Source organism: Eleutherodactylus coqui, chromosome 1 (assembly GCF_035609145.1).
Source record: "Eleutherodactylus coqui strain aEleCoq1 chromosome 1, aEleCoq1.hap1, whole genome shotgun sequence".
Lineage (NCBI taxonomy): Eukaryota > Metazoa > Chordata > Amphibia > Anura > Eleutherodactylidae > Eleutherodactylus > Eleutherodactylus coqui.
This window is the reverse complement of record NC_089837.1, coordinates 507,188,296-507,332,474: the sequence shown is the minus strand read 5'-3', so window position 1 is coordinate 507,332,474 and position 144,179 is coordinate 507,188,296. Positions and strand designations below refer to the sequence as shown.

At 46.3% G+C, this 144,179-nt stretch overlaps 1 protein-coding gene across 1 annotated transcript; it reads right to left on the bottom strand.

The window, feature by feature from the left end:
* Positions 1 to 33,682: 33,682 nt before the first annotated feature.
* LOC136614303 (leucine-rich colipase-like protein 1) lies at positions 33,683 to 111,097 on the bottom strand. The gene is made up of 5 exons (XM_066594106.1): positions 111,000 to 111,097; positions 106,836 to 106,958; positions 88,919 to 89,041; positions 40,072 to 40,203; positions 33,683 to 34,526 (listed from the first exon to the last, which is right to left on the bottom strand). Exons 1-5 carry the CDS (start codon positions 111,078 to 111,080, stop codon positions 34,386 to 34,388), a joined length of 600 nt encoding a protein of 199 aa, XP_066450203.1. The 5' UTR covers positions 111,081 to 111,097; the 3' UTR covers positions 33,683 to 34,385.
* Between the last annotated feature and the right edge of the window lie 33,082 nt (positions 111,098 to 144,179).

Genomic DNA, 144,179 nt, shown 5'->3' with positions numbered 1-144,179 from the left:
TTGGTCATATTTGGAAGTTGTTTGAATCACAAATAGGGAACACAAATAGGGAAGGGAAGTTTCACACATCTAACATCATGCAGGAAATACACTAGGCTAGGCTGAAGAAGATCCCTCTTGTTCTACTTAGCGCAGACGCTAAAAAGTTTTTTTTAGAGTTTCTTGGAACTACATGAGAGGCGCCTTATATAAATTTGGAGTCCCAATGCAAGTAATCTCAGCTATCTTCTCCCTATACTCGAAGCCAACAGTCATAGAGTGGGTCAATGACACTTTGTCAAACCTCTTTGCATTCTAAAACAGCACCAGACAAGGTTGCCCACTTTCCCCCACACTATTTGTTCTGATAAAGGAAACAGTACTTCAAAAAATAAGATAAGAAATTGGATTAAAAGTCTGAGAAGTCAGACACACCACTGCAGCCTTTGCTGACGATCTCCTAATACTGACAACAAATACCAAAAAAGCACTTCCAGCAATCTTAGCGTTTTTGATTTCTATGGGAATTTTTTTTTTTTTTATATAATCAAGGTTTATTGAAAATTTTGAGTACAATACAAACAATTACCACTTAGGACGTTAGATAAAGGTACAGAAGGTTTCATTATTCAGTACAGCAAATGCTCGTGTCTCTATACCTAATAGGCTGATAGGCAGCGTCCCAGTGATTGACAAACTCAACACTTTATGTACTAAGGTCAGCCCTGCCCGAGGCGAGGCCTCAGACTAGGCTGAAACAGAACACTGTAAACAGTAATTAAAGGTGACATAACAGACTGGGGAGGGAGGAGGGGGAGGAGCGGGGGGGGGGGGGGGGGCGGTAGGATCCCGTACCATGTTGACCGAGATGGGAGAGGGGCTCGGCCCACCTCCTGCGCTGGGCTAAGGAATAAAAGAGGTGTTCTTCTACGAGACCAACCTCCGGTTTCAGGTCCTGACGCTGGGCCGGGGTTGGTAGTCTCATCTATGACCTAAAGAAGAAGACAGCCAGAAAGAAGGCAACCATGTCTCGCTCTTGTTTACTGATATGAGGAGTGGTGGAGAGGTCCCATGAATTGAATAATTTTGTCTCTGATTGACCTGCATGGAGACCATGTTTTTAGGAAGCAGTCATGGGTACCCCTCGCCCAGCTAGAAAGCTCCTCGAGACTCATAAGTAGGTCCGCCTTATCCCTCCACATAGTCGGCGAGGGCGGGTCTTGTTGACGCCACATAAGTGGAATAAGAGATTTCGCTACATCAAGGAGGAAGGCTATCAATTTGTGTTTCAGAGGGTGAAAAGTGGCAGAAGGCTTCCAGAGAAGAACTATCTCAGGGGAGAGGGTTAAATTAGGGGGTAACTTTTTGAGCACGCATCCGACATCGCTCCAATAAGAAGCTAGGCGCGGGCATTCCCACCATATATGGAGAAATGATCCTGAGTGGGATTCGCATCTCCAGCAAGTGTCCTGCGAGGCCAGTTTATGATCGAATAACCACTGAGGGGTTCTATACCATCTCACCAACAGTTTATAGTGAGATTCCTGAGAGGTCACGCAAGGTGAGAGGCCGAAAGACATTCTAAGGATGAGCTTTGTTTCACCAGGGGAGAGGGACGTCCCGAGCTACTTCTCCCAAGAAGTGATGAAGGTTGGTTTGGCATTAGTTGGGAGCGAAATAAAATGTTTGCCTATGAATGCCACCTTCCTTTTGTTTGGGTTGCTTTCACCCAGAACTGTCTCGAATGGAGTCAGAGGTCTAGGGGTTTGTATACCCTCAGGAAGTCTTTAATCACTTTAGTCACATGTGCCAAAGCTAGAAAAGTGAGATTGTGGCAAGGGAGAAGCTCGGCTATTATAGCTGAGGGGGGTTCGTGTGCCAGAGATTGGATTTCCGAGATATATCTATCCTTACACAACAGCCATGTGCTTATCGAGCATGCGTCAAGACGGAGATCTAGTATTTTGTATATTGCACATACTGGGGTTAGAGGAGAACGGCATGGAGTCAGAGAACCTCTCAACTTATTCCAAGTCTCTAATGTTCCTCTAAGGAGAGGATTGCGACCTCCGCCCTTTCGTGCTTTCACATTAGGAAACCAAAGATCTTGGATGAAGGTTGGACCGTATGAGCTTTTTACTAGTGTTTGAATCAACTGGTCTCTGGTTGGGTGGACTATTTCAAGCCAGTGGCCTAACTGAGTGGCGAGGTAGAGCTCTTTGAGGCATGGTAAGTCCACTCCTCCCTCACATCTCCTTTTTACTAGCAGACAGTGCGGTAATCTCGGTCTCCTCCCTTTCCATATGTATTTTGAGAACGCTATGCGGAGTTTTTAAAAAAATATGTTTGGTATAAAAATAGGCAAAAGACGAATTTTGTAGAGTATGATCGGGAGGACATACGACTTTATGATATTATTTCTTACTAACCAGGATATAAAGGGGAAATCGTATGATCGAAGTAGCTTTTTGACCTTGGTTAAAAGGGGTATAAAGTTCGCGGAGTACAGCTCTTCCGCTTTTTTAGTGAATTTTATGCCTAGGAAGTCTATGTCGTAGTTTGTCCATGAGAAGGGAGAGTTACTCTTCAGCTCATTGAAACGAGTCGAAGGCATGGAAACATTTAGAACCATAGATTTGGAATAATTTATTTTGAAATTGGAGATGACTCCAAATTCTTCCATGAGAGTGGTGAGGCGAGGAAGTCCACTCCCCGGATTTGTGATCAAGAAGACAATGTCATCCGCATATGCTGCGGTCGAGAGGACCGCCTCGCCCACCTGCAGACCTTGAATAATAGAGTCAGTCCTGATCTTTTGTAGAAGAGGTTCGATGGAGAGGATAAAGAGAGCTGGTGAGAGGAGGCAACCCTGTCGGGTTCCATTACTTATATCAAAAGGGGGTGAGAGGATGTTGTTTATTTTGAGCCTGGCGTAGGGAGAGGCGTATAACGAAAAAATTGCGGTTATAAATGCGGGAGGAAAATTAAGATGCGAGAGGACAAGTTTCATATAGGACCAGTTGACTCAGTCGAAGGCTTTTTCAGCGTCTGAGCTTACTAAAGCTAAGGGGATGTTTTGGGTTTGAGCATATCTAGCCGCGTGCAACAATCTGATGCAATTATCTTTACCCTCCCTTCCCTTAACGAAGCCAGTCTGTTCGGGGTTTATTAAGGAGGGAATGAATTTTTCTAACCGCTTGGCTAGGAGTTTAGCCCATAGCTTCATATCGAAATTGATTAACGAGATGGGCCTATAACTACCACAGTCCTCTGGGTCCTTCTTGTCCTTATGTATCAGGGTTATATGGGCTTCTTGAGCCTGCTTGAGAAGGGGTGTCCCTAATAATAGGGAATTGAACAAATCAGCCAGCTGTGGGGCAAGAGAGGATTTGAAGGTTTTATAATATATTATTGGGAGACCATCCGAGCCTGGGCTCTTTCCCGGCGGGAACGAGGCTAATAGGTCCTCGATCTCCTGTGTAGTGATTGGTGCCGTTAAAGCTGATGTTTCTTTCTCATCTAGCTTTGGTAGGTCTAATTCCTTTAGGTAGGCCTCAATTCGTGATCGGGCGCCTGTCTCTTTGTTTGGAGAGAGGGGTTCCATGATGTTATAGAGGCGAGAGTAAAACGCCTGAAACTCCTTAGCTATCTCTTTTGAGGAGGTGACCGAGATATCGGTGCTTGTTGTGATGGAGTTAATATTGTTTCTAGAACGAGCTTTTTTAATAAGAGAGGAAGTGAACTTACTGCCCTTGTTTCCCTGGGCATAGACCGTATGTTTGAGGTATAGATGCTTTTTATTGTATCTATTCTCCAGGCATAGTTTTAGTTCTTTCCTTAGAGATATTAGTTTATCGAGTGAGGATTCACTCTGGGAGTGTTTTGTCACTTGTTCCAATTTAGCAATTTGCTTTAGCTTCTCGTCGATCTCTTTTTGTTGGATTTTTTAAACTCCGGAACCCAGAGCGATCAGTAGACCTCTCGAAAACGCCTTATGAGCTTCCCAGATCACAGGCATGGGTATATCGTTCATTTTATTGAGTTGAAAATACTCATCAATGGCTGTTTTTAATTGTTGCCTATCCTTTTCTGTGTCTAGAAGGGATGGGTTCAATTTCCAGCGCCATTCTCGTGGAGGGGTGTTGGAAAGGTTAATATTAATATGGAGTGGAGCGTGGTCGGAAATCACCGTAGGGTCAATGGTGGTACTCACTAACGACTCCAAGAGAGAGGAGAAGATGAGTATATAGTCCAGGCGCTGGAAGGAGGAGTGGACTGTGGAATAGTATGTGTAGTCTTTTACGGAAGGATTCAAAGAGCGCCACACGTCTACCATGCCCATGCCAGCCAACTCATGGCTTAGTCTCCTCAGCCTGGTCTGTGAGATATGGGATTTTCCAGTCGAGGAATCCAGAAGAGGGCACATAGTTAAGTTTAGGTCTCCTCCCAAAAGGATTGGGCCGGAAGCGAATTGTTTTAGAACCTCAAGCTGCTTAATCAGCCAAGGCACCTGTCCGGTATTGGGAGAATATAAATTAGCAAGGGTTATTTTATAACCTTGTAATGTCCCTCTCAGGAATAAAACCCTACCCTCCTCATCTGAATACTGAGCCTCGCAGGAGAAAATGATGGACCTGTGTATTAGTATGGCAACTCCCTTAGAAGTACTGTAGATGTCGGATGCGAGCTGTAGAACCCTTGTGGGAATTGTTTACCCGGGAGGGATAAGCACCTGTTTCCCCTGAAATGGGTCTCCTGCAAAAAAGCTATTTTAGTGCCATACCTTTTCAGGAGCAGCGAGACGTGGTGCCTCTTCTCTGGGGAGCTGAGGCCTCTTACATTAAATGAAGTGATCCGTAGCGATTCATCCATGATGGTGAGGCTTAAGAGGTGAGCAGTTCTCTAAAGATATTTAGAAAAGAATTAAGTCGTTAGGTTTGGGAAGAAGGTTTGGTAATGATCAATGAGTCTGTTGGTCACCACAGGCAGGGCACTGGGAAGTAGGGGGGGGGGGAAGGGGGAAGCAAGGGAAGACGAGAAGGTATATACACGAAGGGGTGGGGAGGAGACGAACAGTTGAACTAAACTCCGGTTGGGAGTTTGGGAGGACCCGTCAATTCGGGTCTACTTGTAGAAATGGGGGGGGGGGGGAGGCGGGTTGGCTGGACTATTATTCGAATAGACCAGTCAACTTCGTACAGCCTGTGCTGTCAGACGCGCTCTCTATGACCCATAGGCATAAGGGACAATGAAGAAGTTCAAAGAAGGTCGTTACCAGGGGGCCCCTCTTGGGCGAAGGGCCCTACAATGGGAGGTAAAACAGTATTGAGCTGTAGGCAAGCAGAGACATCAGAGAGGGAACAGTAAGCCAAAGATGTTAGCCTGAACAGTAAACAACAGAGAATCAGAAAGACAAAGATTAACCGATTACTCAGGATGAGTAGCCCCAAGAAACATTCGAGTGGAACAAATGGTCATCTTCCTCCTGTGGGAGGAGGTTTCTTTGAGGACACGAGAATGGTGCCACAATCAACTGAGAGTCCTGCATATCAGGTATCCGTGTTATTGTTGGTCTCCTTCATCTTCTTCTTTTTCCCTCTTGGGGATTTCGGATTGACCGGCTGTTGCCATGCTTCAGGCTGAGATAATTTTGGGAGTTTGGGGAACTTCGGCAAGGGGAGCCAACAGGGTAAGTCAATTGGGTCCATATCTAGAAGGGACCAGGCGTTATTCAAGTCCTCCGGAGCACGGATAATGAGCCTGCGGCCCTTCACCGCATTACCCAGGCCAAAGGGGAATAGCCATGAGTACTTTATGTCCCTGGCCCGCAGAGCCTCTAGAAGGGGGCGAAGGAGGCACCGTTTGTATAGTGTAGAAGGAGCCAAATCCTGAAAAATCTGTATGGGGTGGTCTCTGTATCTCAGGTCTCTTTGTGTTCTGGCAGCTTTGAGAATTGCAAAAGCATCATGGAAGGACAGAAGCTTACAGATAATGTCCCTTGGGGGGGTCGGCTGCAGAGGGGGGGGGGGGGTCTGAGCGCTCTGTGTATACGCTCTATGTTGATAGGAGTAGTAGCTTCATCACCTAACACGATTCCGAAAATCTCTGCACCCACTTTAAAGAGGGATTCCGCTGCAAAAGATTCCGGGGGCCGCTTTATCCTGACGTTGCAACGCCTATTGCGGTTTTCTAAATCCTCTTTGGATATGAGGGCCCGGTTAAGTTGATCGTGTTGGTCCTTTAACACATGAGCTAAGGCTAGAGCGTGGGAGGTAATGGTGGCTGAGGTCCCCTCCAACTCCTCCACTCTGCGTCCCATATGTTTAATATCTTCTTTTATTTCTCCTAGTCCCGTCATGATGGGGCGCAGGGCGCTCGTTATGCGCTGTTTCATGAACCCTTTTGAAATGGATTCACTGTCCTCCTCATCTGAGGAAAGCTTTCCCTCCCCCTCCTTACTGTATGCTGCTTCTGCATCGTGGGCCGGCGCCATCTTGGCCGATGGGTGCGGAGAACGGGAGCCGCGGTCCTTCAGGAATCTCTGCATTCCTACTTGACTTTTATTAGCGCAGGGTGTGCTCAGCTGCTCGCTGTTTCTCTCCCTCGCTTTCTTCTGCATGTCCGCCGCTGATAGCTGCAGTTAAGGTCTCGTAAAGGCGTCCCACAGACGGCGCTCAGGCTCAAGCAGCCATTCAGCACGGAGGTCAGGCTCCGCCCCCTCTTTGGGAATTTTTCCAACATTAAAACAAGCTGTGATAAATCCAAGGCTTTAAATATATCAGCTCCTAATTACTTGATTCCAGTTATAAAAAGACAAACCTCTTTGCATGGCCCACCCAAGGTATTAAATATCTGGGTATTACACGAACACTAGATCTATCCATGCTATATGAACTCAATTATGCACCACGTTTGATCAAAATGCAAAATCAACTTCAAAACCTAAATATACCTTTTCTCAATGAATGGTATAGAAAAACTTGATATCCACATACGTTCTACCATCTATTCCATACATAATGAATATAGTGCCAATAGCGATCCCTAAGCACCTCTTCAACAAACTTAAAACCCTTTTTAACCAATATTTCTGGAACCACCACAAGCCAAGAATACCCCATTCCTACTGAAAATAAGTCACAAGGAGGATTTAGGACACATGCTATGCTATCTGAATAACACACATAAGACTAGAAGCTATAGAAGTGGTATAATCATGGAACTGGAAACATAATATACACAGGATGTAAGAGTATGACATCAGGTAGAAGTTCTGACATACCAACGATGCCGCTGTGAGCCTGGATAATGAAGGTTTCCAGAGGGTCTCTAGAGCAGTCCAGACATGGAGGGAATGTGCCAGAAAATGGCTACTGTGGGCTGAGCTGATGATGTCATGGAGGTCATGGGTAAAAGATACAGAATCCCTCAGAGGACAAAATAGACTGAGGCTCAGTATATAAATGCCCACTAGATGGAGCCATAACAGAAAGTCTATCTAGTAATGGCAGAAATAAAGCAATACCATATACCTCATACACTACAGACAATCTTACTGAACAGAGACTGCCAAAGGCATGACACTCCTCGTCTGGTAACCCAAGGTTACCACAGTAAGACCTCTTCGTTGTGAGTAATAAAATTAGTTCAGTAACAGTTCTGAAGAAGAGTTTAGGCTCATCTTGTTTGCACAATTTGACTTCCACCTTTCTGACTTTCCTGTCTTCACTAGGAAAAACCTTGGTTATGAGTCCCATAGGCCATTTGTTTCTTTTTGACTGAGAGTCCTTGACAAGAACAACATTGCCAACTTCCATGTTGGGTTCACTGGAATGCCATTTATTCCTAGGCTGTAAAGTTGAGATGTATTGTTTCCTCCACTTTTCCCAAAACACATTTGCCAAGCTTTGTACCCGTCTCCATTGACACTTGTACAAGACTTTAGAATCAAACTCACCAACAGGAGCTGTAATTGCATCAAACTTTTGCGTGAGTAGAGAAGAAGGGGTAAGCAAAGGAGAGTCATCTGGATCTCTGGATATTGGCATTAATGGTCTTGCATTTATGATAGCTACTACTTCAGCCATAAGAGTTGTGAGGGTCTCATGGGTGAGTCTTGAAGTGCCCTCGTGGAGGAATATTTAATCAAGGATCCTACGTGCTATGCCGATCATACGCTCCAATGAGCCGCCCATGTGAGAAGAATGTGGAGGGTTAAATGACCATGTGCAACCTTGGTCCGCAAAATATCTTCCTACATGGTCGCTGTCAATGTTTGAGGGAATATTCAACTCTTTACACGCTCCAATGAAATTGGTACCTCTATCAGAATGGATTTGCTTGACTGGACCTCTAATAGAAATGAAGCGTCTTAATGCATTTATGAAGCTGGATGTGTCCAAAGACTCAATAACTTCTATATGCACTGCCCTGATACTCATACAAGTAAATAGGACATCCCAGCGTTTGCTGTTTGCTTCGCCTCCTCTAGTGCGCCGCGTGGTGACAGGCCCTGGGCCAAACATGTCGAGCCCAACATTTGTGAAAGGTGGTTCAGTGCTGAGTCGCTCAGAAGGGAGATTAGCCATTTTCTGCGACTGAAACGTACCACAGAGTTTCCGACATGTAACACATTTGAAAATGACATTACTCACAAGCCTTTTGGCTCCAACTATTCAAAATCCTGCTGTACATAGAGCTCCCTCAGTGAACAAACATTACTGGTGTTTAGTCTGTTCATGGTAATGCTGCACAAGTAAAGATGCAACATGATCATTAGGGAGTATTATAGGATGGCACTCATTACTATCAAGCTGTGCATTTGAGATACATCCTCCAACTCTGAACAGTTCATTAGCATCTATATATGGGTCGTTTCCTGAGGGAACTATCTTTAGGCACATTCTTTTGATTTTGGAGTATTTCTAGTTCTCTTGCGTAAACCTCTTGATGCACATAATGGATGATAACATCCTTGGCCTGTGTAAGTTTATCCACTGTATAGCCCTTTGGACAGCGTTGCCAACCTCTGCAATGACTTGATCTTGCTGGCATGGCTCTGAAGGATCTGGCTGTATGAATTAAGCAACTTACAGCGCGGTTTAGTGACTTCCAAGTCGAGAACCTGTTAAAACGTTTAGATCCCAGCTGTTTGCTAGAAAGTGTAGTAATGAGCGTGGAAACTTGAGGGCGAACCTCTGCATCGGAATCTGGGTCTAGCAGTTCATAGGTGCCTTTCTTGTGAGTGTTCAGTACTGGTTTATAAAAGAAAGTTGGCCCTGTGAGCCATTTGGTGTCTCTAAGGAGTGGTGCTGGTACAGCTCTTGTAGCATGATCTGCTGGGTTGTGATCAGTCGGCACATAGTGCCACTGAGTAGGTTTTGATGACTTTCTAATCCTGTGGACTCTGTTATGCACATACACATAGAATCTCCTAGACTCATTGTAAATGCAGCCCAGCACTACATTGCTGTCTGTATAAAATTCTGTGTCATCAAGTGTCATATCTATTTCTGTCACAATGAGTTCAGCTAGTTCTACTGCCAGAACGGCAGCACAAAGCTCCAGCCTTGGTATGGTAGGCTCAGGAGATGGTGCCAGTTTTGCCTTTCCCATCACAAACCCAATATGTGTCTGGCCCTTAATGTCAATCGTTTTGACAATGTCTCCTTCTCTGGGGAAAGTGGGGAGTCCCAATCACATGTATCTGCAGTTAAGTCTCTGAGCAGCATCTTACCTTGAATGGTTACGGGAGCTGCAAACCCAAGCGGTTAGATGCTGCTGATCGTAGATAGGACACCGCGTTGTGTGAATAGTTTTGGCTTTTGATCCACCTGAAAGATAAAGGTATCATTGTTGAGGTCCCAGTTGAGTCCTAGGCTGCGCTGCAAGGGTATTGTGGCCATTGCCAAGTATAGATCCTTCATGTCATTGGCGTGATCTTGAGTGGGAAAGGCTTTCATGACAACCTTGCTGTTTGAAGCTATCTTATGAAGTTTGAGATTCAAACAAGCAAGCATACTTTGGGTTCTTTTGAGTAGGTTGATTGCTGGATCTGGTGATGGAAGTGATTTCAGGCCATCATCCACATAAAAGTCTCTTTCTACAAACTGCCTGACATCTTGTCCATATTCTTCTTCACCTTCTTGGGCAGACCTTTTGAGTCCATAGATGGCGACTGCAGGAGATGGGCTGTTGCCAAAAACATGTACTTTCATTCGGTATTCCATTATGTCTTTGGTTTGATCGTTGTCTTTAAACCAGAAGAATCTCAAGAAGTTCCTTTGTTCTTCTTTCAATAGAAAACAATGAAACATCTGCTGCATGTTGGCAACAATGGAAATTAATCCTTAACGGAACCTAATGAGCACTCCTAATAGTGTGTTATTGAGTTCTGGTCCGGTCATGAGAACATCATAGAGGGAGACTCCTTCACACTGTGAACTGGAGTCAAATACTACCCGGATCTGTCCTGGCTTCTTAGGGTGGTAGACACCAAAGATTGGCAGGTACCAGTGTTCCTCCTTTTCTCTTAGAGGTGGAGCAACTTCCCTATGACCGTTTCCAAATATCTTCCCCATGAATGTGAAGAAATGTTCACTCATATCTGGTCTTCTTAGCAGGTTGCGTCTGAGTGAGAAAAAGCGCTTTAGTGCTTGAACTCTGTTGTCGGGGAGATGGCGTCTCTGAGTTTTGAAAGGAAGTGGTGCCACCCAATTGTTTGTTTCATCTTTGAAAAAGCCTTGTTCCATTATGTTCAGGAAGGCTTCGTCTTCAATAGAGGGGGCGATTTTGTGGTCGTTTTTTGTCCTCTGGAACACTGTGCATCCTAAGTGGTCTCTGTCTTTGTCACAGAAATGGGTCCTGATTTCTGTAGAGTCAGAGTATGAAATACTGTTAGGTTTGTCTCTTATCAGGAACCAGTTAGGACAAGGCTGGAAAAAGGATGGGCGTCCATTTTCCAGTGTATTAGTGCAATAGGAATTTACCGTGGATGGTTTGTGGACATTTCCTAGGCAGACGTCACCTACAATGATCCATCCTAGGTCTAGTTTCTGTGCAAATGGAGAATTGTGAGGGCCATTTACCTGTTTTCTGACCTGGTGGACTCTTATGATGTCCCTTACAAACAGAAGCACTATTTGAGCCTTAGGATCTAAAGCAGGGATGAGATGGGCCATGGTCTTCAAGTGCTTATGTGGTAATGCTGCTTCAGGCGTTGGAATCTCCTCTCTGTTGTTTGGAATTTGATTACATTCTATCAGTTTAGGTAGAGGCAGGGATGTTTCACCATCCATGGATTCTATTTGAAAACCAGTAGCTCTTCTTCCGTCTTCTTCAGTCACGCCTGTGCAAGTCTTAAGTGAATATGGAGAGCTATGTCCTTCGATGTTGAGGATGTCGAAGAAAGTCGAGCAGGCAAGGGACCTGTTGCTTTGATCGTCAAGAATGGTATACAACCTTACAGCCATTTCTTTGTGTCCAATTGGATAAACTTTAACAAGACAAATCTTAGAGCAGGATTTACCTCTGAAGCCCTCCCCACAGACTTGGGTACCCTGGGGTGACATTTCAGGAAGTACTGTGACTTTATCCTCACTGCCATGCTCTGTAGCCTGGTTTGAAGGCATGAGAGTCCACAGGGCGGGCTTGGGATGTAAGGACGTCGTATGCTCCTTGCTATGACATTCTGAACACTTGATGTTTGCTGTACAGTCTTTCGCCCGATGAGCTGTTGAGGCACAACACTTGTAGCAAATTTGGTTTTCCTTGAGAAAGACTTTCCGGTCCTTAAGAGGTTTTTCCCTGAATCCTCTACATTTCTGCAATGGGTGGGGCTTCTTATGTAGAGGGCACTCTTTGCAAGGGTCTCTTGTTGAGGGATGCACAGCAGATATGCTGATTTTGTGTACTGCAACAGGTGTAGCTTTCGGGTTACGAAGTGAAGCAGGTTTGTTAGTTCTGGTGTAAGCTGTTTCAAATGTTGAGAAGTCAAAACTCGGGTCGTTCCTAGTCTTTGATTGTTGGCGTATGAAATCCACAAAAAAGGAGAATGGAGGGAATGAGACGTTGTGCTGTTGTTTGTACTTGGAGCCTTGAATAATCCACTTTTCTTGTCGACTGTAAGGTAATTTCTGTACAATGGAGTTGACACCACGTGCTGTGTCTAAAAATGTGAGACCTTGCAAGTCTCCCTCACCTTTAGCAACTTTGAGTTCCATCAGCAGATCACTTAATTCTCTCAGCTTCTGAAATCCTTTATTGGGAATCTTAGGAAAATCCTCAATCCTTTTGAAGAGTGCGTTTTCTACCACTTCTGATGAGCCATCACACTTATCCAGTCTTTCCCATATCATTTTTAGTCCTCTGCTTGGATAGTTAATGTTTATGTCTCTAATTCGCTTTGCATGTACTGCTGACTCGTTGCCTAACCATTTGACTAGCAGGTTAATTTCTTCACTTACAGACAGGTCGAGATCTTTCGTCATATTTCTGAATGACGAACGCCATGCTCTATAGCCTTCAGGTCTGTCATTAAACTTTGTGAGTCCTTTACTTATTAGCTCATGTCGTGCAAAGAATTTGACGAGGTCTGTCATACCTTGATCTCTGCGTGGTAGATCTGAAGGTAAGTTGCTTTATGGAGGTCCTAGTGAGTTACCGTGATTCTTTGACACGCTGCTATGATAATAGTCACAGTCTACAGGTTCCTTCTTATTGGTGGCGACCGCAGTACTCCAAACATTTGTTGGTTCAAGCTCAGGTTGTACTGAGGGCCGACTGAATATCAAACTGCTATCTAATTTGATGTTGGGCATTTGGTCTGCTGAGGTCACTTGCTGTGTTACCGGTTGCTAGCGGAGCTCTTTTTGGAGGTTTGACTCTTCTCCTGGATCTAAGCATGAGTCGTCACCCGACTTAGCATGTAGCTGCACATAGTCTGAAGTTCGCTGAAAATTGTCTCGGTGAACTGCGCCTAGACATGTTGAATCTTTCACTTGCGTAGATCGCTGCTTCTTCCAAAGCCTCTGCTTCAGCCACAGCCGCTGCAGCTTCTTTCTCTACTGATAGTTTTTCCAGTACTGCTTCCATGCGTGCTTTCTCTACTTTTAATTGCCTTTCTTGCTCAGCATAATGCACTCGCATTTTGGCAGCTTCCGCTTTTGCACGAGCAATGGCGACTGTAGAGCTACTCACTGATGCTTTTGAGGTTCTGGAGCTAGCTGAGATGTGAGACCTTGTCTCATACAGTCCAGTCTCTAAGGTTGACATGGTGACGCTCCGGACGAGCTTACGCGCTTACCGCTGTACTGGGCGTCCTGTAGCAGTATCTCTGCGTATTGCGCAAAGCGTGGTTTGGTATCCTGCTGTCTAGACTGCTGGTGCCCTGTGTCCAGCCTGTGAGAAGTCCCTGTTTCACTGGTATCCAGTCTGTGAGGGGCCGTCGTTTTACTTGGTATCCAGTCTGTGAAGGGCCGTCGTTTTACTGGTATCTAGTCTGTGAGGGACCGTCGTTTTACTGTTCTGTCCTCCCTATTAGTGGAGCATAAGTAGACAGGCAGATAACCTTCCCTGCAACACACTGACGATGGAGCAATGTCCGCTTTCAACTTTATTGCAAGGTAGAGGTAAAACTGTAGAACAAAGAAAATAATGCACTTAGCAATGTACACTAACATAGCAGGACATAGAATACATTACATACATGTGAAAAGACAGGAAGCATGTAATACAGCCATAAGGGATGATAAGTGTGCTTGCGGATACACTAGGACACATGCTATGCTATCTGAATAACACACATAAGACTAGAAACTATAGTAGTGGTATAATCATGGAACTGGAAACATGATATACACAGGATGTAAGAGTATGACTTCAGGTAGAAGTTCTGACATCCCGAGGATGCCGCTGTGAGCCTGGATAATGAAGGTTTCCAGAGGGTCTCTAGAGCAGTCCAGACATGGAGGGAATGTGCCAGAAAATGGCTACTGTGGGCTGAGCTGATGATGTCATGGAGGTCATGGGTAAAAGATACAGAATCCCTCAGAGGACAAAATAGGCTGAGGCTCAGTATATAAATGCCCACTAGATGGAGCCCTAACAGAAAGTCTATCTAGTAATGCCAGAAATAACGCAATACCATATACCTTATACAGTACAGACAATCTTTCTGAACAGAGACTGCCAAATGCATGACACTGGTTTTAAATATATATTTCCCTTTCACCCCTCCCAAATAAGCTTATATCAAGGCTTTATAAAGGCCTTTTACTAAACTCTGCTCCTAATAAACCATGGCACCTTATGAAATGGGAAAGGACTTAAAGGGGTTCTGTCATTAAACACAAAAAATTATATACTTACCTATTGCTCCCCAGGCAACCTTACCTCTCCTCTTCTCCTCACAAATCTTCTCCTGGATCGTCTAGCAGCTTGTGTCACGTGACCTGCAGCTGCCTGATTTAGCTGGATCCGGTGATGTAACGTACATTGCGCTACATTCTGCTTCCTGCAGGTCAATGTACGCATACGTCACTAGTGACGTAGCGTTCATTGCCCAGGCAGGAAGTGCGGTATGCACAGCTGGTGTCCCTTTCGCCATGGTAAGTAGTGGGTGTACACCACTGTTGGGCTGCTTGACAGCCAGGTGACGCCCCCACTTCCTCATTGGCTGGGCGCATTGATAGGGGGGTACCGGAAGGCACAGGGGAGAAGGCACAGCACCGGCAGCGCAGAGGAGCATCAAGGGACAAGGCAGAACAGCGGGCCAGCAGCAAAGGCTCCTGCGACACAGGAGCTTCAGAGTGGGGGTCCTTCAGCGGAGGCTCACAGAGGGGGAACGGCACAGCCGGAGCAGTGGACCAATAGCGGAGGCTATAGCGCCGCAGGGGAGTGTGACAACAGGGGACGGAGAGCAGAGCATCAGCAGGGCAGATCCTTGTCTGCAGGGGGGGGAGGATGGAAGAGCCAGGAGCAGGAACTGGACTCCCGTCCCCTCTCCGCCCCTTGCCACTATTTGCAATAGGAGGGGGCAAGACGGGGGCGGAGCTAAGTCTTGGCGCTTAGCTCCGCCCCTCCCATTGCAAATAGTGGCGAGGGGGCGGGAGCTCAGTTCCTGCTCCTGGCTCTCTTCCATTCTCCCCCCTGCAGACAAGGACAGCATATATGTATGTATGTGTACATATATATATATATATATATATATATATTTATATATATACACATATAAACATACATATGTTTTATAAATATCTAGTGCGTGTGTGTATCTCTATCTGCATCTCTGCGGCTACCCATCTCTCTGCTTGTGTATATACAAGCATATACATACATATATCTATGTGTGTGTATATGTATGTATGTGTGTTTGTATATATGTGTATGTATATATATATATATATATATATATATATATATATATATATATACACACACACACATCACAATGCATTGTTCTCACAAAGTGCATAGCACTTGCATATTTGCCTTGCGCAATGTTGGGCTGAGTTACTTGGGCTGAAATAGTGCTCACTTATGTAAAATCAGCCAAAGGGAATGCATGTAACATCACCAAAGACATAAAGCAATATTTTGCCCTCTGTTGTCAGCATGCTATTATCGTGTCCCTCAAGTGTCAATGCATAATGCATCCCATGTGGCAGCGTGCCCGCCTGTATCACATCTTGTGTCCAAGCAAGAGGCGGTACAACAGGGTACTAGAGCCTCCATGCCCGCCATATCACATTTTGTATCCAAGCTAGGGTTGGTACAACAGGGTACTAGAGCCTCCATGCCCACCCGTATCACATCTTGTATTCAAGATAGAGGTGGTACATGAGGGTACTAGAGCCTCCATCCACCCTCTCCCATTATCACATCTTGTTTCCAAGCTTGAGGTAGTACAACAGGGTACTAGAGCCTCCATGCCCCCCGAATCACATGTTGTACCCAAGCTAGAGGTGGTACATCAGGGTACAAGAGCCTCCATCTACCCCCCTCCCCGTATCACATCTTGTATCCAAGCTAGAGGCATACAACAGGGTACTAGAGCCTCCATGCCCCCTGTATCACATCTTGTATCCAAGCTAGAGGTGGTACAACAGGGTACTAGAGCCTCCATGCCCGCTTGTATCATATCTTGTATCCATACTACAGATAATACAACAGGGTACTAGAGCCTTCATGCCCCCCTGTATCACATCTTGTATCCAAGCTAGAGGTGGTACAACAGGGTACTAGAGCCTCCATGCCCGCTTGTATCATATCTTGTATCCAAGCTAGAGGTGGTACAACAGGGTACTAGAGCCTCCATGCCCGCTTGTATCATATCTTGTATCCAAGCTAGAGGTGGTACAACAGGACATATATACATATACAATAAGACCAGCTTTACATAGATGTAAGTGCAATTACGCACACTGCTGTGCACGTTTTTATCTCTCTGAGGGTAGCCGTCCACAGGTGTAATCGCATGTATGCTCTCTATTGCGGAACGTACATGTCCTATGCAGTGTGTGTATGTATGTATATATATATATATATATACATACATACATACACACACACACACACACACATATTGATACATATACGCATAGATAAATTTATATATACATATACTCATACAATACATTGCATGGGGAATATTCAAAGGGGAAAAAAGACACAGGTATGTGTTTCCTGTTTTAACATGTGGAGTGACTGCTGTGAGTGATTATTGTGAGTGACTACTGTGAGATTGCAAGGAAGATCTGGAGGCCCTTGGGAAGCTTTGGGTGTTCAGAGACAGAGGCAGGGAGAAACACTAGCAGATTTTGGTAGACTGCAGGCAGGACTGCAAGCTCTATTCACTGTACTGGGCGGAAGTAGCTTTGTGGGGCGGAAGTGGTCAGCACAGCAAGCGGTGCTTGGAGATTGCCTTCTAGCAGGAGGGGCTGAAGATGTAAACAGAGCATGGAGGTGAAAAATGCAGCCTAGGTAAGTACTACTTCTGAAAAAAACATTTTGTATGTGTTATTTACAACAGCCTGTGCCGGCAGGGCAGATTTATGGGAGCAAAAAAATACAGATTTTAATGACAGAACCCCTTTAAAGATCACCTTCTCCAGAGAAGATATCATCAAAATACTAATTCTCATGGATTCAGTAGATGTGTTCATATCCAAGAAAACTCTTTAAAGCTCTTTATGAGATGTTATAAGACACCTACTAGTCTAGCTACGTCAAAGCTCAATGTCTCAGATAGCTGCTGGCACTATGACATGGATGGGGGCTCTTTGCTCTGCATCTGGTGGGAATGCCCTAAGATTACACCCTGTTGGTCACAAATAATAGAACACATCAATAGAATATGCTCATCTCATACAAGTTATCCCCAGTAAATGTCCCTGGGATGAAACCCTCTACCTGTCTGCACACCTCTAGCAAAAACCTTCCAACTTTCCTGTTCTCTGGTGCAAAACTCCTAATCCCCTGGCTTGACGAAGATCTGTGTAGATCGAAACATCGCTGTGTCATTTCTGCTGTACTGCTGCACCTGTATATCGCTGCTTGTGGGACCAACATGGAATAAAGTTCCTTTTATCTGAAATGGACTGCCATGGATGCTGCCTCTGATTATATGTTTGTTTTGCTATTCTTGGAGCGGGTATTTGATCCAACCCGAACGGAGGCGTGACATCATACTATCGGACCCATATAGGAGTTGGATAAGTGACTGCTGCTGTGTTTTTCTATATGGCTGTATTTATAGTGATAGAGCCTATTAGACATGACTGCCTCACAGAATATTTTATGTGGGATTTGTTCTTGTTAATAATTTTTGTTCATCTTATACTCAAAGCATTCTTAATGCAGGAAAGTTATGACCCCTTGTATGCTTAGATAATACAAAAATACTCATAATTTCATGTCTACAAGTAGTTAAAGTATCAACCTTGTTTATGGTCGGTGTGTTCTCTTTTAATTTCACTTTCTTAATTAAATAAATTTCTTAATATAAATATATGTAACCTGTATTTTTATTTTCTGGGTCTCAATAAAACAAGAGTATTAAAAAAAAAAATAAACAAATTGCTAGGTCCCAATGGCATACACCCCCAGCTTCTATGGGAATTAATTAATCAGATATACAAACCATTGTTTGTTATATTTAAGGCCTCTATAGTGACAGGGTCTGTGCCACTGCATTGGCCCATCGCAAAAGTGGTGCCAATATTAAAAAAGGGAAGTCAGAAAGCAAACTTGGAAACTATAGGCTGCTAAGTCTAACTTCTATTGTGGGTAGAAATGCTACCCTGGAGTACCTCTAGGAAAATAACTGTATAACTCCATATCAGCGTTTATGAGGGATCATTCCTGTCACACCAAACTGATCAGCGTGTATGAGGAGGTAAGTTCTAGACGAGATTAGAAAGAGTCATTAAATCTTGTATACTGTGCCACATAAAATCCTTGGTTTGGGTCACCATTAATAGTGGGTTACCACAGGGGACGGCTTGGCGTCCTATTCTTTTTAACCTCTTAAGGACATGGCCTATTTTGAGCTTAAGGATTTTTGGCGAATTTTCTTCTCCATTTTTCAAAAGTCATAACTTTTTTATTTTTTCGTCAACGCGGTCGTATAAGGGCTTGTTTTTTGCGTGGCGAAATGTAGTTTTTATTGGTGCCCTATTTGGGTACATAAACTATATTATAAAACTTTCATTTTTTTTATGAAAGCAGGGAGAGAAAACGCATCAATTCTGCCATAGATTTTTTTTACAGCGTTAATCATGCAGCATAAATGACACAATCCATTTTTTTCTGCGGGTCAATACGGTTACAATGATACCAAAATTCTTACATTTTGGTTAGGTTTTTCCAGTTTTCTGCAATAAAAAACCCTTTTTTTAGAAATCTTTTTTTTTCTAAATCGCTGCATTCAAAGCCCTGTAACTTTTTTATTTTTCTATGTCTGGAGCTCTATGAGGGCATATTTTTTGCAAGACAAGCTGTAGTTTTTATTGCTGCTATTTTGGGGTACATTTGGCTTTTTTTGATCACTTTTATTGCGTTTTTAGGGAGGCAAAATGCAAAAATTAGCATTTTGCCTCAGTTTTTTAGCATTTGTTTAACGATTTATTCTGTGCACAGTTAAAAGCATGTGCAACTTATTGTTCGCATTGTTGCAGACGCGGCAGTACCAAATATGTGGGATTTTAGGTTTTTTTTTACCTTTTTTATGCTAATATGAGAAAAAGCATAAAAAAGGTGTTTTTTTTAACTTTTTTTTTACATTTTTCTTTTTTATTCATTTTTATTTTATATATTTTTTTTTTACGCAATTTGTGTTCCTTTGGGGCATTTACAGTATAGCACTGCTGATCACTGTGATAAGGCATGGCAGGGCTATGTCTTGGCAATACAGGACGCCAGTGTCTGGGGTCCTGTTGCCATGGCAACCAGCGGGGCTCTCTGCGATTATATCGTGAGAGGCCGGTGACGTCACAGAGGGAGCATGGTCCCTCTGTGAAGCCCTCCCATGCTACGATCTACATAGATCACGGCAGGGAAGGGGTTAACAGCGGGGGGGGGGGGGAGTGCATCTCCGATGCACCCCCGCTGTTGCAGTCGGAGGCCGGCTATGACTGACAGTCGGCTCCCGCTGCAAGATAGCGCGAGATCATAAGTCATCTTGCGCTTTCCCCAGAAGGTAAGTTGACGCCCTGTTGCACGAAGTACCCTGCTGCCAGGACGTAAACTTACGCCGTGGAGCGGGAAGATGTTAATATATTTATTAATGACTTGATAGAAAAATTGAACAGTAAAATATTAATATTTGCAGATGATACAAAACTCCGTAAAGTAATTAACACCAGAGAGGACACTGGTCACTGGTCAGACCGCACATGGAATAGTGTAGAATTCTAGACACCAAATTAAAGGTTATATCAGAACTTGAGGAGTTCAAAGGTGGGTAGCTGAATTTAATAAATGAAATGGGCGGACTACAATACCCAGAGATGTTATAAAAATTGGAGTTATTTAGTTTAAAAAAAGAGATGGCTTAAGGGCAACTTAATAACTATGTATAAATATATCAGGGGACAATACAGAGATCTCTCCCATAATTTGCTTACAGCCAGGACTGTGACTGTAAAAAGTGGACATCCACTGTATCTAGAGGAAAGGAAGTTTCTACACCGATATAAAAGGGGGTTCTTTACTGTAAGAGCAGTGAGACTATGAAACGCTCTTCCTGAGGACATGGTGATAGAAAACTCAATAGAAGAGTTCAAACGGTGCCTAGCCACCTTTCTTGGATGTACTATTACATGTTATAATTACTAATAACTTCAGAAAGATCGGTAATTTGGGAGTTGTTCTGATTGCCTGTCTTGGAGTTTGAGAAAAATGGAGAAAACTGGTCTTTTTGCTTTTCTCTGAATCAACACTGGGGGTTAATAGGCTGAAGTGGATGGACACAAGTCATTTTTCATCCTAAAATACTGTTATTATATGTTAAGATTTATTCTGTTTTTTATTTAGACACACAATGTGATCTTTGGTGCTCAATACGGCAAAGAATTATTCCACATGCATCTAAAACTGCAAAGCCATCTATTAGGCGATGCTGAAGGATCAGTCTAATAATCACACAATGGTAGGCTTTCCCAAGTCTCTGACTGCCATGGTTACCCATTGGCATCCTGTAATTGCATTTGGGGGAGGGTTACAATGGCAGCTCTCTCTGCCATCTAATCACCTAGATACCATGGTCGTTGTAGACCGTGGCATGTAAGGAGTTAAATAATAGGGATCAAAACACAGAAACCTCACTGCTGACACGCCAGCTCTGCTCTGCGCATGAGTGGCTGCGCGCCTGCCGACACATCACAGAGCGGAGAGAGGAGACGCTGACAGGTAAGCGGGAGGTCAATGCCAGGGCACGGCTTGCGTTCCCGTGAGTGAATCTCGAAGTCAGAATCTGATCCAGCCGTGGACTTCCTTTCACATCTTCCTGCGTGGGCCCTGGTGCTACTTCCAATCAAGCCCTGCTTCTCAACTGTCCCCACCATCAGATAGGCAATCATATTGTTCAACTCTCCAGACAAACTGGCCAATTAGAGCTCAGACTGCCAGCAGCCAATGAGAAATAGCTGCTTGCCAGGCACATTACATTTAGCTCTGTTTCAGGGGAGATTAACCAGTACTTAAGCCTTGCATGCACTGCGTGAATTTCAAATCTACATTAATTTTGTGATAGCACTTTTGTAGGACCCTTCTGGAACCCGCTAGCCACACCTACTCACTTGGCTAGAGAATGATTACTATATTAACCCCTGTACCCACGCCCTTCTCAAGCCCCACCCATCGGGGAAAACCCACTAGCCCCACCCCCTATTTCTCCAAATATAGGGAGATATGTCACAGATCCACCTGTAGCTCCACCCCCTCTCTCTTCTCTCCTGGGAGGAATTACTAGTCTGCTTTGCGATCTTCTATTGATTTCAGTGGGGCCAGCACTGCTGCTGCCGGCCCCATTAAAAACAATGGGCGATATCCCATTGATGTCCCAGGTTTTATATTTTATAGGAAATACAAAATAGTTAATTAAAGAGACAGAAGGCTATTAGGCCTCGTTTACATAGTATAATTATAGTTGCACAATTGGGCACAGATTCCGCACCCAAATCTGCAGCTAAATCAGCATTACTGTAGGATTGTATTGAATGCTCTGCCAATCTGAGCTGCAGGTCATCCAGTGGGAATTCTCAGTCATGCAGTTTCACATTGGAAGCATTACACGGATCTGTCAGTTCAAAGCCTGTCTGAACCAGAAATTAGGGCTCATTCACACGACCGTATTTGAATCGCGTATTACGCAGCATAATATGCGGTGCATCGTAGCAACTCAAATACGTCGTATGTCCCACTCACACTGGTGTTTTTCATTGAGTATAAAAGACGCAACATTCTATATTTTAGGATGGATTCAGATGATCGCGGTTTTGTCCCCTTTTACTGCCGTGATAATCACAGCCATATAACGGGACAAAACAAAACCACTGATCTCTATGGGATTTCAGTGGTTTCATTTTCACCAGCTCTTTTCCCGGCCGTAATTTGTACTTTTGCGAAAACATGGCCCTGCCCTATCTTACCCGCATATAGTGAATACCATATACACAGCGATACCCCGGCTCACACATTTTATACATACGCCCATTAAAATGATCCCTAAGGGCGAGCACCCACTGGCGTTTTTTTACCTGCGTTTTGCGTTTTTCCTGCACAGGCATAGAGATAACATGTGTTCCTGTCCACTGGCGTTTTTTTTGCGTTGCGTTTGCGGTTTTAACATAGGAACTGTCAGTTGCATATGTGTCCTTATTTTTCTCCTAATGCACCCATGAATGTCAATGGAAATTAACGGAAAAGCCGCGAAAACGCCGCGAAAAACGCGCGGAAAAATCGCGGGAAACGGGCCGAAAACGCTGCGGTTTTTTCCCGCGGAAAACGCAATCGCCAGTGGGTGCTCGCCCTTATACTGAGTGCATGGGAGAGAAACCAGTACAAGAGCGGCTTACAGGTACTCACCGGGCCGTAGCATCTCACACCTGGCGAGGATTTTAGGACACATTTCCCAGAGCCCTTAGGGGAATCCCTGTGACAACACCGGCTCTCACAATCATCACTGTATACACATGGATCTCTTTCCTGCTAGATGTAAAAAAAATAAAATAAATGTTTAGTGAATTTGTTTATAAGGTTTCACATTTATGTCACAGCAGGAAGTAAAGCCAATTCATACTTGTCACCCGAAATGTCCTTAAGGTTCCCAGAAGGAGGGGCGACCTCCCGGATTCCATGAAGAATCTACGGCATCTCACTGAAGTCTCTGCGAAGAGAGCTTTTATAAAAGATTTCCCTGGATGTATGCAGCACCCTGGACTTCCTACTGATCTTGTTGCTACATGTCTGCCCTCCCTAGGAGATCAGCAGTGCCCCCTGCAGGGGGCCCCAATGAAAAATACGTTGTTCAGCACGATGACTGAGGCAGAGCGGGACAGCGGAGTAGCTGGTGCTCATCCCAAAGGTGCAGTAGAAGTGTGCCTTTTTCATGCCATGCTTTGACATATATAAGTCAATAATTGAAGGCAGTAGATGACTTATCAGAAGGCTGTGTGCCCGCACTCCCTAGCGAGCAGCCCTAGCTGCAGTAAAAAATTAAAAAAAATACATCACCTAAGAGTCGCTGTCCGGCTCTGCAGCACAACTCCTCTGAAGCTCGGGCAGACTTGCTTATAGTTTTCCCCAGTGCTTCCTAGTCAGGGGTTCAAAATTACAGCATTGAAAGGCTTTGATTGGTTCATCGAGCACTAACACTGATTTGCTGAGCCACGGCACTCGAGAACCAATCAGAGCCAGCACTTCCTGAAAGCAGGGATTTTGAACCCCTGACCAGGAAGTGCTGGGGGAAAACCATAAGCAAGTGTGCTGGAACTTCAGAGGAGACGTGTGGCAAAGCCGAGTAGCGCCTCTTAGGTGATGTGTTGTGTTTTTTTTACTGCAGCTGGGGCTTATGTTAGGGGACACAGTAGGATTTCCTGCTGTAAAAGTTGCATCACACCGCATGATAACCATGTTTCCGTACGATGCAACACATAGGAAGGCTCCTTAGGGAAACATGGGCTACAAAATATCGCAAATTGCGGGAATATTCAGCAACCCATAATTTTTTTTTTCTTGCAATGTAGCAGCCTACAAAACATCGCTAATGTGAAGGAACCCATAGAACCCATGGGCTTCACATGCGGTACGATAGCGCTGCAAATCGCATGTAAGAAAAGCACGCAATTTTGTCGCCCATGTGAAACCAGCCTTATAGTCATTTATCGGTTCACTTAGTACCAAGAATTTTCTACACACTTTTCAAAACTATCTTGTGTGGTGTAAAAAGTTTCTAGATAACATAAAAAATGTGGCGCATGACAGACACATCCGTTGGGGGCACTTTTCAGTGCATGCATCTAATTTTTCCCTAATTGTCCCATTGTCTCCAGTAGTTCCTGACTTATATCTGTGCCTCACCTCTCCTCAGGACCGCTGCTGCGCTTACACTCCCCTCAATGTACCATTCCCCTCTACAGTAAGGCCCCCTGCACACGGGCGGAAATTCTGCTGCGGGATTTCCCGCAGAATTTCCACCCCTGCCCGCCTGCATAGCATTGCATTACAATACGCAATTCTATGCAGATGGCCGCGATTTGTCCCCGTGAAAATGCACAAGGCAAACAAATCGCTGCATGCTCTATTTCTGTGCGGCTCCTGCAGAGGCCTGCACAGAAACGTCACTCCTGGGTCGCCAGCTCCATTCTGTGCATGCACCGGCTGGCCGGCAGCTGGCACATCACAGAGCCGGAGCTGTGGGTGAGGTGAGCGCCGCACTGGTCCCTGCAGGGGCTAGGGTCGGGTCCCAGCCGTCTGCAGGTGGCATAAAGCTATGTCCACATGGGATGGATTTGCTGGGGAACATCTGCAACGGACATTCCACAGCAGAAAATCCATACCAAAAACGGCACCATTTGGTAAGAAATTTGATGTGGATTTTAACGTAGATTTTGGTGTGGAATTCATTATTAGAGGTGGATTCCGGAATATATCCAGTGCTTTAATTGTCATTCCGTGGATTTAAATTCTGCACTGCATGGCAATGTCCGCACGGGTTTTGTGCAATTTTTTTTCACAACATGCAGACGAGATTTTGAAAATCTCACCTACTTTGCTGCTACTGTAGATGTTGCTTATTTCCGGTGTGGAGCACTTACATGGCAAATCTGTGACAAATCCACCCCATGTGGATTGCTTCCTGTGAGTTTTGGGGAAGCGCCCATTAGACAGGATACCACCAGCATAATTGGCCACATGGCCACGGAGTCCAAGAGACTATAAAAAGATATATAATGAATGCAATATACTGAGCCTCCTGTATTATTTGCCCTCTGTGCTTCCATCTACCACTCATCCATCAAAACATGTTTCCTAGTGGCACCATATTACTAAATGAAATGCAACAGAGCTACAAATATAGGAATCTGCCCCATTTAGGGGGCCTCACACTGATGATGAAATCATGCAAGATTTGTGTGTTGCGAGACATAAAAATCTTGCACAAACATGAACCCCATTCTTTTGAATGTGTTCATTTATGTCTGTAATGTTTACCTGCGTTGCGGTGCTATGCAAAAAGCAAATTGCAGCATGTTTTTTCTCTAGCGATATCGCACATTGCTTTCAATAGGGTCAGCAGCTAAAGCGCCGACCCCATTAAAATCAATAGGAGAAGATCGTAAAACAGCCTTGTATTCCTGCGGGGCTGAATGAATCCCCCATAGAGAGAACAGAGAGGGGGCGGAGCTACAGGTTATCCCCTAGAGATCTCCCCATATTTGGAGAGATAGGGGGTGGGGCTAGAGGGCTCTCATAGGGCTTTCCCGAGAGCAGGGGTGAGATGGGGCTGGGCTAGATGGGGTTCTTTATAGTGATTCCTCTCTAGCCAAGAGAAGGTGTGGGGCTAAAGGGATTTATCACCACCCCTCTCACCCCACTATCGGGGAAGCCCTCTAGCCCTAACCCCCTTTCTCTCCAAATATGAAATCTCTAGGAGATCCCCTGCAACTCCGCCTCACTCTCTTTCCTTGGTATGCGGGATTCCTTCAGGCCCACAGGGATGCAAGGCTGTTTCCATGTGAAAACACCTTGCATCCACGGGTTTTGGAAGGTTTGTGAGAGTGATATCGAGGCGTGAATTACAGCCCAATATCGCTCTCGCCAGTGTGCGAGAGCCCTTAGAAATCCTTCTCCAGCCTCTGTCAGGGTGTATATATAATATTTTTGCTCGGCTTTTTCTAATAAATGTCCCCTATTGTTAACACGGAGAGAATCTAAATATAGAAGCCTGAACTATCTATATAACTGCAAATATACAATGTGTAAAATACAAAATCTGATATAAAGAATTTACTTTACCTTCAATTTAGACTGTGCGACCCCAAAGCAGAACGATAGGCACACAAACAGCAAGATGGTCATAATCCGATGTTGTGCCATTTCTGCAGCGATGAAAGCTATGGCCACGACTCGAACGTTTACAGCAAGCTTGCAGGCAGAGAATGGGAGACTGGAGGATCCTGGGTGTAGATGGCAGGTATATAGTTCCCTCAGTCACATTTCAGAAAGACTTATAATTAAGGAAGAAGGTAAACCGCCCGGAGCTTACTGTCTCACGCTGCATCCAACCTGCTCTTCCAGTAGATAAAGTTTAAATATTCTTGGCTATCTCTATGATGGGAAAACAGAAATATGTGATGCTTCATGACCACCTGAACTCATATCACATGTAATGACAGTATACCAGAAATGTGTTTATATTAAAAGCTACATTCGTAGCTGATTTCAAGTCAAAATCCTCATTGAAGCCGATTTTGACTCTTTTGGATGCAGAAATGCTGCAAAATTTGTAGATAGATAGGTCGATATTCAGCAGCATTTTTCACCCCATGTAAAGACATCCGGGCAAACGAAGGTTTTAAAAATATTCAGTGACAATGCCTCCAGCACCAAATGACGCAGCAAGTTAACAACCGAGGGAGACGATGCTGACAGGTTGTTAATGACCTACACCACCCCCATGTTATCGCAATGAAACCTCATCTTTCTATCTTGAAAGTGAGCCCCCATAGTGCGATAGCCACTACTATCGGAAATAACTCCAATAGCACCAAATTTCGCACTAGGCCATCCTGCCTCCACTGCTCCAGCCACTCCCCCATGCACCATGTGCCCTGAAAGTACGTTTCAAACTCGGTACTCCCTGCTGCGGCCGTGTAAAGCTCTCAGTCAGCGTTGTCGCTGACCTCCGCCATGATCACTGACCTGTCATTGTACTATTCCAAGAAGGTGGCCCACACTGCCAGGTCATCCTTGTGACTTGCCCCCAGCTGTATAAAATGGTGGGGGTCACGCACCCCAGCTGTCGCTGATGCTAAACACCTACAAAACGCCTGACATATCGGCATTATCCGGCAAGCAAAATTCAGCTTGCCCAATAATAACTGCAAACCCCTCAGTGTGATCTTTTTTGCAGCACGTGCAAAAACCAACTCCTGCAGATTCCGCAATTTTTCCTCTGGCAGACGGCACACCATTGCCTCAGTGTCAATGCTGATGCCCAAAAAAGGCAGGCAGGTTGCGGGCCCCTCAGGCTTTTTGGGAGCCCATGGCACACTGAAATGCCCAGCCACCCATTTTAACATCCCCAGTAAGGCCACACAAACTGGCGACCCCCAAGGTCCCACACACAAGAAATCGCTCACTACCCACTCTAAAAACGAACTGAATGCTTCAAAGTAGGCACATGAGATGGAACATCCCATGGGCAAACAACGATCTGCAAAATAACTTCCTTACCAAAAAAAACACAACAACCTAATTCTCTCGGGTGCTACTGGCAGCAGGTGAAAGGCCAATTCAATATCGGCCTTTGCCAAGAATGCCCCCTTCCCATATTTCCTTACCGAGCAAACCGCGGCATCAAACGATATATACACCACTGAGCAGAGATCAGGTTCTATCCTGTTATTCAACGACGCCCCCTTTGGGTAGGATAGATGGTGAATTAACCAAAACTTGTTCAGTTCCTTCTTTGGTACCACCCTAAGCGGTGATACCACAAAATCCTGCACCGGAGGCTCTTTAAACATCCCAGCCATGTGGCCTAAACTGCCATCCATCCCAAGCTTCTCAGTCACGACACCCGGAAAAACGAGCAGCGAATGCAGATTATTAGTCGAAAAGGGGACCCCATGAACAGGGGGTGGGATGATAAAACCATCCCTAAAACCCTTAAACAACAACTCCGCCTTCTCCCTATCCGGATGCCTATTTAGATACAATACCATCTCTTCCAGTCTTACTGGGGTCATCCCTTTTTGGAAAACCTCCTGCCCCTCTTCCCTTTCACTTTTTAAAGCACTTGGCTGCTCCGTGAGACCCTACGCTGCAATGGGGACAGGCATGCCTAAACTTGCATGTTGCCCCAAATTTGCATTGGCTCTTGTTGAACTGCCAACAAAAGCTGGGCCTATTCCCCCCACCTGTCCCCCTTGGCCCCCTGCTGAAGTGGAGGCTGAGCCAGAACATCCGGCACCTCCCTGAAAGGGATGCCCAAAACGCGCAGTGGCCATTACCCTCAACCACAGCCCACTATCTCTGTGATCCCATCTGATCGATGGGCGCACTGCTTTTCGCTGCCTGAACTGCTCATCATAGCGCAGCCAGGTCTGCCTCCGTATACCCAATAGGCCTCACTGATCGAGTCTAGATAACAGAAAAGCCCGGAACAATTGTCCGGCGCTTCCCCCCAATTAGGCTCGCCAATATGGCAAACGCTTGGAGCCAATTTGTGAATGTTTGGGGTATGAGACACTACCTCCGCTTCTCCTCCTCCTCCTTTTTGAACTCCGTTCTCTTCCCCTTGTCCAAATTAAATTTTTCCAAGGGGAGGAGGGAGAATATTTCCACATATTCATCTCTCCAAATTTTTTCCCTAACTTCCTTCTTCAAGTGGGCCCTCTAAGGGCCCCTTGCAGCAAACATAAACTTCACCTTTGGCCCTATCATCCAGGCGATTCCCCTCCCCATCTTTCTCTGTTTGCACCGCCACCGTCAACGCAACCGAACGGCTGACCTCTAAACCCCCAGTGACGCCTTCACCCTTGGCTCTGTCCCTTGTGGATGGCGCTCTCGCCTGCGAACCTCATGTCGAAACCAGCCCCGGAGAGGGCCAAGCCTCCGTTACCTCTACCACTTGTCCTACCCCAGTCCCTCCAGCCAACGTTATGCTCGGAGCGCTGTCTCTGCTGGATGACGCACTACGTGGCATACTCCACGCTGCGACAGGCGACGAGGCATGTGCTACCCCCTGCCTTAACAATTCCCACATAACACCCAGCAGTGCCCCCATCTCACCACCTACGCCTGGCACGCTTGCTAATGCAGTGCCATCCCGCTCTAACTGTCCTAAACTACTCCCGCAATAATGACCTGGCTAACAACATTTGACACACCTGACATAGAGAGAAACTCACCTGGCTGCACAGGGGCTGTGGACCCACCAGCCACCGGTCCATCATCTAGCCGATCTGCACTGTCTCTGCTCCAGGAAGACCTCACTCCTCCTGGCGGCGACCGCTCCGCCGAGACTGCAGCTGCTGCCGATCTTCTTGGTGCCGATCCACACTGGTCCACCTCTGTCGCAACTGCACTCTTTCTTGAATCCTCTTCCGCCAGACCACGGGCCTCTGTGGGCCGCCCGGATCTGTTGCTGCTGCAGGGCTGCTCCCCGAACGGTACATCGCTGGGTGAGCAGCCCTCTCCAGCCTCTCCAATGCCTGTGCAGCACTTGGCCCCGCCACCCTCTCAGCACAAGGCCTTGTGCTGGACGCCACGCTGCATCGCCTTGCAGGAGTCCTCCCGGCCCTGCTCCCCCTGCCTGGTGGTGTTGCTGGAGGGAACCTACTCAGGGAGGGAGGGGCTTGCAAGAGCTCCTTAGTCGTGGTTGGTGTGTGGGCACATGCTCGGGGCTCAACCTTGCCGGTGCACGCGCCCTCCGTGGTCTCCGCTCCCCACTGGCCCTGCCGCTGCCGAGGCTGGCCCTGCCGCTGCTGATCCTGCCGCCGCTGCTGGCTATGCTCTTGCTCCCGCTGCCTCATATCCCGCTGCACCCAGGGCCTTACTGGACAGCTGCTCCAGTCAGTCCAGACCACTTTCCACTGCCGCTGCCCGGATCCTCGCAAGGAGCGCCTCCGTACTCACACTGGTAAGACTCTGACTTCGGGCTCTTCCTCTTGTGCTTCTCCCCCTGGGCTTTACCTTCTTCTATCCGCACGGGTCCTTTCCCTCCGGTCTTCCTGGACTCTTTGGGTCTTGCTGTCGTCGGGTCTCGCTGCCTTCTCCTGCAGATGGCTGCTATCTTTAGGTCTGGCTGGGAATCTTTGGTTCTCCTGCTTTTCTACTTCTTCCCCTTTGTTCTTCACTCTTCTTAGCTCCGCTGTCCTCATGCTTCTTCTTGTTCCACACTGCTGAAATGACCCCTCCTCCTACTTCTTTGGGCTGTTTTGCTTCACCTCTCTTCTCTCAGCATTGTTCCTCTGTTAACCCCCTCCTCCCTATTAAAGGGATTGTCCCGCGCCGAAACGGGTTTTTTTTTTTTCAATAGCCCCCCGTTCGGCGTGAGACAGACCCGATGCAGGGGTTTAAAGAAAAAAACGGATAGTGCTTACCTGAATCCCCGCGCTCCGGTGACTTCTTACTTACCTGGTGAAGATGGCCGCCAGGATCTTCACCCTCGGTGGACCGCAGGGCTTCTGTGCGGTCCATTGCCGATTCCAGACTCCTGATTGGCTGGAATCGGCACACGTGACGGGGCGGAGCTACGAGGAGCCGTTCTCTGGCACGAGCGGCCCCATTCAGAAGACAGAAGACCGGACTGCGCAAGCGCGTCTAATCGGGCGATTAGACGCTGAAGATTAGACGGCACCATGGAGACGAGGACGCCAGCAACGGAACAGGTAAGTGAATAACTTCTATATGGCTCATAATTAATGCACAATGTACATTACAAAGTGCATTAATATGGCCATACAGAAGTGTATACCCCCACTTGCTTTCGCGGGACAACCCCTTTAACCCTGTCATTCTGCCTCTCTCCTATCAGCCCTGTGGTCTTTCAGCTCTGGCAGTCCTGTGAATAATGTATGCAGATTTAGCTGAGAATTTTCAGCTGCAGGTTATGTCCTGAGCAGATACTAGTGTTAGATTGTAGCAAAAATCTTTGTAATTAGTGTCTCTGGAAAACAATTATTATTATTTTTTTTAATCTGTGTGTGGTCCGCTAAAACTGTGGACAGCATATGGATTCATGTTATTTTATGGTGCAACATGCTACCACATTTTTTAATGCAGACACGGACTGTGCGATTCTGAGTTGGTTTAAATAATTCCTCTTTTAGATAAATGGGGAGAGTAAAAAATACAGAGAGCACGCCATCTGTGTTTTCTTTTTTAAAGATACGGGGGGGGGGGGGGGAATAGTGTTTGTGCTTTGTTTCCAGACATGAAAAACCTGTCAGTTAAACACATCAGGAGTGCAGCTATTAGTTCTCATTCCCATCAGCGTATGTGTCTTTCAGTTCGTGGAGCACAAAATGTCACGGACTTAAAATAACCTAGTGCCTATTTTGGCTGCTCTGGTGGGGTTTTGCGAGTGTAATCGTTATCAAATGACCACTTGTCCGTTGGTAGGTAGGTATGTATGTGTGTGCTTATCATGCTCTGCCCCCCTGGTGACATCATTGCAGGTCCTACAACATACATAAAATACAGTGCCTGACAGAAGAACAACAAAGTTAGGGCTCTTGGAAGAGGAGGACAAAAATAACAAAATGACAATCCAATAATCCGTTATCTCAGACACAACTTAGAGGTCCTGTCAGAAGACACGGACCTACAGCCACCACATATATCTGGTGGGCTGAAGGACCTGCAGTGATGTCACTGCTATGGGAGGAACCATTTTGCAGTTTGGTAAAAAGAGATCTGGTGGGCTGAATGAGCCGCGGTGATATCATTGCTGTTGGAGAAGCCATTCTGCAGTTTGCTAGAAAGTACTGTATACTGGATAAGCTGATTTCAGCCACCAGAATCTGTGATGACAGGGATCACATGACCAGGGGCTGATCACTGTATTCAGGAGCTGTTGAGCTGGTGATGTCTGGAAATCAGCATGCATGTATCAAAGCTGTTTGTGTGTGATGTGTGTAAATCAGGATGCATGTAGCAGAGCTGTGTGTATAATATGCTGCATGTGTCAGTGTGTGTTATGTGTTGTGTGTGTAATGTGTGGGAATCAGAATGTATGTAGTAGATTTGTTTGTGTAATGGTGTAATGTACTGTGTGTGTAATGTGGGGTCAGGGTTGATGTAGTAGAGCTGTGTGCGTAATCAGATATGTTTGTCATGTGTAGGAATCAGGATGGATGTAGTAGAAGTGTGTGTGTAATGTGCTGTGGTTGTAATATATGAGGTCAGGATGGATGTAGTACAGCTGTGTGTGTAATGTGCTGTGTGTTATGTGTGGGAATCAGGAAGGATGTAGTAGAGGTGTATGTGTGTAATGTGCTGTGTGTGTAATGTGTTTGGTCAGGATAGATGTAGTAGAGCTGTATGTGTCATGTGTAGGAATCAGGATAGATGTAGTAGAAGTGTGTGTGTAATGTGCTGTGGTTGTAATGTGTGGGGTCAGGATGGATGTAGCAGAGCTGTGTGTGTAATGTGTGGGAATCATAATGAATGTACAGTGTAATAGAGCTGTGTGTAATGTGCTGTGTGTCTAATGTGTGGGAATCAAGATGGATGTAGTAGAGTAGTATGTGAATAGTGTGAGGATCATAATGCATGTAGCACAGCTGTGTGTGTAATGTGAGGTGTGTGCCATGTGAGGTCAGGATGGATGTAGCAGAGCTGTGTGTGTGTAATGTACTGTGTATGTAATGTGTGGAATAAGCACACATGCTCCATTTCTCTGCATACTGTATCATACCCAATACATTGCATATGGGCAGTGTTTCAGTTCTGTTCAGAGCAGGGAATTAAAAAAAAAAGAAAAATCCCACTGCACATGTGTTTCTCTGCGGGCAGAGCATATGTGCTGTAATGTGTAAAACGGTTTGGGAGACCTGCAGCATTTTGAGCGCACAGCTGTGGGCATGAGCCCTTACTCCTGTTCTAGACTCCTGTCTGATACATTATGACAAACTGCTGCTGTGTGAGCCAGACAAGGTGACGGCTTCTCAGCCTCTTTCACACGAGCGTGTGTGTCTTCATGTTGGCCACACGCAGCTGGAAATCTAATCCTAAGATTAATTTGCGTTTTCTCATCCATCCACACGGGTATATTGCGTAAAAAATACGCTGCCGTGCGGAATTCCGTTGATCCGCAAAATGGCTTCTACTAGCTGAAATAGCTTAGAGCCAGCTGTTTTCGTTTCCAAGCGGCAGATGCAGGTAAACTCCCCCCCTCCCTTTTTCTTCAGCTCCCATAGGAATATATGGGAGCCTGCAGCGTTTTTTGTCAAAAGATAGGTCAAGACTAGAGATGAGCGAGCACACTCGCTAAAGACAACTGCTCGAGTGAGCATTGTCCTTAGTGAGTACCTGCCCACTCGGAAGAAAAGGTTCGGGTGCCGGCAGGGGGTGGGGAGCAGCGGGGGAGAGCAGGGAGAACGGAGGGGAGATCTCTCTCTCCCTCTCTCCCCCCCGCTCACTCCTGCAACTCACCGCTCACCCGCGCCGGCACCCGAACCCTTTCTTCCGAGCGGGCAGGTACTCGCTAAGGACAATGCTCGCTCGAGCAATTGTCCTTAGCGAGTATGCTCGCTCATCTCTACTCAAGACCTATCTTTTAATGCAGCAAGAAAAATTGGCAACCGATTGGCGGTCGTCGATTTGACGATTTTATGGTGCAATATTTTTCATGTGCCTATAATTCACCCATGTGAATGAATACATTGGAATCCAATGCTTCACATGGTAGCGATTTTCGGCTGACGTTTTATCGTGGCTAAATAGTTGCGATAAAATGCTGGTGTGAAAGAAGTTTCTGAATATCAATGTTTTCATTTACTTACAGCAAGCAGAGCTCTTGAAAGCAGAAAGGAAACACAAAACTTAGTAGGAAGTGGTACAAACTTTATTTCCTTAAGGGCTTATTCACATGAGCGTATATCGGCTGCCATTTTCACGGCCGGCCGATATATACTTCCATCTGATGCACAGGCTCGGTGTGTATGCCGTCGGTAGGGGAGACAGCTTGGCTCTGCTAAGCTGTCGACTCCTTCCCTCCCCCTTGCCGGCTCCTCCCCTTTGGCTGTTTGCCATGGGAGTGGGCGAGACAGGGGCGGAGCTAAGCTTCCACTTCCCGCCTCTTGTCTGCAGCCAGCAATGGGAGGTCGTGGAGCTGGGTGGAGCTTAGCTCCACCCCTTTTCTACCCCCTTCCATTGCAAACAGTGACAAGGGGCAGAGAGGAGAGGGGGAGGGAGTTTAGCAGTCAAGCTGCTAAACTCCCTCCCACCTCCCTTCTCCGAGCGCTGTCATTGGCTCCCATAGGAGTTAATGGTAGTGATCGTAGTCCAGCCAGGAAGATAGCTTTTATGCCTCGGGAATACGTCTGTGTGATCCAATGCATCAGATGGTAGCCTATATCAGCTGGCCGATATACGCTCGTGTGAATAAGCCCTAAGACTGACAACCTCTTGTAGATCCGTGTAGATACCGGCAGATACTTTCTCAGCTCTTAGATTCAGTTATTTGCTGTGATTGGCTTCTTGCAGATTCTTCTGTTTGGATCATTTATGATTTGGTTGGTCGTGTTTCTAGATGTATCTTTTTCACATACAAGTCCACTCTCACACGGGCAGTAATAATAGAGCTCACCAATAGGCTGAAAGGAGAGATGATAGGGTTAATGAAGACACTCATGAGTCCTAGCCATCTGTTACTAACATATAAGATCAGCGGTGGGAGATGCAGAGTGAGGCCGGGGGTCCCATTACTGAGAACCTCATGTCTGATGCTACACATCCAGTGTGATGTTATTCTGTGAATACTGATGTCACTGTGGGGCGTTTACATCAGTTTTTGTGTATTTAGCGCACAAGTGTCATCTGATTGCAATACGTTTTTCAAATGGCTGAAAAAAAATGCGAGGTGACCCAACTGGTAGAATTTAAAACTCCTATTGAATTCAATGAGTGTTAAAAAAACAAGCACAGAACTCACTCCCCGCCATGCAAGAGCATTGTAAGAGAATCCCACCAGAGCCGGACGTGACGCAACTATTGTTTCATAAGCACCATTGGTCTGGGACAGAAACTGCACATGTAAGTGAACCCAGTGAGTGCAAGGGTCTGGGAAAAATGCCCCATCATCACTGTGTGTTTGCGCGGGTTCCATATGCTTTTGATGCATGTGTATATTTTTTACATCCATATTTACTGCATTTTGACGCATGTAAAAAACTAAACGAAGAGCAATTGTTTTAGCGCCCCCCCCCCCCCCCCTCCACACTGTCTCCTGGCAACATGTATAAAAAAGCAGTGAATGCACATTCCCATTGACTATAATTGATGATAAAAATAGGACATGCCTCGGGGGGTTTTCACACACATAAAATATACACTTCTGAATCCACCAATGCAAATTAATGGGATTGTATGCCGTCCGTTGGAAATACAGCTGCCATACGGATAGATAATACGCCCCTTTGAATTGCTCTAATGGGTCCAGGTCTTGTCCAAATTCTATCAGTTTTTAAACTGGGACAGAACTTAAATGATAAAATCATCCGGGTGAATAAGCCCTTATAGCAGCTTTTCATTGCAGTTTTTGGGCACTCAGCTTGTAGAGATGGAACACAAGGTTTTAGGGTGCATCTAAAATTGAGGTAATTTGCAGTAAAAGCTCATGTCACATCACTGCTGAGTGTACAAGCACCCCACCGTGTATCTATTCATACACTTCCAGGAGGAATAAAGGAGGAACAGCTCCATGTAGAGTTCCAGTATAAGATACTTCTCGCCTTGCAGCACACAAAACACACGGAGATATTGCTAAATGCTTTCAATGGTTTCAAATCATTGTTATCAGAATCATCGCTGTCGCATCGCAGGGAAAAATATCGCTAGTGGGTAAAAGCCCTTATTTTGTGGGCAGTGCAAGTATTTAGTCAATCAGACATGTGAGGAGAGGTGGCGGCTCCTCTGTAGGGTTGTCATATGTATAAGGCCGTATTCACACCGCTGATACTTCTGTGCAGGTTCTTTCCCCGTCTGAGATGGACACAACATGCACAGAAAATTAACACATTTATTTAAATAGGTTCATTCACATGAGTGAATTATCTCACAGACTGATGATCCAAGCTGGAAAAATCGTTGCGTATCCTACTTTTGTGCAAATCTGGCACAAGAATGAGCCCTGTAACCTGCAGTGCACTGCGAGGGGTGTTGCTCCCAAGAATCTCAAGCATAACTCACTCTCACCCATTTAAATATGGCCTAACGGCGGCTTCACATGGCAATAAGCGGTTTTGCAAATAACTCAGTGCAATACATTTGCGCTATGAATGACTCCTTCTCCGCATATTGGCGCATTGTATTGTACTTTTTGCACATGCAGGGATGTTCATCTCCACACGGCAGGCAAACACCCCCAATTTAAATGGCTATTTATCCCAATGAGTTCCAGAAGTGTTATTTTTTTTTACAGAATTATGCATCTGTGTGCGCGTTGCACATCTTTGATGGACTTCTATGAGGACTTTCGGTGCGTAAATAAGCATGTCCTATATTTTTTGTGCGTATGAGAAATGCGTTTAACCCCTTAGTGACGGCCACATTGGCTTTTTACGTCCTAGATAAGTGGGCTTTAATCCTAGGGGACGTAAAAACATGCATCCTCTTTGGATTAAAGCTCTCTTGGCTATGGACGTAACAGCTCCATGCTGTCGGTGTCCCCAGGTAGCCGACAGCATGGAGCTGTCATCCTGGGCTGCGGGCAGTACCCCCCGGCAATGCGATATAGTGCCGATTGCAATAAAGTTAAAAAAAAGTTTTAGAAAGTTAAAGATTCAGCTGCCCTGATGGATCGGATCCATCAGGGCAGCTGAAATTACTCACACACCTTGTCTGTTTTGTCCTACGGTGAAGTGGTCCTCCAGGACCTGGCGCCGCTGTTCTGTGCATGCGCGCCAGACGAATGACGCCATGCGCATGCACCGAAGGCGTGGAGCCCCGGTAAATTTAAAATCTCCTGGCTCTCAGCTCATGAAGATAGCTGGGAACGAGGAGAGGTCACCGGGGACAGCGGTGAGTGGTCACCAGGTCCGTGATCACGCAATCCAATGGATAGCAGCGATTGTGAAAAAGTCTAAAAAAAAAGTCTAAACAAAGTTAGTTTCACCTACCCACATGGATCGGATCCATGAGGGGTAGTGAAAATACTCACCCTGGATCTTCAGTGATGTTCTGGTTCCCTGGAAACTAAAGTCCCCTGCTGCACATGCGCGCCCGACGTCAATCATTGGGCGCGCACACAGAGGGGCTCAGACCCCAGGAAATTCAAAATCCCTCTGCTCCTGGCTACCATGTGTAGCCAGTAGCAGAGAGATGTCACCGGGGATGTGAACACTGTTATCCAATGGATAACAGTGATCATTTAAAGTAAAAAAAAGTGTAAAAAAGAAAAAAAAAATTTTTTGAAAAAGTAAAAACAAAAGGTTAAAAAGCTGACGTTTCATCTCCCCTCACGGATCATATCCATGAGGGAGGATGAAATTACATACATAAGGCCCCTGGATTTCTCCACGGACCTTACCACAGCTTCTGCGCATAAGCCTGTCGCCAAAAGGGCAGACGCATGCGCAAAAGCCGTGGATTGCCAGGGTAATTTAAAATCTCCCTACTCTTGGCTACAAAATTTAGCTGAGAGCCTGGAGCTTTCACAAGCAGCCGCGTTGAGCGGTTCCTGGTCACATGTTCGCCATTATCCAATGGATAATGGCGATCACGTAAAAGTAAAAAAAAAAATTGAAGTTTCATCTCCCATCGAGGTGATCTGTGAGAGGAGATGAAACTTTTTACTGGAGGCCTCCGTGTTTGAACCTCGACGCATTCCTCCTCTGCGGACCTTCTGAAATTCTGCGCATGCAACCGCTGGCAAAATGACGGACACATGTACAGGAGGCAGGGAGCGCAGGAAAAGTAAAATGTACTTGCTCCCGTCGACGAGAGCCTGGAGCAGTGAGCAGTCCCCGGTCACATGATAAAAAAAGCGATCTACCTCATGCCGGTGTCCCATGACTGGATAGGAATTACAGATCCCGTATGCGTCTAATCCATGGTAATACGCAGATCAATCGCATTGGATAACACAATTCCGCTCACATTAGCGGGTTGGAATTGCGTAATCCACTCACAGAAAACAGAACACAGTAGGTTCTATTTTACCGTGTATATACCCGCAGACCATACACAACTACATTGTGTACCGCCTGCTGGTACCCATGTGATTGCTAAGCGACGGCGCGGGAAATGCAAACAAACAAAAAGGTAGGTGTACTGCGCATGAGTGCCAGGCTCACAGCTGGGATCCGCTGCGGGCCTCCACAAGCAGATTCCACATACGGCTGTGTGAGCCCGGCGTTATTCAGAGCGCTACCTGTAATACTTAAAGGAGATGTCCCGCGCCGAAACGGGTTTTTTTTTTTTTTAAACCCCCCCCCCCCCCGTTCGGCGCGAGACAACCCCGATGCAGGGGTTAAAAAAACCACCCGCACAGCGCTTACCTGAATCCCGGCGGTCCGGCGTCTTCATACTCACCTGCTGAAGATGGCCGCCGGGATCCTCTGTCTTCGTGGACCGCAGCTCTTCTGTGCGGTCCACTGCCGATTCCAGCCTCCTGATTGGCTGGAATCGGCACGTGACGGGGCGGAGCTACACGGAGCCCCATTCAGAAAAGAAGAAGACCCGGACTGCGCAAGCGCGGCTAATTTGGCCATCGGAGGGCGAAAATTAGTCGGCACCATGGAGACGAGGACGCCAGCAACGGAGCAGGTAAGTATAAAACTTTTTATAACTTCTGTATGGCCCATAATTAATGCACAATGTACATTACAAAGTGCATTATTATGGCCATACAGAAGTGTATAGACCCACTTGCTGCCTCGGGACATCTCCTTTAATTTACAAGAAGTCCTGGGAACGTTCGCCTTCCTGCAGTTCCAGGAGCAGCTTGTTGAACGCCTTCTGTGTGAGACCACCGCACCTCAGCAAGCTTACGGAGACTCACAGAACGCCACTTTACACCACATCCCCGCCGCTGAGGTCATGAAATACCCCCCAAAAAGGATAAGATGAGGGGGATACCAGATTTTATTGTGCCATGTATCCATCCCCACCAGGCCCCCGTAATCACCCCGGTCTTCAAAAAAACCCCACACAGTTTACATTATTACATTTATCTGAGATTTGGGAAGGCCTAAAAGGGCGCGGAGTATTTTCAAGAAGTCAATTTTTTTTTCCGCACAAGTGAGCAATGGGGCCTGGAATTTATTCAGTTGTGCCCTGCAATCCAACGGGTGTTCCTTCCATTATAGGCCTAAGCATGTGTCCTGTAAGTAGATTAGGGCAACAGTGGGTATGTTTCTGAACACGGAACAAACAGGGGTATCCATTTTGGGGTGAAAGTCTTCATTTCTATGTACACTGTACAAAAAAAACTGTTTTTAAATTGACACAATTGCCAAAAAAATGAAAATCGTAATTTTTTCCTTCTACTTTGGTTAGATTAATTCAAAATATGCAGTACACCCCTAGAGGAATTCGTGAAGGGGTCTAGTTTTTAAAATGGGATCTTTTGTGTGGGTTCACTATGGTTTTGGCCGCTCAAGGGCTAGTGGGCAATAAGTGGGCAGTATTGGCACTTTTAATAAATATACACAAGTTCTAACTGTCTATTTTTACCACCTAAATGAAGTACAATATGTGGCGAAAAAACAATGTCAGAATCACGTGGATATGCAAAACCCTGGCTCCATCACTAAGGTGCAAACAGGCTTCATCACTAAGGGGTTAAATCCATTTACATCTATGGGTTCTGTTTTCCACATAGTGTGCACACAAATATACCTGTGAGAGGCCGCGTTGAGGGCTTATTCCAACCTGTGTATATTGGAGGGGCAGGGCGGGGGGGGGGGGGGGGGGGACGTACGTTCTGCCCCATTCCGCCCCCTCCCATTGCACATAGTGGCAAGGGGCGAAGAATGGGTGGGAGCTCAGTGCACTGCTCCCAGCCTGCCCACCAACCTCCTCCCTGTGCAGAGAGAGACAGCGTATATCGGCCGGGTGTGAAAACCCAGCCAATATACACACACATCGGAATAAGCCCTAAGGGAGAAACCAGTACAGCAGTCACTTACAGATACTCACCTCAAGGTTACATTTCTCATTTTCTGCTGCTTTTGGATTACATATACCACTCTTATAAGAGCGATCATACAAAGGGCCTCGGCAGCACCCACTCTTACATAGAGTATTTAGAGCACAGTAATCTCCATTGTCCTAAATGTAAAAGAGAGGAAATAAATATTTATATGTGAATTATAATTCTGTGTATAAGGCCTCCTTCACACCACCGTATACATGTTTATGTTTGGCCGTATGCAGCGTTTATTTGCATGAATGAATATTTCACCGGATCTTTGTGTATTTCATGTCATTCATATGGGGTACTGCTGCGTGAATGTTAATAAATACACGGAGGAAGGAACGACTATTAGGGACAGTTCAGACCGTCATTTTTCCCCATCCGTGTCCTTTCCATGTAATTCACGGCCCACGGACACATATTTGCCAATAAGGCTATTCACATGAGCGCTATTTCACGTGGGCTATGTCCTGTTCTGGTCCGTGTCATGGATGAGGGTATGATATGTAATGTCCGCTACACGCTGCTCAGACACTACATGGACCTGCATCTGTGTGCTGTCCGCTGGGAGGCGAGCCCTAGATTGTCACGCACAACTTGCAACTGTCTGTCTGAACGCAGTCTTAGCCCTCATTCACACAGAATGTTTGTCGGTATTTCAAGTGTTCTTTTGCCCCTTTTTTCTGTAGAAGTTCTGTTTAAAGACTGTAAGCGGTGAGAGCTTTATGACAATACCCGACAGATGCTTTTTATTAAAGTTTAAAAAGACTTTAACTCATTAGTGTCCACATATACACTTTTTTATGGAGGCTACTAGCAGGTCTTAAGGTCCATTTAGACACAATGATTACCACTCGAAAATCAGTTGAAAGCCGTCTTTTGAGCGATAATCATTGCATCTAAATGCGCGGTCATTGTGCCCTGTTCATTCATTGCTCATTTCTAGCCAGCTATAAATTAGGGATGAGCCTTATCAGCACCACATGCTGATATCTCAGCAGTAGGACTGATAGCATTCTTTCAGCCAGTATTCTACTGGCAGTTCTCAGCGGGACACCAGCTGAAAGCACTGAGGACAATGCAGCTGTTTGCATAATCAAAACAGCTGCATTGTTCTCCGAGATATCGCTGCATTATCCCACTCTGCCTCCGACCTGAGCCACATCCACACAGGTGTTCACTTATCAATCAGTAGACTTAACCCTATCCCTGCTATCCAGCCCTGCTGGTTATTTGTGATACTGCCTTACCACAGGTGATATTTTTTATATATATTGAAAAGTATTATAATAGAGAGAGAAATAATTATGCTTTATAGATTACATAAAAGGATTAGTGAGGTTTATTATGGATTAATTATATGCTTATTGTAGTTTATATTTTTTTATAAAAAGAAGGGGAAGGAAAAGGAAGGAGAAGGGGAAGAAGGTAAGAGAAAGAGAAGGGAAGAGGAATAGTTTTTCTTTTTTAGTGAAAGCGTATGGTAATATTATTATTTGACATAATTTGCACTAATATGGTTTAAGATAAGGCAGTAGGCAATAAATTAGAAAAAAAAAACCCGTGCTCCAGTGATCGGATAGGCGAAATGAGAAGGCAGAAGGAACTTACTTAGCAGGGGTGTCAGTGCAAATGACACCCCTGAAGATCCAGGTCAGCTCGTAGAAATAAGGCTTGTCCAGGTTATGACGTTTATAAAGGTTCTTTATTCACAGGGTGCAACGCGTTTCGGCTGAAACATCAGCCTTTATCAAGCATACAGGGTGGTAAAACATGGTTACATTTATAGTGAACATGACTGAATGAGTGGAGGCAGCGTCTGCTAGTTACCGCCCCTTTTGGGTCACGTGTGTGGTCACGTGGCTCGGGGGGTGGGAGGAGGATATAGGATGGTGAAAAAAAGGAAATGACTGATGGCTAAATAAATCCCCTGGAGAAATGACAGAGGAACGCTGTATGAGAAGGGCTCTAGGAGGAGCAGGGGAGTCACTGCAAGAGAACGTTGGGTATCACATGACTGCTGGGGGGGGCGGGTGTTGGGCTGGAGAGTGACACAGCAGGGGCACATGACTAGTCATGGGCTCTGCAGGTCCTGTAGACACATATCAAGTAAACTGTGTCCGGACGTGGTAACGGCAGGGCTTCAGTGTGTGACTACGTCAGAGCTGAAGGAATGCAGGAGCTGTCAGCTGGTAGGCTTAGACAGCGCATTATGCAGTCTATATGCACAGAGGATCTGACTTGTCTGGGAAAGGTGGATTTGGTGAGTAACATATGATGATGAGTTTAGACTATGCTTGGTTAAAAAATGTATGTGTTAGGCAGGAAAAGCACTAATAGATAGGAGGTGTATTGTAGTGACAAACATGTTCTAGGATAACGGAGGGAGGGGGGAGGGGCAGAGGGTGAGCCATGCTGCAAAAAATGTAATAAATAACAAAAAATGCTTAATAGAAATAAAGAAATATATATATAAAATAGCATATTAAGGACTAATAAAAATATAAATGCTTATAGGTATAGATATTAAAATTGTATGTAAATACATATAGATATAATTTAAGAGTTGTTATATATAAAACAAATAAGATATAAAAACTACAATGCATCAAACAATGAATCCATAGAAATGAGTTTGCATAAAAAATAGTAATATTGTTGCATAAAAGACTAAAGATGATACTAAAGCATGCAATTACTATAAATAATATACATCCTAGTGGTAGCATGAACATAGTGGGTACATATAGCTGGAGTGTTACACCAAACTTATATAGATAATTAGATGGTTGGTTGTTATTAGATTTGTTCTCAAGTTTTTCTTCTCCTCAGATTCTTTTACTCTTAGATTTTTTCAACGACCTCATTTAGGCCATGAGGATGTAACGTGTTAAAATGATATATATAAAACATCTCTTTGGCTTTTAGTCTAGAGAACTCACCCTTGGGGATTTGCTTAATAGGGGTGACTTTCAATAAAGAAGAATCAGAATTGTGGTGTAAAAAGAAATGTTTCGATAAACTATGTTTGAGAAAATTTTGGTTAATATTGTGTCGATGGTGGTTGATGCGTGTGCGTAATGAGTTGATTGTCCGGCCAATGTATTTGTTCGGGCATGGACACTCAATCAGATAAATCAGGTGCTTAGAGGCACAATTTAGATACTGTTTTATTTCAAAGGGGTTGTTCGGTTGCCCCACATCCACGTGTTTTCTCCTGTGGCAGATGTTCATACAACATTTGCATCCTGAGGCTCCACACTTATAAGTCCCTTTTATGGTGGAAAAAAAGTGTGGGATTGGTGTTTGCATTTCTATTTCTATTCTTGTTTCTAGGACATGATGGAGCTAGAATATTACCCAGTGTTTTATTCCGTTTGAAAATTAGGTTAGGGTTAGTGGCTAAGGTATCCATGATAAAAGGGTCGCTCTTTAAAATTTTCCAGTGTTTTTTAAGGATCTCTCTAAGGTCTTTTTGTTTAGAGTTATACCTTGTTATAAAACAAAGGTCGGGGGAATTGGTCGAATGTGTAGGTGTCCCCTTTTTGGTCGAGAGGGATCGTTCTTCCAATTTAGCTCTATTAAGGGAATGATCTAGGAGAGTTCTGGGGTATTTTTTCTCCTCAAATCTTTTATATAAAATTTTGGATTGTTCATCAAATGTCTCCATGGTTGAGCAATTTCTACGTATCCTCTTAAACTGGCTAAATGGTACATTTGTCTTCCACTGTTTTGCATGGCAACTCCTAAAGTCCAGAAAGCTATTTGCGTCCACTTGTTTGAAATGGGTCTTTGTATGTAGGTTTCCTTCTTTGATATATATATATCAAGATCCAAAAAAGTGATTTCCGTCGGGCTGAAGGTCCCAGTAAATTCTAGGCCACAGGTGTTCGTGTTTAATGTGTGTAGAAATTGTTTGGCTTCTTCGATGTTGCCATTCCAGATGATAAAGATATCATCAATGAAGCGTTTGTAAAGGACCATTCGAGGGTCTTTGATCTGCTGCTCGAAGGCCCCCATGAAGAGGTTTGCATAACAGGGCGCACATTTTGTACCCATGGCGGTCCCCTTTACTTGCAGAAAGAAATGATTATTGTATTTAAAATAGTTGTTATGAAGGATAAATTCTAAACTGTCTAATATGAATTGTTTTTGTTTGGGTAGTAATAGTGTCATTTTTTAGGAATGATGCGATGGCTTGGACACCTAGAGAATGTGGGATACTGGAATACAGGGAGCAGACATCTAAAGTTATCAGGGTATAAGTGGTCTTCCATGTAAAGTTTTCTAGTAGTTGTAGTAAGTGAGAGGTGTCCTTTAGATATGCTGGTAGTTGAACCACAAATCTCTGCAATTGTCGATCAACATACTCTGAGAGGTTGCTGGTAAGGGAGCCTATACCCGCAATAATCAGTCTTCCTGGTGGTTTTTCTAGGCTCTTATGGATCTTCGGTAAGATATAAAAATAGGCCACATCTGGGTGAGAAGGAGATAGAAAATGTTTTTCGTCCTTAGTTATGCATTGATTGGCATAAGCCTCTTCAATCAAAAAATGCAGGTTCTTACAGAGGGTGGGGGTAGGGTCTTCTGTTAGTGTTTTGTATTGTTCTTTATCGTTCAGGATTCTGTTGGATTCTTCTTGGTAGTATTCTATATTCATTAATACAATCCCCCCCCCCCCCCCCCCCTTATCTGCTTGTTTGATTACTAAATTATCGTTCTTGGTTAGTTTTTTAATGAGATTCCACTGTTTTCTGTTGAGGTTCCCCTCTTTCTTTGTTTCGTTGTGGTCTTTTTCAGTATTTTTCGTAAGGCGTCTGAAGTCTTCTAGAACTTTATTATAAAATGTGATAATGTATGGGCCTTTAGCATCTACCGGGTAAAAGTTACTGGGTAATTTTAAATTGGTAGTGAGTGGTTTGTCAACAGTATTACTTGGATCTATAATAGTAATAGTATCTGTATGGATCAATTTATCTAATCCCTCATTTGATGAGGGGGTGGGGTGAATTTTATTGCTGTTAATGGCAAAATACCTTTTTAGTGTGAGTTTTCTTATAAAGCGGTTTAAGTCTAGAAAAAGTTCAAATGAATCTGGGTTACTTGAGGGGCTGAAAGAGAGGCCTCTTGATAAGATTTCTGCCTCTCCAATTTTTAGAGGATAATCAGAGATGTTAAAGATTCCCATCTTCATGGCTTGGCTAGGGGAGATAGGATTTTCCGGGTTATTAGAGGTTTTTGTTATGTTTTTTTCTCCCAGCCCGTTTCCCCCTTTTGGTGCGTCTTTTTCTATTCGGTTTGGAGAGGAGTAAAAGTGTGTGATCTTGGATGATCCCACTGCATGATTCCCCAACGGTCGAGGCAATGTTTTGCCTTTTTGTTGTACAGATTGCGTCGTGCTTCTGGTGATTTGTATGTTGGTTTGTACCTCGGTTGGAGTTGGCCGAGGTATCTTTTCCCCTAAAAAAGGCTCTATCGTGGAGATATTTGGATTAACAGCAATTTCTTCTGTGTTACTCACAGCTTGATGAGTTATAGGATTAGTGGTGTTAGTTTCGTTATGATGGGTGAAAATTTCAAAAGGGCCTATCGGTTCCGTATTCCTATCCCCAAGAGATGGAGCACTTGGGGATATGTTGTTGTTCAAAAATTTAATTAGATCAGATGGGCTTCCTGGAGTATTGTCAAAAGCTGGTGCAATGCAATTAAGAGTTGGTGTCAATGGTGGTTGTACAATGATTGGTATAGGCATATCTAGGTAGCTCTGAGTGGTCTCCTGTGTGGAGAAAATGGGGGCTCTATGATGGTTATTGGCTAGCGCGGGTATTGTTGTAGATACAGGGGAAAGAGGATTAAAGGTATGTGGGTGGCAAAGCTCGGTGGAAGAGCTGGTATTATTTGTGGAGCCATTTAAAGAACCTGTTGTGATCCTAGGGTTCCTATTTGTAGGAGGATTCCATGTACCATGTGATCTTGAGTTTGATCGATTATTATTGGTCGAGTGTTTTGACCAAGCTTGAAACCTCGGTTGGGCTCTACAAGTATATTGATCTCTTGGCATCCAAGAGGAGTTGATTCCATAAGGAAAATTCCGTTCATAGATCCCAAAAGGAGTAACAATGTGATTATCGAATTGGGGGTGGGGGACATGAGGGTATTGATTGACCCGGTAGGGGGATAGGCAATCACGTCTAATGCCCGAACAAATACATTTGCCGGACAATCAACTCACTACGCACACGCATCAACCACCATCGACACAATATTAACAAAAATTTTCTCAAACATAGTTTATCGAAACATTTCTTTTTACACCACAATTCTGATTCTTCTTTATTGAAAGTCCCCCCTATTGAGCAAATCCCCAAGGGTGAGTTCTCTAGACTAAAAGCCAAAGAGATGTTTTATATATATCATTTTAACACGTTACATCCTCATGGCCTAAATGAGGTCGTTGAAAAAAATCTAAGAGTAAAAGAATCTGAGGAGAAGAAAAACTTGAGAACAAATCTAATAACAACCAACCATCTAATTATCTATATAAGTTTGGTGTAACACTCCAGCTATATGTACCCACTATGTTCATGCTACCACTAGGATGTATATTATTTATAGTAATTGCATGCTTTAGTATCATCTTTAGTCTTTTATGCTACAATATTACTATTTTTTATGCAAACTCATTTCTATGGATTCATTGTTTGATGCATTGTAGTTTTTATATCTTATTTGTTTTATGTATAACAACTCTTAAATTATATCTATATGTATTTACATACAATTTTTAATATCTATACCTATAAGCATTTATATTTTTATTAGTTCTTAATATGCTATTTTATATATATATTTCTTTATTTCTATTAAGCATTTTTTGTTATTTATTACATTTTTTGCAGCATGGCTCACCATCTGCCCCTCCCCCCTCCCTCCGTTATCCTAGAACATGTTGGTCACTACAATACACCTCCTATCTATTAGTGCTTTTCCTGCCTAACACATACATTTTTTAACCAAGCATAGTCTAAACTCATCATCATATGTTACTCACCAAATCCACCTTTCCCAGACAAGTCAGATCCTCTGTGCATATAGACTGCATAATGTGCTGTCTAAGCCTACCAGCTGACAGCTCCTGCATTCCTTCAGCTCTGACGTAGTCACACACTGAAGCCCTGCCGTTACCACGTCCGGACACAGTTTACTTGATATGTGTCTACAGGACCTGCGGAGCACATGACTAGTTATGTGCCCCTGCTGTCACTCTCCAGCCCAACACCCGCCCCCCCCAGCAGTCATGTGATACCCAATGTTCTCTTGCAGTGACTCCCCTGCTCCTCCTAGAGCCCTTCTCATACAGCGTTCCTCTGTCATTTCTCCAGGGGATTTATTTAGCCATCAGTCATTTCCTTTTTTTCACCATCCTATATCATCCTCCTCCCCCCCTCCCACCCCCCCGAGCCACGTGACCACACACATAACCCAAAAGGGGCGGTAACTAGCAGACGCTGCCTCCACTCATTCAGTCATGTTCACTATAAATGTAACCATGTTTTACCACCCTGTATGCTTGATAAAGGCTGATGTTCCAGCCGAAACGCGTTGCACCCTGTGAATAAAGAACCTTTATAAACGTCATAACCTGGACAAGCCTTATTTCTACGAGCTGACCTGGATCTTCAGGGGTGTCATTTGCACTGACACCCCTGTTAAGTAAGTTCCTTCTGCCTTCTCATTTCGCCTATCCGATCACTGGAGCACGGGGTTTTTTTCTAATTTATTGTCTACTGCCTTTGCTGCCTCTGGTATACATTCTACCTAGAGTCACCCTGCGATGCTGTCCCCCATTGGGATGTTATTTAGACCAGCGATCAGGACCCCTTGATGACATCATAGCTCTGACCGTGGATATTACTGCCTGCCAGGATCATTAGACGCACCGTGACCTTACACAGGGTCCGGTACGTCTGGGGTGAGTCCAATTGGATTTCCTTTTATTTTTCTTTACCCTGCCATTTTCTCCACCTCACATTAGAGCGCTAATCTCCTTCTTCTACTTATGGTTTAAGATAAATTAGGGATAAATCATTCTGTGGTCAACAATAGCCACTAATAAAGTATATAAATATACAGGTTTCACTTACTATAAGTATCAATTTTTTAATGACATAGGATAACAAATTTGTCTGCTAAACTTTAGATATAGTAAGAATAAATGTGCGATCTATCTATGATTCGTTGGGAGCGATGGATCTACGTTGCACCGTACCGAAGGGGTTAATCATCAGGTGGATTTTAATGATAATTGGTTTTAAGGAAGCAGATTGCATTGTGGGGATGAGGTGAACAAGATCTCTACGGAGATAGAAACGCGTTCTCCATGAACATGTAGCAACTCTGATGTATTGAGCACTATTCTTCAATGAAGCAAAGGAATGTTTTTTCACAAAAGTCCGAGCTCCTGCAACTCTTTTCTATATGTGAATAGAACAACCACTGGGATCGAGTGGTAGTGGACGTGAATTCATTCCTGCACAGCAAAAGAAAACGAGAAAAAAAAAAGAGCGAGCACAACTCAGCGTAAAGGTGGGAACTTAATTATTTATTCACGGATATTATTTTTTGAAACTATATGGGATATGAGTTGTACTATAGTTCAGCATCACCCAGATGCTATATAACACAATGAGGGGTCACGCAAGAGCAGCATGAGTTGGGCAAAGCTAAGGATGAGGAGCCATATGGGCATCCAGCGAGCACATGGAACGAGGACACAGGGAGAAGCGTGTGGGCTTGGTTATTGTGGTTAAGTTTGCTTTTAGAACGGCGGGTAGGCAGTTACTTTCAACAGCAGATGAAAGAATAAGTACAGCTAGGAGGAGTTCTGTGAAGCTTGGACCATCGCTAGGAAACTCTTACCTAGTGAGCATTTAATGGAAACATTATGTGAAAATGAGTTGGAAGTCATGAAGCGGTGGTGAAGTGCTGGCAGAGAGACCATGAAAAGCATGCATAGTCCCAAATCGTAACAGAAAACACAGAGAGCCAAGTAAAGAAACTCCAATGTACAGCATTGCCAAGGCTGCCATTTAGAGGTGCAGGAAGGAGGACATGGGCACAGGGAATACAGTTTATTCCCACTCGCATTAGCAGAGCTTTCTGCCCTCTCACCTATTGTCAACCCTGTAATTGGTCCAAAGTAAGGGCACAGACATAGAGTTTGTGCAAGAAAGGCTGTGCCAGCAGCCAGGTATGGGGTTCCCACATGCACCATTGCAAGGAGCAACCAGGGGGAGGAGGACCAGCCCAGATCTGGAAGAGGAAGATTACCCAAGCACTATCACAGCATCAGAACCGTGGCATGACTAGTAATTAACCAGATTTACAGCGGCAATAGGCGTGTTGGGACTATCATCACTGTCCGCGACTACGGAGAGAAGGACCAGACTGTTTCCAGCAGATGTGTACCCCACAAGTGCCATTGCAATGCTGGAAGTTGAATTAAAGTCATTGACTGTGCTTTCATGTACCCTTCGGCACCATGATGGGCCACATCAGAAATGACACCAATGGGTGGTGCCAGGTTGCTGGATAGCATAGCGAGATCCTGTATGGTGCTGGATGCAACTAGCAGGCCAAAACCCTTCTTCTTACTCCAGCAAAACCATGGCCCAACTCAGACACATCAGACAGGGAAATGATGAGTGCAGCCAGGGGAGTTTCCGGCACAAACTAAGACTAAACTAACTAAAAACGCATCACAAAAAGGGGCAATAGCTCATTACATAGTGTTACCCCCAAGAGGGAGGGGGAACCATACTCCTGTTTTGGTGGCTATACAGAAATTACGCAATTGAGGAGGATGTATCAAATAGATTATTAGTTGGTCACCACAGAACTCCATCAGCACCAGTATCCTGTGGTGGCAATGAAGGTGCAGAACTAACCAAAATTACCATTTACATGGGCAGGTGTACAGTTTGCAAAGCCTCTTCCATATACAGTAATCCAATAAACAGGGAATCTGCACTATAAATTCACAACTCACACCCATCTGAATCACAAGGTCTCAATTTAGCACACTGGCTTGTCAACTGCTTATCACAATTCCCAGGGGGGTGCTACTGGTTGATAGCTACCCTGCTGTGTCGCTGCTCACTCGCTAGTAGACTGCAGGAAATATAAAACAGGAAGACCCATATGCATAACTAAGTGGTATATTACAATAATGGCACTTAGGCCTCTTTCACACAACTTAATGCATTTTCACGCTGGCCACATCATGGCCAAATATCACGTGAAAAGAAAAGAGCCGACATCAAGTCCCAATCTAAATTAGCATTTTCTCATCCAGTCACACAGGCAGCTGCTGCGTATTAGTGAAATTATACACTGCAGCTTGGAAATCCCGTGGTCGGCATAAATCCTCGGAATAACTTCTACTGCTTTACTAGAGCCAGCTGTAAACTTTTCCCAGCTCTGGACGCTAATAAACTCTCTCACCCTTTTTTTTTTAGCTTCCGTTACCTTGCTACTTTTCAGCTGTTGAATTACCTTGTTGTTTTGGGATCTCATCAAAATCCTTTTTTTTCTGGCTGTTTTGCAATGTGATGTATTGCTGAATCTTGGACCATGCGGTTGGGGCTAAAGAAGGTCTTATTATCCAGACTGCTAATTTACAAAAAAAGCCTCATCTGTTAGGAGTGTTAAACCATCTGCACTGCAGAGGTGAGCATGTGCAGTAGACTTTTTAGGTGGAGTACACGGTATGCAGTACTTACCCAATCCTTTACACTTGGGATTCATCTGACATGGCCTAACAAGCTAGGACAGTGACAATGAGTTCCAGAGGTTATAGGTTTTTACATCAGAGTTGTCTTTCTCTTAGGCTTGGTGCCAGCCAGGGTGAAAGAGTGCAGTCTTCCTATCATCTGGGTGGATATGCTTAGCCTGGGTCCTTTGTTGAAACCTGTCTGGCATGGGTGGCACTACCAGTAGTATACATTACCACTAGCATAGCTTATAGCCTTATCAGAGCATGTAGACTCCTCCACACAACAAGGGGATATCCATGGAGGGAGTTTCTGCTTCTACTATTAAAGGAAATGCAGTCATTGCTAGACTTGTTGAACTTTGCTTGCAGAGTACTTCCAATGGGTAGAGGCTTCTGCAGGAGGCTGGAGCAAAGCACTGCAGGAGTCAGAAAACCATTCTCTAAAGCCAAAAGAACCAAAGAGTTGAAAGCGGACCTGTCAGTGCAGGAGGTCTCCCTCAGACATTTTAATGTGATAATAGTAGGATCAGAACCCCTGGAATCAAACCGCAATGATACTTTTCCATGGATGCCTCTGGGGCAATTGTGTTTTGCCATGTATGTGTAGAGTTGTTGATGCATGGGACAGTGGCCAAAGCCCTGAGAATTCAATGACCTATGGCATAACATGACACTATTAAAGCCATTTGCTATTATAGTAGCAGGAGAGTTATAGACGAGCCACCTAAAGAACCAGCACATAGTTTTCTGGACCGAGGACATGAATGCAGTTGATGTGGTAAATAACATCCTTAACCTCAGTCCCATTTATCAATATATTGAAGTATCTGGTAATGAAGTGCATATAGTTCAATATCCATTTTAAGCCAAAGCATATTCTTGGGGTGAACAACATTGTAGCTGATACACTATCCAGAGGAAAGCTAGAGGAATTCTTTTAGCTAGTACCAAATGATAATGAGGTTGGTGAACATTGTTGTAAGCACTTTTGGCAGATTGTTACCCCATTATAGGTGACCTTGTCAAGAATTCCCTGGTGAGCAGCACATGGGTGGCATACAGAAGCATTGAGGAAGATGGATAAACTTACAGAAGCAAACAACGACATTCCCTAGGGTTTTATTACTATTAGGGCTAATGCTCAAGGCCGGATTTGCCCCGCAGCTATGAACCTAATAACTGAATATTCACGCTGCGGAATTCCACCATGGAATTCCGCAGCGTAAAATAATGTCCTATTTGCCGAGGGAATACGTGCAGCCGGCTTCCATTGTAGTCAATGGAAGCTGGCCGTCAAGCTATACTTCCGATGTAGCTCAGCAGAAGTATAGTGTGAATGCGCTTCCCCGCCCACCGCCGGCCGCGTCATATGACACTGCTGGCGCGTCATGTGCTGTACTTTGCATGCGCACCGGCGTGTCATGCAGGACTCCCACAGTTGATCCAGAGGTGAGTATGCAGTCTTTGGGGGGGGGGGGGGGGGAGGGGGCGCCATGTCGGACTCCACTGGGGTATTCCGCTTGCAGAGCCCATCACAGCCATAGGCATGAGCCCTTAGATTGTAATCCCTAAAATAAAACCTTTATTATGTTTAAATAAAACTACCCAACGATAGAAAAATCTGAATTAAAATGAGGACCCACATGAAAAGCCTAGAGCAACAGACCTAAACCATCTCATACCATCCATGTACAATATATATATATATATATATATATATATATATATATATATATATATATATATATATATATATATGCTGATATCTAAGTTATAGAATTAGATTTGATACATTACACAGGGGTGCAAATACTTTTGCACTTAGCATAGCATTTTCGAGTTGTGACCCCTTTACTTTTCCTATGTAGGACCTATAGAATATTCCTGCCAAATTTCATGCTTGAACGACATCGAGAAGTTAGAGAATTAGTGGCGAGTCAGTCAGTGAAAACTTTCACCTTTATATACTGTATACATATATACCCACAGGCTTTTTTTGCACCACACTTTGCCTCACCTTAGGAGGGTGATTTTGCTGTTTTTCGATTTGTTGGATTCTCACCACCGCTGTAAAATCCTAAAACTTGAGCTGGATACACTGAGTGACTCATCGGGCCCTGTTAAAGTTCCCCATGTTAAAGTACAGCAGCCCTTCAGGATTCAAGCGTTGCTAAGCAACGCTCATAGTCACACAATATACAGTGGCAGTTCAGGCAAATGAAGCTCTAGGAGGGAGACGGCCACAGCAGAGAGAGTCAAGCAACGCAAATTGGGGGGGATTCAACCAAGGCCATAGGATGGGAATTCAAACAACACCCACAGGAGGGAGAGTAAATAATCCTACGGGCTTTTTCTTGCACCACTCTTTGACCCTTTTATAAGACCTCTGGAGGCTGATTTTGGTGTCAGTGGTTTTGTAACATCCTCACCACCACCGTAAAATCCTAAAATTATTCTTTTATACAACAAGTCACTTGTTAGAGGAGGTCAAAGTTCCCAATGCTAAGTCTATGGGCATGCGGCTAAGTGTGGCAACGTGTGGTTAGGGAGTGTGACGTCATATGAGGAGAACAGCCGATAGCTCTGCTCTCCTCACCAACTAATTCATGTGGACCTGCGGATCACTCACCTCCCGGAGCACAGCTGATTCACTGGAGAGATCAGCATGACCAGAAGAGATCTGGGGAAAGCACTCCCCAAGCACTAACAGAGTCCTTCCCTGCACAGGGTTTTGGTGCTCCTCCCTCCTCCTCTGCCAAAGGCACACAGAGCTGACAGCCCGGCAAACCCCCATCAGGTAAGAGCAGAGGATTTGTATGGAGAAAGCTGGCAGGGCTTCCAAGATGGCATCCAGTCAGAGGAAAAATACAGGAAGTGAAGGGTCAGGTATACACACACACTCAGCACTACCATGCCCAGGTACACACACACTCAGCACTGCTAAACGCAGGCAAACACACTCAGCACTACTACATGCAGGTACACAGCCACTCAGCACTACTACATGCAGGCACACACTTAGCACTACTACATGCAGGTAACCACACTCAGCACTGCTACACGCAGGCACACACAGCCCCTCAGCACTACTAAATGCAAGTACACACACTCAGCACTGCTAAACACAGGCACACACTCAGCACTACTACATGCAGGTACGCACACACACACACTCAGCACTGCTACATGCAGGCACACCCCCAGCACTACTACATGCAGGCACGCACACACACATTCAGCACTGCTATACGCAGGTACACAAATGCACCCAGCACTACTACATGTAGTTACACACACACACACTCAGCATTGCTAAACGCAGGCACACACACTCAGCACTACTACATCCAGATACACACATACACACACACATACTCAGCACTGCTACACGCAGGTACACACACTCAACACTGCTACATGCAGGTACACACATGCACTGAGCTCTGCTACACACAGGCGCACAAACACTCAGCAACGCTACATGCAGGTACACATGTAGTGTCCCAGTACATCATCCTAGTCCCCTCCATAAATGTCATACATGTAATGTCTTATGTAGATGCACTGTGCAAAAATGTCTTGCCATTCTAGTATGTGTATTGCACAGCTGAAGCAAATGAGTTAATGTCTGCAAACATGAGCTGACTGTCTGTAAATGTATCCATTATGTCTTGTCACATGGTATAAGAGAGAACTTATGTGAGTCCTTGAGAGTGGAAAAAGATAGTTGGTCCATCTTCTGGAGCTGAGAGAGAGAAAAGCACAGAGGCACATGGAGGCACCTTCAGCCCCTATGTGTTGAAGTATGGAAGAAGAGGAGAGGCTTTCCCAGGGTACGTGGTTAAGGAATGACGATGGAATGAGCCCCCAAAGAGAGAGAGAGTGAGCAGCAAGCGAGTGCAGAGGTACTCAATTATTTGTTTCATGTCCGTGTGTCCTGAAGCCTTGGACTGCCCAGTGGAAGTACTCTACAGTCATTGTTCCCACTCAAGCATTCGGAAGCCTTGGTCCCGCTGAGTGGAGGTACACGTCTTTAGTTAGTCACGCACAGGCGGCCTGAAGTCTGGATCTGCCATGTGGAAGTACTCTAGCTTCTTTAATTCCTGCACTTGTCAAACCTGTCATTTATGCCTTATTAAAGTTTATTCTGCAAGTAAAAGTTATTCCAGGCCCTGACTGTTCCTGGGGACCTGAGATACTATATCTCCTGTATGTGGCTCGTTTATTTCCCCGCCGATGTTCATGCCCGGGGGGAAGATGGCGGACCGGAACGGTGGCATCACCCGTGACAACCACAACCCCTGGTCCCTAGTTTATTGGGCAGGCAATAGGAACAGTTACCACAGGGTTGGCTACCTGGAGAGTCCTCTATAAGGGTGGGATGTTATATCAATGTGGCTGTGGACAAGAATCTTCCTAAGGTTCTGACCCCTCCTGTATGTAATACTGGGTTGTTTAGTTTGGCCAGTATTTTTTCAGGATTCCCATAATTTTGTTGCTATGTCCATCAAGTGTACCAATGCTTCTAAGGATCTTCTTACCATCTGCCTCATGTTTGACATGGAATACAACTATAGTTTCGGAACCGTTCATGGATCGCTGAGCATTACAAAAACCATTAAAGCTTTAAAATCAAAATAATTTGTAGATAACATGGACAATGACAGTGTTAAATATCTTATTGTAAAGAGGAATAACCAATGCACCTAGCAACAAAAGGCTGACATCAGTATGACAATATGCAATAGTGCTGCCATCTTGAGGCACTGAAATCACTGCCGCACGGCTAAAAATTAGTGTAGCTCTGGACTCCAGCATACTATCACGTCATATGAACTGTTTGATTCATCTCAGTTAGTTCTACATATGGTGAAAAAAAGTAAATTGTGAACATTTGAGAAAATTCTGGTGCGGAGCAGTGTAAAAAATGTCTTCCTTTTGCAAAATGTGGCTAAGAAATGGCTTCAAACTTAGATGCTAAGCCAGTGCTTAAGCCACAGCCAGAATATAGGTGTCAGGTTGTGCTTCTAGGAACTGTTGTACTACTGGGTTCCAGGAGCACACCTTCACAGGTAGGGGTTAATTGAGCTGGCAGGGTGTGGTATTCTCCAGCAGCCAATCCTTTTTAATCTGCAGCTGTCATCTGTCTTGGATCCACTCAGAGCTGTGTTTCCATGTAGGTCTGTTGTGTCTCTCTGCTTTCCAAAGACATTTTGGACACCTATAGTCCTTGTCTGTATCATATGCAGACCCCCTCTTCCCTTCCCCTGACAGGTGTGGCCTCCAAACGTCTTATGTCTTGTTGTGTGTCAGATGGGTGAGGTCTGACTCAATTCTCTATGTCAGCATGGTGGCTGACTGTCTATCCCCCTGGTATGAGGACCCTTTAGACTTGCTGTGGAGTTTCATCTTTGTGCATGTGAGCTCTGGGTAGAGTCCGTGCTGTAAGTACTACCTGTTGTAGTCTGGTGTGAACAGTGATGTATGTCTGCACAAGTGGTCAGACATGTTGTGTGAGCAGTCCTGTTCTGTGTACAGTGTGTGTGTCTACAGTCATGTCAATGTGTGTTGTAGTGTCTTGTTAGAGTAGGGACTGCAAGACACGAGTAGCCTTGACGTGACTTGCAGCTTAAGTTCATTGGCCAATGAACAAACAAATTCCTCGCTTTTTATATTCAGCTTTTACATCTGCTGTAGAGTGCGAGGTTTGTGTGGTGAGTTTGTGCATTCTGTCAGTTCCACTTGGTTGTGAGTGTCCCCCCTGCAGGGAGAGCAGGACCAAGGTTCCAGCGTGGGGCTGCCTTTATTGAGGCGATCGTACTGCTTTTTTAGGTAGGGCCATGTCATCCTTGCCAGCAGTATAGGGCCAGTTGTTCCTAAGACCGTGCTGTCGGGCCACGTTCGTTTGGACCCGATGCTTAGTTGCCCACACGAACATAACAATTGGCCAGCAAGCATTCTGTGGGCATTGCTTTGGGGCATAGTGCCACCCTCTGCCTTTCTTTACATATAAAATTTTAAGAAAGAAGCTGGGGAGGTAAAGAGAATATCTACAAGGGGGACAGAAGAAGCACGAGGGACTCTGCCTAGTTAAGTCTGTGTTTTGATTTCTCTTCTTTGTCATCTTTGTCCGTTTTTCAAAGGGGGAGCATCATTTTGTTATTTGCATTAAGCTGTCAAACACATGTGGGAAAAAAAACAAACAATGTGGAATCTGACACTTTAAAGCTCGTGTGAATGAGGCCTTTTAATGTATGTATGGAGGAGAAACCAGTACAGCAGCTGGCAGCAGGTACTCACCGCACCGAAACATTGTTCACCTTCTGATTTTGTTAAACATACAGGAACGTTCCTGATAGTTAACATATTGAAGCAACACCTGCTATGACACTGGTCACTAGAATAACAGAAATCTCTAATGTTCTAAATGTAAATCAAAGGAAAGAAAAGTTTTATCAATTCATTTATAAGGTTTCACATTTATGTCACATTAAGAAGTGTGTTTTACAAACATTTTTGACATGTCATAGGGAAGTGTGAAAAATTTTTATCACTTGGGCTGCAGATGATGAGACCCCACTGATTTGCAGAAAATAAAGCAGCCGAAGTACTCATACAAGCGCTGTCACTGCTTGTCCACTGAAGGTGAGCCCATAGACTTTGTATTGAACCCGTCTTCAGTTAAATAGCAATCTCATGAACTCTTTAGCTGACTTGTTCTAGCAATCTTTGGGAGTCTCAGCAGGGGCATATCTAAGGGCTCAGGGTCCTGGGTGCAAAAGTTCAGCTCAAGCCCCTCCCACCTGTACTTGTACCCGGACCTAAAGCATGCTGCATACAACTGCAAAACAAATTTGCATACATGATGTAGCCCCTTGCCATAAACTTTGCAAACATGACTCATTTCTTGGACTACTTGAAAATTTGTTTGCAGCCTCTTAAACTTTGTTCATGTTCTTCGTTACATTTTAGAATCATAGTTAAAAAACACAAAAAAAACTTCATGCAGTATTCAAAAACAGAGTTACACCGGTATGCTCCATATTACTACATACAAGGAGCTGTACATACAAAATTATTATAGCTTTTACCTGTGACTTCGTCCACATGAAATTTGTACATTTTCTAGATGATACAAATTGTAAATATCTTCAGAATTATTATGCTGCTAATCCATCACTAATTAACTGATGTTATAAACCTTTAGCTTTCATTATTAGAGATGAGCGAGCACCAAAATGCTCGAGTGCTCATTACTCGAGTCGAACTTCCTGCGATGCTCGAGAGTTCGTTTCGAGTAACGAACCCCATTAAAGTCTAAGGTTTTCATTTGTGAAAATCTGGGAAATTCACAAAACTGATGGGAACGACACAGAAACGAATAGGGCAGGCGAGGAGCTACATGTTGGGCTGCATCTCAAGTTCCCAGGTCCCACTATTAAGCTACAATAGCGGCAAGAGTGCCCCCCCCCCCCCCCCCCGCACTGTCAGCATAAAGATTGTTCTCCTCTGCCACAGCTGTAACAGTTGTGGCAGAGAAGAACGATGTTAGCCCATTGAATTCAATGGAGCCGGCAATACAGCCGGCTCCATTGAAAGCAATGGGCTGCCGGCAAGCGCGGGATGAATTTTCGGGAAGGGCTTAAAAATATAAGCCCTTACCTGAAAATCATCCTAAAATGTGTAAAAATAAAAAAAAAATGTATACTCACCTTTCCACTGAAGCCGGAGTTCAGCCGCGTCTGGCCGGCAGTTCTCCTGAACTGCTCTCTGTAGTATTCAGCAGCCGGGGATTTAAAAAACCCCGCCTGCTGAATGAGCTGCCTCTGATTGGTCACAGCCTCACCAATCAGAGGCAGCTCTAACTCACACTCATTCATGAATTAGGAGATATGTACCATAACACCAATGATCGCTATGGTAAGGCATTGCAGGACCTATGTCCTACAATGCCTTATCGCTGGTTACACCAGCAGCGAAGACACCGGGCTGCCGCTGCATTGAGCGTGCTGGACTGCCGGGGACACTGACAAGGATGAGCACCAGGAAAAGGTGAGGGAATACGCCAGGGACATGTCTCACCTGCCACTGCTATTGCCCCTTCCTGCTGTATCTTGTCTCCCAATCAGAAGCTAGGGGTGCGACAGGGGTGTTCACTCGTGCTGACAGCTGCCACACCCCTAGCTTCCGGTGGCATCAAGATCAAACCTCACATTGAAAACAATGGGCCATGCAAGAGCACTCCCAAAGATAGGACATGCCGTGATGCGGCAGAAAAAAAAAAAAAAAATCACTTATGTGTACGATCCCATTCAAAAGAATGGGGTTCATATTCACGTGAGATTTGTGCGTCTTGCACAATTCTTATGCAACAATCTCGGCCATAAGAAACCGGCCTTAGTGTGCATTTACACACGACTGGTTTCGAATAGATTGTCGGAGCTAAACATTTACAATTTCTATGTCAAAATTTGCACCTTTGGTGCTGTTTTAACGTTGATTTTGATGCACACCCGCAGCAAATTTCACACCTTCAAGTTTTAACCCCTTAGTGACCAAGCCTGTTTGCGCCTTAATGACGAGACCAAATTTTGGAAATCCGACATGCGTCACTTTAACACAGAATATCTCCGTAAACATTTTGCATATCCAAGTGATTTTGACATTGTCATTTCACAACATATTGTACTTTATTTAGGTGGTAAAAATAGACCAATAGAATTTATGTATATTTATTAAAAGCACCAATATTGGGAACATTTTTTTAAAAATTGTCATTTTTTCACATTTTCAATTGTAATATATCAAATATGTGCAAACATGCTGTACAAATTTTTGATAAGATATATATTTCTATCTGTTTACTTCATTTTGGATGCATATTTGAAAATACTTCATATTTTTTTAACCATTTAGGAGATGTACAAATTTAACATTGATTATCAACATTTTGAGGAACACTTTGTTTTCCTGCACCAAACCAAGATTGCAAAGGCTCATATGTGTCAGAATGATAAGTACTCCCATGCATGACCCCATTTTAAAAACTACACCCCTTAATGTATTCACTGAGGGGGGGGGGGGGGGTCATAAGTATTTTGACCCCACGGGTCTTTTTCAGGAGTTAATGCAAATTAGAGGAGAAAAATCCCATTTCATATTTATGCAAATATGTGATTATAAAGGATTTTTTTTCTATAGTGAACATGAATTTACACCCCAAAATGGATACCCTTGTTTGTCCCATGTTCAGAAACATACCCATTGTGGCACTAATACTATGCCAATATGCACAATGGGGCCCAAACCGAAAGGAGCAGCCGGTGGCTTTCAGAACAGACCTTTTGCTTGAAGGTGATTTAGGCCCCATTGCTCACTTGTTGAGCCCTTGAGCGGCCAAAATGATGGATAACTCCCACAAATAACACCATTTTGAAAATTAGACCCCTTAACAAATTCATGTAGGGGTGTACTGCGCATTTTGACACCAAAGTGTTTGAATGAATCTAAGCAAAGCATAAAGGAAAGAAATGCGATTTTCATTTCTTTTGGCAATTATGTCATTTTAAAAACATTGTTTTTGAGCAGCGTACATAGGAACTAAAACTTGCGCACACAACAATGGATCCCACTGTTTGTCCTGTGTCCATAAACATACCCACTGTGGCCCTGGGGGGACGTACCTCTTGAGGAGCGATTTGTGGAAAACTCTGTGGATTCGCCACGTGTCTGATAGTGCCAGCTTGTACACCATAGGACTAATCACTTTAGTGACAGGAAAAGGGCCCACAAATTGGGGAGCCAGCTTCAAAGAAGGCACTTTTAACTTCAGGTTTTTTGAAGACAAGTACACCAACTGGCCCACAAACAAAAGTCCAGAGATAGTGTGCGTACTTCTACTCCTCCTAAGCACGGCATCCCTGAACTGCTCCAAGTTGCCATGCACCTTCACCCACACATCCCGCAGGTCCTGAACCTGAGCGCCTGCAGACGGTTTGCTAGAGGAGGAGGGGAAGGACACTGCAAACATGGGATTAAATCCAAAATTACAGAAGAACGGAGACACGCCGGACACCGAATATGTATAATTATTGATAGCAAATTCAGCCAATGCTAGATATTTAACCCAGAGACTCTGACAATTACTCACATACATTCTGAGGTACTGAACCAGTTCCTGGTTCATGTATTCCATCTGCCCATTAGACTCCGGGTGGAAGGCAGAGGAAAACGACAACCCGATATTCTTACAAAAAGCCCTCCAAAACCGGGCAACAAATTGGACTCCCCAGTCGGAAACAATATCCTTAGGGACCCCATGCACGGGCACAATCTCCCTGATAAAGATGGTGGCTAACTCAGGAAGCTTCTTTAGAGCAGTAAAATGTGCCATCTTGGAAAATCTGTCGACGAGCACCCAGATGACCGAGCACCCCTGGCACTTGGGCGGGTCGGTAATAAAATCCATCGACAGATGGATCTATGGCCTCTCCAGAATGGGGAGAGGACAAAGCAGACCCTCAGTTCGTCTCCATACACTCTTCCCTCGAGCACAAATGGGGCAGGACTTGACAAATTCCCTGACATCCCGAGACATTTGTGGCCACCAATACAAATGGCCAAACAGCTCCAAGGTGCCTCTGGGAGGCCTTGGGAAACAGACTGCTGAGCCGACCGGAGTATAATAGAGGTGTCAGACATAAGAGTGACTACAACCATGGCCGGGCCCAGGATACTCGCTCGCTGAGGCTCCTCTATCTCAGGAACCACGAAGCTGCGAGACAGCACATGAGCTTTGACATTCTTGGACCCAGGCACATATGTGACTACAAAATTGAAACATGAAAAAAAGCAATTCCCACCTTGCCTGACGAGCGTTCAAGCACTTTTCTGACTCCAGATAAACCAGATTCTTTTGGTGCGTGAGGACCGTAATAGTATGATGAGCGCCCTCTAAGAAATGTCTCCACTCATCAAATGCCCATTTTATGGCTAATAAATAGTTGCGTTCTGCCTGATTAAACTTCCTGGAAAAGAATGCCTGGAGATTCTTGAGAGAGGACTGCCCCCACCCCATGCTCAGAGGCATCCACTTCCATGACGAACGGGCAATCTAGCTCTGGCTGAGCCAACACCGGCGCTGTGGAGAGAGCCCCTGTGAGAAGTGCTAAGGCTTTCACTGCCTCTTGAGACCAGGAATCAACCCTAGCCCCCTTCCTGGTCAAGTCAGTCAAGGGTTTGGCCACTACCGAAAAGTTCTTAATGAATCTCTGATAGAAGTTTACAAACCCCAAAAAGCGTTGTAAAGCCTTTAAGTTGGTGGGTTGCACCCAATCGGTGATGGCCTTGACCTTTGCCTTCCTCTGGATCAACAACATAGCAGGATAAACAGGCTGAACTAGATGGACATTGTCTTCATTCGACCTTACATACTATGTTACTATGTTATGATGTTACTATGTTGTCCGAGTCCATCTGGATGGCCGATGGAGAAATGACATCCCAGAAAAGCAATTTCCTGTACACCAAAATGGCATTTCTCCAACTTAGCATACAATTGATGGGCTCGAAGGTGGGAAAGCACTGTCTGTAAATGCCTGACATGCCTCTCCCAATCAGGAGAGAATATCATAATGTCATCCAAATATACAACCATGAACGTGCCCAGGATGTCATGAAAAATGGTGTTCATAAAACCTTGAAAAACAGCTGGCGCGTTACATAACCCGAATGGCATGACTAGACATTCAAAATGCCCCAATGGAGTATTAAATGCTGTTTTTCATTCGTCCCCCTCTCTGATACGGATGAGATTATAAACTCCCCGAAGGTCTAGCTTAGAAAACCAACGGGCCCCAACAACCTGGTTGAGGAGGTCAGGAATCAGGGGTAAAGAGTACTGGTTCTTGATGGTTATCCTATTCAAGGCTCTATAATCAGCACAGGGCTGGAGGCCACCATCCTTCTTCTCCACGAAAACTAACCCTGTCCCTGCGGGTGATTTGGAAGGACGTACATGTCCCTTGGCGAGACTCTCAGTAATATACTCCTTCATTGCCGTGCGTTCAGGAAAAGTTACATTATATATTCCTCCCTTAGAGATATTGCTCCCGGGAATAAGATCGATCTTGCAATCCCATTCCCGATGCGGAGGTAATGTCTCCGAAAGTTGTTTGGAAAACACGTCAGAAAAATCCTCAATATACGGAGGTAAGCCCTTTACCTTATACTCTGTGGAATGCACCTGGATGGAGACTAAATGCTCACCACAACCTTGCCCCCACTGTACTAGTTCAGAGGTGGACCAATCAAACTGGGAGTTGTGCTGCCGGAGCCTGGGTAACCCAAGGACTAAATCCAAGGAAAGGCTCTCCATCACCAAGAATGAACACACCTCAGAATGTAGTGCCCCCTACGGAAAAAAACTAGTTCATGGGTCCTCTTACTGATTAACCCCGTTGACAATGGAGTGGAATCGATACCCGAGACCCGGATGGAAGGATTCACTGGTAAAAGACATGCAGACATAGACTTGACGAACTCAAAATTAACAAAGTCTGCACCAGCCCCGAATCAAACAAGGCCTAACCATAAAGGAGATTAGCATTATACGAAATAGAGAATGACACTAACAATTTAGAACATTCCGGAAGTACCTGAGCTCCTAGGCGATCCCTCCGGACATTGCCTAGGAGCGGAAGTTTTCCCACGGCTGTTTCATGGGGCAGCTGGTGACCCAATGACCTGGACCTCCGCAATAAAGGCAGAATTGGTTCCTGAGACGAAATTCCTTGTGCTCCTTTAAGGACAAGGAGCCCACTTCCATTGACTTTACTCCGTTGGTAGCTGAGGTCAAGGGTGGATTCTCGGACCGGGTCACAGGTGGTTTGCTCTGAGTCTTGCCTCGGGCCCTAAGACGACGGTCGGCCTTTACCGCGATAGCCATAGCCTGTTCTAACGTCTCGGGTTCTGGGTGCGACAACAACAGATCTTTAACAGACTCAGACAACCCAGTCAGAAACAAATCTTTCAGAGTGCGATCATTCCATCTAGACTCCACACAAAACTGCCGAAACTGGGAGCAGAACTCTTCTGCAGGACATCTTCCCTGACGACTCAATAACTTACTCATGGCGTATCTCGCCCTATCTGGCTCGTCATAAATCTGCCCAAGGGCCATAAAAAAGGCATCAACCAATTGGCGGGGCTGTGAGTCGGAGGGCAGCAAGAATGTCCAGTTTTGGGGGTTGCCTCTCAAGCATGAAATTACAATGCCTACCCTCTGGTATTCCGGACCCGACGAGTGGTGGTGTGATTCAAAATATAACCTGCACGCTTCCCGGAAAATGGAAGAATATTCTAAGGTCACCCGAAAAAACGTCAGGCAGCGCAATCTTGGGTTCGACCCCCGAGCCCGGGTCTGCAGCAATAGTGACAGGAGTACCAGCACCGGTCTGCTCCTAATGCTTGAGCCGAGTGGACAGATCTTGCACCAACCCTGTTAAGGCTTGCACCTGATTAGCAAGGACTGCAACAGCCTCCATATCAGAGTTCAAACGGGAAGGTCGAAACAGGTTCCCAGCAACAATATGGCCAGTGTTTCTTTTAGGGCTGGCCAGGGCAGATGGACATGGAATTCCTACGTCAACCCTCTCCAGTGTCCCTACCTACCTGCCTCACTGGGATAGGCCCCTGGGTGACAAGTGGGCGACAGTCCCTGCACTGCACTAGTGTCAGGGACCCCAAGAAGAAGGACTGGGAGACTGACAGGTGGGAACCATGAGCTGACTAGGACAATAATGAGCTAACCAGAGAATAGTCGAGACAACAAGCTGGGTCAAACCAAGTCATGAGCGGAGTACAGGAGGACAAAAACAGAGTCAGATGCAAGCCGAGGTCAAACCAAAAAAACGTTCGAGGTACAGGAGGGTAAGGCAGAAGCAGAGCCAAATGCAAGCAGAGGTCATACACACTATGGTCAGGTCAAAGATTGCAGGTGTAGTCAGAAACAAGTCAAAACAAACACTGGCACTGGAGTCTGGATCAACATGGTTTATATGCAGACCTCCCCGCCCCTCTGGAGGGAGTCATAAAGCCACCTCCCCCCAGCGGCGCACACCCACCTGAGCACCGCGCGGCTGACCAGGACATGGGACGTGTCTCCGGCAGCCGTGACCAACCACCAGAGTGGGGGAACCCCGGACAGAGCCACCAGCCGGGCCCCAGGCACGCCAGGACGAGCAGCCCATACCAACCAGACCCCGGCGCCCCTAGTGTTAACCCCATCTCTAACAGCTAGGCCTATAATGGAGGGAACACCCGTTGGATTCCAGGGCACAACTGAATAAATTCCAGGCCCTATTGCCCATTTGTGCAGAAAAAAAATTGACTCCCTAAAAATAATCCCCCCTCCCATCAGCACCCTTTTTGGCGTTCCCTAAATCTTAGATAAAAGTAATTATGTAAACTGTGTGTTATGTCTGAAGACAGGGGTAATTACGGGGGCTTGGTTGGGATGGGTAAATGGGGCAATAAAAACAGGTATCCCCCCTCCTTTCATGCTTTTTGGGGGTTATTTCTTAACCTTAGCGGCAGGGATGGGGTGTAAAAAGTAGCGCTCTGTGAGGCTTTGTAATCTTGCTGAGGTGCCGCGTTCTCACACAGAAGGCGCTCAACAAGCTGCTCCTGGAACTGCAGGAAGGCGAGCGTTCCTGGGGCTTCCTGCAAATTACGTATTACAGGTAGCGGTCTGAATAATGCTGTGTTCACACAGCCGTATGTGGAATCCACTTGCAGAGGCCCGCAGCGGATCCCAGCTGTGAGCCTGGCCGTGACCCTGCATACGGCCGCGTAATGTACTGCGCATCACTGCGTACTCACACAGGCGGTAATGTGTAGTACACCTTTTTTTATTTGTATTTACTGCACCATCGCTTAGCGTTGACACGGGTATCCGTGGCCCGTAAACAATCTTGGAGCACAATGGGCTCTATGTTGCGGATATCCGCGGTAACATAGAAAAAACCTGCTGTGTTCTCTTTTCTGCGAGTGGATCACGCAATTCCAACCCGCTAATGTGAGCGGAGTTGTGTAATCCAATGTGATTGATCTGCGAATTACCGCGGATCAGACGCATGCATAATCCGTAATTCTGTCATGTGAGACTGGCCTCAGGTAGATATCTACCTTTTTGTCACGTGACCGGGGATTGCTCAACGAGGTCACTAATTCAGGCTCTCGGTGACCGTTGGTCGCCGGAAGCAAGGAGATTTTAAATTTCCTGGGCTTTCTGGCTCCTGTGCAAATGTCCAGTATTTTGCCAGTGGTTGCATGTGCAGAATTCCGAGAAGGTTCATGGAGGAGGATCACGTCAGGGTTCAAATACGGAGGACTCCAGTAAAAAGTTTCATCTCCTTTCACCGATCGCAATGGTGATGGAGATGAAACTTCAACCTTTTTTTACTTTTTCGTGATTGCCATTATCCATTGGATAACGGCAAACACGTGATCAGGAATCGCTCACCTCGGCCCCCCATGAAATCTCCAGGCTCTCGGCTAAGTTTTGTAGCCAAGAGCAGGGAGATTTTAAATGACCCTGGCAATCAATGGCTTTTGCGCATGCGTCTGCCATTCTGGCGACAGGCGCGTGCGCAGGAGCTGGGGTAAGGTCCGTGGATAAATCCGGGGGCCTTAGGTATGTAATTTCATCCTCCCTCATGGATATGATCCATGTTGGAAGATGAAACGTAAGCTTTTTAAACTTTTTTTTTACTTTTTCAAACTTATTCAACACTACATTTTCACTGTTATCCAAGGGAGAAAAAAAGGGCCACTTTTTTTTTTGCTAATAAGATATAGATATAATCGAATATGCAGGCTAACTGCTCTGTAAAGGTCAGCCAACTGTAATGTTATTGGTTAATAATGGTAATTTTAAATGGTTTCTTGTATATTTATTCTTACCAATACAAATGTGAGGGTTAACCACAATAGATATAAATAAAGTGCAACTAGGGGTTAATCTTGTGTAGAGGTGCACTATAGAGAATGGCCTGTAGGGAGCAACAGACAGGTATTCTGGTGCCGGAGAAAAAGGAAAAACACCCACAGGTATGGTATGGAATGGAAGATATATGTCACAGAGGCTTCTGTGATGTAGATCGGTCCAATATTACTCCAGGCCAGATCTTCTACCTGGACCAGCAAGCCATGTAAAGAGACAGGTGGAAGTAAGGAGGAGGTGTGTGTGTCTGGGAGAACCAGACTAGTGTTGTGACCAGATTTCTATTTAACCTGACTCCTGTTGTAAGCAGAGAGAGTCGTTGCCCCGGCAGGACACTTGGGAACTCTGGCCCTAGGATTGGGGTCTGGAGATACTACAACACAAAGACAAGCTGCGCTTCTGGACTACTATAGGTCTGTAAAAGTAAATGGACTTATTGCTGTTTAGCTGAGTTGTGGACTTAATTGCGCCTCTTGTGGGCTGTTGGAGGATGAAATTAATGGACTTTGCAAACTTTATCGTTTTCTGTAGATCCAGTCGTTTCTGTTCTGCTAAAACTTATGTTGAATGAATTAACAGACAAGTAAAAGTGACCATTGGAGTACTTATTAACCCCTGTGTTCTTAGACTTGCGATAAAGAGAATTTATGGACTTTTGGTAGAGCGCCCGATGGTATCCATTTCGTGTTATGTTGATATTTGCAGTGTCACAAGCATTATCTTACCAGTAATAGTTTGATGATTCTGTGTGTTTTCCCTTTGCCCTATAGCCTCTACAGCTGACAGTCATTGTAATTATTTGTTCTGTTACACCTATTTAAGCTGGCCCCACACTCTATTCAGATTATATCACTGACGAAGTCTATGTGCAGCCGATACGGGTCTGGTTAGAGATGTGTATACCTCTCAATTTTAATATGACTTAAAGGAAGATTACAAATTTTACTCTTCAAGCAAGCATGGATTTCCAGTACACCGTGGCTGGTTATTTACAGGGGTCTGGGGATTTCCAGGACACCGTGGCTGGTTATTTACAGGGGTCTGGGGATTTCCAGGACACTCTGGCTGGTTATATACAGGTTCTGGGGGAACTGCCCTCTCTTCTTTCCAAATGCTCCCTACTTATACTATACGCACAAAGAAAAACACTTCACCCTTACTTGCGTTTTATATGGGGGTAGGCCACATCTTTATTTAAACTTATAAACTTTATCCAAATTTTTTTTAAAAGCCTGAATCTAAAAGTTTCCCACGATTGACTGAAAAACACCTCCAATTTCTTGATTCCAAAAGGAGCTGTAAAGCCCTGCCGATCTTGGACTTGTAAACTGCCTTTTCAATTCCAACGCTGCATGGAAAGCGAAACATCTGCCATCAAGCATGCAGCACACTCCTATGCTTCACTCTGCCCCACCCCACTGCCAAACACCCATGCTGGTTAACAACCAATCTGGATACCTCATAGAAGATGCCAGAAAGATATCATTTAAATTAACCCTGTCTAAGCACAATACCATTTCCTAATCTAAGTACCAATGGCTCGCCACTATGCACCCCAGACGTCTTCACCAACTTGGCACTTACACCTGCCTACCTCCCTAACCTTTCTACCTTTCTGAATGTTTTTTGAAGCAGTCTCCTACCCTGTCCGAGCAGACCAGATTAATTTCCTTGAAACTCCTCCAGAACAACCGCCTGTCCTGCTTTATCATATCTGGCAACAGCCCGAACTTGCTTTTCCTATCCCTACCCTACCACATGTATTAGTAACAAGACCTACCGCTGAATGCACCAGCTGCTTTTGTAACCACCTGGAACACAGATAACCCGCATGTAACAGATCAACAAAGGCAAGAACCCAAATTTCCATGGTAAGGATGGCATCGTTGGTCTGTTTGTTCTTCATGAGCTATGCCCAGACTAATGCTCTAAATAAAAACCCTGACATATCCTCAAAACTGGCCATGCATACGGCCCCTACAGCATATTTGCCCAATCTCCTAACTCCAACCTACTCCTCAGCTGACATAGTTGGCCCGTCTGAAAAGAATGAGTGGCAAAACCTTTAAGGTTAACACCTAGCACAACCAACTCGCACACCATACATGTCTGTCTTGGATCTTCAAAGACTCCGAAATCTCTCACCACTACATCAATAGATTAGCAGTCCATTGCCTTAACCCACATTTACATGCAATAACTTTAAATCATATGCTTAAAAAACCTAACTGGGCTATCTGCCCTGCATGCGGGCAGCCCGTGCAGGGGAGAGTGGGGCAGCATGCCGTATGCTATCAGAAGGCTGAGGCAGGGGCGTAACTATGGAGGATGCAGGGGATGCGGCTGCACCCGGGCCCTGGAGCCTCAGGCAGCCGAGGAGGTCTCTCTTTTCCATATAGGGAACCCGGTTTTATGAGTAAAGCATTATAGTTGGGGCCCTGTTATAGGTTTTGCATCGGGGCCCGGGAGCTTCAACTTACGCCTCTGGGCTGAGTATGCATGTCCCAGCACCACCTGCATGCGCTGCAGCTGAACCTCTGCCTTTTTTACTGACTGCTGGAGCCTTATCCCCTGGCCCTGCAATACCTCCCTCTGCTAAGATCCAACACTGGGCCCAGCATGACCTCATGCTCAAACCTGCCCTCCTTCTTGCTGCACAGTGTGTGTGGCTGGCTCCGCTCCCTGCCCACTGAGCTGCACACTCTCCCACCCCCTCATGCTGGCTTCACTCCCTACCTCCCCCAGCTGCAAACAGCGCTCCTGCGCTCTGTGGCTCGCTGCACCGTGCTGCCTTCTTAGATAACCACGTGCTCCTCTTTCACGCATTGTTCCTCGCTCCTGCCAGTTCCGGCTGTCCTGCGGGCGCTGCATCGCCCACACGGAGCTGTCCTGTCCTGTTCTGCCTCCTGTAACTTCATCTGTAAGTCCTACACTATGTCTGGTTATATACAGGGGTCTGGCGATTTACAGCACACTATGGCTGGTTATATACAAGGGTCTGGATTTACAGTACACTATGGCTGCCTATATACAGGGTCTGGATTTACAGTACATTATGGCTGGTTATATACAGGGGTCTGGGGATTTATAGTACACTATGGCTGGTTATATACAGGGGTCTGGATTTACAGTACACTATGGTTGGTTATATACAGGGGTCTGGGGATTTACAGTACACTATGGCTGGCTATATACAGGGGTCTGGGGATTTACAGTACACTATGGCTGGTTATATACAGGGGTCTGGGGATTTACAGTACACTATGGCTGGCTATATACAGGGGTCTGGGGATTTACAGTACACTATGGCTGGCTATATACAGGGGTCTGGGGATTTACAGTACACTATGGCTGGTTATATACAGAGGTCTGGGGATTTACAGTACACTATGGCTGGTTATATACAGGGGTCTGGGGATTTACAGTACACTATGGCTGGCTATATACAGGGGTCTGGGGATTTACAGTACACTATGGCTGGCTATATACAGGGGTCTGGGGATTTACAGAACACTATGGCTGCCTATATACAGGGGTCTGGGGATTTACAGAACACTATGGCTGCCTATATACAGGGGTCTGGGGAGTTACAGTGCACTATGGCTGGTTATATACAGGGGTCTGGGGATTTACAGTACACTATGGATGGTTATATACAGGGGTCTGGGGATTTACAGTACACTATAGACGGTACAGTTTGCTTGTACACCTGTTGTTTTCATGGTTTTTGTAAGTATCTCCCCAGTTTACACAAGACAACGTGATGCCGGCAAACAAGGATCTTCATGCCCACATAGTAAATCAGGTCTGCTGACAAGGGAGCGTATGCTTGTCTGTCAACTGATTGCGGGCAAAATTTCAGAAGAGAACAAGCAGCAAGGAGCATTCATATTAACCCTTGTGCTGCTGATCATCAGCCCATGATAAAGAGTTTTAGATAGAACATGAGTCCGTGTGGCAAATTCAGCCCCGTGTTAAGTTAGGGCTAATTCCCATGGGCGGATTTCCGCCGCGTAGCCTCGCAGCTATTAGGTTCTATTGAAGCTCACATGTACTCACCCGCGGTATGTTCTGTTTTGCCGCAGGGCGGACAGCTTCCACTGCAGTCAATGGAAGCTGTCCGTCAAGCTATCTTCGCTGTAGAACAGTGGAAGATAGCATGAAAACGCTTCCCTGCCTACCGCAAGCCGCGTCATGTGACGCTATGGGCGTGTCACATGACGCGGCTGGCGTGTCACATGACACTGTCACGCGTCATGCTCTCTACTGCGCATGCACTCGGGAGCGTCATGCAGGACGTCGGGTGGCGGATCCGGAGGTAAGTATGGGGTCTCTGGGGGGGCGCGGTGATGGACTCCGCTGCAGAATTCCACTTGCGAAGCCCGTCACGGCCGTGTGCATAAGGCCTTACCTTTACATGGGACAGCTATTGTCTGAATAATCTCTGGAAGCAGCAATTTCTGTGATAACGGTTCATTATCAATATGGCCACTGACAGGGCAATGAGTGATAATTTGCTCACTACTTGCTGGTCGTCTCATTGCAGCTCACTGAAATAATATTTGCTGGTTTATCAAAAGTCCTCTTGTGTAAAGTAACAGTCGTTTGTGCATTTATTTAAATGGCTGTCTCCTATGATGATATGTCAGCAAAGAACGATTGAACAATAAGTTATCTGCGTAAATACAAATAACGCCCACTTGTACACTTCAGTGACACTTTCTGAGCTGTAGACTGACAGACAGTTCCTTCATGCAAGGGTGCATTCACACGAGTGTGTGCATACATATGTGTGCACAAAAACGGCGCACCCACATACGTGCACAAACATGCATGAATATATGTCCCTGCAGCATTGCTTTCAATGGGGCCACGGCTGCTGCCGGTGGCCCTATTGAAAGCAATGGTCTGCCGGCAACCGCTGCAGTGATTTTCAGGGAAGGGCTTTAAATATAAGCCCTTCCCTGAAAATCATTCCTATCTGGTGTAAAAACAAAACACAAAAAAAAAACAGTCACCCCTCCGCCGCTGGCAGGGGCTCAGGCGCAACTAGTCACTTGGGTCCCATTACTGTACTGAAGTTCTTCCAGCAGGCGGGGATTTAAAATCCTTGCCTGCTGAAAGGGCTCTGTCTGATTTGGCTGAGCGCTTAGCCATTGATTGAATGACAGCTAAGCGCTGCCTGTGATTGGCTAAGTGCTGTGACCAATCACAGGCAGCGCCCAGCTGCCATTCAATGAATGGCTAAGCGCTCAGCCAATCAGACGCAGCCCTTTCAACAGGCAGGAATTTTAAATCTCTGCCTGCTGAAAGAAGTTCATTACAGTGACGGGACCCAAGGGACTAGACACGCCTGAGACCCAGCAGCGGCGGAGAGGTGATTATATATTGTGTTTTTTTGTTTTTTTTTTGTTTTTTTTTTACTACAACTAGGATTGATTTTCAGCGAAGGGCTCATATTTAACCCTTTCCAATCCACTGTCTGACGTCTGAAGACATTTTGATTGAAGGCTGTACAGCTCTGATGTCGGAAGACATCCGGCAGAGTATTCTTACTGTTGATTACTGGCCACTGTGTTGTCGGGGGCCTCTCCAGCATGTCACATACCGCAGTACTGGCTCAAGCCAGCAGATGGCACCATTGTATAATGGCAGAAAGAGAGAGCCCCCAAGGAAATCCTGAATCCAAAATTGGATTGCAAAGGGTTAAAGCCCTTTCTCGAAAATCACTGCATGGGTGCTGGCATCCTATTGCTGTCAATTGAAATCAATCGGAGAGATTTGCTATCCTCTGTCACAGGATTCTTTGCTCCCCGTGGGGAGTCCCCTTGTCACTGAACACTGTGACGGTGCTGTCAGTGTTCAGTCATGAGGGGACTCCCCGCGGGGAATATTGACACGCACCACTGACCTATGGTGCACGCATGTCCTATCTTTTACAGGTACACGCGTTTTCATGCCTGTAAAACACGGACATGTGAACACGGCATAGAGAAGCAATGATTCTAATAGACGACTGGTTATGTGTGCACATATGTACGCACATAAACACGCTCGTCTGAATGCACCCTAAAGGTACCTTTCAGCATCACAGACTGAATTCCCGACCACTTTGTCTGGAATATGAAATTGTCTTTTTATATAACTCCATTTTCATAAACAGCACAAAATTTATACTGAAAATCTACCTTAAATTTCTGCATTAAAATCTGCAATCAAATCAGCCCATTATTAGCAGACCCCTGTGACCTGCACCTATCTCTAGTTGTGGACCCCACTGCCCCGGTCTGACTGTATGTAGTAGCCAGGTGTGGTCAGCAGTTACGGAAACAGCCGAGTAGTCCTATAATATGGCTTTTGCTTCAGCCCTAAATAGTGGCGTAAATACAGCAGTCTCACTGTACTACTGGTGGGCTTCTTAACATTACTTCTACATAACTTGTTATATGGGCATCTTCCTCCGGAACCTTGTACGCCATACTACACAGGCCAGTCAGCAACCGCCATACTACACAGGCCAGTCAGCAACCGCCATATTGTGACATAACTATAGGGGTGGACAAAAACACGGAAGCACCATACAAAATGCATTCCATAAATTACATGGAATTATAAATCGTATTTCAATAAGACATGTAAAGACCAATTTTAAGTGGAGATAATATGGCAAAGATGCTGCTGGGCAGAAATGAACATCTGCCTGAGCAACAAAGTTCCATTAGTCAGGCCTTTGAGTCAAACAGCTTCTGTTACCAGCTGGTTCCCAAAACCCTTCAGAGCAAAACGAAAGCTGAAGTAAACACAAATTTGGTGGGGAATCTCTCAGCCAAGCAGGAGTCAAAAGAGCAGTCAGTACAAATAATTAAAACTAGAGATGAGCGAACGTACTTGTCCGAGCTTGATACTCGTTCGAGTATTAGCGTGTTTGAGATGCTCGTTACTCGTAACGAGTACCACGCGATGTTCGAGCTACTTTCAGTTTCCTCTCTGAGACGTTAGCGCGCTTTTCTGGCCAATTGAAAGACAGGGAAGGCATTACAACTTCCCCCTGCGTCGTTCAAGCCCTATACCACCCCCCTGCAGTGAGTGGCTGGCGAGATCAGGTGTCACGCGAGTATAAAAATCGGCCCCTCCCGCGGCTCGTCTCAGATGCGTTGTGAGATAGCTGAGGGACAGTGCTATAGTGTTGGAGTTGCTGTAGGGAGAGCGTTAGGAGTTAGTGTAGGCTTCAAGAACCCCAACGGTCCTTCTTAGGGCCACATCTAACAGTGTGCAGTATATATCCAAAAGAAAGCAGCAGGAGCATCCAGGTGCAGTAAAATAGGTATTAACAGTGTGCAGTAGTGTGGAGGCTGCTTTTAGCAGTGTTGCACTTTTTTTTTTTTTTTTTTTGCTATATCGGCTGTGCAGAGCATTGCGCCCTGCAGTAATACTACAGGGACAGAATTGTGTAGGCAGGGCCAGAAGACATCTTATAGATTGAATAAGCGCAGTGGTCCTTGTGCAAAAAAAGATTAGAAAAAAATCTATTTGGCCTGCCTGTCACTCTGCTCAGTGTTGTGGGTCCGTGTGTGCTGGGGGTAAAATTTCTCCAAATAAATACGCAGCCAGCTAAGTGTTAAAGCAGGCGTGCGCAAAATTATTTCCTGGCGTTCCCTAAGCGAACTCAGCCTCAAACCACAGGCCAATAAGCGGCACATTTAATTACAGTGTTGTGTTTCTGCATTCCTGGTAATACAGCATGCTGAGGGGTAGGGGTAGGCCTAGAGGACGTGGGCGCGGCCAAGGACGCGGAGGCCCTAGTCCGGGTGTGGGCACAGGCCGAGCTCCTGATCCTGGTGTAGCGCAGCCGACTGCTGCGGGATTAGGAGAGAGGCACGTTTCTGGCGTCCCCACATTCATAGCACATTTAATGGGTCCACGCGGTAGACGCTTATTAGAAAATGAGCAGTGTGAGCAGGTCCTGTCGTGGATGGCAGAAAGTGCTTCTAGCAACCTATCGTCCACCCAGAGTTCTGCGCCGTCCACTGCTGCAACTCAGAATCCTCTGGCTGCTGCTCCTCCATCCTCCCAGCCTCCTCACTCCATAAAAATGAGACATTCTGAGGAGCGGGCAGACTCCCAGGAACTGTTCTCGGGCCCCTGCTCAGATTGGGCAGCAGTGGTTCCTCTCGCACCAGAGGAGCTTATCGTGACTGATGCCCAACCATTGCAAAGTTCCCAGGGTCCGGGGGATGAGGCTGGGGACTTCCGGCAACTGTCTCAAGACCTTTCAGTGGGTGAGAAGGCCGATGACGATGAGACACAGTTGTCTATCAGTGAGGTAGTAGTAAGGGCATTAAGTCCGAGGGAGGAGCGCACCGAGGATTCTGAGGAAGAGCAGCAGGACGATGAGGTGACTGACCCCCACCTGGTTTGCTACGCCTACTGCGGACAGGTCTTCAGAGGGGGAGACAAGGGCAGCAGCAGGGCAGGTTGCAAGAGGTAGTGCGGTGGCCAGGGGTAGAGGCAGGGCCAGACCGAATAATCCACCAAGTGTTTCCCAAAGCGCCCCCTCGTGCCATGCCACCCTGCAGAGGCCGAGGTGCTCAAAGGTCTGGCAGTTTTTCACTGAGAGTGCAGACGACCGACAAACAGTGGTGTGCAACCGGTGTCGTGCCAAGATCAGCCGGGGAGCCACCACCACCAGCCTCACCACCAATCTGTGTATAATATTCCTCCTCCTCCTGCTCCTCCTCCTGAAACCTCACATAATCACGCCGAACGGGCAATTTTTCTTAGGCCCACAAGGCTGTCATATAATTTTTCTAAACAATTTTTATACGTTTTCAATGCTCATTAAAGCGTTGAAACTTTCACCTCCACCAATTTTTATTTTAACTGGGCTGCCTCCTGGTTACCAATTAAGCTACATTAACCAAAGCGATTAATGGGTTTCACCTGCCCTCTTGGTTGGCCATAGCCAATTTTTCTGATGTACATTAATACTGTTGATACAGCAATTTTTGTGGGCCCTCGCCTACAGTGTAATCAAATGTATTTTTAGCCCACCTGCATTACAGCTGACGTTACATCCGCTGTGTTGGGCAATGCAATGGGATATTTTTATGTACCGCCGGTGGCTTCCTGGCACCCACCCATGCTGTTGGTCCACAGGGAGTTGTAAATGCATCTGTTTCCACTTCTAAAGAACCCCAGTCTGACTGGGGCATGCAGTGTGGGCCGAAGCCCACCTGCATTAAACATGACATTACTACCTCAGCTGTGATGGGCAATGCAATGGGATATTTTTATGTACCGCTGGTGGGTTCCAGGGAGCCACCCATGCTGTGGGTGCACACGGAATTCCCATTGTGGAGTTGTACCTGCCTGTGACTATTTATAAAAAACCACGGTCTGACTGGGGCGTGCAGACACCTTGACAGAATGAATAGTGTGTGACACATAGGTTCCCCATTGCTATGCCCACGTGTGCAGCTCCAGATGGAGGTGGCACAGGGTTGGATTTCTCATTGCTTCTTGAATTGCCCAGATTTTCACAAATGAAAACCTTAGCGAGCATCGGCGATATACAAAAATGCTTGCGTCGCCCATTGACTTCAATGGGGTTCGTTACTCGAAACGAACCCTCGAGCATCGGGAAAAGTTCGTCTTGAGTAACGAGCACCCGAGCATTTTGGTGCTCGCTCATCTCTTGTTGGGACCCATTAGCTTTTCCTATTTATGACATAATCAATGCTTGTGCCAAATTTCACGTTTCTATGACACCGGAAAGTGAGAAATACATTCCGCACATATAATTTGGACACTAATTCTTTTGCGCATAGAATTGAATAATCAAGTTGGGATCCATTAGCTTTTCCTTTTTATGACCTAATCAAGTGAGAGATTTAGATTATGTACGTTAAATTTCGACGCTAATTCTTTTGCGCTAGAATTAAATAATCGAGTTGGGACCCAATTACTTTTCCTATTTTGGAGATAATCTATGCTTCTGCCAAAATTCATCTTTCTACGACATCGGGAAGTTGGAGAGCTTTTGGCGAGTCAGTGAGGGCTTTCGTCATATATATCTATATCTATCCGGGATCTGCCTGCCAATCCATGGAATGCTAAAATGGTGTGAATTGGGCACAAAATTGGGTGCAGAATCTGTATCTAATTCTGAGGCAAAATACCCCATGAGAGACCTATGTCTGTCTAAATAACTATTTGCATTGCCCATAAAAAAAAAATCCTGAGCAATTTATTTTCTAACCCTACATGGAGCTGATCCTCTTTTATCCCTCCTGGAAATGTATAGCTGAATCCACTCTCGGAGTGCTTGTACATGTAGCATTAGTGCGCCGCGCACCTTTACTGCATATCACATTTCCAATGCAGTGTTTGGATGCATGGGTTTTACAAATACAAGATATTAAAACCTCGTTTCATCCATACGAGCCGCGCAGCTAAAGACGACGTAAAATACTGTTGTCATTCAAGGAAAAAAATAATACAATTGCTGATGCCCCACGCTGCATTTCCAAACACTGAGTTTAAATTTTTCAAACGATTCACTGAAAATGATCAAATCCGACTAAAAAACAAAACAAAACAGAAAACCTACTGATACAAAGATGCAAGAGCAGGAACACAGCAGCTCCCTGCAGCAGGCAGAAAGACACTGCTATATGGAGGGGCACAGGTGCAGAATACTGATGTCTGACCCCTCTCACACCAACCATACACTGGGGGGCTGCTAGTATTATACCTGCACATGGATGAGGCTTGTATAGGGGGCCAGTCACACGGATACATGTAGTGCCTCATGCAGGCTTACAGCTATTAGTGACGCCCCTACTATTACATCAAGAGGGCTGTCCTGCATATTTTAAGGGCTCGTATAGCGTCAACTTATTCCGCAGCGCTTTCAGGCATGGGATAAATGCAAAACGATACAACAATTACAATGTGAGGTACATTCAGTTTGAAGCAAATGGGGTGGGGGTGTCACAGGAGGTGCAAGGGAGAAGGTGCATTTTTAAGGCACGTCTGAAATTTCGTGCATCGGCAGTTGTCCGGATGCCTTGGGCTAGAGCGTTCCAGAGGATGGGTGCTGCTCTGCTGGGCAGTGTACGGACAGGAGGGAGGCGATGAATGGTGGTACAGCGCCATGCAGTGCTTTGTGGGTGAGGTTGAGGAGTTTAAATTTAGTTCTGCAGTGGATTGGCAATCAATGCAGCGACTGGTACAGTGCAGAGGCGTCTGAGTAATGACTGGATAAAATAAAGAGCCTAGCTGCCGCATTTAGTATGGTTTGCAGTGGAGCGAGTCTGGTGCAGGGGAGGCCGATGAGTAGCAAGCTGCAGTAGTCGAGTCAGGAGTGGATGAGGGCGACCACGAGTGTCTTTAGCATGTCCGTGGTGAGGAACGTCCGTATTTTAGCAATATTTCTGAGGTGCATGTGGCCTGTTTGGGCCAGAGATTGGATATGGGGGAGAAAAAGAGAGGTCAGAGTCCAGCGTGACCCCCTAGGCAGCGGGCATGCTGTCTGGGGTTTATGATGGTGCCAGACACTGGAATGGAGATGTTGAGAGGAGGTCGGTTGGAAGGTGGAAAAATGAGGTCAGTTTTAGAGAGGTTTAGTTTGAGAAAAAAAGGAGGACATAGTATTAGAGACAATGGACAGACAGTCGGTGATATTTTGGAGGAATGGTTCAGAGATCTCACAAGAGGAGGTGCATAGTTGGGTGTCGTCAGCACAGAGATGGTATTGGAGGCCAAATTTGTGGATGGTTTGTCCAATTGGGGCAGTATAGATAGAGAAGAGAAGGGGAGCAAAGACTGAGCCCTGGGGTACCCCAACAGTGAGAGGAGGTGGAGAGGAGATAGAGCCAGCAAGGGAGACACTGAAAGAGCGGTGAGAGAGAGATAGGTGGAGAACCAGGAGAGAGCAGTGGATGGAAATGGACATGGTCATGCAGATTTTTTCCTGCACAGGCATTGTTTTTTTTTTCGTGCAGAAAAGCACGCGAATCTCCGCTCGTCTGACCGAGCCCTACCAGTGTACGGTAGGTGTGAGAGCGGTCCTACATCAGTATTCTGCACCGACGCTCCTCCCCCCCCCCCCATATAGCATTCTGCCTGCTGCAGGGAGCTGGGGTGTTCCTGTGCTTGTATCTCTATCAGTAAATATGGCCGCCTTCCGTGATTTTTTTTCAATCTTGAATTTTACTTGCAAGTGGAGTTGGAAGTCATAAGTGTCTTCATTAACCCTTTCATGTGTTTCTTTAGGCTGTTAGAGGCTTTCACAATCCCTACTGCCAGTGGGAACATGGACATGTATGTGAAGTAAACAGATTTATAGTCAGGACATCACACACAGTAATAGTGCCCCCATACACACTAGTAGAGCCCCATTGTGCCCACACACAGTAATAGTACCCTCTCTATGCCACCACACATAGTAATATAAATAGTAAAAGGGTAAATACAGCTCACCAAAAATCTCTTGATCCACAGCATTATGCCAAAGAGCCAACCTCCGCTAAGGGGAGGGCACGGAGGACAATTCCGACCCGGTGTCTCAGGAATGCAATGTGCAAAAAACAATTTATATTATATAGCTGCAACACTTATCAAAAATTGATCTTTATTAGAATAAAGTGGTTTAGGTTGCTTTCTTCTTGTACGGGCTATATGCTGTGACTGGGGCTTAGTTTTTTGCTGAAGTGCGCACATGTGAGCCATTTTTCTCTTTCTGTGAAAGTATTCTAACAAAGTTTTATTTTTTATGAGACGTGCTGGAGCTATATATTCACTGGTTTTCCACATGTTAATAGTGCCCACTTTGGGCCCCCCACACACTAGTAGTCCCCCTACACACAATTATACTGCCCCCTTTTTGCCCCCCCCCCCCCCCCCCTCACACACAGTGATAGTGCCTCCTTTGTGCTGCCGGCTGTGACTGTACCTTAACAAGCTAATTTCTTACACAGCGTGCCATGCGATGGTTTGTGTATGATGAATCCTCCTCCCGTCTCCTCCAGTCTGGTGCTTTGTCACTTGTTCTTATGTTATATGTATGACGGATAGGGTGTCTTGCCAAAGTATTACAGAGCTTTTCCTCAATGTCATTTATATTGATCTTTTTGCTAGATGCAAATACAGTACATACAGGGGGTAGACAAAAATATGGAAACACCGTATGAAATGCATGGGGTTTTAATTAGAGATGAGCGAGCACCAAAATGCTCGGGTGCTCGTTACTCGAGACGAATTTCTCGCGATGCTCGAGGGTTCGTTTCGAGTAACGAACCCCATTGAAGTCAATGGGCGACTCGAGCATTTTTGTATATCGCCGATGCTCGCTAAGATTTTCATTTGTGAAAATCTGGGCAATTCTACAAAGTGATGGGAACGACACAGCAACGGATAGGGCAGGCGAGGGGCTACATGTTGGGCTGCATCTCAAGTTCACAGGTCCCACTATTAAGCCACAATAGCGGCAAGAGTGCCCCCCCCTCTCCCTCCCAACAACTTTTACTTCTGAAAAGCCCTCATTAGCAATGGATACCTTAGCTAAGCACCACACTACCTCCAACAAAGCACAATCACTGCCTGCATGACACTCCGCTGCCACTTCTCCTGGGTAACATGCTGACCACCCCCCCCCCCCCCCACACACACACACACACACGGCCCAGTGTCCACAGCGCACACCAAACTGTCCCTGCCCAGCCTTCAGCTGCCCTCATGCCACGCCACCCTCATGTCTATTTATAAGTGCGTCTGCCAGAGGAACCGCAGGCACACACTGCAGAGGGTTGACACGGCTAGGCAGCGACCCTCTTTAAAAGGGGCGGGGCGATAGCCCACAATGCTGTACAGAAGCAATGAGAAATCCAATCCTGTGCCACCTCCATCTGGAGCTGCACACGTGGGCATAGCAATGGGGAACCTATGTGCCACACACTATTCATTCTGTCAAGGTGTCTGCACGCCCCAGTCAGACCGCGTTTTTTATAAATAGTCACAGGCAGGTACAACTCCACAATAGGAATTCCGTGTGCACCCACAGCATGGGTGGCTCCCTGGAACCCACCGGCGGTACATAAATGTATCCCATTGCAGTGCCCTGGACAGCAGAGCTAACGTCAGATTAAATGCAGGTGGGCTTCGGCCCACACTGCATGCCCCAGTCAGACTGGGGTTCTTTAGAAGTGGACACATGCAGTTACAACTCCCTGTGGACCCACAGCATGGGTGGCTCCCTGGAACCCACCGGCGGTACATAAATATATCCCATTGCATTGCCCAACACAGCTGAGGTAACGTCAGCTTTAATGCAGGTGGGCAAAAAATTAATTGGATTACACTGTAGGCGCGGGCCCCCAAAAATTGGTGTACCAACAGTACTAATGTACCTGAGAAAAATTGCCCATGCCCAACCAAGAGGGCAGCTGAAACCCATTAATCGCTTTGGTTAATGTGGCTTAATTGGTAACTAAGCCTAGAGGCAGCCCAGTAAAAATAAAAATTGGTTGAGGTGAAAGTTTCAACGCTTTAATGAGCATTGAAACATCTAAAAATTATATGACTGAGCCTTGTGGGCCTAAGAAAAATTGCCCGTTCGGCGTGATTATGTGAGGTTTCAGGAGGAGGAGGTCCCCGTTTTGGATGGGGCTAGAGAACGATGCTTCCATCCGCGGGTGCAGCCTGCGTATTGTTTAGGTATCGCTGCTGTCCGCTGGTGGAGAAGAGAAGTCTGGGGAAATCCAGGCTTTGTTCATCTTGATGAGTGCAAGCCTGTCGGCACTGTCGGTTGACAGGTGGGTACGCTTATCCGTGATGATTCCCCCAGCCACACTAAACACACTCTCTGACAAGACGCTAGCCGCAGGACAAGCCAGCACCTCCAGGGCATACAGCGCGAGTTCAGGCCACGTGTCCAGCTTCGACACCCAGTAGTTGTAGGCGGCAGAGGCGTCACGGAGGACGGTCGTGCGATCGGCTACATACTCCCTCACCATCCTTTTACAGTGCTCCCGCCAACTCAGCCTTGACTGGGGACCGGTGACACAGTCTTGCTGGGGAGCCATAAAGCTGGCAAAGGCCTTGGATAATGTTCCGCTGCCTGCGCTGTACATGCTGCCTGATCTCTGCGCCTCCCCTGCTATCTGGGCGGCGGAAATGCGCCTTCGGCCACTAGCGCTGTCGGATGGGAAGTTTACCATCAGTTTGTCCACCAGCGCCCGGTGGTATAGCATCATTCTCGAACCCCTTTCCTCTTCGGGAATGAGATTGGAAAGGCTCTCCTTATACTGTGGGTCGAGCAGTGTGTACACCCAGTAATCAGTAGTAGCCAGAATGCGTGTAAAGCGAGGGTCACGAGAAAGGCATCCTAACATGAAGTCAGCCATGTGTGCCAGGGTACCTGTACGCAACACATGGCTGTCCTCACTCGGAAGATCACTTTCAGGATCCTCCTCCTCCTCCTCTGGCCATACACACTGAAAGGATGACAGGCAAGCAGCATCTGTCCCCTCAGCAGTGGGCCAAGCTGTCTCTTCCCCCTCCTCCTCATGCTCCTCCCCCTCCTCCTCAACGCGCTGAGATATAGACATGAGGGTGCTCTGACTATCCAGCGACATACTGTCTTCCCCCGCCTCCGTTTCCGATTGCAAAGCGTCTGCCTTTATGCTTTGCAGGAAACTTCTCAAGAGGCATAGCAGAGGAATGGTGACGCTAATGATTGCAGCATCCCCGCTCAGCATCTGGGTAGACTCCTCAAAGTTTCCAAGGACCTGGCAGATGGCTGCCAACCAGGCCCACTCTTCTGTAAATAATTGAAGAGGCTGACTCCCACTACGTCGCCCATGTTGGAGTTGGTATTCCGCAATAGCTCTACGCAGCTCATAGAGTCTGGCCAACATGTGGAGCGTAGAGTTCCACTGTGTGGGCACGTCGCACAGCAGTCGGTGCACTGGCAGATGAAACCGATGTTGCAGGGTCTGCAGGGTGGCAGCGTGCGTGTGGGACTTGCGGAAATGTGCGCAGAGCTGGCGCACCTTTCCGAGCAGGTATGACAAGTGTGGGTAGATTTTCAGAAAGCGCTGAACCACCAAATTAAGGGCATGGGCATGGGCATGGGGGAGGAGGAGGAGGAGGAGGAGGAGGAATATAGTGGCCCTGCCTGTGCTTGTCCACGTGTCTGTTGTTAAGTGGACCTTGGCAGTAACCGCGTTGGTGAGGGCGCGTACAATGTTGCTGGAGACGTGGTCATGCAGGCCTGGGACGGCACTTCGGGAAAAGTAGTGGCGACTGGGAACCGAGTAGCGTGGGGCCGCCGCCATCATGCTTTTGAAAGCCTCCATTTCCACAAGCCTATAAGGCAGCATCTCCAGGCTGATCAATTTTGCAATGTGCACGTTTAACGCTTGAGTGTGCGGGTGCGTGGCGGCGTACTTGCGCTCGTGCTCAAACAGTGGCGCTAGCGACGTCTGGACGCTTCGCTGAGACATTGCTGGATGGGGCCGAGGACAGCGGAGGTGAGGGTGTGGGTGCAGGCCTGGAGACGGTAGTGCCTGTGCCCTGAGAGGGCGGTTGGATCTGAGTGGCAGGTTGGGGCACGGGGAGAGGCAGTGGTGCAAACCGGAGGCTGTGAACAGCCTTCGTCCCACCTTGTGGGGTGCTTGGCCATCATATGCCTGTGCATGCTGGTGGTGCCTCCCCAGCTGATCTTGGCGCGACAAAGGTTGCACACCACTGTTCGTCGGTCGTCAGGCGTCTCTGTGAAAAACTGCCACACCGTAGAGCACCTTGACCTCTGCAGGGTGGCATGGCGCGAGGGGGTGCTTTGGGAAACAGTTGGTGGATTATTCAGTCTGGCCCTGCCTCTACCCCTGGCCACCGCACTGGCTCGGCCTGTGCCCACACCCTGACTTGGGCCTCTGCGTCCTCGGCCGCGTCCACGTCCTCTAGGCCTACCCCTACCCCTCAGCATGCTGTATTACCAGTAATGCAGAAACAGAACGCTGTAATTAAATGTGCCGCTTATTGGCCTGTGGTTGGAGGCTGACTTTGCTTACGGAACGCCAGGAAATAATTTGGCGCAAGCCTGCTGTAACACTTAGCTGGCTGCGTATTTATTTGGAGAAATACTACCCCCAACAGACACGGACCCAGAACACTGAGCAGAGTGACAGGCAGGCCAAATAGATTTTTTTTAAATATTTTTTTTAAAAGGACCACTGCGTATATTCAATCTATAATATGTCTTCTGGCCCTGCCTACACAATTCTGTCCCTGATGTGTGTGTCACGGAACTGCAGTGTTGCACTGTTATTAACTGCAACAGACCGGTGATTTCAGAGCCAGGAAATAATTTGGCGCAAGCCTGCTGTAACACTTAGCTGGCTGCGTATTTATTTGGAGAAATACTACCCCCAGCACAGACAGACCCAGAACACTGAGCACAGTGACAGGCAGGCCAAATAGATTTTTTGCCCAATATTTTTTAGAAAAGGCCCACTGCCTATATTCAATGAATATGTCTTCTGTCCCTTCCTCCGCACTTCTGTCCCTGGAGTATTACTGCAGGGCGCAATGCTCTGCACGGCCGATATATCCCCCCCAAAAAAAAGTGCAACACTGCACAAAGCAGCCTCCACAGCACTGCACACGGTTAGATGTGGCCCTAAGAAGGACTGTTGGGGTTCTTGAAGCCTAAAATACTCCTAACACTCTCTCTATAGCAGCAGCACCAGCAGCAGCACTTTCCCTGAACTATGTCAGAGCGCATCTGTGGCGAGCCGCGGGAGGGGCCGATTTTTATACTCGGGTGACACCTGATCTCGCCAGCCACTCACTGCAGGGGGGTGGTATAGGGCTTGAACGTCGCAGAGGGAAGTTGTAATGCCTTCCCTGTCTTTCAATTGGCCAGAAAAGCGCACTAACGTCTCAGAGATGAAAGTGAAAGTAACCCGAACATCGCGTGGTGCTCGCCTCGAGTAACGAGCATCTCGAACACGCTAATACTCGAACGAGTATCAAGCTCGGATGAGTATGTTCGCTCATCTCTAGTCCCAACTCGATTGTTCAATTCTATGCGCAAAATTATTAGCGTCCAAATTTTACGTACGGAATGTAATTTTCTCACTTTCCGGTGTCATAAAGATAGCCCATACCTACCATCAAGGCCAGAGGCGCTGCTCTATTCACTCCAGATCTGATATCACTATACCTCGGATAGAGGCAGATTTAGAAACAGGAAGACTCGGTGATAGTGACCCCACTGTGTAGATCTAGTTACTGGGTCAGACTCAGGCGTTGCTTACATTGCTTATACTAGCAACCCTGGGCTTGGCACTATTTGACAGGGGTCACTTTGACTGATTGATTGTCGGCACAAAGAGCTTGATGTTGACTCCTGCAATATTCTCCAGAGAGTCCTTCTCTATTTAAGCACGAGAAACTGCCTCTATATCGCAGTGTGCCCTATATTGCCCGATATCAAGTCTAAGTAAGGAGTCTCTACCGTGCATGCTGAGATACTGAGTCAGACTTGGTTGTTACATATATTATCTTGGATAACAACCCTGGTCTGACCAGTAGGCACTCCCTGACAAGGGTCAATCAAGACCCACCTACAGTCTACACATAAGACTTGATGCTACTCTCGCAACAACTTTCGAGAGTCCTCCTCTATCTGAATACGGGAAACTGCCGCTACATGGTAGTGTATGCCCGATACCAATATCAACTATGCTCTAGTTGACACCGAATAGGATACCGCCTATATTTGGCCGGCTTCTCCTCATCCTATGCATATCAATCTATCGCTGTGAATTAGCAGATATAGCACGAATATCTGGAGTGATTGGCCTATTATCGTATTTTTCTGGTTCTGAGTGAACTCGGAAATAAATAATAAACAAGCACACTGACTTCTTTTGTACTAATAAACAAACAAAACTGATTCTTTAGTACTAAACTCAATGATCTCCTGATGACCCGCCACTATTAGCGGAGAAACGCATTGAGAATAAAATTACAAGAGATTATACAGTACTGAGAGAGAAACTACAAGAGACTATACAATATTTATAAAAAAGAGCAACTGTGCCTATATCAAAAATCCTAATGAATTAAATGTTCAAGGACTGTTTAAACAGTCCCTTGAAGGAGAAGTGTGTCCATTGACATATATACTGGACCCACAACTTTCCTTTTCCCTTTCTGTTCGTAGAAATCTAAACAATAGAGGGATCTATATGTTCATGGACAATAATGTAGAGACTTGTATCACCACAGGATATACATCATTTACCTTTCCCTACACCATAACCCTCTAGAAACCTATCCTCCCTCTGCCTAAGACTGGATTATGTTTATCATTAATTCCAGCCTCACTGCTAGGATTACTCAGTGATATAGGCCAAGCTGTTCATCTTTTTGACAGTGAACCTCTTTCCTAGAGCCAAGAGCACGGGAAAGGGATATTAGTAAAGAATCTGGTCCGAGTTCTTTAATTTTTTGTTAATCAAAGCCACTGTATTCGCTAACTATCTATAATACGCTGTTCCCTTCTGCTATAATCGTTACAAAGAGGGAAGTAGCATAATATGTGGCGTTAAAGTCTCTGTAGAGACTTCTATACCTCTGCTAACCCAGTGGTTCTTGTGTTGTGCCCTGCGTTTGTCCAAACAGGTTTTAAATATAATTAATAAAAGTTATTACTTTTAAATTTGTCTAAACTGTGAAAGGGCTTTCCGGTGTCATAGAAACGTGAAATTTGACACGAGCATTAATTGTCATAAACAGGAAAAGCTTATGGGTCCCAACTCGATTATTCAATTCTATGCGCAAAAGAAGTAGCGTCGAAATTTTACGTACATAATCTAAATCTCTCACTTCCCAAAGTCATAAAAACTTGAAATTTGCCATAAGCATTGAATATGTCATAAATAGGAAAAGCTCATGGGTCCCAACTCCATTATTTAATTCTAGTGCAAAAAAACTAGCGTCCAAATTTTACGTACGGAATCTAATTCTCTCACTTCTTGGTGTCATAGAAACATGAAATTTGCAACGGACATTGATTATGTCATAAATAGGATAAGTTAATGGGTCCCACCTCGATTGTTCAATTCTAAGCGCAAAAGAATTAGCGTCCACATTTTATGTACGAAATCTAATTCTCTCACTTCCCGATGTCATAGAAACTTGAAATTTGGCACAAGCACTGATTATGTCATAAGTAGGAAAAGTTAATGGGTCCCAACTCGATTATTCAATTCTAAGTGCAAAAGAATTAGCGGCCAAATTTTACATACGTAATCTAATTCTCTCACTTCCTGATGTCATTTTATATAAAGGAAATGTTGCATGTTTACCTCCACATGGTGTTTCCTGGGTAACGCAGAGAACTATGCAAAATGGTGAACATATGTTTTTCCAGTATCTCTACAGTAACCACGACTTCATAAGATTTTCCGTGTGAACACCAGATAAACACCAGTACCAAATTAACTCGGGCGAAGCCGGGTATATCAGCTAGTAGATCATATAGGATAAATTTTTCTACATGCAGATTTTCAAATCCACATTACAGCAATAATATTGGCTTCATAAAGGTGTTGTTATTACACCGAAACGCGTTGCCTATGCCTCCTAGAAATAAAGTGAAGACTTGACCCGCTTGCTGTGCAGTAATATTTGCGGCCTGAGGGATTTAGAAGAGTCAGCACTTCAAGGAGGGGGCTTCTTGTTCTATACATCCCCCCCCCCCTCCTCCGGAGTAAGTGCCGTTCTTATTTCTTGCTTGTCTCGGATTGAAGACTTATTTGGGTTATCTTCTTGCATATTCTACGAGCGCAAACCTTTTTTATTTAAAACTTGTTGTTTGCTTCTTTTCTGGAGGCCATTCTCCTTGAGAGAAACCCCCATACTGTCGTTGCAGCTCTCCTCGACTATGAAGGATATGAAAATGCTAAAATGGATAACCCATCATTAATCCTTTGGCGCTATCTGAACTGTTGTGTTTTTTGAACATTACAGCAATGAGAATTGACATGACAATCACACGGAAACCAGATCCGGCGGGCGAATGCGTATTTACCCCATTGACAAGAGCTACAGCAGAATTCCAAACTATAACTTCAATATTCTACCATGGATTAAATGGACAGAGCCATGGAAAAAAAATCTAGCATGGATATGTCAGTTTGAAACCCGTGTAAACGATACCTTAGGGCTCAGTCACACGGGCGTTTTGCCACACAAATTTTTGAATGCATCAGTTATGCGTTCAAAAATTTGCATGCCCGAAGCAGGCGACATGGCGGAAAAATTCTGCTAGCAGCGTTTATCAGCTCAAAAAGTGCGCTGCCCGCTATCCCCTGCTGTGACAGCTGCAGCAGGGAATTCCTTGGATGTGAAACCCCTGGATGCTGCCACATTTCACCTGTGGTCAATGGGGCTGGCGGCAGCTGCAACAGCCCCATTGACATACAGAGAACATTGCGATCCTCTGCTACAGCTGTGGCAGAGGATTTCTTCATCTCCGCGGGGAGTCCCATTGTCACTGGACACTGATAGCATTGTCAGTGTCCAGTTAAAATGGGCCTCACCGTGGAGATAAAAAAATCCTCTGCCACAGCTGTGGAAGAGGAGAGCAATGTTCTCGCATTGAATTCAATGGATCTGGCAATATTGAATTTAATGGGAGAACATTGCTCTCCTCTGCAGCTGTGGCAAAGGATCGCGATCTTCTCAATGGGGGTCAGCGCTGCTGCCGCCGGCCCCATTAAGCGCAAGGTGTTTCACATCCACGAGTTCCACTTACACAGAACACTGGTTTGCCGCAGTTACATGCATTCTGCGAACCGGTGTCCTCTAATTTTTGCCGTGTGCATTTATGCACATGTAAAATTCAAACATGTGCACACTCCCATTGAAAAGCATTGGTTCTATTTAAATGCAGCCGGCAAACACAACTGACAGACGCGCGTACAAATGCCCGTGTGACTGAGCCCTTATACTGTGTGTGGATGAGAAACCAGGACAACAGCTGGTTACAGGTACTCACCGGGCCGAGACATTTCCGAGTTTTGTCATGTTTTGGTACACAAAATGCTTTGTACACAGAGGTCCCATGATTGCAACACCCGCTGTTACATTGGTGACTGTGAAAACATGGGTCTCCATAGTTCTAAATGTAAAACAGACAAAATAGGAGTTAGTGAAGATTATTACATGCTTGTCAACTCTTCCATAATGTCCATGAGCGTCCCAGACAAAGGGGAGAACGGCCAGATTTATGACAGGGTTGTCAAATCTGCCATATGTCACCAAAGCCTCTTGAAAGATGTCAAGAAAAAAATATCCTATGGCCCTGGCGGCAGATGTATGGCAGGCAGTCAGGGAGATGCAGACTTCCTGCTTATCTCTCCTCAGGGTTCCCAATCTGAATTTTAAAAATAATAATTAGAGATAAGCGAGCACCAAAATGCTCGGGTGCTCGTTGCTCGAGTCAAACTTTCCGCGATGCTCGAGAGTTCGTTTCGAGTAACGAACCCCATTGAAGTCAATGGGCGACTCGAGCATTTTTGTATATGACCCATGCTCCGCTTCGGTTTTCACTTGTGAAAATCTGGAAAACCTACGAAAGTGATGGAAACAGATAGGGGAGGGCCAGCATGCAGGGCTGCATCTCAGGCTCCCAGGTCTCCCTATTAAGCCACAATAGCGGCAAGAGTGTGCCCCCCCTCCCCCCCTAACAATTTTTACTTTGGACAAACCCTCATTAGCAAGGCACACCTTAGCTAAGCACCACACTACCTCCAACCAAGCACAAGCACTACCTGCGGGACACACCCCTGCCTCTCCTCCTGGGTTACATGCTGCCCAACCCCCCGCACGACCCAGCATTCACAGTGCACACAAGTGTCCCTGCGCAGCCTTCAGTTGCCCTCATGCCACACGCTTGCTTCATAGCCACATCACCCTCGCATCATAGCCACACCACCCTCATGTCTATTTCCAAGCGCGTCTGCCATGAGGAGGAACCAGAGACATACACTGCAGAGGGTTGGCAGGCGATAGCCCACAATGCTGCCCACAATGCTGTTGACAATCAATGAGAAATTGACGTTCGATCTTCATTCCAATAAAGTGCCAACCTCCGTCAGGAGCTGCAAACGTGGGCATGAGTTAAAAAGCTATGGGGAATCCATGTGTCCACAAAGTATTCATTCTGTCCAGGTGTCGGATAGCTCAATCAACACCACAAGGGGAAAGTCATCTGCACTCTGCCCCCTACCCAAGTCAGTCAGTGTCTTTGTGCCAGACAGGTAAATCACTGCAATGGGAAGTCTGTGTGCACCCACATCATAGGTGGGCCCCAGGCGACCCAAGACATGAACCATGAAGAAATCAGAGTGCCCAAACATGGCAGACTTTCACTGTGCCGAGGACATAGACCTCTGCACAAAGCCTCAGCAATCAAGGGCATGAAGCGGACTTCGATGCTAGTTCAGCTGCGAACGTAAATCACTTACGTTTTCTTTCACCGCTCCAATGACTGGATTAGCAGGAAAAAGTTCCACAGGCCCAACCTTGTGCAGTTGCAGTTCCCCCGGGACCTGGGAATCGGCCAAGAGCTTCAGCAATCGTAGGCATGAAGCGGACTTCGATGCTAGTTTATCTGCGACGGGCTCATTAAATCAGTTATGCTTGCTTTCACAGCTCCAATGACTGGATTAGCCAGGAAAAAGTTCCAGAGGCCGAACCTGGCGTACGTGCAGTTCACCCGGGACCTATGCCTTGGCCAACAGCTTCAGCAATCTTAGGCATGAAGCGGACTTCGATGCTAGTTCACCTGCGACGGGCTCATTAAATCTGTTGCGTTTGCTTTCACGGCTCCAATGACTGGATTAGCCAGGAAAAAGTTCCACAGGCCCAACCTGGCATACTTGCAGTTCCCCTGGGATGTAGGCCCTGGCCAACAGCTTCAGAAATCGTAGGCATGAAGCGGACCTCGATGCTAGTACAGCATTGAATGTCTCATTAATGCATTTACGCTCCTCTTCTTTTGCCCAAACCAGTGTATCAGACAACTGTTGTAACACGACAGCAAATACATGATGCCCAGTGCTGATCCCCTGACCCCAAGCAGGAGGAGGAGGTGGCCTTACAAGGCCAAGAAACCATGATCAGGACCCGCTGTAGCCTGTGTGGGAAGTATGTGAGCGGGCTCTTGCTCAGGCTCGGTCCCAGCAAACAAACTGTGTGACCCAAGGTGCCGCGAGTTACATAGCAATGGGCAATCCGGGTCCCCTCACACTATTCATTCTGTGTTGGTGTCGGATAGCTCAATCGACACTGCAAGGGGAAAGCCATCTGCACACTGCACCCTACCCAAGTCAGTCAGTGACTTTTGTGCCCGACAGGTAAAACATTGCAATGGGAAGTTTTTGTGCACTCACAGCATAGGCGAGCAGAAGGAACCCCAAAAAAGTAATAAACATGAAAAAATTACAGTGCCCAAACATGGCAGACTTTCACTCCACTGAGGACATAGGCCACTGCACACACCCTCAGCAAACGCGAGCATAGAGCGGACTCCGATGCTAGTACAGCTGTGAATATCTCATTAAGCCAGTAACGCTCCTCTTCAGTGGCCCAAACGAGTTTCACAGATAACTGTGGTAACACGAGAGAAAATACATATTGACCTCGCCCCACAATTCATGCCCTAGTCAGTGAGTGTTTTTTGGGCCTGATAGGTAAAACACCGCGATGGGAAGTCTGTGTGCACCCATAGTATAAACAGACCCCTGTAACATTCCAGTAGAAAAGGTATAAGTAGACCCCAGTAACATTTTGGTAGCAGTAGTATAAGCAGACCCCGGTACCATTTCTTTAGTAGAAGTATAGGCAGACCCCTGTAACATTCTTGTAGACGAAGTATAGGCAGACCCCTGTAACATTTACGTGGCAGAAGTATAGGCAGACCCCTGTAACATTTTTGTAGCAGCAGTATAGGCAGACCCCTGTAACATTTAGGTGGCAGCAGTATAGGCAGACCCCTGTAACATTTTTTTGTAGCAGCAGTAGAGGCAGACCCCTCTAACATTTCTGTGGCAGAAGTATAGGCAGACCCCTCTAACATTTCTGTGGCAGAAGTATAGGCAGACCCCTGTAACATTCTCGTATCAGCAGTATTGGCAGGCCCCTGTAGCAATTACATGGCAGCAGTATAGGCAGACCCCTGTAACTTTTTTGTAGCAGCAGTATAGGCAGACCCCTGTTACATTTAGGTGGCAGCAGTATAGGCAGACCCCTGTTACATTTAGGTGGCAGCAGTATAGGCAGACCCCTGTAACATTCTTGTGGCAGCAGTATAGGCAGACCCCTGTAACATTTTTGTGGCAGCAGTATAGGCAGACCCCTGTAACATTTTTGTGGCAGCAGTATAGGCAGACCCCTGTAACATTCTTGTAGCAGCAGTATTGGCAGACCTCTGTAACATTCTTGTAGCAGCAGTATAGGCAGACCCCTGTAACATTCTTGTAGCAGCAGTATTGGCAGACCCCTGTAACATTCTTGTAGCAGCAGTATAGGCAGACCCCTGTAACATTCTTGTAGCAGCAGTATTGGCAGACCCCTGTAACATTCTTGTAGCAGCAGTATTGGCAGACCCCTGTAACATTCTTGTAGCAGCAGTATTGGCAGACCCGTGTAGCAATTACGTGGCAGCAGTATAGGCAGACCCCTGTAACATTTTTGTAGCAGCAGTATAGGCAGACCCCTGTAACATTTAGGTGGCAGCAGTATAGGCAGACCCCTGTAACATTCTTGTAGCAGCAGTATAGGCAGACCCCTGTAACATTTTTGTGGCAGCAGTATAGGCAGACCCCTGTAACATTCTTGTAGCAGCAGTATTGGCAGACCCGTGTAGCAATTACGTGGCAGCAGTATAGGCAGACCCCTGTAACATTTTTGTAGCAGCAGTATAGGCAGACCCCTGTAACATTTAGGTGGCAGCAGTATAGGCAGACCCCTGTAACATTCTTGTGGCAGCAGTATAGGCAGACCCCTGTAACATTTTTGTGGCAGCAGTATAGGCAGACCCCTGTAACATTCTTGTAGCAGCAGTATTGGCAGACCCCTGTAACATTCTTGTAGCAGCAGTATAGGCAGACCCCTGTAACATTCTTGTAGCAGCAGTATTGGCAGACCCCTGTAACATTCTTGTAGCAGCAGTATAGGCAGACCCCTGTAACATTCTTGTAGCAGCAGTATTGGCAGACCCCTGTAACATTCTTGTAGCAGCAGTATTGGCAGACCCCTGTAACATTCTTGTAGCAGCAGTATTGGCAGACCCCTGTAACATTCTTGTAGCAGCAGTATTGGCAGACCCCTGTAACATTCTTGTAGCAGCAGTATTGGCAGACCCCTGTAACATTCTTGTAGCAGCAGTATTGGCAGACCCGTGTAGCAATTACGTGGCAGCAGTATAGGCAGACCCCTGTAACATTTTTGTAGCAGCAGTATAGGCAGACCCCTGTAACATTTAGGTGGCAGCAGTATAGGCAGACCCCTGTAACATTCTTGTAGCAGCAGTATTGGCAGACCCGTGTAGCAATTACATGGCAGAAGTATAGGCAGACCCTAGTAACATTCTTGTAGCAGCAGTATAGGCAGACCCCTGTAACATTTACGTGGCAGCAGTATTGGCAGACCCCTGTAGCAATTACGTGGCAGAAGTATAGGCAGACCCCTGTAACATTTAAGTGAGAGCAGTATAGGCAGACCCCAGTAACATTCTTGTAGCAGCAGTATTGGCAGACCCGTGTAGCAATTACATGGCAGAAGTATAGGCAGACCCTAGTAACATTCTTGTAGCAGTAGTATAGGCAGACCCCTGTAACATTCTTGTAGCAGCAGTACAGTCAGACCCCTGTAACATTTACGTGGCAGTAGTATAGGCAGACCCCTGTAACATTTACGTGGCAGCAGTATAATGAATGAGTGGAAAGGTTCTCCTTTTACCGTGGATCAAGAAGGGTGTACACCCAGTAATCCGTGTTGGCTAGAATGCGTGTAACGCGAGGGTCACGGGAAAGGCAGCCTAACATGAAGTCAGCCATGTGTGCCAGGGTCAAAGTACGTAACACATCGCTGTCCTCACTAGGAAGATGCCTTTCCAGATTCTCCTCTACAGCCCATACATGCTGAACAGATGAGAGGCAAACAGTGTGGGTACCCTCTGCAGTGTGCCCAGCTGTCTCTTCCCCCTCCTCTGGCTATTAAGCGACATACTGTCATCCCCAATCTCCTATTCCAACCACAAAGCGTCGGCCTTTATGCTTTGCAGCGAACTTCTCAGCAGGCAAAGCAGCGGGATGGTAACGCTAATGATTGCCGCATCGCCGCTCAACATCTGGGTAGACTCCTCAAAGTTTCCGAGGACCTGGCAGATATCTGCCATCCATGCTCACTCCTCAGTAAAGAATTATGGAAGCTGACTACCACTCCGCCGCCCATGTTGCAGCTGGTATTCTGCTATTGCTCTACGCTGCTCGTACAGCCTGGCCAACATGTGCAGCATAGAATTCCAGCATGTGGCCACGTCGCACAGCAGTCTGTGCTCTGGCAGCTGAAACCGACTTTGCAGGGTCCGCAGGGTGGCAGCGTCCATGGCGGACTTGCGGAAATGTACGCAGACACGGCGCACCTTGCCGAGCAGGTCAGACAAGTGGGGGTAGTTTTTCAGAAACCGCTGAACCACCAGATGAAAAGACGTGGGCCAGGCATGGCACGTGTGTGGGGCTGCCAAGCTGCAGAGCCGCCACCTGGTTACGGCCGTTGTCACACACGACCATGCCCGGTTGGAGACTCAGCGACGAAAGCCAGAGGTCGGTATGCTCTGTCAGACCCTGCAGCAGCTCGGGGGCCGTGTGCCTCTTGTCACCTACGCTGATTAGTTTCAGCACGGCTTGCTGACTCTTGCCCACCCCTGTGCTTCCGCGCCGCGTGCTACCAACTGCTGGCGACGTGCTCACACTTCTTAATTAAGATATATAGGTGGCGGAGGAGGAGGAGGAGGGGGAGGGTTTGGAGGAGGTGGCATAAAACACCGCAGATACCAGCACCGAGGTAGGACTCGCTATTCTGCGTGTGGGTAGGACGTGAGCGGTCCCAGGCTCTGACTTGGTCCCAGCCTCCACCAAGTTCACCCAATGTGCCATCGGAGATATAGTGGCCCTGCCTGCCAGTACTTGTCCACGTGTCTGTCGCTAAGTGGACCTTCCCAGTAACCACGTCGGTGAGGGCACAATTTATGTTGCGGGAGACGTGCTGGTGTAGGGCTGGGACGGTATACCGGGAAAAATAGTGGCGACTGGGGACCGAGTAGCGCGCCACCATCATGCTTTTGAAAGCCTCCGTTTCCACAAGCCTGTATGGCAGCATCTCCAGGCTGATTAATTTGGCAATGTGCACGTTTAAAGCTTGTGCGTGCGGGGGTTGGTGGCGGCGTATTTGCGCTTTTGCTCAGACGCTTGTGTTAGCGACAGCTGAACGCTGCGCTGAGAGACATTGCTGGATGGAGTGCAGGACCGTGGAGGTGAGGGTGTGAGTGCAGGCTGGGAGGTGCTCATGCCTGGGTCCTGGGAGGGGGATTGGATCTGTGTTGCAGGCTGGGGCACAAGGGAAGGGGCAGTGGTGTGACCGGGAGGCAGTGAATGTCCTTCGTCCCACCTTGTGGGGTGCTTGGCCATCATATGCCTGCGCATGCTGGTGGTGGTGAGGCTGGTAGTGGTGGCTCCCCGGCTGATCTTGGTGCGACACAGGTTGCACACCACTGTTCGTAGGTCGTCTGCGCTCTCCCTAAAAAACATTCACACCTTTGAACACCTAGCCCTCTGCACAGAGACTTGCCGCGAGGGGGTGCTTTGGGAAACAGTTGGGGGATTCTTTGCTCTAGCAAACCAGGTGGGGTCAGTCACCTTAACATCCAGCTGCTCTTCCTCCGAATCCTGTGTGCTCGTCCCTCGGACTTACTGACCTTACTACTACCTCACTGACAGACAACTGTGTCTCATCATCATCGTCCTCCTCATCCACAAGAAGCTCTCGAGACAGTTGCCGGAAGTCCCTAGCCTCATCATCCGGACCCCGGGAACTTTCCAAAGGTTGGGCATCGGTCACGACAAACTCCTCAGGTGAGAGAGGAACCATTTTTTTCCCACTCATGGCAGGGACCCGAGAACAGTTCCTTGGAGTCTGCCTGCTCAGAATATGTCATTTTCATAGAGTAAGGGGGCTGGGAGGAAGGAGGAGCAGCAGCCAAAGGATTTGTCTCGGGAGTAGTGGACTGCGTAGAAGACTGAGTGGTCGATACGTTGCTGGATGCATTTTCTGCCATCCATAGCAGGACCTGCTCACACTGCTCTGATTGTAATAAAGGTCTACCACGTTGACCCGTAAATTGTGATATGAAGCTGGGGAGCCCAGAAACTTGCCTCTCTCCTAATCCTGCAGCGGCCAGCTGTGATTCACCACGCCCAGGAACTCGGCCTGTGCCCACACCTTCACTTGGATGTCCTCGTTCTCGACCCTTACCCTTACTCCACATCATAGCGGATTAATAATGGAGCAGGGCCCAAATTACCCCACTGTACAGCACTGACAACTGTGGCTTAATTCTCCGCACACAGAGACTTGTAGATAGCGGAGACTCTATGCTGTGTCTTGAAAAAATTTGCTGATATCTAGGGGTAATTTACCGCTTGCAGAGACTTGTAGATAATAGAGGCTGTGTGGAGTGGGAGAAGACTCTAAAGCCAGTGGATAGTGCTGGTAACTGTGGCTATCTCAACCCCACCAAGGAAAGGGTATTGTGAGACGCTCTGCACAGCGGAAGAGCTGAAACACTTTGCAGTGGCCTAGGAAATATTACAGCACTGTTTAGCGGTAAGACCTCTGTCTAATGCACTGCAGACACAGAAAGGTATAACTGAAGTCGTTTGCAGTAGGCTAGGAAATATAAGAGAGCAATTTCACGGTGAGAGCTGTTTGTTCGGCAACGCAGGCTGAGTACGCAATTACTGAAAGGCTGGGAACAGGCCTAGCTGCGTAATACAAAAATGGAAGCACTACTACTCCCAGCCAGCCACAACTATAATGCACATGGTCAGATATAGCCCTAAGGAGGAGCGTTAAGGTTTTTACACGGAGGATCAGGACAACGTAGTGTATATAACTTTCCCTATGGAAGTGGCTGTGCCACTACACTCTGTTTAATGCATTGCAGACACAGAACGGTGTAACTGAAGTCGTTTGCAGTAGGCTAGGAAATATTAGAGAGCAATTTCACGGTGACCGAGAGATGGTTGTACAGCACTGCAGGCTGAGAACTTAATTACTGAAAGGCTGGGAACAGGCCTAGATGCGTAATACAAAAATTGATGCACTACTACTCCCAGCCAGCCATAACTATAATGCGCACGGTCAGATGTAGCTCTAAGAAGGACCGTTGGGGTTTTTGAAGACAGGACCCTACTCTAACACTTTCCCTATATAAGCAGCTCTTCCCTTAAACTCTGCATAATACAATGCAGACTGAGAACGCTATAGATAAAATTGCCTACACAGCCCGAGATGCTTAAAAAAAAAAGAAAATGGTGCACTACTGCTCCCAGCCATCCACAACAGTAATGCACACTGAGTAGCTTAAGAAGGACCATTGGGGTTCTTGAAGACAGGATCCTACTCTAATACTTTCCTATATCAGAAGCACTTTCCCTAACCTCTGCTAGCATGCGTCTGAGGCGAGCCGTGGGCGGGACCAGTTTAAGTACTCGGCGGTTACCTGATCTCGCCAGCCACTCACTACTGTGGGGTGGGATAGGGCTGCCACGTCACAGCAGGAAGTCGTAATGCCTTCCCCACGTCTATTGGTTAGAAAATGGCGCTAAACATGCGGGAAACGAAATGCAATTGACTCGAGTACTGCGTGGTGTTCGTCTCGAGTAACGAGCATCTCAAGTACCCTAATGCTTGAACAAGCATCAAGCTCAGACGAGCTATGGGAATTAATTAGTGAGATATACAAACCATTGTTATATTTAAGGACTCTATAGTGACAGGGTCTGTGCCACTGGATTGGCCCATCGCAAAAGTGGTACCAATATTAAAAAAGTGAAGTCAGAAAGCAAACTTGGAAACTACAGGCTGGTAAGTCTAACTTCTATTGTGGGTAAAATGTTTGAGGGGTTTTCTAAGAGATGCTATCCTGGAGTACCTCTAGGAAAATTACTGTATAACTCTATATCAGCACGGGTTTATGAGGGATCATCCCTGTCACACCAAACTATGAGGAGGTAAGTTCTAGATTAGATTAGGGAGAGTCATTAGATCTTGTATACTGTGCCACAATAAGGGTGGCTTCACACGAGCGTGTTTTTCTGCGTACATAAGTGCGCACCCATGTACGTGCAAAAACACGGGAATTCAGGTCCGTGCATTGTTTTCAATGGAGCCGCGGCTGCTGCCGGTGGCTCCATTGAAAACAATGATCTGCCAGCACCCCTGCATTGCTTTTCATGGAAGGGCTTTACATATAAGCCCTTCTCTGAAAAACTAAAATTTTAGTGTAAAAAAATAAATAAATAAACTTACCTCTCCACCGCTGCCCTGTCCCCCGCGGGGATGAAAAACACATCTGCCGCATTCTGCAGATGTTTCCTTCATCCCTGCTAGTAAAAAGAATTCCCTGCTGCTACATCTGCCACATCTGTGACAGATACAGCAGAGGAATTCTTCAATCCTCTACCGCAGCTGTCACACATGATAGCTGTGGTAGCGGATTCTGCTGCCGGCACCCTGTCAATTGATTTCAGGGAAGGGCTTTAAATGTAAGCCCTTCCCTGAAAATCCAGTAAAAGTGGTGTAAAAAAACAAATACATGCCCACCTCCCTTCAGCTGCCGGGGCTCAGCCGCGTCTTCTCCTGCTGTCCCCTGCTCTGAAGTGCTCATCTATCAGCAGGAGGGTATTTCAAATCCCCGCTTGCTTAAAGAGCTGATTGTGATTGACTGAGCACCTCAGCCAATTAGCTCTTTAAGCAAGCGGATTTGAAATCCCCATTATGCTGATAGATCAGCACTACAGAGCAGGGGACAGCAGGAGCCCCGGCAGCTAAAGGGAGGTGGGTATGTATTTTTTCTTGTATTTTACACCACTTGTACCGAATTTTCAGGGAAGGGCTTATATTTAAAGCCCTTACCTGAAATCAACTGACAGGGGGTCGGCAGCAGAATCCTCTACCGCAGCTGTCATGTGTGAGAGATGCGGTAGAGGATTGAAGAATTCCTCTGCTGTATCTGTCACAGAGGTGGCAGATGTAGCAGTAGGGAATTCTCTTTACTAGCGGGGATGAAGGAAACATCTGCCACTTGCGGCAGAGGAGTTCTTCATTAGAGATGAGCGAGTATGCTCGATCGAGCAATTGCCCTTAGCGAGTACCTGCCCGCTTGGGAGCAAAGATTCGGCTGCCAACAGCAGGCGGGGAGCTGCAGGGGAGAGTGGGGAGGAACGGAGGGAAGATCACTCCACCCCCCCCCCCCCCCCCCGCTCACCCCTGCTGACTGCCGCAACTCACGTGTCACCCGCGCCGGCAGCCGCACCCTTTTTTCCCGAGCGGGGAGATACTCGCTAAGGTCAATGCTCGATCGAGCAATTGTCCTTAGCGAGTATGCTCGCTCATCTCTATTCTTCATCCCTGCGGGGGACATGTCAGCGGCGAAGAGGTATGTTTATTTATTTTTTACACTAAAATTTTTCTTTTTCAGGGAAGGGCTTATATGTAAAGCCCTTCCCTGAAAAACAGTGCAGGGGTGCCGGCTGCAGCCGCAGCTCCATTGAAAACAATGCGTACATGCACTATGGTGTACGCATGTCCTATCTTTGCAGGCACATACCTGTAAAGCATGGACCAGTGCACACACCATAGGGAATGCATTGGAGCTAATAGACGCGTGTTTTTGTGTGCGCGTATGCGCACACAAAATATTCGCTCTTCTGAAGCCACTCTAAGGTTGGTATATAAAATGAGAATGCTTGGTTTGGGTCAGAATGTGAGTAAGTCGGTAAGTAACTGGCTCAGTGATAGAAGGCAGAGGGGAATTATAAATGGTACATATTCTGATTGGGTCACCATTAATAGTGGGTAACCACAGGGGTTGGTTTTGGGTCCCATTCTTTTTAATATATTTATTAATGACTTGATAGAAAAAATGAACAGTAAAATATTAAAATTCGCAGATGATACAAAAGTCTGTAAAGTAATTAACACCAGAGAGGACACTGGTCAGACCGCACATGGAATAGTGTACAGTTCTAGACACCGATAATCAAAGGACATATCAGAGCTTGAGGGGTTCAGAGGTGGACAGCCGAATTTAATAAATGAAATGGGCGGACTACAATACCCAGAGATGTTATCAAAATTGGAGTTATTTAGTTTAAAAAAAGACGGCTGAGGGGCAACCTAATAACTATGTATAAATATACCAGGGGACAATGCAGCAATCTCTCCCATCATCCGCTTACACCCAGGACTGTGACTGTAACAAGAGGACATCCACTGTGTCTTAGAGGAAATGAAGTTTCTACACAGATATAGAAGGGGGTTCTTTACCGTAAGAGCGGTGAGACTATGGAACGCTCTTCCTGAGGACACGGTGATAGAAAAAAGAAGAGTTCAAGCGGTGCCGAGCCACCTTTCTTGGATGTACTATTACATGTTATAATTACTAATAACTTCAGAAGGATCGGTAATTTGGGAGTTTTTCTGATTGCCTGTCTTGGAGTTTGGGAAAATTGAGAAAATAGTTTTTTTGCTTTTCTCTGGATCAACACTGGGGGTTAATAGGCTGAACTGGATGAACGCAAGTCATTTTTCATCCTAAAATACTGTTATTATATGTTAAGATTTATTCTGTGTGAGACAGTGACCGGCAAAGTGGCTTGGGCAGATACGTGCCACCGAGCAGCCTTGGCTTGGTGGAGGAAGCCAGCATTTGGGTGTCAGTAACACTAGGTTACTGACACATTGTAGTGTAATGCAGTGGCTCCAAGCCACATAGTCTGGGCCGGCTTTTCCTGGAGTGGTCAAAGCGAAGGGTGGGATGGCCACTCCCACATACCAGGTGAGGCTGGTACCAGGCCTTATAAAGCCTGGGCCAGCAGGTCTGAGAGAGGCAGAGAGCCTGGCTGGCTGTGCGCAGGAACCGTTTGGTTTTTCAAGTGTGTAGCCAGGGACGATCCATGTCTAGTAAGTGCTCAGATGAGCAGGATTTATTTTATGTTGGCCTGAAGTGAAGGCCTATTTTGTTTGTTTTATGCTGCAATAAACCCAGGCGAAGCCTGGCCTAAAGAACTTTGTTGCCCAGTGTCACTGTCTCTGGCCGTGGATGCCCACCCTGCTACCTATCCGAAATGCTAATCCCTCACATATGGCGTTTGAATGCGGGCAGCGGTCTTAAAGAGACATACACAAATTAATGAACATTTTGCTGCAGCAGCTGGAGAACAACCACCCAAGAGGGATTGACGGGAGAGTGCTGTAACTCCAATGTCCTGGGTGAAAGCTGCAACGGCGCAGCAACCAGACACGGCCAAGATGGAAGAACTGATAAAGCATCTGGTGCAAGTGAACGTGCAGCAACAACAAGCGTTTGCTCAGCAACAACAAGCATCTGCTCAGCAGCAACAAGTGATGGCGACCCAGCAAAAGGTCCATGAGGAGGCCATGAGAGCTCATGCCGAGACTAATGCTCTCCTGGCCGAAGCCAATCGGTTAACCTTGCAGGAGCAACAGCGGGTTAACCAGCAGCTGCAAGAACAAGTCCTGGCGGAGGCACAAGCTGTGCAGTATTAACAGGACTGTAAGAAACTGCAAATGAAAACCCAGGAGTTGGAGATGACGTGTTGCAAGTTAGAAAGAGCGTCTACAGATGCACGTAATCAAGCTACAGGTTTGCAGAATCAAGTTGCAGACCTGAAAATGCAGCTAGCAAAGAAAAGTGGTGACTTGGAGTGCCAAGTAAGTCAGCTCAAGGAAGAGCTGGAAATTCAGAAAGCTGCGTGCAGTCAGGCAGAAAAGCAAGCAGAGTTCTTGAAAGACTTACTAGGTCACCAGGAAAACCAGAAAGTGCTGCTTGAGAGATTGGTGTCCCAGCTACAGATGAGCTTGGATGAGGAAGCTGAAGTACATGGAACCCAAATCCAGGAGCTGGAACGGAGTCATGCTGTAGTTGTGGGGAAACTGTCCAAGCACTTGAAGCAACTTGAAAAAGTGAAAGTAACAGGGAAAAGTGAGCTGACCCAAAAGGTGAAGGGGTTGTTGGAAGACAAGTGTGCATCTGAATGCAAGAAAAATACCGTAGAGATGCAGCTTCAAGAGCTACAAATAAAGGCGACAGTGTGCAGACAGCGTTGTCTGAACAGGTGAGCAGGCTGCAGGAGAAGCTGGAAGCTCAGAGTGAAGGGTTCCAGAAGTTACTGCAACAAAAGGAGAATGCAGAAACTAAGAGAAACCTATCAGAGCAGATTGCAACACTTCACGCTGAGGTAGTGGATCTGGAAGATAGACTGGAGAAGAGTGTTTTGTGTTTGGATTCTGTGGAAGAGCAGAAAAGAGAAATACAAGGAGAATTAGAAACTACAAGGCAGCAGTGTGAAGAGAAAACAACTGCCTGTGATAACCTTGAGAAGGTTAAAGTACATCTTCAGCAAGAGATAGAAGGTGCTTCTGTGAAGCTTGGTCTCCAAAAGAAGCTTGTGTCCAAACTAAGAAAGACGCAGCAAATATGTGAAAAGCAGCTTACAGAGGAGAAAATCAGGTCGGCAAGATATGTCACTGAATGTGAGCGTGCTGAAGAAAGGGTCTGTATGAAAACACTTCGGTCTCTAACTTTAACACACAGCCTGAAAATGATGTCAGAGAGGGAAAAGAAACTGTATGAGAACCCTGCATGCTGGGTCACGGTTGAAGAGCAAGACAGTGAAATCCTAGAAGTGGAAGCGCTAAATCAGCTGTTTTGTCTTCAAACTGATGTCTGTGATTGAACTTGAGAAGTTTACAGTGAGTCTTCAGCAGGAAGTAGAAGACATTAGTGTGGAGCTTGGTCACCAATGTCAGATGACGTCCAATTGGGAGAAGAAACAACAGATGGGTGAACCGTGCCTTACTGAGGGGAAGTCGGGGTTCCCTCAAGATGCAAAAGAAAGGCGTAACAAGCGGGTGCACACTAAAATGCAAGGCTGGATTAGCGCTAAGACAGATGCTGAGAAGAGAACCCGGATACGGGAAAAGCCCAAAGGTGTGTTCCAACGACCTGTAGCAGAAATGGAGATCCTGCTGGATAATATTAAAAAAAAAAAGACTGAAGCGCCCCCTGAAAGAAGTGTCAGACAGAGCAGAGCTTCAGCAGTTCTCAGAGAAGTTGTGCACGAAGATAAAATGCTGTAAATCAGGTAGCCAAGCGGCTGAAAGAAGGGTTGAGACCTGAGATGTCTAAAACTCCGTTCAGACAGAAACGGAAAAAGGTGATCTTGTTAAAGAATCTGAAAGAGTTACAAGTAGTAAAGAATGCCAAATTATGTTTACTAAAGGAGACTCCTGAAGCTCAGAAGGTCTCACAAGTAGCCGCAGAAGACTAGGAAAAACTGCAGCAAAAGAATAATGACGAAAAAAGCAAACCCCAAAAGTGAAGAAACAGTTTGTCCAAGTGGTAGAAGCCTATCACAGGGATGCTGGCTCCAAGGACCAGCTCATCAGTGAACTGAATACTACCAAGCAAAAGTCAGAGTCGGAGGTAAAGGAACTTTGAAGAATGCTAATGGTTCAAACCGATTGATAACATTGTACTAAGCAAAGAAACAGAATTGTTACAAAGTGAGGAAAGAATGATGATTATAAACCTGAGTAAACTGAAAAATAAAGTAGAGACTGTAATCCATAGCAAGGCCATGCTGGAGCATGAGCTACAAGAGGAACTGGAAGAATACAGAGACAAGGTTCTTGCACTAGAAGAGACCTTCAAATTGGAGGCTCAGTTAGAAAGTCTCCAAGCTGTCCCGCACTGAAATGGAGGACTGTGTTAGCTCCAAGGAGGATGGTGAAAAGACTGTACCTAAACTAGAAAGAGACACCCGAGCCTGGAGCTTTAACCCTGGAGGGCCAAGAAGAAAAGGCAAACGTGTGTATGGGAGAAGGCCTGGCTCGCATGGAGCTCTTCCTCTTTCTGACTTTGCAAAAGTTTACCGTGGAGCCCACTGTAGACAGAGACTTTGAGCGTGGGACCGAAGCCCAACACCCAGGCCTCGTCAAGAACGCATTGCAAGACAGCTAAGTGTCTGATCCCACGGGCTCGAACAGAGGGGGAGGGTATGTGAGACAGTGACCTGCAAAGTGGCTTGGGCGGATACGTGCCACTGAGTGGCCTGGGCTCGGTGGAGGAGCCAACATTTGGGTGTCAGTAACATTAGGTTACTGACACATTGTAGTGTAATGCAGTGGCTCCAAGCCACATAGTCCGGGCCGTCTTTTCCTGGAGTGGTCAAAGCGAAGGGTGGGATGGCCACTCCCATGTACCAGGTGAGGCTGGTACCAGACCTTGTAAAGCCTGGGCCTGCAGGTCTGAGAGACACACATGGGCTGAGAGAGCCAGAAAGTGTCTGGCTGAGAGCCAGAGAGAGGGCTCAGTGGAGCCTGGAGCCCGGCTAGCCCAGTGTGGGGCTGAGAGGCCCGAGGTTTACAGGGAGACGCTCCTAACCTCATCCACACCTAGGAGAGGTGAGCTGAGACCTTTGCAGGTCTGAGAGCCTGGCTGGCTGTGCGCAGGAACGGTTTGTTTTTTCAAGTGTGTAGACATGGGCCGATCCATGTCTAGTAAGTGCTCAGACGAGCAGGATTTACTTTATGTTGGCCTGAAGTCAAGGCCCCTTTTGTTTGTTTTATGCTGCAATAAACCCAGGCGAAGCCTGGATTAAAGAACTTTGTTGCCCGGTGTCACTGTCTTTGGCCGCGGATGCCCACGCTGCTACCTATCTGAAATGCTAATCCCTCATATCTGTTATTTATTTAGACACACAATGTGATCTTTGGTGTTCAATACGGCAAAGAATTATTCCACATGCATCTAAAACTGCAAAGCCATCTATTAGGTGATGCTGAAGGATCAGTCTAGTAATCACACAATGGTAGGCTGCTTGCAGGCCTTTCCTAAGTTTCTGTCTTTCTATCTAATCACCTAGATACTATGGTTGTTGTAGATCGCAGGATGTAAGGAGTTAAATAACTGGGATCAAAGCACAGAAACGTCACTGCTGAATTGCCAGCTCTGCTCTGTGCAAGCGTGGCTGTGTGCCAGCCGGCACATCACAGAGCAGAGAAGACCCTGACAGGTAAGCTGGAGGTCAATGCCAGGGCATGGCTCGCATTCCCCTGAGTGAATCTCGCTGTCAGAATCTGACCCAGCCGTGGGCATCAGGCCTTCCTTTCACGTCTCCCTGCGCGGGCTCTGGTGCTACTTCCAATCAAGCCCTGCTTCTCAACTGGCACCCCACCATCAGATAGGCAATCAAATTGTTCAACTCTCCAGACAGACTGGTCAATTAGAGCTCAGACTGCCAGCAGCCAATGAGAAATAGCTGCTTGGCAGGCAGATAACATTTAGCTCTGTTTCAGGGGAGATTAACCCGTACTTAAGGCTTGCATGCACTGGGTGAAATCTACATAAATTTAGTAATAGCGCTTTTGTAGGATCCTTCTGGAACCTGCTAGCCCCGCCCCCTCACTTGGATAGCAAGAGATTACTATATCCCATCTAGCCCCACCCCTCTAGGGAAACCCACTAGCCCCGCACCCTATCTCTCCAGCTATGGGGAGATATGTCACAGATCCCCCTGTAGCTCCACGCCCACTCTCTCTTCCCTCTCGGGGGGAATTCCTAGCCAGCTTTGTGATCTTCTATTGATTTCAATGGGGCCAGCACTGCTGCTGCCGGCCCCATTGAAAACAATGGGCGTTATCGCACATTCTTCTTTGTGATGCGAGGTTAGTGTGAAAACATCGCTAATGAGAATGAAACCATTGAAAATCATTGGTTTCATTATCATGTGTTTTCACTCACTCTCGCATCGCCAGTGGGTGTGAGCCCTTAGAGGAATAAAATACCAACCTCTCCATGTATAGTTCTCATATAAGATGTCCTGGGTTTTATATTGTATAAGAAATGCAAAATACTTAGAGACAGAAGGCCCTTCAGCCCCGTTCACATGGTAAAATATACTTGTACAATTGGGCACAGATTCCGCACCCAAATCTGCAGCTAAATCAGCATTACTTTAGGATTGTATTGAATGCTCTGCCAATCAGAGCTGCAGGTCATCCAGCGGGAATTCTCACTCATGCAGTTTCACATTGGAAGGATGACACGGATCTGTCAGTTCAAAGCCTCTCTGAACCAGAAATTAGGGCTCATTCACACGGCCGTATTGGAATTGCGTATTACGCATCATTATACACGGTGCATCGTAGCAATTCAAATATGTTGATTTTCGCATGTCCCACTCACACTGGTGTTTTTCATTGTGTATAAGACCAAGCATGATCTATTTTAGGGCAGATTCAGATGATTGCGGTTTTGTCCCCTTTGACTGCTATGATAATCACAGCCATATAATGGGACAAAACAAAACCACTGATCTCTATGGGATTTCAGTGGCTTCATTTTCACCACCTCTTTTTCCCGCCTGTAGTTTGTACTTTTGGGAAAAGATAGGCCTGCCCTATCTTACCCTTATATAGTGAATACCATATACACAGCGATACCCCGGCTCACACATTTTATGCATACGTCCGTGAAAATGAGCCCTTCTACTGAGTGCATGGGGGAAAAACCAGTACAACAGCGGCTTACAGGTACTCACCGGGCCGTAACATCTCACACCTGGTGATGATCTTAGGACACATTTCCCAGAGCCCTTAGGGGAATCCCTATCACAACACCGGCTCTCACAATCATCGCTGTATATACATGGATCTCCATCCTTCTAGATGTAAAACACAAGAAATAAATGTTTAGTGAATTTGCTTATAAGGTTTCACATTTATGTCACAGGAGGAAGTAAAGCCAATTCATACTTGTCCCCTGGAATGTCCTTAAGGTTCCCAGAAGGAGGCGCGACCTCCCGGATTCCATGAAGAATCTACTGCATGTCACTGAAGTCTCTGCGAAGGGAGCTTTTATAAAAGATTTCCCTGGATGTATGCAGCCCTCTGGACTTCCTGCTGATCTTGTTGCCACATGCCTGCCCTCCCTAGGAGATCAGCAGTGCCCCCTGCAGGTGGCCCCAATGAAAAATACATTGTTCATCACAATGAGTGAGGCAGAGCCGGACAGCAGAGTAGCTGGTGCTCATCCCAGAGGTGCAGTAGAAGTGTGCCTTTTTCATGCCATGCTTGGACATATATAAGTGAATAATTAAAGGCAACAAATGACTTTTTTCAGAAGGCTCTGTGCCCGCACTCCCTAGCCAGCAGCCCTAGCTGCAGTAAAAAAAAACAACAAAAAACAAAACAATAGATCACCCAAGAGGCCCTGCCCGGCTCTGCAGCACAACTCCTCTGAAGCTCCGGCAGACTTGCTTATAGTTTCTCCCTCTCCTCAGGACTGCTGCTGTGTTTACACTCCCCTCAATATGCCATTCCCCTCTACAGTAAGTCTATGTCCACATGGGGTGGATTTGCTGGGGAACATCCGCAGCGGGTATTCCACAGCAGAAAATCCCTACCAAAAACTGCACCATTTGGTAAGAAATTTGATGCAGATTTTTAACGTGGATTTTGGTGTGGAATTCATTATTAGAGGTGAATTCCGCAGCGTATCCAGTGCTTTAATTGTCATTCCATGGATTTAAAATTCTGCCCTGCATGACAATCTCAACACGGGTTTTGTGCGTTTTTTTTTTTTTTTTTTTTGTTTGTTTGTTTTTTTTTTCTCCCCCCTCCACCGCATGCGGATGAGATTGTGAAAATCTCACCCTCTTTGCTGCTTCTGTAAATGTTGCTTATTTTCTGTGTGGTGCGTTTACATTGCAAATCTGTGGCAAATCAACCCAAGTGCATCTTTTTTCATTAGTGATTGCTTCCTGTGAGTGTCCGGGAAGAGCTCATTAGACAGGATACCACCAGTATCATTAGCCACATGGCCACGGAGTCCAAGAGACTGTACAAAGATATATAAATGTAATATACTGAGCATTATTTGCCCTCTGTGCTGTCATCTACCAGTCATCCATCAAAACATGTTTCCTAGTGGCATCATATTAGTAAATTAAATGCAACAGAGCTACAAATATAGGAATCTGCCCCATTTAGGGGGCCTCACACTGGTGATGAAATCGTGCGAGATTTGTGCGTTGTGAGACATTCAAATCTTGCACAAATATGAAACCCATTCTTTTGAATGTGTTCTTTCACGTCTGTAATGTTTACCTGTGTCGCGGTGCTATGCAGAAAACAAATCACAGCATGTTCTTTCCCTTAGCGATATTGCCCATTGTTTTCAATGTGGACAACAGCTGTAGCGCCGGCCCCTTTGAAATCAATGGGAGAAGATCGTGGAAGAGCCTTGTATTCCAGCGGGCCTGAATGAATCCCCCATAGAGAGAACAGAGTATAAAAGTAAAAATAAAAACTACTTTTTTACTTTTATACTCAGTTATCCAGCCAGACCGTGCTTACAAACACAGTGAAAGGATATCCCTGGACGCCGTGCCAAAAAGATACATGGGGAAGCAAGAAACCTGCTGAAGGCTAACGTGGACAACAGGTGCAGAGGGGTTAATTCCTTTACCACCGGATTAACCCTTCTGGCACCGGGTAAGTCCATCTCTCATTTAGCTATAAAAGCATTTTTAAACTGCTAGTGAGGCGCATTTTAAAGTACATTTCCCATAGAGAGAACAGAGAGGGGGTGGAGCTACAAGGGATTTCCTAGAGATCATCCCACATTTGGAGAGACAGGGGTGGGGCTAGACCGCTCCCCCAGGGCATTCCTGAGAGCAGGGGTGAGAGAGGGCTGGGCTAGATGTGGTTTTTATAGTGATTCCGCTCATCCCCACTATCGGGGAAGCCCTCTAGCCCTACTACCCTATATCTCCAAATATGAGATCTGTAGAAGATCCTCTGCAGGTCTGCCTCCCTCTCTATTCTTGCTTTGGGGGATTCCTTCAGCCCCGCAGGGATGCAATGCTGTTTCCATTCATCCATGAGTTTTGGAAGGTTTGTGAGAGTGATATCGGTATGTGAATCACAGCCAGATATTGCTCTCGCCAGTGTGCAGGAGGCTATAGAAATGCTTCTCCAGTCTCTGTCGGAGTATATATATAATATTTTTTCTCAGCTTTCTGTAATAAATGTTCCCTATTGTTAACACAGAGAGAATCTAAATATAAAAGCCTGAACTATCTATATAATTGCAAATATACAATGTGTAAAATACAAAATCTGATATAAAGAATTTACTTTACCTTCAATTTAGGCTGGCTTCACACGAGCATGTTTTTGTGTGTACATAGGTGCGCACCTATGAACGTGCAAAAACACGCATGTATGAACGTCCGTGCATTGCCTTCAAGGAAGCCACAACTGCTGCCAGCGGATCCATTGAAGGCAAGGGTCTTCCCGCACCCCTGAATTGTTTTTCAGGCACCCCTGAATTGTTTTTTTTTTTTTGGATAAGGGCTTTACATATAAGCCCTTCCCTGAGAAAAAAGCATTTTAGTGTAAAAAAATTTTTTTTTAATACTTACTAGTCTGCCGCTGCCGTGTCACCTGCGGGGATGAAGAACACATCTGCTGCATGTGGCAGATGTTTTCTTCATCCCCGCGAGGAAAAATAATTCCCTGCTGCACCTGCCACATCTGTGACAGATGCAGCAAAAGAATTCTAAATCTCCGCGGGGAATGAAGAATTCCCTACCGCAGCTGTCACAGCTGACAGCTGCGGTAGCGGATCCAGCTGCCGGCACTCAGTAATTGTTTTTCAGGGCAGAGCTTTAGGTATAAGCCCTTCCCTGAAAAACAAGGAAAAATGGTGTAAAAAATAATAAACACCACATACTCATTTTCCATCAACTACCGAGGCTTAGCTGCATCCTTCCAGTGCTGTCTCCACCTCTGTAATGCATTTCTTTCAGCAGGCGGGAATTTAAAATCCTCACCTGCTGAAAGAGCTGCTTGTGATTGGCTGAGGTGCTCAGCCAATCACAGACAGCTGCTTCTGATTGGTTGAGCACCTCAGCCAATCACATGCAGCTCTCACTGAATGACAGGCGAGAGCTGCCTGTGATTGGCTGAGCACCTCAGCTATTCGCAAGCAGCTCTTTCAGCAGACGGGGATTTTAAATCTCTGCCTGCTGAAGGAGCTGCATTACAGCATCAGGGACAACGCTGGAAGGATGCAGCTAAGCCCCGGCATAGGGAATGCATGTGTTGTAATAGACAAGGAAGAAGGTAAACCGCCCGGAGCTTACTGTCCCACGCTGCATCCAACCTGCTCTTCCAGTTGATAAAGTTTAAATATTCTTGGCTATCTCTGTGATGGGAAAACAGAAATATGCAATGCTTCATGACCACGTGAACTCATATCACATGTAATGACAGTATACCAGAAATGTATTTCTATTAAAAGCTACGTGTGCAGCTGATTTCAAGTCAAAATCCTTATTGAAGCCGATTTTGACTTTGGATGCAGAATTTGTTGCAGATATTCAGCAGCATTTTGCGCCCCATGTAAAGACACCCGGGCAAATGGTGGTTTTCAGTGCAGATTTTAGTGTAGGTCTGTACCAGAACATGCTATGCCACCGGGCCCAGTGAGAACAATTGGAGAAGATCCAATTTGAAACAGCCTTGCATTCTCCAGCCTCTGTCGGGGTGTATATATAATATTTTTTCCCAGCTTTTTGTAATAAATGTTCCCTATTGTTAAAACAGAGAGAATCTAAATATAAAAGCCTGAACTATCTATATAACTGCAAATATACAAGGTGTAAAATACAAAATCTGATATAAAGAATTTACTTTACCTTCAATTTAGACTGTGCGACCTCAAAGCAGAGCGATAGGCACACAAACAGCAGGATGGTCATAATCTGATGTTTTGCCATTTCTGCAGCGATGAAAGCTATGGCCCGCGACTAGAACGTTTACAGCAAGCCTGCGTGGAGACAGGGAGATTGAAGAATGCTGGGTGCAGATGGCAGGTATATACTTCCCTCAGCCACATGTCAGAAAGTCTTATGATCAGGAAGAAGGTAAACCACCCAGAGCTTACTGTCCCACGCTGCATCCAACCTGCTCTTCCAGTTAGCCAAGAATATTTAAACTTTATTATCTCTATGATGGGAAAACAGAAATATGTGATGCTTCATGACCACCTGAACTCATATCACATGTAATGACCGTATACCAGAAATGTATTTCTATTAAAAGCTACGTGCGCAGCTGATTTTAAGTCAAAATCCTCATTGAAGCCGATTTTGAATCTGCTTTGGATGCAGAATTTGTTGCAGATATTCAGCAGCATTTTGCACCTCATGTAAAGACACCCGGGCAAACAGAGGTTTTTTTATGCCGATTTTGGTGTAGGTCTATATCAAAACATGATATGTGTGAATGTACCCTAACAATAGTGTCCCTGGCCTGATTCCCTCTCCAAGTAATAATGGCCCCTGGTTTATTTTTTAATTTTTTGACAAATACACCAGCGAAGTGAAGGGAAGGGGGGCATGACTGCACTGACAGCACGCAATCCCATACTTTAAAATTGTAAATGCAGCGTCCGAGGAGCAGGCCATCAGCCTAGGAAACGGCGTAGTAGAGTTTGGGCCTTGTCACGGGGCTCTACCATCTCCCACCCTGAGGGTAGCAAGGGGACCCGACCAAGGAACCGAGGGCCGGCTATTGAATGGGTGGTACCCCCACTGAGGTTTACCCCAAGTCCAATGTCATATGTGATGCCACCATTCCATCCACTTCAGGGAATACAGACAATGTTGCAAATAAAACCGTTCACACACAGGGATAACTTTTACGAAGCAGAGCCAGGAACGGACAGAGAGCTCGTTTACTGAACAAACAGTCCAAGACACTTTACATCCAGCAACAATTCAATAAGCAAATTGGTATGTGGTGTAACAGGGAGGATTCACAGGTAGGCAGGAGAAACCACAGTCCTGTAATCTGTGGGTCCTGGTCCTGGCAGCACTCTTCCTTTTCTTCAGCTCTCTAACGCTACACACTCACAAGTCGCGTTGCACTTTGTGTTGGCTGACAACTCCTATCAGTTCTTTCTCTCTCTGTGTCCAGGCTCCAAACTCCTGAGGGTAGTAGTCCCCAAGCAGCCATTAGACCTCTTGGCCTCCTCCATTCTGGGCCTCAGTGAGGCTTATTATGCCACCTCCTCCTTCTTAGGGTCTGGGGATCAGTGTTGGTCGACATATATTTGCTCTCGTGTTACCACAGTTATCTGAGACACTGGATTCGACCAATCAAAAGAAGCATAACTGAATTAATGAGATGTTCACAGCTGTACTAGCATCCAATTCATGAATGGGTGAGTGAGAGCTGCCTCTGATTGGTGAGGCTGTGACCAATCAGAGGCAGCTCATTCAGCAGGCGGGGATTTTAAATCCCCACCGGCTGAATACTACAGAAAGCAGTTCAGGAGAACTGCCAGCCAGACGCGGCTGAACTCCGGCTGCAGCGGAAAGGTGAGTATACATTTTTTTTTTTTTATTTTTACACATTTTAGGATGATTTTCAGGTAAGGGCTTATATTTTTAAGCCCTTCCCGAAAATTCATCCAGCGCTCGCCGGCAGCCCATTGCCTTCAATGGAGTCGGCTGTATTGCCGGCTCCATTGAATTCAATGGGCTAACATCGTTCTTCTCTGCCACAGCTGTAACAGCTGTGGCAGAGGAGAACGATGTTTATGCTGACAGTGCGGGGGGGGGGGGGGGTCGTCTCACTCTTGCCACTATTGTGGCTTAATAGTGAGAACTCGGAGCCCGAAATGCAGCCCTGCATGTTGCTCCTCGCCTGCCCTATCCATTTCTGTGTTTTTTACATGACTTTGGTGATTTGCTAAGATTTTCACAAATGAAAACCTTAGCGGAGCACCAGTCATATACAAAAATGCTCAAGTCGCCCATTGACTTCAATGGGGTTCGTTACTCGAAACGAACTCTCGAGCATCACTGAAAGTTCGACTCGAGTAACGAGCACTCGAGCATTTTGGTGCTCGCTCATCTCTAGAGGTGATCGATCAAAAAATACTATCAAGTCACCAAGTATGGAAAGGCAATCACTTTACAACAGAATGAAGAGAGAGCATATTAGATAAAAGGTGCGAAATTATAATCCATGTTTAAACCAAACGGATGCATGGTATTTAAAGTGTGTATCCACTAAATGTCCTTCTTTTTTAGCAGGTACTCCCTATCACCTCCTCGTATCAATGGCGGAAGATCTATAATCCTAAACCTGAATTGGCTGATGCTACGCTTCATGTCATGAAAATGTGTAGGAATAGGAAGATTAAGACACTTAGTACAGATGGTGCTCTTGTGTTTGATCATGCGGGTTCTTGCCTCCAGTGTTGTCTTAGCTACATAACCTAGCCTACAGGGGTAGTTACCAGGTAGACAATGTACGAAGAGGTACAGGTATATAGTTTGCAAATTTTGAACTTCTTGCCTGTATAAGGATGATGGAAGGTCCATTGGCCTACTAGTTGGCATGAAGTAAATACCTCGGCACGATATGGGCTTACTTTGGAGTGCTGCGGGACTTCCTCTTTGAGACATTTTAACCCAACACAATGTGTCATTTAGTGTGTGTTTGGTTGTGAGATATGTGTGTCTTTAGCACCATTATAGCATTAACCCCTTTTGTGGAAGTCAATAATGCATCCTCATGCACACATTTTCTGCCATTCTTGGCTTTTTTTTTTTAAATTTCTTCACAATGCAACATTGGCCATCCTGCTACTTGTATAAAGCAGATTAGGATAGGACTATGTCATTTTTTGGCCTTTCATTGTCTGCATTGAACACCACACAAAACACATTCTGACCAACAACTGTTCTATTTGTACCTTTATACAATAATTTTATGTGTAACTAAATGCTTGCCTCATCCAGTTGTTACTGTATTGCTACTACAGCTGTGTGTCTAAACCTGCTTGTAGTGCAGAGCACCAGTTTGCTTGGCAATCGCACACAGAGCCATCTTTCTGATAAATGATAAGCCTGCACTTGCACAACTAAAAGGCCAGCCATTAGACACTCACCTGACAGCTCTGCGGTGTTGCGCTGTCCTTGGTGCTTAACACAAGCTACTCTAGTTGCCGTGTAAGCACTCAACCAGCACCATCGAGCTGCTCAAGGGTCGTCAAAGCAGCTATTTGTTCCCATTTTTGCAAGCGTGTCCAAGCATGTTTTAACACGTTAAGTTGCAATTAGAGATGAGCGAGCACCAAAATGCTCGGGTGCTCGTTGCTCGAGTCGAACTTTCCGTGATACTCGAGAGTTCGTTTCGAGTAATGAACCCCATTGAAGTCAATGGGCGACTTGAGCATTTTTGTATATGACCAATGCTCCGCTTAGGTTTTCACTTGTGGAAATCTGGAAAACCTACGAAAGAGATGGAAACGCCACAGAAACGGATAGGGAAGGGGAGGGGCAGCATGCAGGGCTTCATCTCAGGCTCCCAGGTCTCACTATTAAGCCACAATAGCGGCAAGAGTGTCCCCCCTCTCAACAATTTTTACTTCGGACAAACCCTCATTAGCAAGGCACACCTTAGCTAAGCACCACACTACCTCCAACCAAGCACAATCACTGCCTAGGGGTCACACTGCTGCCTCTTCTCCTGGGTTACATGCTGCCCAACCCCCCGCATGACCCAGCGTCCACAGCGCACACAAAAGTGTCCCTGCGCGGCCTTCAGCTGCCCTCATGACACACGCTTGCTTCATAGCCACACCACCCTCATGTCTATTTCCTAGTGCGTCTGCCATGAGGAGGAACTGGAGGCATACACTGCAGATGGTTGGCAGGGCCAGGTCGCGACCTTCTGTAAAAGGAGGGGGGGGGGGGGGCGACAGCCCACAATGCAGTTGAAAATCAATGAGAAATTGACGTTCGATCTTCATTCCAACAAAGTGCTAATCTCTGTCAGGAGCTGCAAACGTGGGCATGAGTTACATAGCTATGGGGAATCCATGTGCCCACACAGTATTCATTCTGTCTAGCTGTCGGAGAGCTCAATCGACACTGCAAGGAGAAAGCCATCTGCACTCTGCCCCCTACCCAAGTCAGTCAGTGTCTTTGTGCCAGACAGGTAAATCACCGCAATGGGAAGTCTGTGTGCACCCACAGCATAGGTGGGTCCTAGGCGACCCAAGACATGAACCATGAAGAAATCAGAGTGCCCAAACATGGCAGACTTTCACTGCACTGAGGACATAGGCCTCTGAGCAAACACTCAGCAATCAAGGGCATGAAGTGGACTTCAATGCTAGTTCAGCTGCGAAGGTCTCAGTAAATCACTTACGTTTTCTTTCACCACTCCAATGACTGGATTAGCAGGAAAAAGTTCCACAGCCCCAACCTGGTGCAGTTGCAGTTCCCCCGGGACCTAGGCCTCGGCCAACAGCTTCAGCAATCGTAGGCATGAAGCGGACTTCAATGCTAGTTCATCTGCGACGGGCTCATTAAATCAGTTACGTTTGCTTTCACCGCTCCAATGACTGGATTAGCCAGGAAAAAGTTCCACAGGCCTAACCTGGCACAGTTGCAGTTCCCCCTGGGACCTAGGCCTCGGTCAACAGCTTCAGCAATCAAAGGCATAAAGCGGACTTTGATGCTAGCACAGCATTAAAAGTCTCATTACTGCAGTAACGCTCCTCTTCTTTTGCCCAAACCAGTGTTTTTTTAGACAACTGTTGTAACACGACAGCAAATACATGATGCCCAGTGCTGATCCCCTGACCCCAAGCAGGAGGAGGAGGAGGTGGCCTTACAAGGCCAAGAAACCATGACCAGGACCCGCTGTAGCCTGTGTGGGAAGTATGTGAGCGGGCCCTTGGTCGGGCTCGGTCCCAGCAAACACACTGTGTGACCCAAGGTGCAGCGAGTTACATAGCAATGGGCAATCCGGGTCCCCTCACACTATTCATTCGGTGTTGGTGTCGGATAGCTCAATCGATACCGCAAGGAGAAAGCCATTTGCACTCTGCACCCTACCCAAGTCAGTCAGTGACTTTGTGCCTGACAGGTAAACTCCACAATGGGAAATCTTTGTGCACCCACAGCATAGGCAAGCAGAAGGAACCAAAAGAAAGTAATAAACATGAAAAAATTACAGTGTGCAAACATGGCAGACTTTCACTCTGCAGAGGACATAGGCCACTGCACACACCCTCAGCAAACGTGACCATAGAGCGGACTCCGATGCTAGTACAGCAGTGAACGTCTCATTAAGCCAGTAATGCTCCTCTTCAGTGGCCCAAACGAGTTTCACAGATAACTGTGGTAACACGAGAGAAAATACATATTGGCCTCGGCCCACAATTCATGCCCTAGTCAGTGAGTGTTTTTGGACCTGATAGGTAAAACACCGTGATGGGAAGTCTGTGTGCACCCATAATATAAACAGACCCTTGTAACATTTCAGTAGAATAGGTATAAGCAGACCCCAGTAACATTTTGGTTGCAGTAGTATAAACAGACCCCTGTACCATTTCTTTAGTAGAAGTATAGGCAGACCCCTGGAACATTTACGTGGCAACAGTATAGGCAGACCCCCGTAAAATTCTTGTAGCAGCAGTATAGGCAGACCCCTGTAACATTTAAGTGGCAGCAGTATAGGCAGACCCCAGTAACACTTTTTGTAGCAGCAGTATAGACAGACCCAAGTGACATTTACGTGGTAGCAGTATAGGCAGACCCCAGTAACATCCTTGTGGCAGCAATATAGGCAGACTCCAGTAACATTTACGTGGCAGAAGTATAGACAGACCCCTGTAACATTTACATGGCAGCAATAGAGGCAGACCCCAGTAACATTCTTGTAGCAGCAGTATAGGAAGACCCCTGTATCATTCTTGTAGCAGAAGTATAGGCAGCCCCCTGTAACATTTTTGTAGCAGCAGAATAGGCAGACCCCTGTGACATTTAAGTGGCAGCAGTATTGGCAGACCCCAGTAACATCCTTGTGGCAGCAGTATAGACAGACCCCCAGTAACATTTACGTGGCAGAAGTAAAGGCAGACCCCTGTAACATTTAAGCTGCAGCAGTATAGGCAGACCCCTGTAACATTCTTGTAGCAGAAGTACAGGCAGACAGACCCCAGTAAAATTTCTGCTGTAATAGTATAGGCCAACGTCTGAAACATTGGGGTACCATGAGTGTAGGCGAAGGCCGAAAAAATTAGTTGGATAAGAGTGTAGGCGTGGGCCCCAAAAATAAGTGTACCAAGAGTACAAGTGTACCTCTGAAAAATTTATCAACCGAGAGGGCAGGTGAAACCCATAAATATTTTTTTAAAAATACAGCTCACTGTTGCTTAATTTGTAACTGAGCCTGTAGGCAGCCCTAATGAAAAAATTGGTTCATGTTAAAGTATCCATACTTTTGAAACTTTGAAAAATTGTAAAAAAAAGATTGTTAGATGAGCCTTTTGGGCCACAGAAAAATTGTCCGTTCAGCGCAATGACCTATTGTTTCAGAAGGAGGAGTAGCAAGAGGAGGACTAATGTCACAGACAGATTGACAAAGCTAAATGCCCCGTTTTTACGGTGATAGAGAAGAGTGCTTTTATCTGCGGTTGCAGCAAAAAGAATCTTTAGGTTCCGCTGCTCTCCTTCAGTGGAGTGCTTCAGTGCTGTCCGCTGGTGGAGAACAGAAGTCTGGGGAAATCCAGGCTTTGTTCATCTTTATGATTGTAAGCATGTCGGCACTGGCGGTTGACAGGCGGGTACGCTTGTCCGTGATGATTTCCCCAGCTGCACTAAACACCCTCTCTGACAAGACGCTAGCGGCAGGGCAAGCCAGGGCACTTCCAGGGCATACAGCGCAAGTTCGTGCCACATGTCCAGGTTTGACACCCAATAGTTGTATGGAGCTGAGGCATCACGGAGGACGGTGGTATGATTGGCTACGTACTCCATCACATTCTTTTTACAGTGCTCCCTCCGACTCAGCCTTGACTGGGGAGTGGTGACGCAGTCTTGCTGGGGAGCCATAAAGCTGGCAAAGGCCTTGGAGAGTGTTCCCCTGCCTGCGCTGGACATGCTGCCTGATCTCCGCGCCTCCCCTGCTACTTGGCCTTCGGAACTGTGCCTTCTGCCACTAGCGCTGTCAGATGGGAAGTTTACCATCAGTTTGTCCACCAGGGCCCTGTGGTATTGCATCACTCTCAAACCCCTTTCCTGTTCGGGAATAAGAGTGGAAAGGTTCTCCTTATACCGTGGGTCGAGAAGGGTGTACACCCAGCAATCTGTAGTGGCAAGAATGCGTCTAACGCGAGGGTCACGAGAAAGGCAGCCTAACATGAAGTCAGCCATGTGTACCAGGGTAACAGTACGCAACACATCGCTGTCCTCACTAGGAAGATCACTTTCAGGATTCTCCTTCTCTTCCTCCACAGGCCATACATGCTGAACAGATGAGAAGCAAGCAGCATGGGTACCCTCTGCAGTGGGCCCACCTGTCTCTTCTCTCTCCTCCTCCTGCTCCTCCCCCTCCTCCTCCTCCTCTGAGATATAGACATGAGGGTGCTCTGACTATCAAGCGACACACTCTCTTCCCCCTTCTCCTGTTCCAAGCGCAAAGCGTCGGCCTTTATGCTTTACAGCTAACTTCTCAGCAGGCATAGCAGGGGAATGGTGACGCTAATGATTGCAGCATCGCCGCTCACCATCTGGGTAGACTCCTCAAAGTTTCCAAGGACCTGGCAGATGTCTGCCATCCAGGCCCACTCCCCGGTAAAGAATTGAGGAGGCTGACTACCACTACGCCGCCCATGTTGGAGTTGGTATTCCACTATTGCTCTATGCTGCTCATAGAGCCTGGCCAACATGTAGAGCGTAGAATTCCACAGTGTGGGCACGCCGCACAGCAGACGGTGCTCTGGCAGATTAAACTGATGTTGCAGGGTCCTCAGGGTGGCAGCGCGGCGCACCTTGCCGAGCAGGTCAAATAAGTGCGGGTAGTTTTTGAGAAACCGCTGAACCACGAGATTAAAGACGTGGGCCAGGCATGGCACGTGTGTGAGGCTGCCGAGCTGCAAAGCCGCCACCAGGTTACGGCCGTTGTCACACACAACCATGCCCGATTGGAGGCTCAGCTGTGAAAGCCAGAGGTCGGTCTGCTCTGTCATACCCTGCAACAGTTCGGGGGCCGTGTACCTCGTCGCCTAGGCTGAGGAGTTTCAGCACAGCCTGCTGACACTTGCCCACCGCTGTGCTGCCGCACCACACCGACTGCTGGCGACGTGCTGCTCGCATTTCTTAATTGAGAGGTAGAGGTTGCATAGGAGGAGGAGGAGGAGGGGGAGGGTTTAGAGCAGGTGGCATAGACCGCCGCAGATACCAGAACTGAGGAAGGACCCACAATTCTGGGTGTGGGTAGGACATGTTCGGTCCCAGGCTCTGACTCGGTCCCAGCCTCCACCAAATTCACCCAATGTGCTGTCAGGGAGATATAGTGGCGCTGCCCGCCAGTACTTGTCCACGTGTCCGTAGTTAAGTGGACCTTCCCAGTAACCGCGTTGGTGAGGGCACGATTGATGTTGCGGGAGATGTGCTGGTGTAGAGCAGGGACGGCACACCGGGAAAAATAGTGGCGACTGGGGAACGAGTAGCGTGGGACTGCCGCCGCCATCATGTTTTTGAAAGCCTCCGTTTCCACAAGCCTGTACGGCAGCATCTCCAGGCTGATCAACTTGGCAATGTGCACGTTTAAAGCTTGAGTGTGCTGGTGGGTGGCGGTGTATTTGCGTTTTCGCTCCAATGATTGCGATAGCTGGACGCTGCGCTGAGAGACATTGCTGGATGGGGTCGAGGACAGCGGAGGTGAGGGTGTGGGTGCAGGCCGGGTGGCAGGTTGGGGCACAAGGGGAGAGGCAGTGGTGCGACCCAGAGGCGGTGAACAGACTTCGTCCCACCTTGTGGGGTGCTTGGCCACCATATGCCTGCACATGCTGGTGGTGGTGAGGCTGGTAGTGGTGGCTCCCTGGCTGATCTTGGCGCGACACAGGTTGCACACCACTGTTCGTCCGCGCTCTCACTGAAAAACATTCACACCTTTGAACACCTAGGCCCCTGCACGTTGGCTTGGCGCGAGGGGGTGCTTTCGGAAACAGTTAGGGCATTCTTCGCTCTGGCCCTGCCTCTACCTCTGGCCACCCCACTGCCTCTTCCAACCTGTCCTGCTGCTACACTTGCCTCCCCCTCTGAAGACCTGTCCTCAGTTGGCTTAGCGAACCAGGTGGGGTCAGTCACCTCATCGTCCAGCGGCTCTTCCTCCGAATCCTCTGTGTCCTCCTCCCTCGGACTTACTGCCCTTACTACTACCTCACTGATAGACAATTGTGTCTCATTATCATCGTCCTCCTCACCCACTGAAAGCTCTTGAGACAGTTGCCGGAAGTCCCCAGCCTCATCCCCCGGACCCCGGGAACTTTCCAAAGGTTGGCCATCGGTCACGACAAACTCCTCAGGTGAGAGAGGAACCATTTTTTCCCAATCAAGGCAGGGACCCGAGAACAGTTCCTGGGAGTCTGCCTGCTCATCAGAATGTGTCATTTTCATGCAGTGAGGAGGCTGGGAGGAAGGAGGAGCAGCAGAGAGAAGTTTCAGAGTTGCAGCAGTGGACGGCATAGAAGACTGGGTGGTCGATACATTGCTGGACGCATTTTCTGCCATCCACTACAGGACCTGCTCAAACTGCTCTGTTTGTAATAAAGGTGTACCACGTGGACCCATAAATTGTGATATGAAGCTGGGGACCCCAGAAACTTGCCTCTCTCCTAATCCCGCAGAAGCACGCTGCGATACCCCTGGACCAGGAACTCGGCCTGTGCCCACACCCTCACTTGGACCTCCGCGTCCTCGCCCGCGTCCACGTCCTCTAGCCCTACCCCTCAGCATGGTGGATTACGAATAGAGCAGACACAGAGCGGTGTGAATAATTATTGAATTATTTCCGTACAGTTGGAGGCTGACAGCGGTATTGTAGCGCTAACTCCAGCAGAAACAAAGAATACGGAAGGCTGCAAACAGGCCTAGCTGTGCAATACTGATGCACTGCAACTCCCACCAGACACCCAGTAAATTTCACATGGTCAGAGGTAGCCGTAAAAAGGAGCTTTGTTTTACATTTTCTTGAAAAAGAATACAGGCTATATAGCGTGTATATGACTTTCCCTCTATCAGTGACTGTGGCCGTACGCTGTGCGTGAACTTCACGGCAGACACAGACCGGTGTAAGAAATTATGGAATTATTGGCATACACTTGGAGGCTGACAGCAGTATTGTAACGCAAACTCTAGGCAGAAACAAAGAATATGGAAGGCTGCAGAGAGGCCTAGCTGTGCAATACTAATGCACTGCAACTCCCACCAGACACCCAGTAAATTTCAGACAGTCAGAGGTAGCCGTAAGAAGGAGCTTTGTTTTAAATTTTTTGGAAAAAGAATATAGGCTATATAGCGTGTATATGACTTTCCCTCTATCAGTGGCTGTGGCCGTACGCTGTGCGTGAAGTTCACGGCAGACTCAGACCGGTGTAAAAAAGGCTGACAGCGGTAATGTAATGCAAACTGCAGCCAGAAAGAATATTATTTGGAAGGCTGCAAAAAGGTCTGGCTCTGCAATAGTGATGCACTACAACTCCCACCAGACAACCTGTAAAATGTACACAGTCAGAGGTAGCCCTAAGCAGGACCGTTGGGGTTCTTGTAGAGAGGATTCTACACTACCACTGTCCCTCTCTCAGCAGCACTGCCCCTTTACTCTGTATAATTGACTGAAGACTGAGAACGCTATAGCTGTAATAGCCTGCACAGCCTGAGATGAAAAAACAAAATTTGGTGCAAAACTGCTCCCAGCAGCCACAACAGTAATGCACACGGTCAGATGTGGCCCTAAGAAGGACCGTTGGGGTTCTTGAAGACAGGAACCTACACTAACACTTTTCCTATTGCAGCAGAGGCACTCTCCCTGATCTCCCCCAGTGTGTGTCTGAGGCGAGCCACAGGCGGGACCACTTTAAGTACTCAGCGGTCACTTGATCTCACCAGCCACTCACTGCAGGGGGGTGAGATAGGGCTGGAACGTGACAGGAGGAAGTTGTAATGCCTTCCCTGCATTTCTATTGGCCAGAAAATGGCGCTAAACATGCAGGGAAGGAAATGGAATTGACTCAAGTACCGTGTGGTGCTCGTCTCGAGTAACGAGCATCTCAAGTACCCTAATACTCGAACGAGCTTCAAGCTCGGACAAGTATGCTCGCTCATCTCTAGTAGCAATGTGTTAAAACACACTTTTTAAAAAGACTCATCATTTCAAACATGCCCTTTCTTTATTCAATTACATGGCAAATTGAATTAGGATCATGGCACAATATAATTTTTTTATTTTTTTTTTTCTTTCAATAAATTTTTATTGTAACTTACTTTGCAAGATTATACAGATATTGCTTGAACTTTAGTGGCTAAATAGATTCAGCAGGTGGTTACATCCTTGTTCTCTGTAGATAGTCAATTCTCAGTACGATACATTTTGTAAATAAGAAAGAGGAGAAAGAGTTCCAGTTAAATTCAGTGAGAGCAAAAGGGGGATAAAAAAGAAAAGGGGAGAAGGAAGAAAGAAAATTAAAATCAGGCAAGGCATAAGGTTAGTATCACATTTCAGACAAGTCAACCTTACTTGTCAAACGTAACTTTTAGACATCAAGACGGAAACATTTTGCTCCAAGGATTCCACATATTTTCATAATTAACCAGATTATTGTTTTTAACCCCTTAGTGACGAAGCCTGTTTGCGCCTTAGTGACGGAGCCAAATTTTGGAAGTCTGACATGCGTCGTTCAACATAGCATAACTCCGTAAAGGCTTTACATATCCAAGTGATTCTGACATTGTTTTTTTGCCACATGTTGTACTTCATTTTGGTTGTAAAAAGAGACCGATATAATTTATGTATATTCATTAAAAGCGCCAAAATTGGGAACATTTTGAAAAAATTGTCATTTTTTTCACATTTTCAACTGTAATATCTCAAATATGTCCAAACATACTGTACAAATTTTTGATAAGATATATATTTCCATCTGTTTACTTTATTCTGAATGCACATTTGAAAAACTTTTTTGTTTTTTTTAACCATTTAGATGACGTACAAATTTAACATTACTTTTCAGCATTTTGAGGAACACTTTGTTTTCCTGCACCAAGCCAAGTTTGTAAAGGCTCATGAGTGTCAGAATAATAGATGCCCCTCAAATGACCCCATCTTTAAAACTACACCCCTTAATGTATCCACTGAGGGGTGTCATGAGTATTTTGACCCCACCGTTTTTTTTCAGGAATTAATTAAATTTAGAAAAAATAAAATTTCATATTTTTGCAAATGTCATTTTAAAGACATATTTTTTTCCTATAGTGCCCATGAAAATGTGGATTTACACCCCAAAATGGATACCCCCGTTTCTCCCGTGTTTAGAAACATACCTATTGTGGCCCTCATCTTATGACTGGATGCACAACGGGGCCTAAAATGAAAGGAGTAGTCGGTGTCTTTCAGAACATAAATTTTGCTTGAAGGCGTTTTAGGCTCCATAGCACTTTTGTAGAGCTCTTGAGTGGCCAAAACCATAGAGAACCCCCACAAATGACCCCATTTTGAAAACTAGACCCCTTAACGAATTTATCTAGGGGTGTAATGCATATTTTGACCCCACAGTTTTTGAATGAATTCTAGCAAAGCAAAAGGAAAAAATTGTGATTTTTGTTTTTTTGTCACTTCTGTCATTTTAAAAACAGCTTTTTTTGTACAGCACACACATGAATGAGAACTTGCACTCCAAAATGGATACCCCTGTTTCTCTCGTGTTCAGAGACATACCCATTGTGGCCCTAATCTTATGTCTGGATGCACAAGGGGGCCCAAAATGAAAGGAGTAGTTGGTGGTTTTCAGAACATAAATTTTCCTTGAAGGCGTTTTAGGCTCCATAGCACTTTTGTAGAGCTCTTGAGCGGCAAAACCCAAAGAGAAACCCCACAAGTGACCCCATTTTGAAAACTAGACCCCTTAACACATTTATCTAGGGGTGTACTGACCATTTTGACCCCACAGTTTTTGAATGAATTCAAGCAAAGCAAAGGGAAAAAAATGTGATTTTCGTTTTTTTGGCAATTCAATCATTTTAAAAACTGCTTTTTTGTACAGCACACACATGAATGAAGACTTGCACCCCAAAATGGATACCTCTGTTTCTCCCGTGTTCAGAGACATACCCATTGTGGCCCTAATCTTTTGTCTGGATGCACAACGGAGCCCAAAATGTAAGGAGTAGTCGGTGGCTTTCAGAACTGAAATTTAGCATGAAGGTGATTTAGGCCCCATTGCCCACTTGTAGAGCCCTTGAGCGGCCAAAACGACAGAGAACCCCCACAAATGACCCCATTTTAAAAACTAGACCCCTTAACGAATTTATCTAGAGGTGTACTGTGTATTTTTACCCTACAATTTTTGAATAAATCTAAGCAAAGCAGTAGGAAAAAATTACAATTTTCATTTTTTTGGTAGTTGTATCAATTTAAAAACTGTTTTTTTTTGTACAGCACACATAGGAATGAAGACTTCACCCCAAAATGGATACCCCTGTTTGTCCCGTGTTCAAAACCACACCCCTTGTGGCCCTAATCTACTTAAAGGACACATAGCTAGGCCTATAATGGAAGGAGCACCCGTTGGATTTCAGGGTACAACAGAATAAATTCCAGGCCCCATTGCCCACTAATAGAGCCATTGAGCATCTAAAACGATTAAGAACCCCCTCAAATGACCCCATTTTAAAAACTAGACCCCTTAACGAATTCATCTAGGGGTTTACTGTGTATTTTGACTCCACGGTATTTGAATGAATCTAAGCAAAGCAGACAGAAAAAATTACAATTTTCATTTTTTTGGCAATTTTTTCAATTTAAAAACTGGTTTATTTGAAACAGTGTACATAGGAATGAAGACTTTCACCCCAAAATGGATACCCCTGTTTGTCCCGTGTTCAAAGGAAGAAAAAAAGAAACACAGCAGCACTCCAAGGGTTCAGCCACACCGCTGGTGCAAGGTACAATGCAATAGCCCAGTTAGGGTCCCGACTCCCTGGGTCCACTGTTGATCAGCAATGTAGAGAGGAGGAACTAGGCAGCATTCATTGAAGTCTTCTTTATTAAATAGCCATGAGAAAGCAAGCAGCCACGTATCGACCCTGTGCTCGGGTCTTTATCCCGTGTTCAAAAACATACCCATTGTGGCCCTAATCTACTTATAGGACACATGGTTACACCTATAATGGAGGGAACACCCGTTGGATTTCTGGGCACAACTGAATAAATTCCAGGACCCATTGCCCACTTGTACGGAATAAAAATTGACACCTTAAAAAAATCCTCCCTCCCCCCCCCCCCCCCTTCCCACACACACACTCTGCGCCCTTTTCGGCATTCCCCAAATCTTAGATAAAAGTAATGATGTGAACTGTGCAGTATTTCCGAAGACAGGGGTAATTACGGAGGCTGGTTGGGATGGGCACATGGGGCAATAAAACCATGTATCCCCCTCATCTCATGCTTTTTAGGGGTCATTTCTTGACCTCAGCGGCAGGGATGGAGTGTAAAAAGTGGCGCTCTGTGAGTCTCCGTAAGCTTGCGGAGGTTCAGCGGTCTCGCACAGAAGACGCTCAACAAGCTGCTCCTGGAACTGCAGAAATGCGAGCGTTCCCGGGGCTTCTTGTAAATTGCGTATTACAGGTAGCGGTCTGAATAACGCCGGGCTCACGCAGCCATAGGTGGAATCTGCTTGCGGAGGCCTGCAGTGGATCCCAGCTGTGAGCCCGGCTGTGACCCTGCGTACGGCCGCGTAATGTACTGCGCATAACTGCCTACTCGCACAGGCGGTCATTCGCAGGACTTTTTTTTTTGCTTGCATTTCCCGCACCGTCGCTTAGCGATGACGCGGGTACCCGCAGCCCGTATGCAATGTAGTTGCATATGGGCTGCGGGTATATCCGCGACCACGTGGGCTCTATGTTGCGGATATCTGTGGTAAAATAGAACCTGTTGCGTTCTCTTTTCTGCAAGGGAATTACGAAATTCCGACCCACTAATGTGAGCGGAATTGTGTAATCCAATGCGATTGATCTGCGTAATACCGCGGATCAGACGAATGCGGAATCCGTAATTCCTATTCGGTCATGTGAGACCGGCCAAAGGTAGATCGCTACCTTTTTATCACGTGACTGCGGACCGCTCAACGAGGCCACCCGTCACTGCTCCGGGCTCTCGGTGACCGTTGATCGCTGGGAGCAAGGAGATTTTAAATTTCCTGTGCTCCCCGACTCCTGCGCATGTGTCCGGTGTTTTGCAGGCGGTCGCATGCGCAGAATCCGGGAAAGTTCGCGGAAGAAGATCGCGTCGGGGTGCAAATACGGAGGCCTCCGTTAAAAGGTTTCATCTCCTCTCACCGATCGCATCGGTGAGGGGAGATGAACCTCCACCTTTTTTTTACTTTTACGTGATCGCAAACACGTGACCAGGAACCGATCATGGCGGATCTCCGTGAAATCTCCAGGCTCTCGAGTTATGTAGCCAGGAGCCGGGAGATTTTAAATTACGCTGGCAATCCACAGCTTTTGCACATGCGTCCGCCACTTTGGAGACGGGCGTGTGTGCAGAAGCTGGGGTAAGGTCCGCGGATAAATCCACGGGCCTTAGGTACGTAATTTCATCCTCCCTCATGGATATGAACCGTGGGGGGTGATGAGACGTAAGATTTTTTAACTTTTTTTAAAAACTTTTTTACACTTTTTTTTTACTTGGATTGGATGACAGTGATCATGTCCCCAGAGACATCCCTCTGCTCCTGGCTACACATGGCAGCCAGGAGCAGAGGGATTTTAAATTTCCCGGGGCTCAAGCCCCTCTGTGTCAATCATCGGGCGCGCATGCGCAGACGGGGACCTCGGGTCCCGGGACATCGCGGAGGACCGAGGTGAGTATTTTCACCTCCCCTCATGGATCCGATCCATGAGGGGAGGTGAAACTGACACTTTTTTAAAACTTTTTTTTCCTTTTTCGCGATCGCCGCTATCCCGGGCTTCTGTGCATGCGGTGACGTCATCGTCTGGCGCGCATGCACAGAAGACCACTGGCGGGTCCCCCACACGACCCTGCTTCCACAGCGCACACAAAAGTTTCCCTGCGCAGGCTTCAGCTGCGCTCATGCCACACGCTTGCTTCATAGCTACACCACCCTCATGTCTATTTCTAAGTCCGTCTGCGATTAGGAAGAACCGAAGGCACACACTGCAGAGGGTTGGCAGGGCCAGGCAGCAACCCTCTTTGAAAGGGGGAGGGGGGGAATAGCCCACAATGCTGTTGAGAATCGATGATAAATTGACGTATGATCATCATTCCAATCCCGTGCCACCTCACTCACAAAATTGTCACGAGCGGCAAACATGGGCATAAAGGGGACTCAGGTGCCAGCCCAGCACTTCTACACATCTCCACAATGCTGCTATAGTTTGTGTGGGATGTGTGGGAAGTATGTGAGTGGGCCCTGGGTCACGCTCGGTCCCAGCAAACACCTTGTGTTGCCCAAGGTGCCGCGAGTGACATAGCAATGGGGAATCCATGTATCCACACACTATTCATTCTGTTTGGGTGCTGGATACCTCATCGACTGGTGGGTCCGAGGGGACCAGAATCTTTGGGGGCAGCGTGGAGAAGGCAGGTAAGTATTTTCAGCTGCCCTGATGGATCGGATCCATCAGGGCAGCTAAATCTTTACTTTTTTACAGTGTTTTATTTACTTTTTTGCCGCAATGCCGGGGGGGGGGGGGGAACTGCCCGCATCCTGGGATGACAGCTCCATGCTGTCGGCTACCTGCGGGCACTGACAGCATGGAGCTGTCACGTCCTCAGGCAAGTGGGCAATTATCCAAAGAGGATGCATAAAAATACGTCCTCTAGGATTAAAGCCCACTTACTGAGGACGTAGTTTCCCAATGGGGCGGTCGTTAAGGGGTTAAGGGCGAATATTTTCTCATATATGCTATGTTCTGAGATCAATTGTATCTGCTCTTTCACTGTAGGGAGCTCCGCAGTTCTCCATTTCCTGGCTAACAATAGTTTTGCTCCGATAAAAATGTGTCCAATCAGACGTCTACTCACGAGTACTATTTTCTCTAGATCCAAGAGTAGCAGAGCCGTGGCTGGTGTATTTGGGACAGTCTGTTTCGTCAGTTTGTTTAAGATATCATAGATATCCTTCCAAAAGTTTAAAATTAAAGGGCAGGACCAGAATATGTGTGAAAGTGAGCCATCTTGGCCACAATTCCTCTAGCACAAGGCCTCTGGAGTTGTGTCTAGTTTTAAGTTGTAAAGGGGTGTAGTACCATCTCATTAGTATTTTCAATTTTACCTCTATCAAATTTGCACATCTGGAAGCTTGTTTTGTGTATCTGAAAGATTTTAGCCATACTTCTGTTGGATAATTTACCCCCTGATCTCTTTCCCAGTTTAGAAAATGGCACTTCTTCCCTGTTTTCATATCTCCCACCATAAAGTCATAGAAGTGTCTTGTTGTAGGGTTTTTAATTTGTCTAGTCATCGTTAGACTTGTATAGATTGATCGTGGGAATTTAAATGTATGTATGTATGTATGTATATATATATATATATAGTCTTTTGTAGAAAAGAACGAATTTTGAAGTATTTGAATAGGTCCACTTTTGGAATTCTGAATTCCTCCATTAAAGATGTAAAGGACCTAAGGATATTGTCTTTAAACAGGTCTGCAATATATCTGATTCCCCTCTTGATCCAAGGGTCAATTTGCAGGTTGTGGATAAGAGTTCCTAGAGTTTCCATAGGGATTTTTTTTAGTTGGTGGGTACCCGTGGCTTCTTAAGTTTTAAGAAGTCTGCCCCAGGCCTCTAAAGTTGTTTTCATGGGGAGCAAGAGGGGGATCCTATTTAGATTCGCTGAAAGATATGAATTTTTTGCGGTAAAAATGTTTGCATAAATCAGGGTGGATAGGGAAGAAATACTCGCCACTTCGAATTCTATATAAGGCCAGCTAATCATCCCTGAATTTGAAAACCATAGAAGAGATTCTGTTAATAGTAAAGCATTACGATATGCCTCTAGGTTAGGTAGATCAGCTCCTCCCTGGGTTCTATGAAGAGACGAATTAGAGAGGGACACCCTGGGGGTTTTTCCCAACCAGACGTAATTTGCCAATTGTTTTTGAAATGCTGACATTATTGATTGAGGAATTGGTATTGGCAGATAGCGAAAATAATATAGTATTTTAGGGAAAATTAGCATCTTAAAGAGTACCATGTGTCCGAGCCAAGTAGTCTGTTGTTTTTTGAAGGCATCTAATTCCTCCTGAATTTCTTTCAATAGCGGAAGAAAGTTATTAGGCACCAAGCTCAACAAGGGAAAGCAAATATTAATACCTAAATAAGGAATACTCTGATTTTGCCATTGAAAAGGAAATTCTCTTTTGATCTCACCTTTTTGTTCTGCATTGACATGTAGCACTAAAATTTGTGATTTAGATACATTCAACTTATAGAAGGAGACTGCCGAGAATTGTGTAAGAATTGAGTATACACTGCTGAGAGAGACTAAAGGCTTAGTTAATGTTAGTAGTATGTCATCTGCAAATAGGCTTACCTTGTGAGGCCTGGCGCCAGCCTGAATTCCATATGTATTGGGATGCTGTTTAATAAATTCCACCAGAGGTTCTGCCGGGGGAGCCTGAGGGGGAACTGTGGCTCCGCGATGCAAGGAACCCCACTGAGGCTGACTGTCCAACACAGGGCTCTGCTCTTACCGCCCAGCATCCTGTTTTCCCCCAGATCGGGACGGCAAATCCAGCCAGAAATGTGGTTTCTCCTCCTCCGTTTCTTGATCTTCTTCCTCCTCTGGAGGCTGCTCCCGCAGTTCCTCAAGATTACTGGTTTGTCTGGTTAAAGAGATTGCAAATGTCAAACATTCGTTTCTAGAGATGAGCGAGCACCAAACTGCTCGGGTGCTCGTTGCTTGAGTTTAACTTTTCGCGATGCTCAAGAGCTCGTTTCGAGTAACAAACCCCATTGAAGTCAATGGGAGACTCGAGCATTTTTGTATATGACAGATGCTTCGTATAGGTCTTCACTTGTGAAACTCTGGAAAACATCTGAAAGTCATGGAAACACCACAGAAACACATAGGGAAGGGCAGGGGCAGCATGCAGGGTTGCATCTCAGGCTCCCAGGTACCACTATTAAGCCACAATGGGGGCAAGAGTCTGCCCCCCCCCCCCTAAAAATTTTTACTTCGGACAAACCCTCATTAGCAGGGCACACCTTAGCAAAGCACCACACTAACCAGCCAACCAAGCACAATCACTGCCTGTGGGTCACACCTCTGCCTCTTCTCCTGGGTTACATGCTGCCCAACCCCCCAGACGACCCTGCTTCCACAGCGCACACAAAAGTTTCCCTGCGCAGGCTTCAGCTGCGCTCATGCCACACGCTTGCTTCATAGCTACACCACCCTCATGTCTATTTCTAAGTCCGTCTGCGATTAGGAAGAACCGGAGGCACACACTGCAGAGGGTTGGAAGGGCCAGGCAGCAACCCTCTTTGAAAGGGGGAGGGGGGGGGGATAGCCCATAATGCTGTTGAGAATCGATGATAAATTGACGTACGATCATCATTCCAATCCCGTGCCACCTCACTCACAAAATTGTCACGAGCGGCAAACATGGGCATAAAGGGGACTCAGGTGCCAGCCCAGCACTTCTACACATCTCCACAATGCCGCTATAGTTTGTGTGGGATGTGTGGGGAGTATGTGAGTGGGCCCTGGGTCACGCTCGGTCCCAGCAAACACCTTGTGTTGCCCAAGGTGCCGCGAGTGACATAGCAATGGGGAATCCATGTATCCACACACTACTCATTCTGTTTGGGTGCCGGATACCTCATCGACTACGCAAGGGGAAAGCCATCTGCACTCTGCACCCTACCAAAGCCAGTCATTGACTTTGTGCCAGACAGCTAAAACACCGCGATGGGAAGTCTGTGTGCACCCACAGCATAGGCGAGTCCAAGGAACCCAAAGACAGTATTAAATATGAAAAAAATCACAATGCCCAAACATTGTAGACTTTCACTGTGCCAAGGATATAGGCCTCTGCACAAAGCCTCAGCAATCGCGAGCATAGAGTGGACTCCGATGCTAGTGCAGCAGTGAACAGCTCATTTCTGCAGTATCGCTTCTCTTTTTTGGCCCAAAGCAGTGCCCCGGATTACTGTGGTAACACAAGAGAAAATACATATTGGCCTCGGTCCACAATTCATGCCCTAGTCAGTCAGTGTTTTGGGGCCAGATAGGTAAAACACCATGATGAGAAGTCTGTGTGCACTTATAGTAACATTCCAGTAGCAAATGTATAAGCAGACACCTGTAACATTTCTGTAGCAGCAGTATAGGCAGACCCGAGTACCATTTCTGTAGTAGAAGTAAAGGCAGACACCTGTAACATTTCTGTAACAGAAGTATAGGCAGACCCCTGTAAAATTTCTGTAGCAGCAGTATAGGCAGATCCCTGTAACATTTCTGTAGCAGCAGTATAGGCAGACCCCAGTACCATTTTTGTAGTAGAAGTATAGGCAGATCCCAGTAACATTTCTGTAGCAACAGTATAGGCAGAGCCCAGTACCATTTCTGTAGCAGAAGTATAGACAGACCCCTGTAACATTTCTGTAGCAAAAGGTATAGGCAGACTCCTGTAACATTTCTGTAGCAACAGTATAGGCAGATCCCTGTAACATTTCTGTAGGAACAGTGTAGGCAGACCCCATTAACATTTCTGTAGCAGCAGTATAGGCAGATCCCTGTAACATTTCTGTAGCAGAGTATAGGCAGACCGCTTTAACATTTTTGTAGCAGCAGTATAGGCAGACCCCTGTAACAATTCTGTAGCAGAAACACGTTGAGATATGGACATGAGGGTGCTCTGACTATTAAGCGACATACTGTCTTCCCCGTCTCCTGTTCCGACCGCAAAGCGTCAACCTTTATGCTTTGCAGCGAACTTCTCAGCAGGCATAGCAGAGGAATGGTGACGCTAATGATTGCAGCATCGCCGCTCACCATCTCGTAGACTCCTCAAAGTTTCCGAGGACCTGGCAGATGTCTGCCATCCAGGCCCACTCCTCGGTAAAGAATTGGGGAGGCAGACTACCACTACGCCGCCCATGTTGGAGTTGGTATTCCACTATTGCTCTATGCTGCTCATAGAGCCTGGCCAACATGTGTAGCGTAGAATTCCACCGTGTGGGAACGTCGCACAGCAGATGGTGCTCTAGCAGATTAAACTGATGTTGCAGGCTCCTCAGGGTGGCAGCATCCGTGGTGGACTTGCGGAAATGTGCGCAGATGTGGCGCACCTTGCCGAGCAGGTCTGACAAGTAGGGGTAGTTTTTCAGAAACCGCTGAACCACCAGATTGAAGATGTGGGCCAGGCATGGCACGTGTGTGAGGCTGCTGAGCTGCAGACCCGTCACCAGGTTACGGCCGTTGTCACACACGACCATGCCCAGTTGGAGGCACAGCGGCGAAAGCCAGAGGTCGGTCTGCTAAGTCAGACCCTGCAACTGCTCGGGGGCCATGTGCCTCTTGTCACCTAGGCTGAGTAGTTTCAGCACGGCCTGCTGACACTTGCCCACCGCTGTGCTGCCGCACCACACCGACTGCTGGCGTCGTGTTGCTCAAATTTCTTAATTGAGAGGTAGAGGTTGCGTAGGAGGAGGAGAAGTGAGAGGGTTTAGAGGAGGTGGCATAGACCGCCGCAGATACCAGAACCGAGGAAGGACCCACAATTCTGGGTGTGGGTAGGACATGTTCGGTCCCAGGCTCTGACTTGGTCCCAGCCTCCACGAAATTCACCCAATGTGCTGTCAGGGAGATATAGTGGCCCTGCCCGCCAGAACTTCTCCACGTGTCTGTGGTTAAGTGGACCTTCCCTGTAACCGCGTTGGTGAGGGCACGATTGATGTTGCGGGAGACGTGATGGTGTAGGGCTGGGACGGCACACCCGGAAAATAGTGGCGACTGGGGACCGAATAGCGTGGGACCGCCGCCATCATGTTTTTGAAAGCCTCAGTTTCCACAAGCCTGTACGGCAGCATCTCCAGGCTGATCAATTTGGCAATGTGCACGTTTAAAGCTTGAGCATGCGGGTGCGTGGCGGCATATTTGCGCTTGCGCTCCAACGCTTGCGCTAGCGACAGCTGGAAGCTGCACTGTGAGACATTGCTGGATGGGGCTGAGGACAACGGAGGTGAGGGTGTGGGTGCAGGCCAGGAAGCGCTCGTGCCTGTGTCCTAAGAGGGGGGTTGGATCTGAGTGGCAGGTTGGGGCACAGGGGGAGAGGCAGTAGTGCAACCCGGAGGCGGTGAACGGCCTTCGTCTCACCTTGTGGGGTGCTTGGCCATCATATGCCTTCGCATGCTGGTGGTGGTGGCTCCCCAGCTGATCTTGGCGTGATACAGGTTGCACACCACTGTTCGTCGGTCGTCCGCGCTGTCACTGAAAAACATCCACGCCTTTGAAGACCTAGGCCTCTGCAGGGTGGCTTGGCGCGAGGAGGTGCTTTGGGAAACAGTTGGGGCATTCTTCGCTCTGGCCCTGCCTCTACCCCTGGCCACCCCACTGCCTCTTCCGACTTGTCCTGCTGCTGCACTTGCCTCCCCCTCTGAAGGCCTCTCTTCAGTTGGCTTAGCGAACCAGGTGGGGTCAGTCACCTCATCGTCCAGCGGCTCTTCCTCCGAATCTTCTGTGCGCTTCTCCTTCGGACTGACTGCCCTTACTACTACCTCACTGATAGACAACTGTGTCTCATCATCATCGACCTCCTCACCCACTGAAAGCTCTTGAGACAGTTGCTGGAAGTCCCCAGCCTCATCACCCAGACCCCGGGAACTTTCAAAAGGTTGGGCATCGGTCACGACAAACTCCTCAGGTGAGAGAGGAACCATTTTTTCCCAACCAAGGCAGGGACCCGAAAACAGTTCCTGGGAGTCTGTCTGCTCATCAGAATGCGTCATTTTCATGGAGTGAGGAGGCTGGGAGGAAGGAGGAGCAGCAGCGAGAGGTTTCAGAGTTGCAGCAGTGGACGGCGTAGAAGACTGGGTGGTCGATGCGTTGCTGGATGCATTTTCTGCCAATCTACGACAGGACCTGCTCACACTTCTCAGTTTGTAATAAAGGTCTACCACGTGGACCCAAAAATTGTGAAATGAAGCTGGGGACCCCAGAAACTTGCCTCTCTCCTAATCCCGCAGCAGTCGGCTGCGATTCACCTGGACCAGGAACTCGGCCTGTGCTCACACCCTCACTTGGACCTCCGTGTCCTCGCCCGCGTCCACGTCCTCTAGCCCTACCCCTACCCGTCAGCATTGTGTATTACGAATAGAGCAGACACAGAGCGGTGTGAATAATTCTGGAAGTATTGGCGTACACTTTCACGCTGACAGCGGTTATGTAACGCTAACAGAGAAAAGAATAAGGAAGGCTGCAAACAGGCCTAGCCGTGCAATAGTGATTCACTACAACTCCCAGCAGCCAGGCAGTAAAATGCACATAGTCACAGGTAGCCCAACATAGGAGCTTTTATTTAATTTTTTTAAAAAAACAATACAGCCTATATAGCGTGTATATGACTTTCCCTCTATCAGGGGCTGCGGCCGTACGCTGTGCTTGAAGTTGACGGCAGACACAGAGCGGTGTAATTATGGAATTATTGGCGTCCTGTTGGAGGCTGACAGCGGTTATGTAACACAAACTGCAGTCAGAAAAAAATTATACGCAAGGCTGCAGAAAGGCCCAGCTGGGTAATAGTGAGGCACTACAACTCCCAGCAACCAGGCAGTAAAATGCACACGGTCACAGGTAGCCCTAAGAAGGACCGTTGGGGTTCTTGTAGACAGGATTCTACACTGTCACTGTCCCTGCCTCACCATTACTGCCCCTATACTCTATAATTGACTGCAGACAGAGAACGCTATAGCCTGCACAGCCCGAGATGAAAAAAATAATTGTGCAAAACTGCTCCCAGCAGCCACAACAGTAATGCACACGGTCAGATGCGGCCCTAAGAAGGACCGTTGGGGTTCTTGAAGACGCTAACACTATGCCTGAATGAGCAACAGCACCTTCCCTAATCTCTGCCAGCGTTTGCCTTAGGCGAGCCGCGGGCGGGACCGCTTTAAGTACTTGGCGGTCACTTGATCTCACCAGCCACTCACTGCAGGGGGGTGAGATAGGGCTGGAACGTGACAGGAGGAAGTTGTAATGCCTTCCCTGCATTTCTATTGGCTAGAAAATGGCGCTAAATATGCAGGGAAGGAAATGGAATTGACTCAAGTACCGTGTGGTGCTCGTCTCGAGTAACGAGCATCTCAAGGACCCTAATACTCGAACGAGCTTCAAGCTCGGACAAGTATGCTCGCTCATCTCTAGTAGCAATGTGTTAAAACACACTTTTTAAAAAGACTCATCATTTCAAACATGCCCTTTCTTTATTCAATTACATGGCAAATTGAATTAGGATCATGGCACAATATATTTTTTATTTTTTTTTTTTCTTTCAATAAATTTTTATTGTAACTTACTTTGCAAGATTATACAGATATTGCTTGAACTTTAGTTGTAATGCCTTCCCTGCATATCTATTGGCCAGAAAATGGCACTAAACATGCAGGGAAGGAAATGGAATGGACTCAAGTACCGCGTGGTGCTCGTCTCGAGTAACGAGCATCTCGAGCACCCTAATACTCGAGCGAGCATCATGCTCGGACAAGTACGTTCGCTCATCTCTAGACATGAGGTTCTCAGTAATGCGACCCTGGGCTGCGTCTCCCACTGCTGATCTTACATGTTAGTGACAGATGGCTAGGAGTCGTGAGTGTCTTTAACCCTATCATCTCTCCTTTTAGCCTGTTGGTGGGATCTATAATTACTGCCTGTGTGAGAGTGGACTTGTATGTGAAAAGGATACATCTAGAAACGAGACCTACAAAATCAAAATGCTCCTCAAGGAACAAAGAAAAATGTTGTCCAAGGCATGATCAAATTGCTCTTAAATGACCCAAACAGAAGAATCTGTAAGAAGCCAAACACAGCAAATAATTGAATCTAAGAGCTGAGAAAGTATCTGTCAGTATCTACACGGATCTACAAGAGGTTGTCAGTCTTAGGGCTTATTCACACGAGTGTATATCAGCCAGCGTTATCACGGCCAAGAGATATATGTTACCATCTGATGCATTGTGTTCCAATGCATCAGATCACACAGACGTATTCCCGCGGTTTAAAAAATATCTTCCTGGTCAGACAACGCCCGCTGCCATTAACTCCTATGGGTACCAATGACAGCGGTAGGAGAAGGGCGGTGGGAGGGAGTTTAGCAGCTTGACTGCTAAACTCCCTCCCCCTTCTCCTCTCTGCCCCTTGTCACTGTTTGCAATGGGAGGGAGTGGGGCTGGGGTAAAGCTGAGATCCGCTCCCTCCCATTGCTGGCTGCGGAGAAAGGGCGGGTCAGCTTAGCTCCGCCCATCCCGGCCACCCCCCATTGCAAACAGCCGGAGTGGAGGAGAGAGGAGGTGAGTCGGCAAAGGGGAGGGAAGGTGGCGACAGCTTAGCAGAGCATATACACTGAGCCTGTGCATCAGATGGAAGCGTGTATCAGCCGGCTGTGAAAATGGCATCCGATATACACTCATGTGAATAAGCCCTCACGGAAATAAAGTTTGTACAACTTTCTAATACGTTTTGTGTTTCCTCCTTGCTTTCAAGAGCTCTGCTTGCTGTAAGTAAATGAAAACATTGATATTCAGAGTCTACTTTCACACTATTTAGCCACGATAAAACGTCAGCCAAAAATCTCTACCGTGTGGATCATTGGATTCCAATGCATTCATTCACATGGGTAAATTATAAGCACGTGAAAAATATCGCGCCACAGAATCGTCAAATCGACGACCGCTTATGGTCGTCAATTTTTTTTGCTGCATTAAAAGATAGGTCTTGACCTGGGGGCATGGCTTGCAGGATATCCAGGATGGCAGCTCTAGCTTAAGCTCCGCTGGGCACCGTCACTTACAGCAACATTCCACATCTCCCACGGGGGAAATCTTCTCAACACTCACTACAACAACTGCCTGGGAGTGCAGAGACGACAAGGAGGAGGATGAGCCGTTCAGCTCCCCGGCGGCTGGAGGAATTTTTCATAGCGTGGGAATCCCCGCTGGCCATGACTGCACAGGGGTCCCTCTCTTCCGTCTACTGAGGAGCTCGTGCTGGATATAGAGACTGCTCCCAGACCGGACTACAGCAGAGGTGAGCAGCTCAGATAGGGGAGTGGGAGCCCTAGCCAGCAACACACAGAGGGGACATCAGGGGACGTGTCACTGATCCCCCTTCTGTGAGCCCAGAATAACAGCAGCCGCATATCGAAATCAGTGAAATACCACACAAACCTGCAAATCTGGACAAAAGTGTGGCAGATGGCATTACAAACCTTCCATCCTCTGACAGACCTGCTAAAAGAGGCCATTATTGCTTTCTGGGAATCAATAAAAGCAGACTTTAAAAGGCTATCTTGCAATGTTAACACATCTATTCAAGAGTTTAATAATAGAATTGAGAGGGTTGTGGCCTGACTGCAGTCCGGGACGGAGGCTTCCTTCTGAACTCCACTCAGTATCAGCCTTACAACGACTAATCTAAGAGATCCAGTGGCTAAAACAAGGAGATCTACCCAGCGGAAAACCTCAAGAGGAGAAGGATGTCTAAAAGGAGACCTTCTAAGCCTCAACCACAGCGTGTAGAGGACTTTTTCACAGCCTGGGGACCCGGCCGCGGCCATGTTGTAAGGAGCCGCAAGCTCCCGTCTTCCACAGCAGCAGAGGCAAGCGGGACAACAACGATCTCCATCATTGAGCCAGCGCATAGAAGAGAAAAGCCAGGTGCGAGTGGAGAATCATTGCAGGAACACCGCTCAAAAGAACCTCTGCAGAAAAGGGTGAGCTCTCCCACTGTTACACCGCAGCACATCTCTACCACATATAGTAATATGGCGCTGCCACACAGCTCCCTGCATTCCCCTCCACCTCTCCCTCTGCAAGTCTGGAAAAACAGAGACACAGGCTATCTCCCCAGTTTGTATTGCAGAATTGCTCTCACTCTTCAAATAATAGCCCTGATTCAGAAGAAGACCTAATATTAAACGTCCCAACATCAGATCAACCAGCTTCAGAAGAGTTCATAAAAAATATGATCCTAGCATTAAGGTGATCACTACAATCTGATATCAACAACATGTCCTCCACATTCCATTTCTCCTTACAAGAGCTATGCGAACGTACTGACCACATCGAAAACAAAAGGGAGGAGCTGACCACCTCTCACGATAGTGTAATTGATGTGCATTACGCTTTAGAAGAAGAAGAAGTAATGGCTATCAAACTCAAAATGACGGACTTAGAAGATAGAAGCAGGCATAATAACATAAAGTTGACAGGAGTCCCAGAAAGTCTAAACCAAGCTGACCTAAAGGAATTTTTAATAAAATTTATGTCTATACTTCTTCCAAATGCCCCTACAACAAGAGCTGGTGATACACAGAATACACAGATTACCTAAGCCCAGCTTTCTTCCAGAAAAGACCCCACGGGACGTTAGTGCAAGAATCCATTTTTTCCACATAAAGGAAGCACTGGTGCATGCATCCAGCAAAATAGAGTCCCTCCCTGACCCTTATTCTTTAATCCACGTTTACGCGGATCTAACTCCAGCTACAATGCAATCCAGAAGGGCCTTTTCACCAATCACTGCAGCATTAAGAGCCGCTAAAATGCCCTATAAATGGGGATTCCCCACAAAGCTGCTCATTCACCGTGACCGGACAACGCATGTAATAATGTCCCCTGAAGACGGAGCTAAATTGATGTCTTCATGGGAAATCCTAATCGATAATACCAAGCAGCCCACTCGCCAGACGAGATCTGAAAAGATTCCAAGCGAATGGACTCTAGTTCCTTCTACATAGAAGAATACACTAACCTGCCCCATTATGTTCTTTATCACGGTATAGCATGTACCGCTGGATCTGGTAAATAGCTCACTATGAGGAAGGCTGACACTGTCAGGTGAACTATTATTGCTGTCCCCAAGATATGCAGGCAACAATTCCTGCTCTAACTTCTGTTATGTATATTTGTTGTGTTCTTCAGGATTTCGCTATAGCTAGCCAAAAGAGCCAATATTTAGCCCTGAGATGCGATTACCCTCATGTTCTTATCGATGTTTCTGTTATAAAGTTAATTGTCTACAATTGCAGCAAGATATAGGGTATCCACACTAATGCATTACACTTTCAGGTGCGATGTTGCTTAATATTTTATCACAAAATGCTAGAGGTCTGAACTCTCCTTTTAAGAGGTTGCAGATATGGAGAGATGCTAACCAATACAAAGCAGATATCTTATGCATTCAAGAAACGCATTTCCTCCACAATGCATGTCCTAAATTTTCTAACAAACAATATTCCCAGATGTATATGGCAAACGCCCAAAAGAAAAAACATGCTGGAGTTTGCATAGCATTTAGAGCATCCATCAACTTCACATTGACTGAACAAATTATAGATACTAAAGGCAGGTATTTGGTGTTGGTAGGCAACCTAGATGGCAACCCAATCACCATAGCAAATATCTATGCCTGTAACAAAGGACAGATCTCATTCCTAAACAAAATCATAAAGAAAATAAAAAATAAACAAATAGGCAGCCTTGCCATTTGTGGAGACGTTAATGTAATATCAGACGGTGCCATCGATTCCAAAACAAAACACAGAACTTCCCCTATCCTTCTTCCATGGCTCCACAAAGAATCTCTTTTTGACTCCTTCAGATGCCTAAACTCATCTTCCAGGGAGTTTACGTTTTACTCTCCCTATCACAATTCCTTTTCACGTATAGATATGTTTTTGGTAGACAGACGGACACTTCCCAAAGTTATTATTTTAAACATAGGTCCAACTACCTGGTCAGATCATTCTCCGATATGCCTGAAGTTGGACTTGGGGGAGAGACGTGGTAGCACACGATTATGGCGTAATAATGCAAATTTACTTAAGACCCCAGTGTACAACTCCTTAATTAATAAATCTTTGACAGAATACTTTGAAATAAATGTAATTCCAGAAACTAATATTGTTTCAGTCTGGAACGCCCACAAAGCGTATATCAGAGGAGTCCTGCTCAAAATCAGTGCCCAACACAAGCAAACAAAAAATACCCAAATAAACAATATTCTAACCCAAATAAAATCTCAAGAAATAATCTTTCAGAACCACCCTACAGAAAAAGACCAAGCAACATTAATGTCTTTGAGAAGGGAGCTAAAATCAATTTTATTAGAAGAATACAATAAAAACACAAAATGTATGCGAGCAAACTACTATTCTTCCTATGACAAACCTTCAAAACTGATGGCAAATATTGCAAGGAAAAGACAAAACCAAACCAAAATTCCGCACATCTTAACGTCAGACAATCATAAGATAAAACTATCTCACCCACAAGACATAGCAGAGGAATTTGACAGATTTTACGCTAAACTATAAAATCTAAAAAATGACCCTTTGACGACCCAACCAAACTCGACTATAAATAGTAAATTCCTACAAAAAATGAACTTTCCCACAATCTCAGACAAGACACAAGAACTAAATAAACCTATCTCTGAGATCGAAGTGACCCACACTATCAAAAACCTGAAAAATTTTAAATCACCGGGACCAGACGTTTTTTCAAATGAATATTATAAAACTTTCACAAAGATATTGTCTCCACACCTTACTAAAACATTCAATGAAGCTATGTCCACGGGCAACTTACCACAAGAAATGCTACAAGCTATTATAGTAGCCATTCCCAAACCAGGTAAAACAACAGATTCCCCAGCTAACTTCAGGCCAATCTCACTACTAAATACGACACAAAAATGTATTCAAAAATTTTAGCCACAAGGCTCTTAGAGATATTACCTAATATCATACTCAGTGACCAGGTGGGATTTGTCAAAGGTAGACAGGCTGCAGACGGCACCAGAAGAGCACTAAATTTGATTGCAAAGATGGGGACGAGTCGTGCGCATTCTCTCCTCCTTGCCCTGGATGCAGAGAAGGCGTTTGATAGACTCCATTGGGAGTTTGCCTTCGCCACTCTCCAGAAGTTTGGTATAAGGGAGAACTTCTTTAAAGTAATCCAGTCTCTCTACACAAATCCACCTGCTAGAGTTTTGATCGATGGAGCTCTGTCATCACCATTCCAAATAACCAATGGAACCCGCCAAGGTTGCCCTCTTTCTACATTAATATTCATAATAATCATGGAACCCCTGGCGGAATTGATAAGAACCTCCCCAGAAATTCAGGGCTACTCAATGGGAAACAGACAAGACAAAATTGGATTATTTGCTGATGATGTGCTTCTGACCCAGACGAGTCCCCTGAGCTCCTTGAGAGCAGTGGAAAATATTGTGAGATCATTTGGAATAGCCTCCTACTACAACTTAAACATAAGCAAATCCCAAATCCTAGGCATAAATATCAATACATCCTTACAAACAGCCATACAGAAAGAATTGGCATTACAATGGTCCTCTACAATTCCCTTCTTAGGTATTAAATTATGTCATGCACTAAATGATATCATTCCCATAAATTTCAATCTTTTACGTCACTCGCTACAATTAGATTTAAATTGCCTTGAAAAGCAGGAGCCATCATGGTTTGGAAGAATAGTCTGGTATAAAATGCTGATATTGCCAAAAATCCTATAGACCTCAATAGCTGAGAGCTGCCCCTGATTGGTCCTTGCGCTGAGCCAATCAGAGGCAGCACTCACCCATTCATGAATTCATGAATGGGTGAGTGAGAGCTGCCTCGATTGGTGAGGGCTGTGACCAATCAGAGGCAGCTCATTCAGCAGGCGGGGATTTTAAATCCCCGGCTGCTAAATACTACTCACGGCAGTTCAAGAGAACTGCCGGCCGGCCGCGGCTGAACTCCGTCTGCCGGGACAAGGTGAGTATATATATTTTTTTACTTTTTACACAGTTTTGGATGATTTTCAGGGAAGGGGTTATATTTTTAAGCCCTGCCCGAAAATTCATCCTGAGATCACCCGCAGCCCATTACTTTCAATGGAGCTGGCTGTATTGCTGGCTCCATTGAATTCAATGCGCTGGACAGCGCTGTACTGCTCCTGCCCGTTTCTAATGAAACGCGACTAGGAGCAGATTTTTCGGGTGATTTTTCGGCCCCGGTCACGCGATTTGTGGATGCACTTCCGTCATGCGATCCGCAAATCGCGGCAAAAAATGTCTGTGTTACCGAGGCCTTAAACCAATAAAAAAACATTTGAAATAAATAATAATAGAAACGAACATGCAGAAAGCAAGATGGAGGAAATTGTTAAATCCCATAATGATCTGATAGATGCTCATTATGAGCTAGAGGAAACTGTTGACAAGCTAAAAAACAAACTCACTGACTTAGAGGACAGAAACAGATGAAATAACGTCAAGTTCCGTGGAGTGCCAGAAAAGTCTCATCATCAGACATCTCAGCATATATAACGCATGCTACCAGAAATACCTGACCGTGATCTGAAAATAGACAGGGCCCACAGATTACCTAGGCCCACATTCCTACAAGAAACAAGTCCAAGAGACATTATAGCATGAATACATTATTAGCAGACAAAGGAAGGCTAAATGTATGCTGCAAAGAAGCTTCAGGCACTCCCTGGACCCTACTCTGATGTGCATCTCTATATTGATTTGTCCCAAGCCATCTTAGAAGCAAGAAGGGGTTTTGCCAATATTACAGCTACTATGAGAAAGCCAGGAAAGTGGGGTTTTCCAACAAAAGTACAGATAGTCCCTGACTTGCGAACATTCGACTTGCGAATTTTGCTAGTTGCGAACAATCTGTTCTGCACAGTATGATGTAATGCTATGGCATTACATCATGCTGTGCAGGGACCGGAGAGGCTTCTATCAAGCCTGATAGAAGCCTGTCCGGTCACATCGCGGTTGCTGGGCAGCCGGGGGCCTTCTGAAAGGCCCCAGGGCTGTCTATGCAGAGCGCCTAGCAAGCCGTGCGCTTGATAGGCACTCTGCATAGGCAGCCCTAAGGGCTTTCAGGAGGTCCCCGGCTGCCTAGCAACCACACAGCGTCCCGCGATCTCATCATGGGACGCTGTACGGCCCCCTGAACGTCGGGTGCAGGCTGTTTCTTACAGCGGGCACCCGGCGGCAGCAGTTCCGACGAGCCGCGCCGCTCGTCAGAACTGTTAACACTGTAAATACCGCTGTCAGAGCGGTATTTAAAGTGTTAACAGTTCCGACAAGCGGCGCGGCTCGTCGGAACTGCTGCCGCCGGGTGCCCGCTGTAAGAACAGCCTGCACCCGACGTTGTATGGAGCGGGATCCACCCGCGATCCCGCTCCATACTACTACTTGTTCGACTTGCGAACAAAACGGACTTGCGAACGGGCTCCCAGAACGGAACCTGTTCGCAAGTCGGGGAGTAACTGTAATTGCAACGAACAACAATACAACCCATATCTTTTATGAACCACACAAAGCAGAGGAGATGATGAAAACTTGGGGCATCTCTGTCCCTGCCCTGGCCCAGAGACAAACACCTACAGACAGAAGCCCAAAGCGCCCTGGGCCTTCCAGATCCCACAACTCCAAGTCTCCAGGCTAAAATAGAAACATAGTACATTAACCTACAATTCACCGTCAGTGGAACCCTATAGCTTCACATTAGGAGTGAC

Bases quoted from the DNA above. Each gene is read 5' to 3' on its own strand.
- LOC136614303 (XM_066594106.1), bottom strand. From the start codon at position 111,080: ATGGCAAAACATCAGATTATGACCATCCTGCTGTTTGTGTGCCTATCG. The intron at 40,204-88,918 runs GTGAGTACCTGT...TTTTACATTTAG, and splicing joins CTCGGAAATGTCTCGGCCCG to GACAATGGAGATTACTGTGC. The intron at 34,527-40,071 runs GTGAGTATCTGT...CTCTCCTTTCAG, and splicing joins ATGAGAAATGTAACCTTGAG to CCTATTGGTGAGCTCTATTA.